This window comes from Ranitomeya imitator, chromosome 8, assembly GCF_032444005.1.
Source record: "Ranitomeya imitator isolate aRanImi1 chromosome 8, aRanImi1.pri, whole genome shotgun sequence".
NCBI lineage: Eukaryota > Metazoa > Chordata > Amphibia > Anura > Dendrobatidae > Ranitomeya > Ranitomeya imitator.
The window spans coordinates 5375754-5504340 of record NC_091289.1 but is presented as its reverse complement, the minus strand read 5'-3'; the positions used below and the strand labels follow the sequence as shown (position 1 = coordinate 5504340).

General features: G+C 50.5%; 6 protein-coding genes and 1 non-coding gene across 10 annotated transcripts; 1 reads left to right on the top strand and 6 right to left on the bottom strand.

Moving 5' to 3' along the window:
• Positions 1–18492: 18492 nt before the first annotated feature.
• WBP11 (WW domain binding protein 11) lies at positions 18493–29425 on the bottom strand. Its single transcript, XM_069736135.1, has 12 exons — positions 29372–29425; positions 28130–28231; positions 26951–26982; positions 26707–26800; positions 26275–26471; positions 23131–23264; positions 22855–23051; positions 21459–21656; positions 20163–20267; positions 19675–19974; positions 19412–19585; positions 18493–19157 (listed from the first exon to the last, which is right to left on the bottom strand). The coding sequence occupies exons 2-12, from the start codon at positions 28191–28193 to the stop codon at positions 18730–18732; spliced, it is 1923 nt and encodes a 640-aa protein (XP_069592236.1). The 5' UTR covers positions 28194–28231; positions 29372–29425; the 3' UTR covers positions 18493–18729.
• Positions 29426–41246: 11821 nt separating this feature from the next.
• LOC138647244 (osteocalcin-like) lies at positions 41247–47777 on the bottom strand. 2 transcript variants are annotated; one of them, XM_069736134.1, is made up of 5 exons: positions 47627–47777; positions 44359–44406; positions 43695–43767; positions 42318–43289; positions 41247–42231 (listed from the first exon to the last, which is right to left on the bottom strand). In XM_069736134.1, exons 1-4 carry the CDS (start codon positions 47685–47687, stop codon positions 43160–43162), a joined length of 312 nt encoding a protein of 103 aa, XP_069592235.1. In that variant the 5' UTR covers positions 47688–47777; the 3' UTR covers positions 41247–42231; positions 42318–43159. The 2 variants fall into 2 exon arrangements, with proteins under 2 accessions (XP_069592235.1, XP_069592234.1); XM_069736133.1 differs by having other exon boundaries at positions 44359–44418; positions 47627–47773.
• A 10478-nt stretch (positions 47778–58255) lies between these two features.
• MGP (matrix Gla protein) lies at positions 58256–66195 on the bottom strand. 3 transcript variants are annotated; one of them, XM_069736132.1, is made up of 5 exons: positions 66121–66195; positions 63066–63172; positions 60900–60935; positions 60542–60605; positions 58256–58597 (listed from the first exon to the last, which is right to left on the bottom strand). In XM_069736132.1, exons 2-5 carry the CDS (start codon positions 63124–63126, stop codon positions 58459–58461), a joined length of 300 nt encoding a protein of 99 aa, XP_069592233.1. In that variant the 5' UTR covers positions 63127–63172; positions 66121–66195; the 3' UTR covers positions 58256–58458. The 3 variants fall into 3 exon arrangements, with proteins under 3 accessions (XP_069592233.1, XP_069592232.1, XP_069592231.1); XM_069736131.1 differs by lacking the exon at positions 66121–66195 and adding an exon at positions 66009–66115; XM_069736130.1 differs by lacking the exon at positions 66121–66195 and adding an exon at positions 66009–66104 and having other exon boundaries at positions 63066–63175.
• A 15335-nt stretch (positions 66196–81530) lies between these two features.
• TRNAR-CCG (transfer RNA arginine (anticodon CCG)) lies at positions 81531–81603 on the bottom strand. Its single transcript has one exon. It is a non-coding gene; the product is annotated as a tRNA-Arg (tRNA).
• A 3180-nt stretch (positions 81604–84783) lies between these two features.
• On the top strand, positions 84784–85617 carry LOC138647496 (uncharacterized protein slr1819-like). The gene has a single exon (XM_069736522.1). It carries the CDS (start codon positions 84784–84786, stop codon positions 85615–85617), a length of 834 nt encoding a protein of 277 aa, XP_069592623.1.
• Positions 85618–87328: 1711 nt separating this feature from the next.
• On the bottom strand, positions 87329–98768 carry ERP27 (endoplasmic reticulum protein 27). Its single transcript, XM_069735901.1, has 7 exons — positions 98641–98768; positions 92507–92598; positions 92284–92421; positions 91230–91346; positions 89640–89765; positions 87751–87939; positions 87329–87445 (listed from the first exon to the last, which is right to left on the bottom strand). Exons 1-7 carry the CDS (start codon positions 98735–98737, stop codon positions 87410–87412), a joined length of 795 nt encoding a protein of 264 aa, XP_069592002.1. The 5' UTR covers positions 98738–98768; the 3' UTR covers positions 87329–87409.
• Positions 98769–103467: 4699 nt separating this feature from the next.
• Positions 103468–113934, bottom strand: ARHGDIB (Rho GDP dissociation inhibitor beta). Its single transcript, XM_069736129.1, has 6 exons — positions 113894–113934; positions 107922–108105; positions 107176–107259; positions 106990–107066; positions 104217–104280; positions 103468–104046 (listed from the first exon to the last, which is right to left on the bottom strand). Exons 2-6 carry the CDS (start codon positions 108097–108099, stop codon positions 103847–103849), a joined length of 603 nt encoding a protein of 200 aa, XP_069592230.1. The 5' UTR covers positions 108100–108105; positions 113894–113934; the 3' UTR covers positions 103468–103846.
• Positions 113935–128587: the final 14653 nt, after the last annotated feature.

Below are 128587 nucleotides of genomic sequence, written 5' to 3'. Positions count from 1 at the left end.
TTGTGGAGCAACAAAACACTTTGTGGAAAAGGTGGAACCTCCTAGAAGAGGCGATGGGTGCAGAGAAATGTAGAGATCGGCACCCTCCAGCACTATCGGCACCCTCCAGCACTATCGGCACCCTCCAGCACTATCAGCACCCTCCAGCACTATCGGCATCCTCCAGCATTATCGGCACCCTCCAGCACTATCGGCACCCTCCAGCACTATCGGCACCCTCCAGCACTATCGGCATCCTCCAGCATTATCGGCACCCTCCAGCACTATCGGCACCCTCCAGCATTATCGGCACCCTCCAGCACTATCGGCACCCTCCAGCATTATCGGCACCCTCCAGCACTATCGGCACCCTCCAGCACTATCGGCACCCTCCAGCATTATCGGCACCCTCCAGCACTATCGGCACCCTCCAGCACTATCGGCACCCTCCAGCATTATCGGCACCCTCCAGCACTATCGGCACCCTCCAGCACTATCGGCACCCTTCAGCATTATCGGCACCCTCCAGCACTATCGGCACCCTCCAGCATTATCGGCACCCTCCAGCACTATCGGCATCCTCCAGCATTATCGGCACCCTCCAGCACTATCGGCACCCTCCAGCATTATCGGCACCCTCCAGCACTATCGGCACCCTCCAGCATTATCGGCACCCTCCAGCACTATCGGCACCCTCCAGCACTATCGGCACCCTCCAGCATTATCGGCACCCTCCAGCACTATCGGCACCCTCCAGCACTATCGGCACCCTCCAGCATTATCGGCACCCTCCAGCACTATCGGCACCCTCCAGCACTATCGGCACCCTTCAGCATTATCGGCACCCTCCAGCACTATCGGCACCCTCCAGCACTATCGGCACTCTCCAGCATTATCGGCACCCTCCAGCACTATCGGCACCCTCCAGCACTATCGGCACCCTCCAGCATTATCGGCACCCTCCAGCATTATCGGCACCCTTCAGCACTATCGGCACCCTGCAGCACTATCGGCACCCTCCAGAACTATCGGCACCCTCCAGCATTATCGGCACCCTCCAGCACTATCGGCACCCTCCAGCACTATCGGCACCCTCCAGCATTATCGGCACCCTCCAGCATTATCGGCACCCTCCAGCATTATCGGCACCCTGCAGCATTATCGTCACCCTGCAGCATTATCGGCACCCTCCAGCACTATCGGCACCCTCCAGCACTATCGGCACCCTCCAGCACTATCGGCACCCTCCAGCACTATCGGCACTCTCCAGCACTATCGGCACCCTCCAGCATTATCGGCACCCTCCAGCACTATCGGCACCCTCCAGCATTATCGGCACCCTCCAGCACTATCGGCACCCTCCAGCACTATCGGCACCCTGCAGCACTATCAGCACCCTCCAGCATTATCGACACCCTCCAGCACTATCGGCACCCTCCAGCACTATCGGCACCCTCCAGCACTATCGGCACCCTGCAGCACTATCAGCACCCTCCAGCATTATCGGCACCCTCCAGCACTATCGGCACCCTCCAGCACTATCGGCACCCTGCAGCACTATCAACACCCTCCAGCATTATCGGCACCCTCCAGCACTATCGGCACCCTGCAGCACTATCGGCACCCTCCAGCATTATCGGCACCCTCCAGCACTATCGGCACCCTCCAGCACTATCGGCACCCTGCAGCACTATCAGCACCCTCCAGCATTATCGGCACCCTCCAGCACTATCGGCACCCTCCAGCACTATCGGCACCCTCCAGCACTATCGGCACCCTGCAGCACTATCAGCACCCTCCAGCATTATCGGCACCCTCCAGCACTATCGGCACCCTCCAGCACTATCGGCACCCTGCAGCACTATCAACACCCTCCAGCATTATCGGCACCCTCCAGCACTATCGGCACCCTGCAGCACTATCGGCACCCTCCAGCATTATCGGCACCCTCCAGCACTATCGGCACCCTCCAGCACTATCGGCACCCTGCAGCACTATCAGCACCCTCCAGAATTATCGGCACCCTCCAGCACTATCGGCACCCTCCAGCACTATCGGCACCCTCCAGCACTATCGGCACCCTGCAGCACTATCAGCACCCTCCAGCATTATCGGCACCCTCCAGCACTATCGGCACCCTCCAGCATTATCGGCACCCTCCAGCATTATCGGCACCCTCCAGCACTATCGGCACCCTCCAGCACTATCGGCACCCTCCAGCACTATCGGCACCCTGCAGCACTATCAGCACCCTCCAGCATTATCGGCACCCTCCAGCACTATCGACACCCTCCAGCACTATCGGCACCCTTCAGCACTATCGGCACCCTGCAGCACTATCAGCACCCTCCAGCATTATCGGCACCCTCCAGCACTATCGGCACCCTCCAGCACTATTGGCACCCTGCAGCACTATCGGCACCCTGCAGCACTATCAGCACCCTCCAGCACTATCGGCACCCTCCAGCACTATTGGCACCCTGCAGCACTATCGGCACCCTGCAGCACTATCAGCACCCTCCAGCACTATCAGCACCCTCCAGCACTATCGGCACCCTCCAGCACTATCGGCACCCTCCAGCACTATCGGCACCCTGCAGCACTATCAGCACCCTCCAGCACTATCAGCACCCTCCAGCACTATCGGCACCCTCCAGCATTATCGGCACCCTCCAGCATTATCGCCACCCTCCAGCACTATCGGCACCCTCCAGCATTATCGGCACCCTCCAGCACTATCGGCACCCTCCAGCACTATCGGCACCCTCCAGCACTATCGGCACCCTGCAGCACTATCGGCACCCTCCAGCACTATCGGCACCCTCCAGCACTATCGGCACCCTCCAGCATTATCGGCACCATCCAGCACAATCGGCACCCTCCAGCATTATCGGCACCCTCCAGCACTATCGGCACCCTCCAGCACTATCGGCACCATCCAGCACAATCGGCACTCTGCAGCATTATCGGCACCCTTCAGCACTATCGGCACCCTGCAGCACTATCGGCACCCTGCAGCACTATCGGCACCCTGCAGCACTATCGGCACCCTCCAGCACTATCGGCACCCTGCAGCACTATCGGCACCCTGCAGCACTATCGGCACCCTGCAGCACTATTGGCACCCTCCAGCACTATCGGCACCCTCCAGCATTATCGGCACCCTCCAGCACTATCGGCACCCTCCAGCACTATCGGCACCCTGCAGCACTATCGGCACCTTGCAGTATTATCGGCACCCTCCAGCACTATCGGCACCCTGCAGCATTATCGGCACCCTGCAGCATTATCGGCACCCTCCAGCACCATCCTGCTACCTCTCCTGATCCAGATTGTCTGCGTTGATATTCCCTACTCTCCTCTCCATTCCATTGATTTGCCTGTTCTTCTTTCCATCCATGGTATTGACAACATCCTTCTCCAGCACCACATTTAGAAGGCGTCGATTCTTCTTCTTGTTTCTTTACCGTCCAGGTTTTGCATCTGGATGTTACTACAGAAACCACCAGATTATGTATGAGCTAATAATAATAATCTTTATTTTTATATATGAGCTGTGTCTTCTTGCCAGTGAAATGTTCCTCGATTTGAGGACCTCGTCCAGTGACCTCATTGTAGATTTCCCCATAACTATTCTCCTATTGACGTCCGGTGTCTTTACTGCATCTTGAGTTATCGTCGATCCGAGTAGACTGAAGTCCTTTACAACTTCCATCTCATATATGTCCCGGTCGTACCTGGCAGTAGTCAATATCTTTATCTTCTTTGTGTTCAGTTTGAGTCCCATGTTCGAGCTTTCCATTTTGACACAAATAAGTCCTTCATTCCATCTACACTTGTTGCTGTCATGATCCAGGCCGGGGTTATGTCTTGTCTCTCCTTTCCAGGTCTGGACATTTCAGAGGTTAACTTTCCCTGCCTCGTTCCTGTGTGAGATCTGCTATATCTCTGTGCAGCGGTGTGCAATGCCAGTGATATTGCTTGCCTTTGGCATGCTAGCTGGCACTGGTGAGTCCCTGATCTGTCCTGCTGCATTCATCTGACCCAACCCGTGTCTGTTGACCTCCCTTCCCGTCCCTGCTCCTTAGTTCCCTGTGTGTTTGGATTCCCCGGTATTTGACTTTAGCTTGGCTCTGACCTGATTCTGTCTCTCCCTTCTGAATTCCCTGCTACTGACCGGTACTGACCTTTTTGCTCTCGTCTGACTTTGTCCCTCGGTTTTCCCTTTGGTACTGCGTTCTCCACTGGTATCGACTCAGCTCTCTGGCTATTCCGCTGCCACCTAGTGGTAGCTTCGCTGTATTACGGTAGGTCTGCTTCATAGCAGGATATTTAGCTCACTCTCCACTCTGTTGCCATATAGTGGAGTATTTGTTACTCTGCATTTACCCTCAGTATTACAGCGTGACAGTTGCATCGTCTACATATTTAAGGGTGTCGATTATTCGTCTATTTTGATTTCTTCATGTTTTGCAAGTCCAGCCTTTCTGAAAATACCCTCTGCATATAAATTGAAGAGAAATGGTGGCAGGATGCCGCCTTGTCTGACGCCTCGCTCTACTTTGAGCCATGTCGTTTCATGAACAAAGTAAAGGTTCCTTATGCGAGTGTTCAGATGGTTTGGTATCAGAAAAACTCCAAAATAGAGTTTAGTAAGATGCTGCAGAATCTGATAACAAATACAAAGATTTTCTAGAACAGACTGGACAGAAGCGGTGACCGCTCCTCCATAAATCCAGTGTCTAACAAGTGATGTCTTTTTTGGTTGGACTTCTGACCAGTGCTGAGTTCTCTGCCTAGACATGTTTGGCTCCTCACTTCTGCAGTTGTTTCCAATCTCTAAATTTATTTAGACCCCTAAAGTTATGCAGAACACAAATTAGGTTCATATATTAATTTAGATGCCAAAAAAGACTCCAGGTTATAGCTTGAAATAAACTGAGACTGCAACAAGACCTTGATTAATGAAGACCCCAGTCCAAACTGGCCAGGCAGAAACATGCAGCCTAAGTATGTGGGGAGTATGGTGGTCAGCGTTGGTCTCTGTCTAGCCAGCTCTGCCATACTGCTGGGCTCTGCTATATCAATTCTCAAGTGAGTCTCCTGACAAATCTAATTCTACTTTACCCCACTGCTACATTAAATCTGAAGTATATCGTCCAGCATTTCCAACTTCGCTATTTCACATGCTCTAGTTGCCATCCAGCATTTCTAGCTCAACTGGTCCATGCACTGTCCTACATATCCAGATCTGCTGTTCCATGCACAGTCATACGTATCCAGCTCTGCTGTTCCATGCACTGTCCTACGTATCCAGCTCTGCTGTTCCATGCACTGTCATACGTATCTAGCTCTGCTGTTCCATGCACAATCATACGTATCCAGATCTGCTGTTCCATGCACAGTCATACGTATCCAGCTCTGCTGTTCCATGCACTGTCCTACGTATCCAGCTCTGCTGTTCCATGCACTGTCATACGTATCTAGCTCTGCTGTTCCATGCACAGTCATACGTATCCAGCTCTGCTGTTCCATGCACAGTCATACGTATCCAGCTCTGCTGTTCCATGCACTGTCATACGTATCCAGCTCTGCTGTTCCATGCACCTGTCCTACATATCCAGCTCTGCTGTTCCATGCAGTCATACGTATCCAGCTCTGCTGTTCCATGCACTGTCCTACGTATCCAGCTCTGCTGTTCTATGCACTGTCCTACGTATCCAGCTCTGCTGTTCCATGCACTGTCCTACGTATCCAGCTGTTTTCCATGCACTGTCCTACATATCCAGCTCTGCTGTTCCATGCACTGTCCTACGTATCCAGCTCTGCTGTTCCATGCACTGTCATACGTATCCAGCTCTGCTGTTCCATGCACCTGTCCTACATTTCCAGCTCTGCTGTTCCATGCACAGTCATATGTATCCAGCTCTGCTGTTCCATTCACTGTCATACGTTTCCGGCTCTGCTGTTCCATGCACCAGTCCGACATATTCAGATCTGCTGTTCCAAGCACTGTCCTACGTATCCAGCTCTGATGTTCCATGCACTGTCCTACGTATCCAGCTTTGCTGTTCCATGCACTGTCCTACGTATCCAGCTTTGCTGTTCCATGCACTGTCCTACGTATCCAGCTCTGCTGTTCCATACACTGTCCTATGTATCCAGATTTGCTGTTCCATGTACTGTCCTACGTATCCAGATCTGCTGTTCCATGCACTGTCCTACGTATCCAGCTCTGCTATTTCATGTACTGTCCTACATATCAAGCTCTGCTGTCCCATGCACTGTCCTATATATCCAGCTCTACTGTTGTATGCATTGTCCTATGTATCAGGCTCTGCTGGTCCATGTACTGTCCTACGTATCCAGCTCTGCTATTCCATGCGCTGTCCTGCATATCCAGCTCTGCTGTTTCATGCGTTGTCCTGCATATCCAGCTCTTCTGTTTCATGCACTGTCCTGTGTATCCACTCCGCTGTTCCATGCACTACCCTACATATCCAGATCTGCTGTTCCATGAACTGTCTTACTTATCCAGCTCTGCTGTTTCAAGCACTGTCATACATATACAGCTCTGCTGTTTCATGCACTGTCTTTCATATCCAGATCTGCTGCTTCATGTGCTGTTCTACATATCCAGCTCTACTGTTTCATGCACTGTTCTACGTATGCAGCTCTGCTGTTTCATGCACTGTCCTACGTATCCAGCTCTGCTGTTTCATGCACTGTCCTGCGTATCCACTTTTGCTGTTTCATGCGCTGTCCTACGTATCCAGCTCTGCTGTTTCATGCACTGTCCTACGTATCCAGCTCTGCTATTTCATGCACTGTCCTATGTATTCAGCTCTGCTGTTCCATGCACTGTCCTACGGATTTAGCTCTGCTGTTCCATGCACTGCCCTACATATCCAGCTCTGCTGTTCCATGCACTGTCCTACATATCCAGCTCTCCTATTTCATGCACTGTCCTATGTATCCAGTTCTGCTGTTTCATGCACTGTCCTACGTATCCAGCTCTGCTATTTCATGCACTGTCCTATGTGTCCAGCTCTGCTGTTTCATGCACTGTCCTACATATCCAGCTCTGCTATTTCATGCACTGTCCTACGTATCCAGTTTGCCGTTTCATGCACTGTCCTACGTATTTAGCTCTGCTGTTCCATGCACTGCCCTACATATCCAGCTCTGCTGTTCCATGCACTGACCTACCTATCCAGCTCTGCTGTTTCATGCACTGTCCTACATATTCAGCTCTGCTGTTCCAATGCACTGTCCTACGTGTCCAGCTCTACTGTTTCATGCGCTGTCCTACATATTTAGCTCTGCTGTTCCATGCACTGTCCTACATATCCAGCTCTCCTATTTCATGCACTGTCCTACGTATCCAGTTCTGCTGTTTCATGCACTGTCCTACGTATCCAGTTCTGCTATTTCATGCACTGTCCTACGTATCCAGCTCTGTTTCATGCACTGTCCTACGTATCCAGCTCTGCTATTTCATGCACTGTCCTACGTATCCAGTTCTGCCGTTTCATGCACTGTCCTACGTATTCAGCTCTACTGTTCCATGCACTGTCCTGCGTATCCAGCTCCACTGTTCCATGCACTGTCCTACGTATTCAGCTCTACTGTTCCATGCACTGTCCTGCGTATCCAGCTCCACTGTTCCATGCACTGTCCTACGTATTCAGCTCTACTGTTCCATGCACTGTCCTGCGTATTCAGCTCTACTGTTCCATGCACTGTCCTACGTATTCTGCTCTACTGTTCCGTGCACTGCCCTGCGTATCCAGCTCCACTGTTCCATGCACTGTCCTATGTATTCAGTTCTACTGTTCCATGCACTGTCCTACGTATCCAGCTCTACTGTTCCATGCACTGTCCTGTGTATCCAGCTCCACTGTTCCATGCACTGTCCTACGTATCCAGCTCTACTGTTCCATGCACTGTCCTACATATCCAGCTCTACTGTTCCATGCACTGTCCTACATATCCAGTTCTACTGTTTCATGCACTGTCCTACGTATGCAGCTCTACTGTTCCATGCACTGTCCTACGTATCCAGCTCTACTGTTCCATGCACTGTCCTGCGTATCCAGCTCTACTGTTCCATGCACTGTCCTAGGTATACATTTGTACTGTTCAATGCTCTGCTCCAGGTGCCGTCCACATATTTAGCTCAGCTGTACCTCACTGCACCAATACCTCTGGGTTTGTTCTTCACTTCCAGATCTATGGATTTGAGACCCCACCTCACAGTTGAGCGTTAACAAAGGCACAATGAAGTAATAATAATAGTGCAGATTAACCAGCAGTGAGGACGGCACTGGAATCATGGCAAATCCCTCATCCCAACATATGACAGTAAGGAATGAGTGGCTACAGGAAACTCGGCCTACCTGCTGCCCCCTGGCATTATTGCCAAGTGTCTCTTGCTTTATGGGGGGCTGGTGGTCTGTTTTTAAAGTTGGTCCCTGCAAAAATTAAAGTAAGACAGAGCGGTGCGTGATGCGGTTTTATTAGCCCAGACTCCACTTCATAAGCCGGCATCCATTATATCTGGATGACTTCAGTTTGGTGGCTCCTGACGCTGAGCCCCTGCTCTGGGGGGACATCATCCCTAAATATGCTGATGACAAGAGAGACAAAGAGGGCAAAGTAGCATCAAATCTGTCGAAATGTTGTTTCACAAACAGAAGGAATATCTGTTAATATAAACCCATCATGTCTGGCGAGGGCACAAGGGACCTTGAGATGTGAGCCCAATAGGGGAACTGACCGCACGTTTCTGTGACCTCCCTATGAATGTTTGCCTTTGGGGGTATTCGCACGAGGCAGGAATATCAGGATCTCTCCTAGGCAGCACCAGGTTTGTAGAATCCCTGAAACTCTGATGTTCTGGACCCTCAGCAAATGATCCAGTCCCCGGACCCCGGTAACAGGTCTCAGTGGTGGTACAGACTGCATCCCATAGCATATATGGGGCAGGGTCCGTACAGTCCTGTGCACACACCGTGCCAGCGGGATAATAAATGCTGTGCCCCTGGGCATGCACAATATTTGGCCCATTTCTTGTACCACGTGGAAATAAACCATCGTCACTTGTAAAGTCACTAAACGTTACAAGAGGCGACCACCGCACCCAATAAAGCGCAGAGGAGAGATGGTGCCCACCTTCATAGACCACCCGGAAAACTGTCCAGTGCACACCAAATATTAGATAAAGCCCCCAGACCTCAGAAAAGTTAGGTTCCCCCAGGTGTTCTGTGTTGTGAGGTTGTCCAGAAATTCTATGGGCGGCCATGATATCAATAATGTGCAAAATAACAGCAGTGTAATAAAAACAACCGAGAAGAATAAGCTGAGCCCTCAGAGGAGCCGGAGCCGCACAATCAGCTCCAAAAACAGGAACAAAACATCCATTTATAATCTGGAAAAGGACAAGGAATAATGGCGGCTCAGATCATGGCCGTGTCTGGAGCTACAGACGTGACTATAGATGGAGATTTATTACAGACTCGGCTTTTCTGTCAATCTCTGATCTAATATTTTGTTGTATCACCTTTATTTCTGATAGCAGCTTTACATCTGTGAGGCGTGGAGTCCCCTAACATCAGACCCCTGGGACAGATCTCCAGCCCTCGCTGAGCGGACGACGTCCCAAAGCTCTTTTATATTTTTATGTCACTTCACAAATTCTCCATCGGATTGAGGTCTGGGGATCGGACTGACGTCTGGAGATCAGACTGAGGCCCGGGGATCAGACTGACGTCTGGGGATCGGACCGATATCTGGGGATCAGATTGAGGCCTGGGGATCGAACTGAGGCCTGGGGATCGGACTGACATCTGGAGATCGTACTGAGGCCCGAGGATCGGACTGAGGCCTAGGGATCGGACTGAGGCCTGGGGATCGGACTGAGGTCCGGGGATCGGACTGAGGCCCGGGGATCGGACTGAGGCCCGGGGATCGGACTGAGGCCCGGGGATCGGACTGACGTCTGGGGATCGGACCGATATCTGGGGATCAGATTGAGGCCTGGGGATCGAACTGAGGCCTGGGGATCGGACTGACATCTGGAGATCGTACTGAGGCCCGAGGATCGGACTGAGGCCTAGGGATCGGACTGAGGCCTGGGGATCGGACTGAGGCCCGGGGATCGGACTGAGGTCCGGGGATCGGACTGAGGCCCGGGGATCGGACTGAGGCCTGGGGATCGGACTGAGGCCCGGGGATCGGACTGAGGCCCGAGGATTGGATTGACATTTGGGGATGAAACTGAGGCCCGGAGATCGGACTGACATGTGGGGATCGGACTGAGGCCCGAGGATTAGACTGACGTCTGGGAATCGGACTGAGGTCCGGAGATCGGAATGAGGCCTGGGGATCGGACTGACGTCTGGGGATCGGACTGAGCCCCGGGGATTGGACTGAGTTCCAGGGATCGGACTGAGGCCTGGGGATCAGACTCACGTCTGGGGATCGGACTGAGGTCCAGGGATCGGCCTGACATCTGGGGTTCGGACAGAGGTCTGGGGTTCAGACTGAGGCCTGGGGATCGGACTGACGTCTGGGGATCGGACTGAGGCCCGGGGATTGGACTGAGTTCCAGGAATCGGACTGACGTCTGGGGATCGGACTGACGTCTGGGGATCGGACTGAGGCCCGGGGATTGGACTGAGTTCCAGGAATCGGACTGACGTCTGGGGATCGGACTGACGTCTGGGGATCGGACTGAGGCCCGGGGATTGGACTGAGTTCCAGGAATCGGACTGACGTCTGGGGATCGGACTGAGGCCTGGCAATCGGACTGATGTCTGGGGATCAGACGGTCTCTTCATAACATTAGTCTTGTTGGTCTGGACCCAGGATGTCGCCCGCTTGCTTGTGAGTTTGGGGTCGTTATCCATTTCAAAGGCATTTCTTTTTCAGCAGAAGACAACATGACCTCTCCCACTATTGTGATATATTCACACTGATCCATGGGTCTGTGATAAATGGTCCCAACTCCACAGTATGAGGACACCCGCGGACCATTCTGCACCACCAGGTTTTCCTGTTTTCACAGTGTCCTGTGGCCCGAATCCAGGATCTCACAATCTGCGGCCTCTACGCCCAGTAAGGACAATCTGGCTCTCATCTGTCCATAGAATGTTCGGCCACTTCTCTTTAGGTCAGTGCGTTCTTTCGCAAACTGTATCCTCGTCACCACATCTTTTTCAGCAATGGTAGTTTACGAGGGTTTCTTGCAGATACAGTAGCTTGGCCTCACGTAGACATCTTCTGATGGCTTCAGGATTCACCGGTAACTGTAGAGCTCTGATCTCCCTGGATCCGATCACTGGACGCTTTTTTGCCATTCTTGTGACTCTATGATCGATGTAGATGGTAGGATTCCTTTAACCACATTTTTTTTTTTGCCATTTTAAAGCACTGGAAAACTTTTTAGTTGAGCAATTATGTTCTGCACTTCTTTATGTTTTCCCTTCTGTATGTGGACACTGTCTGGACTCATTATGGCCGTATTGATCTGGATACTATAGGACACTGGTTATCTAGACTTCAACATTAATTACCTGACCTTGGTTTGGGACCATTTATCTGGACCCTGGCATTCTGTAATTGGGGTTTCCTCCATAATCTGTGCGCCCCATGCCTCCGTCCATCTTCCCTTCCCCAACACATGATGCTTGCCGATAAAGAAAGGCGTCTTATCACTAGGGTCCCTACCACCCTTCTCTTATCACTAGGGTCCCTCACCCCCTTCTATTATCACTAGGGTCCCTACCACCCTTCTCTTATCTCTAGGGTCCCTACCACCCTTCTATTATTACTAGGGTCCCTAATACCCTTCTATTATCACTAGGGTCCCTACCACCCTTCTCTTATCACTAGGGTCCCTACCACCCTTCTCTTATCTCTAGGGTCCCTACTACCCTTCTATTATCACTAGGGTCCCTACCACCCTTCTCTTATCTCTAGGGTCCCTACTACCCTTCTATTATCACTAGGGTCCCTCACCCCCTTCTATTATCTCTAGGGTTCCTACCACCCTTCTCTTATCACTAGGGTCCCTACCACCCTTCTCTTATCACTTGGGTCCCTCACCCCCTTCTCTTATCAAAAGGGTCCCTACAACCTTTCTTATCACTACGGTCCCTCACCCCCTTCTCTTATCACTAGGGTCCCTACCACTCTTCTCTTATCACTAGGGTCCCTCACCCCCTTCTCTTATCACTAGGGTCCCTACCACCCTTCTCTTATCACTAGGGTCCCTCAACCCCTTCTCTTATCACTAGGGTCCCTCAACCCCTTCTCTTATCACTAGGGTCCCTACCATCCTTCTCTTATCACTAGGGTCCCTCACCCCCTTCTCTTATCACTAGGGTCCCTACCACCCTTCTATTATCACTAGGGTCCCTCACCCCCTTCTCTTATCACTAGGGTCCCTATCACCTTTCTCTTATCACTAGGGTCCCTACCCCCCTTCTCTTATCTCTAGGGTCCATACCACCCTTCTATTATCACTAGGGTCCCTACCACCCTTCTTATCACTAGGGTCCCTCCGCCCCTTCTCTTATCACTAGGGTCCCTACCATCCTTCTCTTATCACTAGGGTCCCTACCACCCTTCTCTTATCACTAGGGTCCATACCACCCTTCTATTATCACTAGGGTCCCTCACCCCCTTCTCTTATCACTAGGGTCCATACCACCCTTCTCTTATCACTAGGGTCCCTCACCCCCTTCTCTTATCACTAGGGTCCCTACCACCCTTCTATTATCACTAGGGTCCCTCACCCCCTTCTCTTATCACTAGGGTCCCTATCACCCTTCTCTTATCTCTAGGGTCCCTACCACCCTTCTCTTATCTCTAGGGTCCATACCACCCTTCTATTATCACTAGGGTCCCTACCACCCTTCTCTTATCACTAGGGTCCCTACCATCCTTCTCTTATCACTAGGGTCCCTACCACCCTTCTCTTATCACTAGGGTCCCTCAACCCCTTCTCTTATCACTAGGGTCCCTCAACCCCTTCTCTTATCACTAGGGTCCCTATCACCTTTCTCTTATCACTAGGGTCCCTACACCCTTCTCTTATCTCTAGGGTCCATACCACCCTTCTATTATCACTAGGGTCCCTCAACCCCTTCTCTTATCACTAGGGTCCCTACCACCCTTCTCTTATCACTAGGGTCCCTACGCCCCTTCTCTTATCACTAGGGTCCATACCACCCTTCTCTTATCACTAGGGTCCCTACCACCCTTCTCTTATCACTAGGGTCCCTACCACCCTTCTCTTATCTCTAGGGTCCCTACCACCCTTCTTATCACTAGGGTCCCTCCGCCCCTTCTCTTATCACTAGGGTCCCTACCACCCTTCTATTATCTCTAGGGTCCCTCAACCCCTTCTCTTATCACTAGGGTCCCTCAACCCCTTCTCTTATCTCTAGGGTCCCTACCACCCTTCTCTTATCTCTAGGGTCCCTCCGCCCCTTCTCTTATCACTAGGGTCCCTACCCCCCTTCTATTATCACTAGGGTCCCTCCGCCCCTTCTCTTATCACTAGGGTCCCTACCATCCTTCTCTTATCACTAGGGTCCCTACCACCCTTCTCTTATCACTAGGGTCCCTCACCCCCTTCTCTTATCACTAGGGTCCCTATCACCTTTCTCTTATCACTAGGGTCCCTACCCCCTTCTCTTATCACTAGGGTCCCTACTACCCTTCTCTTATCTCTAGGGTCCATACCACCCTTCTATTATCACTAGGGTCCCTCAACCCCTTCTCTTATCACTAGGGTCCCTACCACCCTTCTCTTATCACTAGGGTCCATACCACCCTTGTCTTATCACTAGGGTCCCTACCACCCTTCTCTTATCACTAGGGTCCCTACCACCCTTCTTATCACTAGGGTCCCTACCACCCTTCTTATCACTAGGGTCCCTCCGCCCCTTCTCTTATCACTAGGGTCCCTACCACCCTTCTCTTATCTCTAGGGTCCCTACCACCCTTCTTATCACTAGGGTCCCTCCGCTCCTTCTCTTATCACTAGGGTCCCTACCACCCTTCTCTTATCTCTAGGGTCCCTCAACCCCTTCTCTTATCACTAAGGTCCCTCAACCCCTTCTCTTATCTCTAGGGTCCCTACCACCCTTCTCTTATCAATAGGGTCCCTACCACCCCTTCTCTTATCTCTAGGGTCCCTACCCCCCTTCTCTTATCTCTAGGGTCCCTACCACCCTTCTCTTATCACTAGGGTCCCTACCACCCTTCTCTTATCTCTAGGGTCCCTACCACCCTTCTCTTATCACTAGGGTCCCTCCGCCCCTTCTATTATCACTAGGGTCCCTACCACCCTTCTTTTATCACTAGGGTCCCTATCACCCTTCTTTTATCACTAGGGTCCCTACCACCCTTCTATTATCACTAAGGTCCATACCACCCTTCTCTTATCACTAGGGTCCCTCCGCCCCTTCTCTTATCTCTAGGGTCCCCCCTTGTTTCTGGTGGATGGGCTCCCGCATTGTGCGCCAAGACCCTCACGTTGTTACTTGTGTATCATTGGTACAATTCACATCCTGAATGCTGGCAGTGTGGGGTGCAGCGTGTGCGGGTACAGTGGTTATCTGGCCCCTGGGTGGCGCTATCACAGTATCTGGGCCCTGTATACACTTTATCTTGGTGTTATATAACGGTTATCATCGGGGCGCTATATGACAGCATTTGGACGCTCAGTGGAATTATCGGAGTGACATCTGTGCTGCAGAGAAGAACAGAAGCCGGGAGCAGTGGTGAAGACTCAGCACTGGACCTGGGGAGGGTGAGGAAACTGCAGCTGGAGGGGGGGGGCATTAAATACAGATTATAGTAGAACATTACAGATATCGTTTTAAGAAAAACAAGACTTATCGCACGTTCAGAGTCCGGGGAGAATTTCCAATATTTGTGTAAGCCGACACTGATTAATCCGAAGACAAACACGGTCTGAACTGAGGGGCAACGGGTGAAGCTGGAGGGCGCGACGGTCCGCGGAATAACATTCACCACATTCCCTCATTATAATATCCCACAGACCGGAGAGGTGGCGTTATATTAGTGACACATCTGCCCTTAGACGCAGCCGACACTTACTGGACAATGCACACTGCTCAGAAACATAAACGGAACACTACAATCCCACATCCTGGAAATCACTGGATGAAATATTCCAGTTGTAAATCTTTATTCATTACATAGTGGAATGCTCTGAAAACAATGAAACAAAAATGATCAACGTAAAGCAGAATGAACACCCTATGGAGTTGGAATGATACTCAATGTCAAAGTGGAAAATGAAGTTACAGGCTGATCAAACTTCAGTGGAAATGTCTCACGACAAGGAAATGATGCTCAGTAGTATGTGTGGCCTCCACGTGCCTGTATGACCTCCCTACTACTCCTGGGCAAGCTCCGGATGAGGCGGCGGATGGACTCCTGAGGAATCTCCTCCCAGACCTGGACTAAAGCATCCGCCAACTCCTGGATAGTCTATGCTGCAACGTGACGTTGGTGGATGGAGCGAGGCATGATGTCCCAGATGTGCTCAATCGGATTCAGGTCTGGGGAACAGGCGGCCAGTCCATAGCTTCAATGCCTTCATCTTGCAGGAACTGCTGACACTCCATCCACATGAGGTCTGCCATTGTCCTGCATTAGGAGGTACCTAGGGCCAACCGCACCAGCATATGGACTCACAAGGGGTCTGAGGATCTCATCTGGGTACCTAATGGCAGTCAGGCTACCTCTGGCGAGCACATGGAGGGCTGTGCGGCCCTCCAAAGAAATGCCACCCCACACCATTACTGACCCACTGCCAAACCGGTCATGCTGAAGGATGTTGCAGGCAGCAGATCGTTCTCCACGACGTCTCCAGACTCTGTAACATGTGCTCAGTGTGAACCTGCTTTCATCTGTGAAGAGCACAGGGCGCCAGTGGTGAATTTGCCAATCTTGGTGCTCTGTGGCGAATGACAATCGGCCTGCAGTGTTGGGCGGTAAGCACAACACCCACTTGTGGACAGCAGGCCTTCATACCACCCTCATGGGGGCAGTTTCAGTTTGAGCAGACGCATGGATGTTAGCGGCCTGCAAGTCATTTTGCAGAGCTCTGGCACTGCTCCTTGCACAAAGGAGGTGGTAGCCATCCTGCTGCTGGGTTGTTGCCCTCCTACGCCCCCCTCCACGTCTCCTGGTATATACTCCATGCTCTGGACACTCGACAGACACAGCTACCCTTCTTACCACAGCTCACATTGATGTGCCATCCTGGATGAGCTGCACTACCTGAGCAACGTCTGTGGTGTGTAGTCACTGCCTCATGGTACTATACTGTACCTCTAGGGGCGAGAGCAATGACAAAATGCAAATGTGACCAAAACAGCCAAAAAGTATGAGAACAATTGCCGATCATTTCTACCAATTGTCTGCTCCATTTGCAGCGGGAGAAATTGATTCCCAAACGGTGTTACATCATAACTGGACAGAATGATTGCACAGAAGTGTGATGGACGTGGAGTTACATTGTGTTGTGTTCCCTTTATTTTATTGAGCAGCGTATATCTCCTCTATTAACCTGTTGTGGGCCACACCCTGCAAGCGTACAGCGGATACGAGCAATTCTCACAAAATTACAATATCATCAATTCTTCAATACAAAAAGTGAATCTCCTATATTCTATAGAGTCATTACACACAGAGTGATCTATTTCACGTGTTTATTTCTGTTAATGTTGATGATTATGGCTTACAGCCAATGAAAACCCAAAAGTCATTATCTCAGTAAATTAGAATAATTAACAATAAACACCTGTAAAGGCTCCTAAGAGTTTACAAAGGTCCCTTAGAAAAATATTTACAATTGAGAGTCCTCAGTGGTTGATACCTTTTAATGGCGAACTGAAAAGATGGTAACAAATTGCAGCTTTCCAGACTACACAGGTCTCTTCATCAGGATGTCCCTAAGGTCCCTTAGTCTGTTTCAGTAGCTTCACAATCATGGGGAAGACTGCTGACCTGACAGATGTCCAGAAGGCATCACTGACACACTCCACAAGGAGGAGAAGCCACAAAAAGTCATTGCTAAAGAAGCCGGCTGTTCACACAGTACTGTATCCAAGAATATTAATGGAAAGTGTAAGGAAAAAGTGTGGTAGAAGAAGGTGCACAAGCAACCGGGATAACCGCAGCCTGGAAAGGATTGTTAAGATAAGGCCATTCAGTAATGTGGGTGAGATTCACAAGGAGCGGACGGCTGCTGGAGTCATTGCTTCACCACACACAGACGTCTCCAGGACATGGGCTACAAGTGTCACATTCCTTGTGTCCGGCCACTCATGACCAATAGACGATTCCAGAAGCGTCTTACCTGGGCCAAGGAGGAAAAGAACCGGACTGTTGTCAGTGGTCCAAGGTCCCAGAGTCTGGAGGAAGAGTGGAGAGGCCACAATCCAAGCTGATGGAGGTCTAGTGTGAAGTCTCCACAATCAGTGATGGTTTGGGGGCCATGTCATCTGCCGGTGTAGGTCCACTGTGTTTTATCAAGACCAAAGTCAGCGCAGCCGTCTACCAGGACATTATAGAGCACTTCATGCTTCCCTCTGCTGACAAGCTTTTTGGAGATGGAAATGTCATTGTCCAGCAGGACTTGGCCCCTGTCCACACTGCCAAAAGTACCAACACCTGGTGTAAAAACAACAGTATCACTGGGCTTGATTGGCCGCAAACTCGCCTGACATCAACCCTATAGAGAATCTATGGAGTATTGTCAAGAGGAAGATGAGACACCAGACCCAACAATGCAGACGAGCTGAAGGCTGCTATCAAAGCAACCTGGGCGTCCATAACCCCCCAGCAGTGCCACAGACTGATCGCCTCCATGCCACGCCGCATTGATGCAGTAATTGATGCAAAACTGAACAGACATTTCAGTAGAGAACATTTCAGTTTCTAAAATCGTTTTTCAAGCTGGTGTTAAAGTATTCTAATTTACTGAGATAATGACTTTTGGGTTTTCATTGGCTGTAAGCCATAATCATCAACATTAACAGAAATAAACACATGAAATAGATCACTCTGTGTGTAATGGCTCTATAGAAGATAGGAGATTCACTTCTTGCATTGAAGAACAGAAATAAATTCACTTTCTGATGATAATCTCATTTTGTGAGAAGCGCCTGTAGACTTGGACTGATAGAGCAGTGTGATGGCCAACTGCGCAGAATGCGTTGGTGCAGATGCACGAGCTCCTGCCTAGGATCCTCCATTACTCAGCGATTCCTGCTCCAATTAGTGGGCCCCATAGCGCGACACTCCGCTGGCATCAGTCGGATCTGTGCAGCATACACTGCAGACCACCATACCTGACCCCACAGCTGTAAAGGTCATATGACCTGATGCCAACAGCTCAGGTGGTTGCTCTCCTGGATCGGTATCCAAAAGCGACTGCCCATCGAATCCCCACAGAGCCGCACAGATTATATCACACATTTAATACCAAGACTTTAAAAATAAATGTAAATGGTCGACATAATGGACCTAAACTGCATCTGATGTGGAAAGAACATAGAACCAGACTACGATCCGCAGTAATCCTAACAAGAGGGCATCAGCTCTACAGGAGCAGAGGGCGGCCGGTGACGGAGTGGGCACAGATGGCGAGGCTGGTGCCGGGCACAGGGGGCGACCTCACAGTACATTTCACTACCCGCCTTATAGCAGCCCTTCCATCTCTTTCATGAACGCCTCATACATATCGTCCTTTGTCTGCACGGGCATTGGGTTTCCAGCCTTGGGACCTGTTTTCACCGCCGGCCGCACCACTTCCTCCTCTTGCTTTTTGGCAGGAGCTGTAACTGGGGCGCCTTTATTTTCTCTGCGCACTCGGAGTGCGGTGGGTACAAACCGCGTTACCTCGGCCTTGGGATTTGTAATCTGTGGTTTGGCGCTGATGGTGGCGGTGGCTTTCTTCTCAATGGTGGCACCTCCATCGTCTGACTTGGGTCTTTGTATCAAGCTGGGGGGAGCACTTAGCACTCCAGGGTTTGCCAATGCTGTTGGAGGGTAAAGGCCTGGGGGGACGGTGCCTGGAGGAGGAACCATGGGAGGCCGCATCATGGGACGAGGAAGAGGGGGCATACCTGCACAGACAGGAACATAAGAGATCAGGAGGTTAATCAATGTGTCTCACGTACGTCATTGAATTGTTGCGTTACTGGGGTCACAGCCCAGATTGTACGCTGTAACCTCACTGCAGTGGGGTCATCACAGTGTACAGCACATGGACAGCTGACACGTTGGGTCACACATGCAGCATCCCCTGGCCCACTAGACTATATTATGGCCAATGCATATGAATGTCTGCAAAGACGCCCACTCAATAATAAAAATATACCTGGAGGTCCAGGTGGGGGTAGCCTTGGCGGGGGCCCACGGGGTGGAGGACCTGGTGGTAGGCCAGGCGGAGGACCTGGAGGTGGGCCTGGAGGACGGCCAGGTGGAGGTCCTGGAGGTAACAGTCGTGGTGGAGGTCCACGGAGTCCTGGGGGTCTTAGGAATGGGGGTGCACCTGAAATAGACAGCGTAGAATGGTTACATCATTGTTTTATATTTTCAGCTGAGAACACATCGCTGTCATGTTGTGTCCACTCATATTACCTGGAGGTGGTCCTGGTGGCATTCCTGTTGGGGGACCAGGTGGTCGGAGAGGTGGAACTGGAGGTGGACCCAATGGAGGAGGCCCTGTCATGATGGATGGCGGCATCTGCAAGGGTGGTGGTGGGACGGTAACGGGTGGGGGTACAGTGATTGGTGCGGAGGAGGCGCTGCTCTCAGCAGATTCGGTTTTGGGCTCTTCAGTCTGCTGCTCGTCCTCGGAACCAGAGTCGTCTTCTGATGAGGAAGATGAAGAGTATTCTTCGACTTCACGCTCCTCGTCTTCTTCTGTGACCTCCTGACCTGCGGATTAATGACGCATTACCAGACAAGTGGCTCCTCCTGACATTAGTCCGTGATCTATGGACGACAGATGGACTTTCTGTAAAGGCGACATGTTTACTCCATGTATGTCTGCCATTCAGGAGACTGGGAAAGTTGCGCGTCTCAAGCCATCGATGTCCTCAGTGGAAAGGATGAGGAGGACTTACCTGCCATACGTAACATCATGGCTTGAAGGGGAGTCAGATCCTTGACATTTTTCTTCTTTTTCTTACGAGGCTTTTCTGCAGCGTCAGCAAATCGCACGCTGTGACCTGAGGAGACGAAGTAGAAAAAAAAAATAGCGCAATAGGGTCTTACCCGATAAAAATTCAGAATTATAAATAGCAGGTTTTGCGTGTGTAAACTTCACACAAGAGGCGCCGAGGCAGCAAGGATGGGTCACAGATCACGGAAATGGCGGTTAGTAAAATTCAACTGACATTGATTATATATCAATCACAATTTCAACAATATAAGAAGATAAAATATAGGTATAAAATTCTACAAAGAATAAAAATGACTTCCCTGTTTACGATTCAATATAAAAAATAAATAATGGAATTGAATTCTTTGTGAACGTCAATGATATTACGGGCAACTTACTGTTTAGACTATTTGCAGTGTTGTGTAAAGTGACAAAAAATGAAAAAGGATTTATAAAAGTAATATTTATGTAGAATCTTATTCTGGGAGAAGGAAAAATAAAATGTAAAAATATTTGTAATGTAAAACGATGATTCTTCCCAATATATTATAGATCAATTGTAAACTGCTTGTGATTCTTCATACATACGATGACTGACAATATTATGCAGTTCATTTCATACTTAATTGGACAGAGTCTCAACTGCTAGAAATTGTGAATAATTCATAAGTTTTCACCAATAGTGAAAAAAACAAAAACAAAGGAGAGAGGGAAAGGAGAAAAAAAGGAAACCATTTTCCAAGAAGAAGGGGACAGTAAAGTGGTGAGTTCTAGAATGGGACTAGACCTTCGGAGCGATGGACACGTTCTCTCCGGGTCGATGTAGGTCAACGCTGACGTGATTTACAGATTAGATTGCATAGAAATAAAAGGTCGACGTAAACGAAGAAAAACAAAGGAAAAGGAAAGTGCGCCGTGGTAATCGGGATTTTCTGCAGCAGATTAAAAGGATCATCTCAGGTGACATCTATTATATAGGTCTGATAATTCCGTATTCTCATTCTTATCTGACCCGCTATCTAAATCCATAAAAATAATGTTTATTGTAGGTTCCTGAGTTCTCATATATTTGACTAATCCTCTGATTTTGACGTCTTTGATGATGAGCAGCGCAAACAAATTCATAAAATCCCTTCTGCTGAGGAGACGAAGACTCTTCACGTTACGATAAAGCAGGAACGTGCAAAGGGTTAAACCTGAATACAGACCCGAGAAAAAGTGCACCGTGACCCCAGACTGAGGAGTGCGGGGGACTCACCTGCCGCCTTCTTGTCCCCGCCGGCTTTCTTCTCATCGTCCTGCTGAGAGAACTCGGCGCTGTCGCTATCCCGGCCGTCTGAGTGGTTGCTGTCGCTGTCCTCGTCGCTGCTGCCCTCGTCTTCCTTATCCTGCTCCATGTCGTTGGGATAGTCCTCATCCTCACTGGAGCTGGAGAGGTCATGGTGACTTTTCAGCCCTGAAGAGATGCGAGCGGCAGTTCAAAGAGGAGGCGTCATGGTGGGGAAGTATGTAGACATGATCACTTATACACACCGGCCCTGCATGGGGGGGGACAGGGTCCATTAATGGGGGCAACCACTATCAATATTTATACACATCTCCCAACCCCCCTATATAACAAAGAGAGGAACCGCTCCAGTCATGTCAATGGAAACATGTAATACTACACTGCACCAGTAGAGGGCAGCATTGGCCGGAGCTCTTAGTGGTTGCGGTGGACATTATATTCAAGGAATCGCCCTTGGTCAGGCAACCCCTTTAACTCACTCCCACCATAAAATGTACATCCTATTTCGGGGGTTAATGTACGGAGTGGGCTCAGGAGCAGAGTGATACAGCATCTATATGTATCAGTATAAAGTACAAAAACAAAACGTTTCAAAGAATATAAATCGATATACACAAGTGTGAAGTGACTCCCTTTTTGAATAAAAAATGACATATTTGTGATCGCTGCATCCGTAAAAAACACTTTGCACCATCGATTTAAAAACGCAAACATGTCTGGTTTCGCCGCAGTGGCAGTGACCCGAAGAATCTCGTCACCAGGTCAGATTTACCGCACAAAGCTCCAAAAACGAAACCCAAGAAACAATGGTGGATTCGCATGGTTTCCCTCAGTTTCACTGCACTTGGAATTTTCCCAATATTTCACTATATTTTATGGTAAAGTGAACGATATCACTAAAAATCACTAAAAGTCGTCCTGCGAAAAACGAGCTCTAAACAGCAATGTCGGCAGGAACAGAAAGTAATGATTAGCGATGAGGAGTGTACTCGCTGCTCGGTGGTCTCCGAGTATTTGTGACTGCTCTGAGATTTAGATTTCATCGCCTCAGCTGAATGATTTACAGCTACTAGCCAGGCTGAGTACATATGGGGGTTGCCAGGCAACCCCCACATGTACTCAACCTGGCTAATAGCTGTAAATCATTCAGCTGCAGCAAGGAAAACTAAATCTCCGAGCAATCACAAAACTCGGAGATCACCCGAGCAACGAGTACACTAGCTCAGCACTAGTAATAATCCAGGGAAGCTATGGGGGTGCCTGAAATAAAAATTGTCCCGTCACGAAAATGTGAAGCAGCCCCTGACTGGAGACCACCATATATCCACATCCCCTCATCAGACAGGACCCCAATACCGGCACTCACCTCCCTCAGGACTGTACCTCTCATCCTCTCTTCTTCTCATTATGTTCTCCAAAGCAAATCCGACCCTGCGCCCGTACATCGCCAGCACTTGTGGTGGGGGAGGACCGGGGGGCGGCCCAGGAGGCTTCTTCCCTGGGGGTAGACGAGGAACCCCATGTCCTGGGGGGAACGGTAACGAGACTCCACGGCCGGGGGGCCTAGGGGCGTAGAGCAGCGTTACATCATGGCGGATGCAGGTCTCCAGAGAACGAGCGCCAATCATGGCGTGGCACTCACCCGTAGGCAGACGTCTTCTTCAGAATGGAGGGCGGCTGCGTCCCGGGGAGGGGGATGTCCTGGATCAGAATATTAGAGGGAGCGTGTGGCAGGTCCGGCAGGGGGATGCTCTCCACCTCCACGTGCTGCGCGTTCTGCAGATGGAAACCCGACATGTGACCGATACGTCAGATAACAGAACACCACCGAGGAGACTCAACAACTCTGCTGCAAGTCACTGAATGCCATCACCTCTCCTGGACAGGTGCAACTTACACAGCTGATGGGTTTGCTACAATGTATCAGTTCAGTCCAGTCGGCGATAATTTTTCTTTTCTTTTTCTTTTTTAAACCCCTTAAGAACCAGGCAGTTTTTTGCTTTTGGTTGTTTTCCTCCACTCTTTCAAGAGCGGTAACTGTTTTTTGTTCTACCTCTGTATGGGTCAAGGAATTAGTTTATTTGCAGGACAACTTACACTAACACCATTCACTTTGCCATAAAATGTATTTTTCGAGTTCTTCAGTTCAAGTGCAGTGAGAAGGAAACACCTCCCCTCCCCCTTTCGAAAGATGTTTTTAGGTTTTTGTGCATGTGATTGCCGGGTAGGTACAAGCACAGCGAGGCCAAAATGATAAGGGGAGTTTTTTTTTTTTTAACTTCAGTGGTTAAAAAAAATTCAGAATTTTGTAAAATAAAATTTTATGTTTTTGCGAGACTGGTATTTCTTTTTATTTTCTCGTCAATGTCGGTGTGCGTGGGGGTTGGGGGGGTTGTTTCTTTGCCTGTCAAGCTGCAGATTTTCTTTTCTGCGGAGATCAGAATTCGCTGCGGTTTAAAAATAGAAGCATAAAAAGGAAATATCGCCCGTCATGAAGGGGACAAACTTTTGTAGATTTCTTTTCCGTCATGGTGCTCTCAGGAGACAAGGACCTGAGATGACTTATGCAGTACCATAATATTGATGTAACATACCATATATACTCGAGTATAAGCCTAGGGTGGGAAATGCAGCAGCTACTGGTAAATGTCAAAAGTAAAAATAGATACCAATAAAAGTAAAATTAATTGAGACATCAGTAGGTTACGTGTTTTTGAATATCCATACTGAATCAGGAGCCCCATATAATGCTCCATACAGTTTATGATGGGCCCCATAAGATGCTCCATATTAAAATATGCCCCATATAATGCTGCACAAAGGTTAGTATAATATTGGCCCCATAAGATGCTCCATAGATTACGCCCCATAAGATGCTACATAGATTACGCCCCATAAGATGCTCCATAGATTACGCCCCATAAGATGTTCCATAGATTACGCCCCATAAGTGCTCCATAGATTATGCCCCATAAGTTGCAATTAAAATTAAAAAAATCACATACTCACCTCTCGTCACTCAGGCCCCCGACACTTGCGATATTCACCTGGCCTCGTTCCACCGCTGCGCGCCGCTCTGTCTTCCGGCTCTGACTGCTCAGGCAGAGGGCGCACAGTAAACCCGTCATCGCGCCCTCTGACCTGAACAGTCACAGGCAGAGGATGCGGAAGATGGAGCGGTGCACGGGGTCAGGTGAATATAGCGCAATGCTCACCCTCCCCATTATACTAACCTGCTCCCGGCACGGTCCCTGGCAGGGTCTCACTGTCAGATGGTCTCCGGAGGCATCTTCCTATGTTCAGCGGTCACGCACCGCTCATTACAGTAATGAATATGCTAAAATGTGTATAGATGGTGGCGCAAAAGTGATAAAAAGCCAATAATCCTTGCTGCGTTACCAAATCAACTTCCACACCAAGTTGGTAATAAATGTATAATCTAATAAAAGTATGTATGTAAGTACATGTAGGTACGCGCTAGATATTAGCCAAAAAAGAGGGAAAGCTACTCATAGATAAAAAGATAAAGTCCAGATACGTGATCAATAAAAGAAATTTTGCAGCTTCTAGGTATATCCACAGAAGTATATAATAACACCAGGGATAGGTAAGATGAGTAGTATACGTGGATGTTTTCCTACCTCCTGTCACAAGTCACACATCTCTCGATGAAGTGAAGAGTCGCGGTGCTGCCGCTGTAGTTCCAGCGAGTTCCAAGTAAGGACAAATGCGTGGTACAGATCCACAGCGCTCCGTACCTCACTCCAGGGCTCCGCTCACGATCACGTGACTAGCTACGTCACGTAGGTCCTGCACTGTATCCGGACTTACCGCCTTCACTCCACGCGGCGTCCGGCACCGCAGAACTTCGTCCCAGCCCGGAGGTTAGTTTTGGGTGGCTGCTACCGGCCGGGGCAGCCACCAGTTTGGATCTGTACCACGCATTTGTCCTTACTTGGAACTCACTGGAAATACAGCGGCAGCACCGCGACTCTTCACTTCATCGAGAGATGTGTGACTTGTGACAGGAGGTAGGAAAACATCCACGTATACTACTCATCTTACCTATCCCTGGTGTTATTATAGACTTCTGTGGATATACCTAGAAGCTGCAAAATTTCTTTTATGTACTTAGATACATACTTTTATTAGTAATGAATATGCGTCCATATTTATTACTTTGATGAGCGGTACCACGTGACCGCTGAACATATGAAGAGCTGCCCGGAGACCATCGGACATGCAGGGACCGCGCCAGGAGCAGGTGAGAATTTGACAGCAGCCGCTCCCCCTCCCCTGCCGACCCCCCCGCCGACAATGACTCGAGTATAACTGGGGTGGCGGGGTTCACGTTCAGCCTAAAACAATGGGCTGGAAATCTCAGCTTATACTCGAGTATATACGGTAGTAATATTCCTGGTCTCCTATAAAGTAGAGCCTGATCACGTCACACCCGGGTGCTGGCGGTGTAGCACAGCCACCATCTGCACTGCACACCATACAGTGGGAGCGCGCAGTACCATCACTATTGGGCTACAGACCCACAGATCTGAGCAGGACAAGAAAACTCCCTTAATCCTTCTCCAAATAAATCGGATTATCAGATTTTCGGGACCTTCAGATTGTCATGAGACACCGTAAACGTAACCCAAAATATTCAAGAACTATTTTGAGTTCTTCTCCGATTTACAGCAAAGACCTTGAAAATAATTAGGGAGCGTAAAGGAAATAAAGAGTTTTCGAAAACTACAGAACTCTTTTCTCCGAGGCTGGAGACGGCCCGCACCTTAACAGCATCGAAGTACTGACTGAGCTGCGCCCTCTTGTGCTCGTAGTCCAGCTCGATTTTGCGCAGTTCTTTGTACGTTTCGGGGTTCTCCTTCTCGTACAGGCGCAGGATGCGCTCGAATGTCTCCCTCAGTTTCTTCCTTTTGTCTTTGAGAACTTTCTCGTTCAGCTGCGGCTGCTGCACAGGGTTAAATTCTGAAAAAAAAAGAGGATTCGTCAGTGCATGGAGCCGGCAGAAATCGACACAGTTTAGGGCTTGTGTATTCTGTTCGTGAAGCAGCTGGCCCTGGATGAACGCAGATATAGATCCCTACTTGATCATGATGTCATGCAGACAGTGGAACTGAGGCTATTTTTATCCCAAGCCCCTTTATGCCACGAATCAGTCAGACCCCACTGATTTAGCTGCAGATTCGGAGACTGCACTCACCCATCTCATCCAGCTTCTCCATGTCTCGGATAATTTGCTTTGGGTCTTTCATTTTCAGCACCGCCGCTCGCACCATCATCCGCTGCTTCTTGTTCTACATGGGAAACAAGCAAAGACAAAGGATCATAATATATCACCAACTTATACCACTGCGCTGAACTCACGGGAAACCCAAGTACTACACAGAAGACTCATCATCCACTGGAGCCGAACATCACTGCACTGACTACTGACAGGACCTCACCTTCTTCAGCTCCCGCTTCCTCGCCTCCTTTCCTACAGGGGGAGAACAGAGAAAATGATCAGGAAACAGATCACAGTCACATCCAGCAGAAATCCAACTGCAACCCTAGAAAGACATTATAACCACTGGCCACAAACTATGGAGCTACTGAAGTACTGTGCATAAACTTAACCAGAATTATACTCCAGAGCTGCACTCACTATTCTGCTGGTGCAGTCACTGTGTACATACATTACTGATCCTGAGTTATACCCTGTATTATACTCCAGAGCTGCACTCACTATTCTGCTGGTGCAGTCACTGTGTACATACATTACATTACTGATCCTGAGTTACATCTTGTATTATACCCCAGAGCTGCACTCACTATTCTGCTGGTGCAGTCACTGTGTACATACATTACTGATCCTGAGTTACCTCCTGTATTATACCCCAGAGCTGCACTCACTATTCTGCTGGTGCAGTCACTGTGTACATACATTACATTACTGATCCTGAGTTACATCTTGTATTATACCCCAGAGCTGCACTCACTATTCTGCTGGTGCAGTCACTGTGTACATACATTACATTACTGATCCTGAGTTACATCTTGTATTATACTCCAGAGCTGCACTCACTATTCTGCTGGTGCAGTCACTGTGTACATACATTACTGATCCTGAGTTACCTCCTGTATTATACCCCAGAGCTGCACTCACTATTCTGCTGGTGCAGTCACTGTGTACATACATTACATTACTGATCCTGAGTTACATCTTGTATTATACCCCAGAGCTGCACTCACTATTCTGCTGGTGCAGTCACTGTGTACATACATTACATTACTGATCCTGAGTTACATCCTGTATTATACTCCGGAGCTGCACTCACTATGTACACACATTACATATTCTGTATTATACTCCGGAGCTGCGCTCACACATTACATATTCTGTATTATACTCCGGAGCTGCGCTCACTATGTTCACACAGTACATATTCTGTATTATACTCCGGAGCTGCGCTCACTATATTCACACATTACATATTCTGTATTATACTCCGGAGCTGCGCTCACACAGTACATATTCTGTATTATACTCCGGAGCTGCGCTCACTATATTCACACATTACATATTCTGTATTATACTCCGGAGCTGCGCTCCCTCAGGCTTCTGCTCAGTGTTGGTCACTTACGGGCCTGATCTGTGGGGTTCATGAACTTCCCACTCTTGGTGGAGGAGGTGGATCTTCGCCCCATCTTGCCACCCTCCTCTTCCTCGCGCTGACAGTAGACACCTGTGATGGAGCAGACAGCGATCGGTCAGTTCTCGGCTTCTGTAGTTTGCCCCCTTATCCCCTGGCCGGTGACTGATTACAGGGCAGGTCCCCTCCCCCACACTGATGACGCCTCGGACCTGGGGCAAGTAGTAGGGGCCCGGGATGGGGCAGGTGGTGGGGGCCCGGGATGGGGCAGGTAGTGGGGGCCCGGGATGGGGCAGGTGGTGGGGGCCCGGGATGGGGCAGGTGGTGGGGGCCCGGGATGGGGCAGGTGGTGGGGGCCCGGGATGGGGCAGGTGGTGGGGGCCCGGGATGGGGCAGGTAGTGGGGGCCCGGGATGGGGCAGGTAGTGGGGGCCTGGAATGGGGCAGGTAGTGGGGGCCCGGGATGGGGCAGGTGGTGGGGGCCCGGGATGGGGCAGGTAGTGGGGGCCCGGGATGGGGCAGGTAGTAGAGGCCCGGGATGGGGCAGGTAGTAGAGGCCCGGGATGGGGCAGGTAGTGGGGGCCCAGGATGGGGCAGGTAGTAGAGGCCCGGGATGGGGCAGGTAGTGGGGGCCCGGGATGGGGCAGGTAGTAGAGGCCCGGGATGGGGCAGGTAGTAGAGGCCCGGGATGGGGCAGGTAGTAGAGGCCCGGGATGGGGCAGGTAGTAGAGGCCCGGGATGGGGCAGGTAGTAGAGGCCCGGGATGGGGCAGGTAGTGGGGGCCTGGAATGGGGCAGGTAGTGGGGGCCCAGGATGGGGCAGGTAGTGGGGGCCTGGGATGGTGCAGACCCCTCCATGCTGGGCCCGCGCCCCTTATCTGGGGTCCGCTCTGCGGTTTCTGCTTGCAGTCACTGGAAACACCCCCATTCTGCCCTCACACGTTTACAGTTGAGCGTTTGTTACAATGTGTCAGTGCAGGCTGGACACAGTGGAACAAACCCTCAGCTGTGAGTAGGCAGCGTGCACTGCTGGACGCTGCCGGTCACTTGCAGCAAGCAGGACTCCTGCACATGTGAGAGGAGGATGCGCGGTCCGGTCATACACTATGGATGGAGGGAGCAGCGCCTCCCCGCGGCCCCGGACACAGGACGATGCGGCCCCGCCGTTACGTGTGTGGGGTCGGGGCACAGATCCTGCAGACAGCGGCCGACATCTCCCGCCCTGATCACCTCACCTCCGCGGCAGCGCCACCACAAGCTCCGCGGTGCAGAGCCAAACTTCCGCTTCCGTGTCCAGGCAACGCGCGCATGTACTTCCGGGGTCACTGCGGTAACCAGTCACGTGAGCACTAGTCAGAACTTTCCCGGCGGCCATGTTTCCGGAGCTCAGCAGAGGACGCGACACAGATACATTAGACTCAATGACTCCGAGAGCCGCGGACATTTCTCTGTGGGACTTCATCCTGTTGTGACTGTTCCGCACGTGGTAGACACAAGGCATGATTGGTTATTATCACTGATACCTCACCTGTGTCACCAAGTGTCTCCAATGATGCGCTCCCTAGTAACCTGACCGCTGCAGCCAATCACAGGTGGTCATGTGACTTCTGAACACTCCGGAGCCGACATTGGATTCTATGGGGAGTGAGAGCGTGGTTGTGGACGAGGAGGCTGTCACCAGCGACACAACATGGACACGGGAGGAAGAGGAGGCCGTCCCCAGCGACACTACATGGACACGGGAGGAAGAGGAGGCCGTCACCAGCGACACAACATGGACACGGGAGGAAGAGGAGGCCGTCCCCAGCGACACTACATGGACACGGGAGGAAGAGGAGGCCGTCACCAGCGACACAACATGGACACGGGAGGAAGAGGAGGCCGTCACCAACGACACAACATGGACACGGGAGGAAGAGGAGGCCGTCACCAGCGACACAACATGGACACGGGAGGAAGAGGAGGCCGTCACCAGCGACACAACATGGACACGGGAGGAAGAGGAGGCCGTCACCAGTGACACATGGATGCGGGAGGAAGAGGAGGCCGTCACCAGCGACACTACATGGACGCGGGAGGAAGAGGAGGCCGTCACCAGTGACACATGGATGCGGGAGGAAGAGGAGGCCGTCACCAGCGACACTACATGGACACGGGAGGAAGAGGTGGCCGTCACCAGTGACACATGGATGCGGGAGGAAGAGGAGGCCGTCACCAATGACACTGCATGGACACGGGAGGAAGAGGAGGCCGTCACCAATGACACTGCATGGACACGGGAGGAAGAGGAGGCCGTCACCAATGACACTGCATGGACACGGGAGGAAGAGGAGGCCGTCACCAATGACACTGCATGGACATGGGAGGAAGAGAAGGCCGTCACCAGCGACACTACATGGACACGGGAGGAAGAGGAGGCCGCCACCAGCGACACATGGATGCGGGAGGAAGAGGAGGCCGTCACCAGCGACACTACATGGACACGGGAGGAAGAGGAGGCCGTCACCAGCGACACAACATGGACACGGGAGGAAGAGGAGGCCGTCCCCAGCGACACTACATGGACACGGGAGGAAGAGGAGGCCGTCACCAATGACACTGCATGGACACGGGAGGAAGAGGAGGCCGTCACCAATGACACTGCATGGACATGGGAGGAAGAGGAGGCCGTCACCAATGACACTGCATGGACACGGGAGGAAGAGGAGGCCGTCACCAATGACACTGCATGGACATGGGAGGAAGAGGAGGCCGTCACCAGCGACACTACATGGACACGGGAGGAAGAGGAGGCCGCCACCAGCGACACATGGATGCGGGAGGAAGAGGAGGCCGTCACCAGCGACACTACATGGACACGGGAGGAAGAGGAGGCCGTCCCCAGCGACACTACATGGACACGGGAGGAAGAGGAGGCCGTCCCCAGCGACACTACATGGACACGGGAGGAAGAGGAGGCCGTCACCAGCGACACAACATGGACACGGGAGGAAGAGGAGGCCGTCCCCAGCGACACTACATGGACACGGGAGGAAGAGGAGGCCGTCACCAATGACACTGCATGGACACGGGAGGAAGAGGAGGCCGTCACCAATGACACTGCATGGACACGGGAGGAAGAGGAGGCCGTCACCAATGACACTGCATGGACATGGGAGGAAGAGGAGGCCGTCACCAGCGACACTACATGGACACGGGAGGAAGAGGAGGCCGCCACCAGCGACACATGGATGCGGGAGGAAGAGGAGGCCGTCACCAGCGACACTGCATGGACACGGGAGGAAGAGGAGGCCGTCGCCAGCGACACATGGACGCGGGAGGAAGAGGAGGCTGTCACAAGCGACACTACATGGACACGGGAGGAAGAGGAGGCTGTCACCAGCAACACTGCATGGACACGGGAGGAAGAGGAGGCCGTCACCAGCAACACTGTATGGACACGGGAGGAAGAGGAGGCCGTCACCAGCGACACTACATGGACACGGGAGGAAGAGGAGGCCGTCGCCAGTGACACTACGTGGACACGGGAGGAAGAGGAGGCCGTCACTAGCGACACTGCATGGACACGGGAGGAAGAGGAGGCCGTCACCAGCGACACTACATGGACACGGGAGGAAGACTAGGCTGTCACCAGCAACACTGCATGAATAATAGAAGTAGAGGAGGCTGTCACCAGCAACTTTCCATGAATACTGGAGGAAGAGGAGGCCGTCAAAAGCAACATTACATGGACGCAGGAGGAAGAGGAGGCCATCACAGCATAATTACTTGGACGTGGGAGGAAGAGGAAGCCATCACCAGTAGCATCTTAAGGGGTGCACACGTATGGGGTCAGGCACGCGCATTTCTGCAGCAAAGCATTACGCAGCTAAGCATAAAGACGCTGCAGTTATTTCAACGGCCGGGAATTAACATCCATCTCCTCTCTTCATACAGGTACAAACATCTCTACTCGCTGTTATCTGCTGCCTACCATCCTGCAACCTTCCCCTTTAATGGTACAAACATCTCTACTCACTATTATCTGCTGCCTACCATCCTGCAACCTTGCCTTTAATGTACCCGCTGAATGTTTGCTAAATTCATTTGTTGCATTGTATTACTTACTGCTGTACATCCATGCTGGGGTCACAGGACATATTATTGTGTTCAAGGTGTTAGAGCATATGGTTGTGGCCAGGCTCAGTGCCTTTGATCATGTAACCTCCCCTGGGGTGTTGGCCAATTGCTAATTTATCCCAAATAAGGACCCACAATCCCTCTCACCTGGTCCTTTACTCTGCCCTATAAATTTAGTAGCATCTTGAGGGGTGCACGCATATGGGGTCAGGCACGCGCATTTCTGCAGCAAAGCATTTACGCAGCTAAGCATAAAGACGCCGCAGTTATTTCAACGGCAGGAGTCAGAACTCCACACTATGTCGCCGGCTCTTTTGGGTATGTCTGCTGAGTAAGCACTTCTTATTACTTGGATCTAGCTTTTCTATTAACCTATCTTACTCCTTCACCATGTTTACATATGCCCTTACAGTGCTCCACTAATCCTCTCTCTCCTTCGCTATCACAAACCTTCTTCACTTTCTCTCCGCTGACATTCCCACCATCATCATGGGTGACTTCAACATCCCCATTGATACTCTTCAGTCAGCAGCCTCCAAACTTCTGTCCCTTAACTCATCCTTTGGACTTACTCAGTGGTCCTCCGCAGCCACCCACACAGATGGACATACACTAGACCTGGTATTCACCCGTCTCTGCTCTCTATCTAACTTCACCACCTCCCCTCTCCCTCTATCCGACCACCATCTGCTCACCTCATCCCTGTCCTCACCGATCATCCATGTCCAGCAAAATGTGCACCCCCGCTGAAACTTCGCACATCTAGACACCCACACACTCTCTGACTCTATCTTACCACTGGCATCCATATCCTCATGACAAAGACAGTGCCACTGCTTTCTACAATGCCACTCTTGCATCAGCTATTGATACAGTTTCCCCTCTCGTCCATGGCAGAGTGCGACATATCAATAGACAACCCTGGCACAATAATACCACTAAAAAGCTTCGGCAAGTGTCCAGGGTTGCGGAGCGGTGTTGGAAGAAAACACATTCGCAAGACAACTTCACTGTATTCAAACAAGCAACACTCGCTTTTAAATCTGCTCTCACCTCTGCTAAACAGACCTACTTCACAACCCTTGTATCTTCCCTATCCTACAACCCCAAACAGTTATTCAAAACCTTTAACTCCCTCCTCCGCCCCCCACTGCCCCCTCCAACCTCCCTCATCTCTGCTGAGGACTTTGCCACACACTTTAAAAATAAGATCGCCCAAACAAGGCAAGTCTTCATTGTTCAAACCACCACAACCCCTTTGTATACCAGACCAATGCCCAAACCCCATAACCTCCCTATCCAACATCACTGAAGGGGGGCTTAATTGTCTGCTCTCCAAATCGCACCTCACCACCTGGGCACTTGACCCCATCCCACCTCCGCCTCAACCTCACCACCACACTTATCCCATCCCTAACCCACCTCTTCAACCTATCACTATCTTCTGGCACCTTCCTTCTGCTTTCAAACATGATACAATCACGCCTATCCTTAAAAAGCCAACCCTCGATCCAACTGCTATGTCCAGCTATCGCCCAATATCGCTGCTCCCATTTGCTTCCAAGCTCCTGGAGCAGCACGTCCACGCAGAACTTTCCTCCCACCTCTCATCTAACTTACTCTTTGACAATCTACAATCTGGTTTCCGCCCCCATCACTCACCTGAGACCGCCCTGACCAAAATTACTAACGACCTACTTACCGCCAAAGCTAATGGACAATACTCTGTACTCCTTCTTCTAGACCTGTCCTCTGTTTTCGACACAGTTGACCACTGCCTCCTACTACAGATCCTCTCCTCCTTTGACATCAAATACCTCGCCCTATCCTGGATCTCCTCGTACCTTTCCAACCGCACATTCAGCGTCTCCCACTCCCACACTACCTCCTCATCCCACCCTCTCTGTGGGAGTCCCCCAAGGCTCTGTTCTAGGACCCCTACTCTTCTCAATCTATACACTTGGCTTGGGACAACTCATAAAGTCCCATGGATTCCAGTACCACCTCTATGCTGATGACACTCAGATCTACCTCTCTGGCCCAGACGTCACCGCTCTGCTGTCCAGAATCCCAGAGTGCCTATCAGCCATATCCTCCTTCTTCTCCTCTCGCTTCCTCAAACTCAATGTGGACAAATTTGAATTCATCATCTTTTCTCCATCCCATAGATCTTCTTTACCTGACCTATCTATCGCAATCAATGACATCATGCTTTCCCCCGTACCAGATGTCCGCTGCCTCGGAGTAACCCTTGACTCTGCCCTGTCCTTCAAACTGCACATCCAAGCTCTTTCCACCTCCTGTCGCCTCCAGCTCAAAAATATTTCCAGAATCCGTACTTTCCTTAACCGTCAATCTACTAAAATGCTTGTGCACGCCCTCATCATCTCCCGCCTCGACTACAGCAACATCCTTTTCTGTGGCCTCCCTGCTAACACCCTTGCACCTCTCCAGTCCATCCTTAACTCTGCTGCCCGACTAATTCATCTCTCTCCTCGCTACTCCTCCGCTTCCCCCCTCTGCAAATCTCTTCACTGGCTCCCAATCCCTCAGCGTATCCAGTTCACATTACTAATACTGACCTACAAAGCCGTCCACAACCTGTCTCCTCCATATATCTCTGAACTAATCTCCCAATATCTTCCCTCACGTAATCTCCGGTCCTCCCAAGACCTCCTTCTCTCCTCCACACTTATTCGCTCCTCATCCAATCGCCTCCAAGACTTCTCCCGAACATCCCCCATCCTCTGGAATTCTTGGCCCCACATTCGGATCCTTCAGACGGAACCTGAAAACCCATCTCTTCAGGAAAGCCTACAGCCTGCACTGACCCCGCTGCCTCCTCATCACTACCGAAGCTACCGCCTCACCAACACCGGAGCTCCTACAACCCTCAACCTACTGTCTCCTTCCCCATAACCCTGTAGAATGTAAGCCCGCAAGGGCAGGGTCCTCGCCCCTCTGTATCAGTCTGTCATTGTTAGTTTGTTTACTGTGATATCTGTAACTTGTATGTAACCCCTTCTCAAGTACAGCACCATGGAATCAATGGTGCTATATCAATAAATAATAATAATCACCAGCAACACTACATGGACGCGGGAGGAAGAGGAGGCCGACACCAGCAATGGACTCGAGAGGAAGAGGAGGCTGTCACCAGTGTTGGACTCGGGAGGAAGAGGAGGCTGTCAATGGCAATACTACATGGACTCGGGAGGAGGACGAGGCCATCACCAGCTATGGTCTAAGGCAGAAGAGGAGGCCATCACCAGCAATGGACTCGGTAGGAAAGGGAGGCTATCACCAGCAATGGACTCGGTAGGAAAGGGAGGCTATCACCGGTGATACTACATGGACTCGGGAGTAAGAGGAGGCTCTCACCGACAATGTCTATAGTGAAGTATGGCTTTAGAAAGTACAAGGAAACCGATGTTCTGGAGCGTGTTGGGGCTTTGTGGATCGTGGAGTCGTCTGTACTAAAGATAGTGAAATCACTTGACCTGTCGGACCATTGGAGACGTGAGGGGGTCTCTATCGGCCGGAACCCTCCCTACAGCCACTTTAAACCGTATCCCATTGAACATTCTCCGTGGAGATTGGACGCACTCTGTTGGACACTTGTCACTATACTGTGTGACTGTCTCCCATTATCAGAGCCACGCGCCTTTTCCTTTCGGTCTGTTACAGATTCACTCGTCGGTTCTCATGAATCCTCTGGATCTGGTCTCAGTCTTTTGTGTTTTACCACCATTTGGTCCCCGGTGCCGCTGTGTCCTGCAGCGGCCTGAACTCTGCGCTGACGCTGCTTTCACCACTTCTCTGGGCTGGTCCCTGCGCCTTTGGCTCCCGAGCTTTGTGCTGCTCTTCGTGAATTGCAGGACTCTGGTTGATATTGGGAATTTCGGGGCTGGGATACGAATTTTCTGAATAACGTTGTTTCTTGGAGCGCTCCCCATAATCTGCAGCCTACTGATCACTGCTGGTTCACTAACACTTATACAGATGCTTCTCACTAAATTAGATTATCAGTTAATTTAGTTCAGTTCTTCAATACAAAAAGTGAATCTATATTCTATAGAGCCATTACACACAGAGTGATCTATTCCATGTGTTTATTTCTGTTAATGTTGATGATTATGGCTTACAGCCCTGTCCTAGCAGTATAGTTGCTGTTTAAAGTTTAGTCATTTTGTGTCTCGGTTATTACAGACTTGTGTTTTCTGTGTATATTAATCCTTCCTATTCATATTGTGAGGTAACAGCACCATCTGCTGGCGATTTATTCTATGCATTCTGGTGCAGTTTGCAATGTATTGTGGGAAGTTCCTAGGGCATTGTGGGATTCTTCCTGTTGCATTCTGGTCTTATGACACTGTGAAAGGAACAGCAGCCATTGTTCCTGCATGCTGCTGAGGAGAAGCCACACTACTCGTTCTTCTGCATTATCCTTATAAACAGCCTGCTCTAAGCATAGTTGGTGAGTCACTATCTGTGTAGCATAGTTGGTGAGTCACTATCTGTGTAGCATAGTTGGTGAGTCACTATGTGTAGCATAGTTGGTGAGTCACTATCTGTGTAGCATAGTTGGTGAGTCACTATCTGTGTAGCATAGTTGGTGAGTCACTATCTGTGTAGCATAGTTGGTGAGTCACTATCTGTGTAGCATAGTTGGTGAGTCACTATGTGTAGCATAGTTGGTGAGTCACTATCTGTGTAGCATAGTTGGTGAGTCACTATCTGTTTAGCATAGTTGGTGAGTCACTATCTGTGTAGCATAGTTGGTGAGTCACTATCTGTGTAGCATAGTTGGTGAGACACTATCTGTATAGCATAGTTGGTGAGTCACTATCTGTGTGTTACAGTGCTGTGTTCATCAGTACGTTCGCTCTATTACATGGGTAATCCTCAGCTTGTATATTACCTCATGTTACTGTGTATTGCAGACTCTGTATTTTAGGCACTGAACAGTTATATATTCTGAAATGCTGTTATTGGATCCTATAGTTTCACCCTTTCCTGTCACATAATCAATAACAAAAGGTTATAACTTTACAGCCTCTTTTTCTTAAAGACGGGGGTTTAGCTACTTGTCTCATTACACACCGTGCTAACGTGTATGAGGATAGTATACAGCCAATGAAAACCCAAAAGTCATTATCTCAGTAAATTAGAATAATTAACAATAAACACCTGTAAAGGCTCCTAAGTGTTTATAAAGGTCCCTTAGTCTGTTTCACTAGCTCCACAATCATGGGGAAGACTGCTGACCTGAGAGATGTCCAGAAGGCGTCACTGACACACTCCACAAGGAGGGGAAGCCACAAAAGGTCATTGCTAAAGAAGCCGGCCGTTCACACAGTGCTGTATCCAAGAATATTAATGGGAAGTGGAAGGAAAAAGTGTGGTAGAAAAAGGTGCACAAGCAACCGGGATAACGGCAGCCTGGAAAGGATTGTTAAGAAAAGGCCATTCAGTAATGTGGGGGAGATTCACAAGGAGCGGACTGCTGCTGGAGTCATTGCTTCAAGAGCCTCCACACACAGACGTATCCAGGACATGGGCGACAAGTGTCACATTCCTTGTGTCCGGCCACTCATGACCAATAGACAACGCCAGGAGCGTCTTACCTGGGCCAAGGAGAAGAAGAACCGGACTGTTGTCAGTGGTCCAAGGAAGATAAGACACCAGACCCAACAATGCAGACGAGCTGAAGGCTGCTATTTAAGCAACCTGGGCTTCCATAACCCCTCAGCAAAACCACAGGCTGATCGCCTCCATGCCACGCTGCATTGATGCAGTAATTGATGCACAAGGATCCCGACCAAGTATTGAGTGTATTCACTGATCATACATTTCTGTAGCGAACATTTAAGATTTTACAATCATTATTCAAGCTGGTGTTAGAAAGTATTGTAATTTACTGAGATAATGACTTGGATTTTCATTAGCTGTAAGCCATAATCATCAACATTAACAGAAATAAACACGTGAAATACAGTTTTCTAATTTTGGTTATAGACATTACCACGATGAATTTTAAACAAAACAATTCAGATGCAGTTGAAGTTCAGACTTTCAGCTTTCATTTGAGGTTATCCACATTAAAATTGGATGAAGGGTTTAGGAGTTTCGGCTTCTTAACATGTGCCACCCTGTTTTTAAAGGGGCCAAAAGTAATTGGACAATTGACTCCAAGGCTATGTCATGGACAGGTGTGGGCAATCCCTTCGTTATGTCATTCTCAATTAAGCAGATAAAAGGCCCTGGAGTTGATGTGAGGTGTGGTGCTGCATTTGGAAGGTTTTGCTGTGAAGTAAACATGTGGTAAAGGAGCTCTCCATGCAGGTGAAACAAGCCATCCTTAGGCCATGTTCACACAGTGCGTTTTTTTACTGCGGAACCGCAGCGGTATTGCCGCTGCGGTTCCGCAGCAGTTTTCCATGCAGGGTACATAACAATGTAACCCTATGGAAAACAGTCACTGCTGTGCACATGGTCCGTAATTTCGTTTAAAAAGCCGCACAGAATAGCTGCGGCAAAAAAGAAGGAGCATGTCACTTCTTTTTCCTGAACCGCAGCGGTTCTGCACCCATAGACCTCCATTGTGAGGTCAAAATCGCAGTAAAACCCGCAGATCAAAAATATATCTGCGGGTTTTACTGCGATTTGATGTGCAGAACCGCTGCAGCAGGAAGTGCGGGGGAGCGGGCGGAAGTGCGTGGGCGGAGTGTGGCTGCCCCCCCGTGCTCCGATCCCGCCCCCCCGTGCTCCGATGCCCCCCCCGTGCTCCGATGCCCCCCCCGTGCTCCGATGCCCCCCCCAGTGCTCCGATGCCCCCCCCCCCCCGTGCCCTAATCTCCCCCCCTTATACTTACCCGGTGTCCGTCCGGCCGTCTTCTCCCTGGGCGCCGCCATCTTGCAAAATGGCGGGCGCATGCGCAGTGCGCCCGCCGAATCTGCCGGCCGGCAGATTCGCTCCAAAGTGCATTTTGATCACTGAGATATAACCTATCTCAGTGATCAAAATAAAAAAATAGTAAATGACCCCCCCCCCCCCACTTTGTCACCCCCATTGGTAGGGACAATAAAAAAATTAAGAATTTTTTTTTTTTTTTCACTAAGGTTAGAATAGGGGTAGGGTTAGGGTTAGGGGTAGGGGTAGGGTTAGGGGTAGGGTTAGGGGTAGGGTTAGGGTATTTTCAGCCATTTTAGCCCTAAAAAGCTTCCTAGGAAACACACAGTCTCTGCATAGAAAATTGCATAAAAAAAGGATAAAAAAACGCATCAAAAAACGCATCAAAAAAGGACAAAAAAAGGACCAAAAAAAGGACCTGCGTTTTCTGCCAAGAGCTGCAGTTTTTTAAAAAAAACTGTCCTGAAAAAAAAAGGATGGAAATCCTGAACGTGTGAACATACCCTTAAGCTGCAAAAACAGAAAAAACTCATCCGAGAAATTGCTACAATATGAGGAGTGGCAAAATCTACAGTTTGGTCCATCCTGAGAAAGAAAGAAAGCACTGGTGAACTCATCATTGCAAAAAGACCTGGGGGCTCACGGAAGACAACAGTGGTGGATGATCGCAGAATAATCTCCATGGTGAAGAGAAACCCCTTCACAACAGCCGACCAAGTGACCAACACTCTCCAGGAGGTCGGCGTATCAATATCCAAATCTACCATAAAGAGAAGACTGCATGAAAGTAACTACAGAGGGTTCACTGCACGGTGCAGCCGCTCATAAGCATCAAGAAGAAAAAGGCTAAAAACATCTAAAGAAGACAGCACAGTTCTGGAAGAACATTCTATGGACAGATGAAACCGAGATCAACCTCTACCAGAATGATGGAAAGAGAAAAGTATGGCGAAGGCGCGGCTCATGATCCAAAGCACCACATCATGTGTAACACCCGGCGGAGGCAGTGTGATGGCGCGGGCATGCATAAACCCGGCGGAGGCAGTGTGATGGCGCGGGCATGCATAAACCCGGCGGAGGCAGTGTGATGGCGCGGGCATGCATAAACCCGGCGGAGGCAGTGTGATGGCGCGGGCATGCATAAACCCGGCGGAGGCAGTGTGATGGCTTGGGCATGCATGGCTGCCAGTGGCACTGGGTCACTAGTGTTTATTGATGATGTGACACATGACAGTAGAATGAATTCTGAGGTCTTCAGAGCCGCCATACTGTGTGCTCAGATCCAGCCACATGCAGCCAAACTGATTGGTCGTCGTTTCATACAACAGATGGACAATGACCCAAAACATAAAGCCAAAGCAACCCAGGAGTTTATTAAAGCAAAGAAGTGGAATATTCTTGAATGGCCAAGTCAGTCACCTGATCTCAACCCAATTGAGCAGCATTTCACTTGTTAAAGACTAAACTTCAGACAGAAAGGCCCAGAAACAAACAGCAACTGAAAACCACCGCAGTGAAGGCCGATCATCAAAAAGGAGGAAACACAGCGTCTGGTGATGTCCATGAGCTCAAGACTTCAGGCAGTCATTGCCAACAAAGGGCTTTCAACCAAGTACTAGAAATTAACATTTTATTTAAAATTATTGAATCTGTCCAATTACTTTTGGTTCCTTTAAAAACAGGGTGGCACATGTTAAGAAGCTGAAACTCCTAAACCCTTCATCCAATATTAATGTGGATAACCTCAAATGAAAGCTGAAAGTCTGAACTTCAACTGCATCTGAATTGTTTTTAAAATTCATTGTGGTAATGTCTATAACCAAAATTAGAAAAATGTTGTCTCTGTCCAAATATATATGGACCTAACTGTAGATCACTCTGTGTGTAATGACTCTATAGAGTATATGAGATGAACTGTATTGAAGAAATGAAATAAATTCACTTTTTGATGATATTCTAATTTAGTGAGAAGCACTTGTAGCAATTTTCCTTCTACCTTTGCTGATTATGGAGACATTTTTAGTGTTTTCTCCTATTTCTGGAATGTTTGTGAAATGAAATATTCTCTTGTGACCAAATTTATGCTTCAGTAAAAGTTTGTGTATTTGGCTCCGAAATGATGATCTACATATCAAGCATAAAACTGGGTGTACAGGGTCACATATAGGGTCACACACGTCTTATTACATGGGGTGTACAGGGTCACTTATATGGGGTCACACACGTCTTATTTCATGGGTGTACAGGGTCACTTATATGGGGTCACACACGTCTTATTACATGGGGTGTACAGGGTCACATATAGGGTCACACGTCTTATTACATGGGGTGTACAGGGTCACTTATATGGGGTCACACACGTCTTATTACATGGGGTGTACAGGGTCACATATAGGGTCACACGTCTTATTACATGGGGTGTACAGGGCCACTTATATGGGGTCACACACGTCTTATTACATGGGGTGTACAGGGTCACATATAGGGTCACACACGTCTTATTACATGGGGTGTACAGGGTCACATAGGGTCACACACGTCTTATTACATGGGGTGTACAGGGTCACTTATATGGGGTCATACACGTCTTATTACATGGGGTGTACAGGGTCACTTATATGGGGTCACACACGTCTTATTACATGGGGTGTACAGGGTCACTTATGAGGTCACACATTACATGGGGTGTACAGGGTCACATGGGGTCACACTCATCTTATTACATGGGGTGTACAGGGCCACTTATAGGGGGTCACACACGTCTTATTACATGGGGTGTACAGGGTCACTTATATGGGGTCACACACGTCTTATTACATGGGGTGTACAGGGTCACTTATGGGGTCACACACGTCTTATTACATGGGGTGTACAGGGTCACATGGGGTCACACTCATCTTATTACATGGGGTGTACAGGGCCACTTATAGGGGGTCACACACGTCTTATTACATGGGGTGTACAGGGTCACTTATATGGGGTCACACACGTCTTATTACATGGGGTGTACAGGGTCACTTATGGGGTCACACACGTCTTATTACATGGGGTGTACAGGGTCACCTGGGGTCACACACGTCTTATTACATGGGGTGTACAGGGTCACTTATGGGGTCACACGTCTTATTACATGGGGTGTACAGGGTCACATGGGGTCACACTCATCTTATTACATGGGGTGTACAGGGCCACTTATAGGGGGTCACACACGTCTTATTACATGGGGTGTACAGGGTCACTTATATGGGGTCACACACGTCTTATTACATGGGGCGTACAGGGTCACTCATATAAGGTCACACACGTCTTATTACATGGGGTGTACAGGGTCACATATGTGGGGTCACACACGTCTTATTACATGGGGTGTACAGGGTCACTTATATGGGGTCACACGTCTTATTACATGGGGTGTACAGGGTCACTTATATGGGGTCACACACGTCTTATTACATGGGGTGTACAGGGTCACTTATATGGGGTCACACACGTCTTATTACATGGGGTGTACAGGGTCACTTATATGGGGTCACACACGTCTTATTACATGGGGTGTACAGGGTCACTTATATGGGGTCACACACGTCTTATTACATGGGGTGTACAGGGTCACATGGGGTCACACTCATCTTATTACATGGGGTGTACAGGGCCACTTATAGGGGGTCACACACGTCTTATTACATGGGGTGTACAGGGTCACTTATATGGGGTCACACACGTCTTATTACATGGGGCGTACAGGGTCACTCATATAAGGTCACACACGTCTTATTACATGGGGTGTACAGGGTCACTTATATGGGGTCACACACGTCTTATTACATGGGGTGTACAGGGTCACTTATATGGGGTCACACACGTCTTATTACATGGGGTGCACAGGGTCACTCATATAAGGTCACACATGTCTTATTTGACATTAGATCATATCGGAAGCCTCAACGCTGCAGATTTGGGGTCCGTGCCCCCTTCACTCATGGCTCTTGATTCACACGCGCCCAAAGTATCTCTGATAGGCCGGGTAGAAGCCGACCCACTCTGACAGCTGATCGCAGGGCCGGTAGTTCTCACACTGCTCCATCTTTATCTCCAGAGGAGACTTTATTCTCGAAAACATCCTAAAATACAAGAAAGAGAATGAAGGAAAGAATGTTGGGAGTTGTCATTCTCTGCCAGCAATAAAAAATGTCTTTCACTCTTCTGGGGAAAGCAGGTGACAGCTATTATGGCCGCTGTGGCACTTCAGCACTTATCGCTTGTTGTACAGATTTTTCCAGACTTTTTCACAAGGATTCTTGTATCACTCCCATCATCACGGGCCAGAAAAGCTGATAATGTTCTGTCCGTCATACACCCAGGATAGATCACCCTCATCATCCCTGACCCCAGGAGCTAACAATCTACTCTCTATGCGAAGCCCCATCGGGGCTCACACTGGAGAGGAACCATCGGGGCTCACACTGGACAGACCCGAGTCCCTGTGAGCACAGTATTGAGGCGCAGCGACCCGTCACAAGACTCACCTTTCTAAAAAGTCATAGGAGCGCCGGTGCCTCTTAATGACGGAGTTTGCTGCGCTCCGCGACATCAGAACGTCTTAAAGGGAAAGAAAAAAGCAAAGTAAATATGAAGGCGATGGACAAACGTGATGACGGGTCGGAGAGCAGACAGAGCTACATGGTGGAAAAGAGCAGATACCTCAGCAGCACAGAGCATTTCAGCACAGGAGTGTGCCGGTTATAGGAGGTCATAGGGAAGAAGTTAGATAGTAGGAGCAAGGTTCCTCAGCAGCACAGGAGTGTGCCAGTTATAGAAGGTCATAGGGAAGAAGTTACATAACGGAAGGAGCACGGTCCCTCAGCGGCACAGAGTATTTCAGCACAGGAATGTAATGGTTATAGGAGGTCATAGGGAAGAAGTTACATAACGGAAGGAGCACGGTCCCTCAGCGGCACAGAGTATTTCAGCACAGGAATGTGATGGTTATAGGAGGTCATAGGGAAGAAGTTACATAACGGAAAGAGCACGGTCCCTCAGCGGCACAGAGTATTTCAGCACAGGAATGTAATGGTTATAGGAGGTCATAGGGAAGAAGTTACATAATGGAAGGAGCAGGGTCACTCAGCCGCACAAAATATTTCAGCAGAAAAATGCATTGATCTTTTATGTTAGGATGATGACTGTTACCTTGATCATTTAACAACTTCCTTGAATTTCCATGTGGGGGATCATCACCTGCAGCAAAAACTAAAAAATAGTTACATTCTGCAGTGTAATATTAGAAATATTAAAATATAAGAGAAGGTTTAGCTGCCTGATCATAAAGGGAGAAATGGAGGCCGGACCCAACGCTCAGACTAGTTGTAAAAATGTGTTGTGGCCACATGATGGCGCTGGAGCGAATCAAAGACATGTCACAGTGTAATGCTGCTTTCACACATCAGTTTTTTGCCGTCAGGCTAAATCCAGCGTATTTTGAAAAAAAACGGATCTGGCAAAAGTTGCTGCCGGATTCGTTTTTTTTCTCATAGACTTGTATTAGCAACGGATTGCCTCACGTTTCATCCGTTTTTTGCCGCATCCATCAAAAATGTGTTTACCGGCGGCCGGAGAAAATGGATATATTAAAGTTTTTTGTGTCCATCGAAAAAATGGACAGCGATGGATCCGGCAGCGTCCGGCGTTTGCTATAATGGAAGCCTATGGCGCTGGATCTGTAAAATGACTGATCCCAGCACCAGATTCCGTTTTATTTAAACTGAGCATGTTTTAAATCTCTCATCAGCTAGTCCCCGGATATCAGCTAGTCAAAAAAACGGATCCGTCGCATCAGTTTTTCACAATTTGTGATGGATCCGTTTTTCAACATTCGCCGGATTGAGCCTGACAGCAAAAAACTGATGTGTGAAAGTAGCCTAAGTCGGTCAACAGTGTGCAGCTGAGCCGTGTATCTAATCCCATCCTGTGTGATACTGTCTGCTGAGCCGCGTATCAAATCCCATCCTGTGTGATACTGACTGCTGAGCCGTGTATCTAATCCTATCCTGTGTGATACTGTCTGCGGAGCCGTGTATCTAATCCTCTCCTGTGTGATACTGACTGCTGAGCCGTGTATCTAATCCTCTCCTGTGCGATACTGACTGCTGAGCTGTGTATCTAATCCTATCCTGTGTGATACTGTCTGCTGAGCCGTGTATCTAATCCTCTCCTGTGTGATACTGTCTGCGGAGCCGTGTATCTAATCCTATCCTGTGTGATACTGTCTGCTGAGCCGTGTATCTAATCCCATCCTGTGTGATACTGACTGCTGAGCCGTGTATCTAATCCTATCCTGTGTGATACTGTCTGCTGAGCCGTGTATCTAATCCCATCCTGTGTGATACTGACTGCTGAGCCGTGTATCTAATCCTATCCTGTGTGATACTGTCTGCTGAGCTGTGTATCTAATCCTCTCCTGTGTGATACTGTCTGCGGAGCCATGTATCTAATCCTCTCCTGTGTGATACTGACTGCTGAGCCGTGTATCTAATCCTCTCCTGTGTGATACTGACTGCTGAGCCGTGTATCTAATCCTCTCCTGTGTGATACTGTCTGCTGAGCCGTGTATCTAATCCTCTCCTGTGTGATACTGACTGCTGAGCTGTGTATCTAATCCTATCCTGTGTGATACTGTCTGCTGAGCCGTGTGTCTAATCCTATCCTGTGTGATACTGTCTGCGGAGCCATGTATCTAATCCTCTCCTGTGTGATACTGACTGCGGAGCCATGTATCTAATCCTCTCCTGTGTGATACTGTCTGCGGAGCCATGTATCTAATCCTCTCCTGTGTGATACTGACTGCTGAGCTGTGTATCTAATCCTATCCTGTGTGATACTGTCTGCTGAGCCGTGTATCTAATTCTATCCTGTGTGATACTGTCTGCTGAGCCGTGTATCTAATCCCATCCTGTGTGATACTGACTGCTGAGCCGTGTATCTAATCCTCTCCTGTGTGATACGGTCTGCTGAGCCGTGTATCTAATCCTCTCCTGTGTGATACAGTCTACGGAGCCATGTATCTAATCCTCTCCTGTGTGATACTGACTGCTGAGCTGTGTATCTAATCCCATCCTGTGTGATACTGTCTGCTGAGCCGTGTATCTAATCCCATCCTGTGTGATACTGACTGCTGAGTCGTGTATCTAATCCTCTCCTGTGTGATACTGACTGCTGAGCTGTGTATCTAATCCTGTCCTCTGTGATACTGACTGCTGAGCCGTGTATCTAATCCTATCCTGTGTGATACTGTCTGCTGAGCCGTGTATCTAATCCCATCCTGTGTGATACTGACTGCTGAGTCGTGTATCTAATCCTCTCCTGTGTGATACGGTCTGCTGAGTCGCGTATCTAATCCTATCCTGTGTGATACTGACTGCTGAGCCATGTATCTAATCCTATCCTGTGTGATACTGACTGCTGAGCTGTGTATCTAATCCTATCCTGTGTGATACTGACTGCTGAGCCGTGTATCTAATCCTCCCCTGTGTGATACTGACTGCTGAGCTGTGTATCTAATCCCATCCTGTGTGATACTGTCTGCTGAGCCGTGTATCTAATCCTCCCCTGTGTGATACTGACTGCTGAGCTGTGTATCTAATCCCATCCTGTGTGATACTGTCTGCTGAGCCGTGTATCTAATCCTCTCCTGTGTGATACTGACTGCTGAGCTGTCTAATCCTCTCCTGTGTGATACTGACTGCTGAGCTGTGTATCTAATCCTATCCTGTGTGATACTGACTGCTGAGCTGTGTATCTAATCCTCTCCTGTGTGATACTGACTGCTGAGCCGTGTATCTAATCCTGTCCTGTGTGATACTGACTGCTGAGCCATGTATCTAATCCTCTCCTGTGTGATACTGTCTGCTGAGCCGTGTATCTAATCCTATCCTGTGTGATACTGTCTGCTGAGCTGTGTATCTAATCCTCTGAAAAGAGGGAAACGACAGAACGTGCAGTCCTGCAGGATAATCAATACAATCTATTACTCCCTGTTATCAGCCATGACAGTCCTGCCCCCATGACCCCTCTTGCTATAAGCTCTGGTCTTTCCGGTGGCTGCTCCTTTAAAGGGAACCTGTCACCTGAATTTGGCGGGACAGGTTTCTGGTCATATGGGCGGAGTTTTGGGGTGTTTGATTCACCCTTTCCTTACCTGCTGGCTGCATGCTGGCCACAATATTGGGTTGAAGTTCATGCTGTGTCTTTCCATAGTACATGCCTGCACAAGGCAATCTTGCCTTGCGCAGGCGTGTACTACGGAGGACACAGCATGAACTTCAATCCAATATCGCGGCCAGCATGCAGCCAGCAGGTAAGGAAAGGGTGAATCAAACACCCCAAAACCACGCCCATATGACCCAAAACCAGTCCCGCCAAATTCAGGTGACAGGTTCCCTTTAATATCAGTGTTTCTCACCTTTAAGGGCGAGGCATCCGGCCATGATCCCCAGCAGGGAGAGGACCATCAGCTTCTTCATGGTGTTGGTGTCACTTTTCTGTGCTCAGCTGTGATCTGCTTCCTCCTTATCTGGTGTCTGCTTTGTATTATGGCCTCTTATATAATAGCGGCTTTTATTCTTTGTTCCCGTAGCCAAATTCTTGGGGTGTCAGCTCATTCTTGGATGGGGTTATGGATGTCGTGGCCGATCAGGCGCATTCATAAAGTCACAAGGTCCCTGCCGCTCTCAGTATCCAACTGGATTCCAGAATATCAACCATCGCTGTCAGTCCGATCCGTCCTAATGCATAATGCTGCCATACAGTGCCAACATACAATCCTGCAATACAGTGCCGTCATACAGTGCTGCCATACAGTGCCAACATACAATCCTGCAATACAGTGCCGTCATACAATCCTGCCATACAGTGCTGCCATATAGTGCCAACATACAATCCTGCAATACAGTGCCGTCATACAGTGCTGCCATATAGTACTGCAATACAGTGCCAACATACAATCCTGCCATACAGTGCCAACATACAATTCTACAATCCTGCCATACTGTGCCTCCATATAGTGCTGTCATACAGTGCCAACATACAATCCTGCCATACAGTGCCGCCATATAGTGCTGTCATACAGTGCCAACATACAATCCTGCCATACAGTGCCGCCATATAGTGCTGTCATACATTGCAAACATACAGTGCCGCCATACAGTGCCAACATACAATCCTGCCATACTGTGCCTCCATATAGTGCTGTCATACAGTGCCAACATACAATCCTGCCATACAGTGCCGTCATACAGTGCTGCCATACAGTGCCAACATACAATCCTGCCATACAGTGCTGCCATATAGTGCCAACATACAATCCTGCAATACAGTGCCGTCATACAGTGCTGCCATATAGTACTGCGATACAGTGCCAACATACAATTCTACAATCCTGCCATACAGTGCCGCCATATAGTGCTGTCATACATTGCCAACATACAGTGCCGCCATACAGTGCCAACATACAATCCTGCCATACTGTGCCTCCATATAGTGCTGTCATACAGTGCCAACATACAATCCTGCCATACAGTACCGCCATATAGTGCTGTCATACAGTGCCAACATACAATCCTGCCATACTGTGCCTCCATATAGTGCTGTCATACAGTGCCAACATACAATCCTGCCATACTGTGCCGCCATATAGTGCTGTCATACAGTGCCAACATACAATCCTGCCATACAGTGCCGCCATATAGTGCCTATTTAATGCCGCTGTACAATGCGGGAGTATTGGAACTATACTGTGACAATTCAGAAAGGTCACCAATATGGTGAGACTGAAAAATCCCTTTAATACTGGCACAGAGTTCCTAGAAAACAGCTCCATACTGTGCCCACATCGGAGCGCCATATAACGCACGGATAATAATACTGTGCTGCCGGCTGTCATGGAGGTTTGTGCGACTTCCCACACTGTTACTGACCACCGTCACTGACCTCCCCACACCGTTGCTGACTTCCCCACACCATCGCTGTCCTCCCCACACCGTCGCTGTCCTCCCCACACCGTCGCTGACCTCCCCACACCGTCGCTGACCTCCCCACACCGTCGCTGTCCTCCCCACACCGTCGCTGACCTCCCCACACCGTCGCTGACCTCCCCACACCGTCGCTGACCTCCCCACACCGTCGCTGACCTCCCCACACCGTCGCTGACCTCCCCACACCGTTGCAGACCACAGCCACGCCGGTCAGCCATGATGATCTATCTCTCAGCGTTCACCACTGGCGTCTCCAGACCCTCACGTCTGTCACCTGTGCTCAGATGGAGCCATGAAGGAGACTTAGTGCAGCAGATGAGACACATCACGGAGATGTCCAGCAGTGCCATCAGCTCAGAACGGTGCGGAGAAGTCGTCTCCATGGAAGAATTGAGTCCAAAACCCCAAACCTTCTACATGGGAGCAAGTGACTCAACTGCAGAAAACCCAGGAACTAAGGGGCAGATAATGTCAGCAGGACTGCGGATGGGGACGTGGAATATTCGGCTGGGACTGAAGCAGATTGGAACAAAGGCTGGAGACAAGAACGAGGGTCTGCAGAGCAGCGAGGCAGCTGGGGGTCCGCAGGTCAGCGGCTGCATTTCAGCAGAGTTGTGGATTTGGTCAGGATTAAGCAAAAACCAGGAGTGGGTGATAAATACAGGAGTGGTGCAGATGTTTCTATTATACTTTTCCTCTGTTTGTTCCCCTCCTGGTTTTGGCTACAAAAACTGATGTAAAATACTGACCAAATACTGCTAGTGTGACGGCAGCCTGACACTGACGAGCCCCTCACACACCTGACTCCTGACACCCCCATACCTCTTACTGCAGGGCTTTCATCAACACACACAAACCTGTGGCCTTCAGTCACATGGAAAACCCGACCGGAAATCCGTGACTCCCATGCACACCTATGGACTTCATCCTCTGCATGCACAACTTGGGGAGAACACACAGCGCCCCCTACCTGTGACATGAGTCACTGCCTCACATTGCAATCACAGCTACACCTGCGACTGCCATGCACACCTATGGCCTTCATACGCCCCTGGGCATTCTGGGGAGCACAAACAGCGCCCCCTAGCTGTAACAGGGGTCACTGCCTCACAGCGATCACCAGATACTGAAGATGGAGGTGACGGGCGGTCACTAGATACTGATGATGGAGGTGACGGACGGTAACTAGATACCAATGATGGAGTGGATGGGCAGTCACCAGATACTGATGATGGAGGTGACGGGCAGTCACCAGATACTGATGATGGAGGTGACGGGCGGTCACCAGATACTGATGATGGAGGTGACGGGCGGTCACCAGATACTGATGATGGAGGTGAAGGGCGGTCACCAGATACTGATGATGGAGGAGACGGGCAGTCACCAGATATTGGTGATGGAGGTGACGGGCGGTCACCAGATACTGATGATGGAGGAGACGGGCGGTCACCAGATACTGATGATGGAGGGGAAAGGCAGTCACCAGATACTGATGATGGAGGAGACAGGTGGTCACCAGATACTGATGATGGAGGAGACGGGCGGTCACCAGATATTGATGATGGAGGGGAAAGGCAGTCACCAGATACTGATGATGGAGGAGACGGGCGGTCACCAGATACTGATGATGGAGGGGAAAGGCAGTCACCAGATACTGATGATGGAGGAGACGGGCGGTCACCAGATACTGATGATGGAGGTGACGGGCGGTCACCAGATACTGATGATGGAGGTGACGGGCGGTCACCAGATACTGATGATGGAGGAGACAGGTGGTCATCAGATACTGATGATGGAGGAGACGGGCGGTCACCAGATACTGATGATGGAGGAGACGGGTGGTCACCAGATACTGATGATGGAGGAGACAGGCGGTCACTAGATACTGATGATGGAGGAGACAGGCGGTCACTAGATACTGATGATGGAGGAGACGGGCGGTCACCAGATACTGATGATGGAGGAGACGGGTGGTCACCAGATACTGATGATGGAGGTGACGGGCGGTCACCAGATACTGATGATGGAGGAGACGGGCGGTCACTAGATACTGATGATGGAGGAGACAGGCGGTCACTAGATACTGATGATGGAGGCGACGGGCGATCACCAGATACTGATGATGGAGGTGACGGGCGGTCACCAGATACTGATGATGGAGGAGACGGGCGGTCACTAGATACTGATGATGGAGGAGACAGGCGGTCACTAGATACTGATGATGGAGGCGACGGGCGATCACCAGATACTGATGATGGAGGTGACGGGCGGTCACCAGATACTAATGATGGAGGAGACGGGCAGTCACTAGATACTGATGATGGAGGAGACGGGCGGTCACCAGATACTGATGATGGAGGAGACGGGCAGTCACCAGATATTGGTGATGGAGGTGACGGGCGGTCACCAGATACTGATGATGGAGGAGACGGGCGGTCACCAGATACTGATGATGGAGGGGAAAGGCAGTCACCAGATACTGATGATGGAGGAGACAGGTGGTCACCAGATACTGATGATGGAGGAGACGGGCGGTCACCAGATATTGATGATGGAGGGGAAAGGCAGTCACCAGATACTGATGATGGAGGAGACGGGCGGTCACCAGATACTGATGATGGAGGGGAAAGGCAGTCACCAGATACTGATGATGGAGGAGACGGGCGGTCACCAGATACTGATGATGGAGGTGACGGGCGGTCACCAGATACTGATGATGGAGGTGACGGGCGGTCACCAGATACTGATGATGGAGGAGACAGGTGGTCATCAGATACTGATGATGGAGGAGACGGGCGGTCACCAGATACTGATGATGGAGGAGACGGGTGGTCACCAGATACTGATGATGGAGGAGACAGGCGGTCACCAGATACTGATGATGGAGGAGACGGGCGGTCACCAGATACTGATGATGGAGGAGACGGGTGGTCACCAGATACTGATGATGGAGGAGACGGGCGATCACCAGATACTGATGATGGAGGTGACGGGCGGTCACCAGATACTGATGATGGAGGAGACGGGCGGTCACTAGATACTGATGATGGAGGAGACAGGCGGTCACTAGATACTGATGATGGAGGCGACGGGCGATCACCAGATACTGATGATGGAGGTGACGGGCGGTCACCAGATACTAATGATGGAGGAGACGGGCAGTCACTAGATACTGATGATGGAGGAGACGGGCGGTCACCAGATACTGATGATGGAGGCGACGGGCGGTCACTAGATATTGATGATGGAGGCGACGGGCGGTCACCAGATACTGATGATGGAGGAGATGGGCGGTCACCAGATACTGATGACAGAGGAGACGGGCGGTCACCAGATACTGATGACGGAGGAGACAGGCGGTCACCAGATACTGATGATGGAGGAGACGGGCGGTCACCAGATACTGATGATGGAGGCGACGGGCGGTCACTAGATACTGATGATGGAGGCGACGGGCGGTCACCAGATACTGATGATGGAGGAGATGGGCGGTCACCAGATACTGATGACGGAGGAGACAGGCGGTCACCAGATACTGATGATGGAGGTGACGGGCGGTCACCAGATACTGATGATGGAGGAGACGGGCGGTCACCAGATACTGATGATGGAGGTGATGGGTGGTCACCAGATACTGATGATGGAGGAGATGGGCGGTCACCAGATACTGATGATGGAGGAGATGGGCGGTCACCAGATATTGATGATGGAGGTGACAGGCGGTCACCAGATACTGATGATGGAGGTGACGGGCGGTCACCAGATACTGATGATGGAGGTGACGGGCGGTCACCAGATACTGATGATGGAGGAGACGGGCGGTCACCAGATACTGATGATGGAGGAGACGGGCGGTCACTAGATACTGATGATGGAGGCGACGGGCGATCACTAGATATTGATGATGGAGGCGACGGGCGGTCACCAGATACTGATGATGGAGGAGACGGGCGGTCACCAGATACTGATGATGGAGGTGACGGGCGGTCACCAGATATTGATGATGGAGGTGACGGGCGGTCACCAGATACTGATGATGGAGGTGACGGGCGGTCACCAGATACTGATGATGGAGGTGACGGGCGGTCACCAGATACTGATGATGGAGGAGACGGGCGGTCACCAGATACTGATGATGGAGGAGACGGGCGGTCACTAGATACTGATGATGGAGGCGACGGGCGATCACTAGATATTGATGATGGAGGCGACGGGCGGTCACCAGATACTGATGATGGAGGAGATGGGCGGTCACCAGATACTGATGACGGAGGAGACAGGCGGTCACCAGATACTGATGATGGAGGAGACGGGCGGTCACCAGATACTGATGATGGAGGAGACGGGCGGTCACCAGATACTGATGATGGAGGAGACAGGCGGTCACCAGATACTGATGATGGAGGCGACGGGCGGTCACTAGATATTGGTGATGGAGGCGACGGGCGGTCACCAGATACTGATGATGGAGGAGATGGGCGGTCACCAGATACTGATGACGGAGGAGACAGGCGGTCACCAGATACTGATGACGGAGGAGACAGGCGGTCACCAGATACTGATGATGGAGGAGACGGGCGGTCACCAGATACTGATGATGGAGGCGACGGGCGGTCACTAGATATTGATGATGGAGGCGACGGGCGGTCACCAGATACTGATGATGGAGGAGATGGGCGGTCACCAGATACTGATGACGGAGGAGACAGGCGGTCACCAGATACTGATGACGGAGGAGACAGGCGGTCACCAGATACTGATGATGGAGGTGACGGGCGGTCACCAGATACTGATGATGGAGGTGATGGGTGGTCACCAGATACTGATGACGGAGGAGACAGGCGGTCACCAGATACTGATGACGGAGGAGACAGGCGGTCACCAGATACTGATGATGGAGGAGACGGGCGGTCACCAGATACTGATGATGGAGGTGATGGGTGGTCACCAGATACTGATGATGGAGGAGATGGGCGGTCACCAGATATTGATGATGGAGGTGACAGGCGGTCACCAGATACTGATGATGGAGGTGACGGGCGGTCACCAGATACTGATGATGGAGGTGACGGGCGGTCACCAGATACTGATGATGGAGGAGACGGGCGGTCACCAGATACTGATGATGGAGGAGACGGGCGGTCACTAGATACTGATGATGGAGGCGACGGGCGATCACCAGATACTGATGATGGAGGTGATGGGCGGTCACCAGATACTGATGATGGAGGAGACGGACGGTCACCAGATACTGATGATGGAGGAGACGGGCGGTCACCAGATACTGATGATGGAGGTGACGGGCGGTCACCAGATACTGATGATGGAGGAGACGGGCGGTCACCAGATATTGATGATGGAGGGGACGGGCGGTCACCAGATACTGATGATGGAGGGGAAAGGCAGTCACCAGATACTGATGATGGAGGAGACGGGCGGTCACCAGATACTGATGATGGAGGGGAAAGGCAGTCACCAGATACTGATGATGGAGGTGACGGGCGGTCACCAGATACTGATGATGGAGGTGACGGGCGGTCACCAGATACTGATGATGGAGATGACGGGCGGTCACCAGATACTGATGATGGAGGAGACAGGTGGTCACCAGATACTGATGATGGAGGAGACGGGCGGTCACCAGATACTGATGATGGAGGAGACGGGTGGTCACCAGATACTGATGATGGAGGAGACGGGCGGTCACCAGATACTGATGATGGAGGAGACGGGTGGTCACCAGATACTGATGATGGAGGAGACGGGCGATCACCAGATACTGATGATGGAGGTGACGGGCGGTCACCAGATACTGATGATGGAGGAGACGGGCGGTCACTAGATACTAATGATGGAGGAGACAGGCGGTCACTAGATACTGATGATGGAGGCGACGGGCGATCACCAGATACTGATGATGGAGGTGACGGGCGGTCACCAGATACTAATGATGGAGGAGACGGGCAGTCACTAGATACTGATGATGGAGGAGACGGGCGGTCACCAGATACTGATGATGGAGGCGACGGGCGGTCACTAGATATTGATGATGGAGGCGACGGGCGGTCACCAGATACTGATGATGGAGGAGATGGGCGGTCACCAGATACTGATGACAGAGGAGACGGGCGGTCACCAGATACTGATGACGGAGGAGACAGGCGGTCACCAGATACTGATGATGGAGGAGACGGGCGGTCACCAGATACTGATGATGGAGGCGACGGGCGGTCACTAGATACTGATGATGGAGGCGACGGGCGGTCACCAGATACTGATGATGGAGGAGATGGGCGGTCACCAGGTACTGATGACGGAGGAGACAGGCGGTCACCAGATACTGATGATGGAGGTGACGGGCGGTCACCAGATACTGATGATGGAGGAGACGGGCGGTCACCAGATACTGATGATGGAGGTGATGGGTGGTCACCAGATACTGATGATGGAGGAGATGGGCGGTCACCAGATATTGATGATGGAGGTGACAGGCGGTCACCAGATACTGATGATGGAGGTGACGGGCGGTCACCAGATACTGATGATGGAGGTGACGGGCGGTCACCAGATACTGATGATGGAGGAGACGGGCGGTCACCAGATACTGATGATGGAGGAGACGGGCGGTCACTAGATACTGATGATGGAGGCGACGGGCGATCACTAGATATTGATGATGGAGGCGACGGGCGGTCACCAGATACTGATGATGGAGGAGATGGGCGGTCACCAGATACTGATGACGGAGGAGACAGGCGGTCACCAGATACTGATGATGGAGACGGGCGGTCACCAGATACTGATGATGGAGGTGACGGGCGGTCACCAGATATTGATGATGGAGGTGACAGGCGGTCACCAGATACTGATGATGGAGGTGACAGGCGGTCACCAGATACTGATGATGGAGGTGACGGGCGGTCACCAGATACTGATGATGGAGGAGACGGGCGGTCACTAGATACTGATGATGGAGGCGACGGGCGATCACTAGATATTGATGATGGAGGCGACGGGCGGTCACCAGATACTGATGATGGAGGAGATGGGCGGTCACCAGATACTGATGACGGAGGAGACAGGCGGTCACCAGATACTGATGATGGAGGAGACGGGCGGTCACTAGATACTGATGATGGAGGCGACGGGCGGTCACTAGATATTGGTGATGGAGGCGACGGGCGGTCACCAGATACTGATGATGGAGGAGATGGGCGGTCACCAGATACTGATGACGGAGGAGACAGGCGGTCACCAGATACTGATGACGGAGGAGACAGGCGGTCACCAGATACTGATGATGGAGGAGACGGGCGGTCACCAGATACTGATGATGGAGGCGACGGGCGGTCACTAGATATTGATGATGGAGGCGACGGGCGGTCACCAGATACTGATGATGGAGGAGATGGGCGGTCACCAGATACTGATGACGGAGGAGACGGGCGGTCACCAGATACTGATGACGGAGGAGACAGGCGGTCACCAGATACTGATGATGGAGGTGACGGGCGGTCACCAGATACTGATGATGGAGGAGACGGGCGGTCACCAGATACTGATGACGGAGGAGACAGGCGGTCACCAGATACTGATGATGGAGGTGACGGGCGGTCACCAGATACTGATGATGGAGGTGACGGGAGGTCACTAGATACTGATGATGGAGGTGACGGGCGGTCACCAGATACTGATGATGGAGGAGACGGGCGGTCACCAGATACTGATGATGGAGGTGATGGGTGGTCACCAGATACTGATGATGGAGGAGATGGGCGGTCACCAGATATTGATGATGGAGGTGACAGGCGGTCACCAGATACTGATGATGGAGGTGACGGGCGGTCACCAGATACTGATGATGGAGGTGACGGGCGGTCACCAGATACTGATGATGGAGGAGACGGGCGGTCACCAGATACTGATGATGGAGGAGACGGGCGGTCACTAGATACTGATGATGGAGGCGACGGGCGATCACCAGATACTGATGATGGAGGTGATGGGCGGTCACCAGATACTGATGATGGAGGAGACGGACGGTCACCAGATACTGATGATGGAGGAGACGGGCGGTCACCAGATACTGATGATGGAGGTGACGGGCGGTCACCAGATACTGATGATGGAGGAGACGGGCGGTCACCAGATACTGATGATGGAGGAGACGGGCGGTCACTAGATACTGATGATGGAGGCGACGGGCGATCACCAGATACTGATGATGGAGGTGATGGGCGGTCACCAGATACTGATGATGGAGGCAAAGGGCGGTCACCAGATACTGATGAGATTTATGCTACTTTCACACATCAGGTTTTTTGTTTCAGGCTAAATCCGGCGAATGTTGGAAAAACTTGATCCGGAGATTGTGAAAAACTGATGCGACGGATCCAGCTAGCCTATCTAGATTATTGGTTCAAAAAAAAATTGGAGCATGCTCAGTTTAAAAAATTGGATCAGGCCGCCGGATCCGCCATTTTCTGCATCTGGCACCTTCCGGCTCCCATTCTAGCAAACAGCCGGAAGCGCTGGATCCGGCCTTTTAGGCTTTTTCGCCGGAGACAAAAAACGTTACAGTAGAGGTTTTTTCCAGACACCAGAATCGAGTGTACGCCGGATCCGGCATCAAACCAGAAGGAACGCTGGGCCATCCGGTGCTAATACAAGTCAATGGGGGAAAAACCGGATCCGTTTTTTATTTTTTTCGGTTCTGGTTTTTCTACCGAGAGTCGGATTTAGCCTGAAACAAAAAACCTGATGTGTGAAAGCAGCCTTACATTTCTCTTCAATCACTTTGCATTTTGTTAATTAATAAAAATAAACTGTTAACTCTTCTATTACTGGAAGCTTCTGACTCTGCAGCATTTTCACTATATCTTGTATGTAGTGGAAGGCGCAGGTCCCCAGCAGCACAGAGGATTTCAGGAGAGGAGCGCTGACTCTCATGCGGATGTTAATGAGGACAGGGCTGTGTGTCACTTTGTATCAGTATGAACACTGGTTGCTATGGAGACTCACACATTCCGGGTTTTCGCGCCATGTGACCGGTGACACCGTTTATAAAGCAGATTTTTATTTCTCGCACTTATGTTTCCACAGTGAAGCGATTTTACAGCCGCAGAATCGGGTGCGGATATCGTGTCCCCGTCCTGGATCCCCCCAGAATTATGACAATATATGAAAAGTGCAGACAATAAAACTCAACAACTAAAGAGACACTGCGCAGCCATGTGTGAGCCGGTATAACGCACGGTGGCTCCTAGTATCTCTCGCCGGCGCGCTGCCCGAAGTATCGCTTGTAGGCCGCTCCCCAGCCGTGTCTCATGGCGTAGCGCTCGCAGGGGTTGTACTCCTCGCAGGTCTCGCGCTGCCGCTCCCAGGGGCTCTTGGCGCGAACTCTGGAGAAACGGAAATGACAAGAGCAGCTTAAAGGGCAACTCCACAACGTTTCATGGTCAGATCCCTGCAGAACTGACCTATTCGACTCCAGTCACATCCAGAGCTGCATACTATTTCCTGACTCATTTCATTGAGTAAATCAACAGAGGAAAAATAGTTTAGAATCCAATTCCATCACTCGAAGAAAATAACTAGGGTGTGCAGCTCTGGATGTGGCTGGAGTAAATAACACGTGTTGTAACAGCAAAATTGTGAATGCAGCTCTGGATGTGGCTGGAGTAAATAACACGTGTTGTAACAGCAGAATTGTGAATGCAGCTCTGGATGTGGCTGGAGTGTAACACTTGTGAATGCAGCTCTGGATGTGGCTGGAGTATAACACTTGTGAATGCAGCTCTGGATGTGGCTGGAGTATAACACTTGTGAATGCAGCTCTGGATGTGGCTGGAGCATAACACTTGTGAATGCAGCTCTGTATGTGGCTAGAGTATAACACCTGTGAATGCAGCTCTGGATGTGGCTGGAGTGTAACACTTGTGAATGCAGCTCTGGATGTGGCTGGAGTGTAACACCTGTGAATGCAGCTCTGGATGTGGCTGGAGTATAACACTTGTGAATGCAGCTCTGGATGTGGCTGGAGTATAACACTTGTGAATGCAGCTCTGGATGTGGCTGGAGCATAACACTTGTGAATGCAGCTCTGTATGTGGCTAGAGTATAACACCTGTGAATGCAGCTCTGGATGTGGCTGGAGTATAACACTTGTGAATGCAGCTCTGGATGTGGCTGGAGCATAACACTTGTGAAAGCAGCTCTGGATGTGGCTGGAGTATAACACCTGTGAATGCAGCTCTGGATGTGGCTGGAGCATAACACTTGTGAATGCAGCTCTGGATGTGGCTGGAGTATAACACTTATGATTGCAGCTCTGGATGTGGCTGGAGCATAACACTTGTGAATGCAGCTCTGGATGTGGCTGGAGTATAATACTTTTGAATGCAGCTCTGGATGTGGCTGGAGTATAACACCTGTGAATGCAGCTCTGGATGTGGCTGGAGTATAAGGCTGCCGTCACACGATCAGTATTTGGTCACTATTTTACATCAGTATTTCTCAGCCAAAACCAGCAGTGGGTGATAAATACAGAAGTGGAGCATATGATTCTATTATACTTTTCCTCTATTTGTTCCACTCCTGGTTTTGGCTACAAATACTGATGTAAAATACTGACCAAATACTGCTAGTGTGACGGCAGCCTAACACCTGTGAATGCAGCTCTGGATGTGGCTGGAGCATAACATTTGTGAATGCAGCTCTGGATGTGGCTGGAGTATAACACTTGTGAATGCAGCTCTGGATGTGGCTGGAATATAACACTTGTGAATGCAGCTCTGGATGTGGCTGGAGTATAACACTTGTGAATGCAGCTCTGGATGTGGCTGGAGTATAACACCTGTGAATGCAGCTCTGGATGTGGCTGGAGCATAACACTTGTGAATGCAGCTCTGGATGTGGCTGGAGTATAACACCTGTGAATGCAGCTCTGGATGTGGCTGGAGCATAACACTTGTGAATGCAGCTCTGGATGTGGCTGGAGTATAACACTTATGATTGCAGCTCTGGATGTGGCTGGAGCATAACACTTGTGAATGCAGCTCTGGATGTGGCTGGAGTGTAATACTTTTGAATGCAGCTCTGGATGTGGCTGGAGTATAACACCTGTGAATGCAGCTCTGGATGTGGCTGGAGTATAACACTTGTGAATGCAGCTCTGGATGTGGCTGGAGCATAACACTTGTGAATGCAGCTCTGGATGTGACTGGAGCATAACACTTGTGAATGCAGCTCTGCAGCAGTACTGGTCACATACTGTGCAGTCACTGACTATAGTCCTGTGTAATCTGCATGCACAGGAGCGGATTGTCCGGTTATTCTATCCTTACCGCTCATTCATTCGCACGTTCCGTTGCATGAAGGAGTTGGCATTTCTTGAGTTAACAAACGGATCTGCAGCAAAAATATAAGAGTGATGTGTATAGAATACAAGTCAGACAGCAGAGAAAAGAGAAAGAAAGCCGAGGTAGAGAGCAAAGGATTGTGCACACTGATACATTGTAACAACCCCTCAGATACAAGCCGGAATCCTGCAATCCTTCTTATATATTTATTCTGTTATTATTTTTGTTATTATTATTATTTATTTATTATTATTATATTTATTATTACATTATTATTGTTTTATATTTATTCTATTATTTATTATTTTATTATATTATTCTGTAAACCAAAAATCATTCTTACCGTAACGTTCGTAGGACTCGTGGCTTTCATGTGAGTCTAGAGAAGGAAGACAAGTGTCAGTGATGAGTATAGTCTGAGTATGATATGTAGCAAAGACTGGGGGCAAGAAAGCGCAGTGGGGTCTTATTCGCTGATGATCGGAGGCCGTAGGGTGAAAGGACGCGGTCACCTCATGTAACACAACTATTGGGGGAAGCCACAGGTGTCAAGATGTCCGACGAAATGTGTGGTGTGTTTTACTGATGAAGAAGTCGGATGATAATAAAAGTCATCACTACTAGTGATGAGCGAGGGTACTCCTGCTCGGTGGTCTCCTGCTCGGTGGTCTCCCAGTATTTGTGACTGCTCAGAGATTTAGTTTTCATCCCGGCAGCTGAATGATTTACAGCTACTAGCCAGGCTGAGTACATGTGGGGATTGCCTGGTTGCTAGGGAATCCTCACATGTAATCAAGCTGTCTAGTAGCTGTAAATCATTCAGCTGCCGGGATGAAAACTAAATCTCTGAGTACTAACAAACACTAAGAGACCACCGAGCAACGAGTACCCTCGCTCATCACTAATCGCTCCCAATCCCATCTGAGGGAATCGTCCTTTGGATTTTTATCAGCAGCGCAGAGAACCCTCTCATTCCTATTTGGCATTTGTGTCCTGTCTATGGTTCTGGTTACAGCAGCCTGTGTCCTGTCTATGGTTCTGGTTACAGCAGCCTGTGTCCTGTCTATGGTTCTGGTTACAGCAGCCTGTGTCCTGTCTTTTTTCCTGGTTACAGCAGCCTGTATCCTGTCTTTGGTTCTGGTTACAGCAGCCTGTATCCTGTCTATGGTTCTGGTTACAGCAGCCTGTATCCTGTCTTTTTTTTCCTGGTTACAGCAGCCTGTGTCCTGTCTATGGTTCTGGTTACAGCAGCCTGTATCCTGTCTATGGTTCTGGTTACAGCAGCCTGTGTCCTGTCTTTTTTCCTGGTTACAGCAGCCTGTATCCTGTCTTTGGTTCTGGTTACAGCAGCCTGTGTCCTGTCTATGGTTCTGGTTACAGCAGCCTGTATCCTGTCTATGGTTCTGGTTACAGCAGCCTGTGTCCTGTCTTTTTTCCTGGTTACAGCAGCCTGTATCCTGTCTTTGGTTCTGGTTACAGCAGCCTGTGTCCTGTCTTTTTTTCCTGGTTACAGCAGCCTGTGTCCTGTCTATGGTTCTGGTTACAGCAGCCTGGGTCCTGTCTATGGTTCTGGTTACAGCAGCCTGGGTCCTGTCTATGGTTCTGGTTACAGCAGCCTGTGTCCTCTCTATGGTTCTGGTTACAGCAGCCTGTATCCTGTCTATAGTTCTGGTTACAGCAGCCTGTGTCCTGTCTTTTTTCCTGGTTACAGCAGCCTGTATCCTGTCTTTGGTTCTGGTTACAGCAGCCTGTATCCTGTCTTTTTTTCCTGGTTACAGCAGCCTGTATCCTGTCTTTGGTTCTGGTTACAGCAGCCTGTGTCCTGTCTTTTTTTCCTGGTTACAGCAGCCTGTGTCCTGTCTATGGTTCTGGTTACAGCAGCCTGGGTCCTGTCTATGGTTCTGGTTACAGCAGCCTGGGTCCTGTCTATGGTTCTGGTTACAGCAGCCTGTGTCCTCTCTATGGTTCTGGTTACAGCAGCCTGTATCCTGTCTATGGTTCTGGTTACAGCAGCCTGTGTCCTGTCTTTTTTCCTGGTTACAGCAGCCTGTATCCTGTCTTTGGTTCTGGTTACAGCAGCCTGTATCCTGTCTTTTTTTCCTGGTTACAGCAGCCTGTGTCCTGTCTATGGTTCTGGTTACAGCAGCCTGTGTCCTGTCTATGGTTCTGGTTACAGCAGCCTGTGTCCTGTCTATGGTTCTGGTTACAGCAGCCTGTGTCCTGTCTATGGTTCTGGTTACAGCAGCCTGTGTCCTGTCTATGGTTCTGGTTACAGCAGCCTGTGTCCTGTCTATGGTTCTGGTTACAGCAGCCTGTGTCCTGTCTATGGTTCTGGTTACAGCAGCCTGGGTCCTGTCTTTTTTTTCTGGTTACAGCAGCCTGTGTCCTGTCCATGGTTCTAGTTACAGCAGCCTGTGTCCTGTCTGTGGCCTCTAGGCACTCCAGTATTTCGAACATTTCAGATAATTTGCAGTTTTTCCTTCGAAGAAATCAAGTAAATAATTGTTACCGTATGCGAGGGTGACCGCAGTGGCCAGCGCCACGACCAGGAGCAGTGCCAGGGTCTTCATGCTGACTTGTGGATTTTTTCTTCTCCACTTGCCACAGGGAAATCTTCTGCTGGGATATAAGGAGAAATTACTGCTTATAAGAGAGCGGCGCTCTATAAAACCCAACATCTGGGGCGGGCGGCACCAAGAATGCTGAGAGGTATGTGCTGGCACAGTCATACCAGGGTGGGGGGCGGCGAGGGGGACGGGGACGAAAAGATCAAAAGGTGAAAAATATTATAGAAGACTGTGAACTAACCAAGTGTATACATCTGTGGAGGTGAACTACAACTCCCAGGAGCTCCATGACCTACTAGTGCCCACTAGATACAATTGTAACCACTGATTGCTGTCTCCGATGGAAACTAGTGTCTTCATTCACTGACAGCAATCCGAGATCTTAAAATGGCATTGAAATGAAACATGACGGACCCAATTCATCATCTGCGATTTTAAGTCGCTTTCGTTTTTTAGTTTTTTATTCTCTGACGATTTTTACACCAATTAATCAAAATAACAAACACAGTTTGCTCCGAGTTCTCCTTATGTTTGTCTTTTATCTGTTTTTTAAGTACAAAAAGTTGAATGTTCTGTAAAAATGATGCAAAAAAATTTCTTGCCTCAAAAAAAATAAATAAAATAAAATAAAAGGTGTAAATGAAATGATGAATGAGCCTGATCGTTCCTTCTGATCGTAAACTGTCTTCTTTCTTATAAATCTGGAGAATCGAAAACAGGCTGGGAATGAAGTGGTTAAGTCTGACCTGTCTATAAATTTATATAATCGGCCCTCGGGGCGCGGAGCCGCCTCTGCTACATTCATACCCATCTTACCCATAGCAGGAAATTGCACGTTACATCGAATGTTCTGGAACCTTCTCCCTCTGGATATTTCTCTCTCACCTGCAGAAACTCCATCTTTTACACGACTCTCCCTTTCCCCAAGTTATTGAGGTCGTCACTGGCTCATATCGAGCTCTCCTTAATATATACATAAGACTAGAAGACTAAATTATTAATAACTTAAATATAGCTAATAATTATAATATTATAATAATCAGGTGCATGTAACCACTGAGCCAGCATCTCTTCTACATTATCAGACATGTAACGATGGAAGAGTCAGGATATAATCAATCAATATAACTGATCATATACCTAAAGTGAAAGGCATGGTCCTCGGGGGCTAACTCTGGATCTAGGTCAGTGCATGTAACCACTGAGCCAGCTCCTCTTCTACATTATCAGACATTTAACTATGGAAGATTAAGGATATAATCAATCAATATAACTGATCATATACCTAAAGTGAAAAGCACGGTCCTCGGGGTCTAACTCTGGATCTAGGTCAGTGTATGTAACCACTGAGCCAGCTTCTCTTCTACATTATCAGACATTTAACTATGGAAGATTAAGGATATAATTAATCATTAAAACTGGTCATTTACCTAAAGTGAAAGGCATGGTCCTCGGGGGCTAACTCTGGATCTAGGTCAGTGCATGTAACCACTGAGCCAGCTTCTCTTCTACATTATCAGACATTTAACTATGGAAGATTAAGGATATAATCAATCAATATAACTGATCATATACCTAAAGTGAAAGGCATGGTCCTCGGGGGCTAACTCTGGATCTAGGTCAGTGCATGTAACCACTGAGCCAGCTTCTCTTCTACATTATCAGACATTTAACTATGGAAGATTAAGGATATAATCAATCAATATAACTGATCATATACCTAAAGTGAAAGGCATGGTCCTCGGGGTCTAACTCTGGATCTAGGTCAGTGCATGTAACCACTGAGCCAGCGTCTACTCAATATTATCAGGAATGTAACTATGGAAGAGTCAGGATATAATCAATCAATATAACTGATAATATACCTAATGTGAAAGGTATGGTCCTCGGGGGCTAACTCTGGATCTAGGTCTGTGCATGTAACCACTGAGCCAGCATCTCTTCTACATTATCAGACATGTAACGATGGAAGAGTCAGGATATAATCAATCAATATAACTGATCATATACCTAAAGTGAAAGGCATGATCCTCGGGGTCTAACTCTGGATCTAGGTCAGTGTATGTAACCACTGAGCCAGCTTCTCTTCTACATTATCAGACATTTAACTATGGAAGATTAAGGATATAATCAATCAATATAACTGATCATATACCTAAAGTGAAAAGCACGGTCCTCGGGGTCTAACTCTGGATCTAGGTCAGTGTATGTAACCACTGAGCCAGCTTCTCTTCTACATTATCAGACATTTAACTATGGAAGATTAAGGATATAATTAATCATTAAAACTGGTCATTTACCTAAAGTGAAAGGCATGGTCCTCGGGGGCTAATTCTGGATCTAGGTCAGTGTATGTAACCACTGAGCCAGCTTCTCTTCTACATTATCAGACATTTAACTATGGAAGATTAAGGATATAATCAATCAATATAACTGATCATATACCTAAAGTGAAAGGCATGGTCCTCGGGGGCTAACTCTGGATCTAGGTCAGTGCATGTAACCACTGAGCCAGCGTCTACTCAATATTATCAGGAATGTAACTATGAAGATTAAGGATATAATAAATCAGTATAACTGCTCATATATCTAAATTGAAAGGTATGGTCTTCAGGGGCTAACTCTGGATCTAGGTCAGTGCATGTAACCACTGAGCCAGCGTCTACTCTACATTATCAGACATGTAACGATGGAAGAGTCAGGATATAATCAATCAATATAACTGATCATATACCTAAAGTAAAGGCATGGTCCTCAGGCGCTGACTCTGTAGGGTCAGTGTATGTAACCACTGAGCCAGCACTTCTTATTAGAAATATCACTGTCACATGAGAGCAGATAATTTTATGAGAATAGTGTGTAATATTATGGTATATAATACTCACAAGTCCGGTTCTCCGCTGGGACTGGTGAGGAAATGTCTGGGTGCCAGGGGTATTTATCCCGAGCCTCCACCTACATCCCCTCATGTTTTCCTCCTGATCACTCAGCTCTTACCTCAGTCTTTACACTTCCTTCCCTCCTGGAGGAAATCTCGGACCACGCTTCAGACATAAACCACATATGGCCCTTAATTGGCCGCAGACCCTTTGATGACTCTGATGGGGGCGAAGATGCAGGAAAATCGCTTACAAGGATCTTAAAGCGCCAACAGCGGAGGGCGCCATATCTGTATGTTGTGTCTCACAATGACGACGAGCGAAAATAAAAATGTCATTAAATTCTATCAGTGATGTCTGACAACCTCTCATACATGTGTGCCGGCTGGTTGTCAGCAGTGATACATGATGAGTATAGCAGTATAAGGGGTCCGGGTTACATGGCGATATGTCCGAGGTGCAGCCGCACAGGGGCCCGAGAAATAAGGGGCCACGACCTCCAGAGCAGGTGGAATTGTGCATTATGATGAGTAATTGGCTGCAGAGGGCCGGTGACCTGCCCTTATACCGGGGTCTCCGCGGTCTGTGTGCGCCGGTGCTCTATGTAATGCCGGTAGCAGCAGCCGTAATGTACAGCCGTAATGCACAGCCATGATGTACAGCCGTAATGTACAGCCGTAATGCACAGCCATGATGTACAGCCGTAATGTACAGCCGTAATGCACAGCCATGATGTACAGCCGTAATGTACAACCGTAATGCACAGCCATAACGTACAGCCATAATGCACAGCCGTAATGTACAGCCATGATGTACAGCCATGATGTACAGCCATGATGCACAGCCGTAATGTACAGCCATAATGTACAACCGTAATGCACAGCCATGATGTACAGCCATAATGCACAGCCGTAATGTACAGCCATGATGTACAGCCATGATGTACAGCCATGATGCACAGCCGTAATGTACAGCCATAATGCACAGCCGTAATGCACAGCCGTAATGTACAGCCACAATGCACAGCCACAATGCACAGCCGTAATTTACAGCCGTAATGCACAGCCATAATGTACAACCGTAATGCACAGCCATAACGTACAGCCATAATGTACAACCGTAATGCACAGCCATAATACACAGCCATAATGTACAACCGTAATGCACAGCCATAACGTACAGCCATAATGCACAGCCATAACGTACAGCCATAATACACAGCCGTAATGTACAGCCATAATGCACAGCCATAACGTACAACCATAATGCACAGCCGTAATGTACAGCCATAATGCACAGCCGTAATGTACAGCCATAACGTACAGCCATAACGCACAGCCGTAATGTACAGCCGTAATGCACAGCCACAATACACAGCCGTAATGTACAGCCGTAATGCACAGCCACAATGCACAGCCATAATGCACAGCCGTAATGCACAGCCATAATGCACAGCCGCAATGTACAGCCATAATGCACAGCCGTAATGTACAGCCATAATGTACAGCCGTAATGCACCGCCACAATGCCCAGCCGTAATGTACAGCCGTAATGCACAGCCACAATGCACAGCCGTAATGTACAGCCATAATACACAGCCATAACGTACAGCCATAATACACAGCCATAATGCACAACCATAATGTGCAGCCATAATGCTCAGCCACAATGTACAGCCGTAATGCGCAGCCGTAATGTACAGCCGTAATGCACAGCCATGATGTACAGCCGTAATGTACAGCCGTAATGCACAGCCATGATGTACAGCCGTAATGTACAGCCGTAATGCACAGCCATGATGTACAGCCGTAATGTACAACCGTAATGCACAGCCATAACGTACAGCCATAATGCACAGCCGTAATGTACAGCCATGATGTACAGCCATGATGTACAGCCATGATGCACAGCCGTAATGTACAGCCATAATGTACAACCGTAATGCACAGCCATGATGTACAGCCATAATGCACAGCCGTAATGTACAGCCATGATGTACAGCCATGATGTACAGCCATGATGCACAGCCGTAATGTACAGCCATAATGCACAGCCGTAATGCACAGCCGTAATGTACAGCCACAATGCACAGCCACAATGCACAGCCGTAATTTACAGCCGTAATGCACAGCCATAATGTACAACCGTAATGCACAGCCATAACGTACAGCCATAATGTACAACCGTAATGCACAGCCATAATACACAGCCATAATGTACAACCGTAATGCACAGCCATAACGTACAGCCATAATGCACAGCCATAACGTACAGCCATAATACACAGCCGTAATGTACAGCCATAATGCACAGCCATAACGTACAACCATAATGCACAGCCGTAATGTACAGCCATAATGCACAGCCGTAATGTACAGCCATAACGTACAGCCATAACGCACAGCCGTAATGTACAGCCGTAATGCACAGCCACAATACACAGCCGTAATGTACAGCCGTAATGCACAGCCACAATGCACAGCCATAATGCACAGCCGTAATGCACAGCCATAATGCACAGCCGCAATGTACAGCCATAATGCACAGCCGTAATGTACAGCCATAATGTACAGCCGTAATGCACCGCCACAATGCCCAGCCGTAATGTACAGCCGTAATGCACAGCCACAATGCACAGCCGTAATGTACAGCCATAATACACAGCCATAACGTACAGCCATAATACACAGCCATAATGCACAACCATAATGTGCAGCCATAATGCTCAGCCACAATGTACAGCCGTAATGCGCAGCCGTAATGTACAGCCGTAATGCACAGCCACAATGCACAGCGTAATGTACAGCCACAATGCACAGCCGTAATTCACAGCTGTAATGCACAGCCATAACGTACAGCCGTAATGCACAGCCACAATGCACAGATGTAATGTACAGCCGCAATGCACAGCCGTAACGTACAGCCACAATGCACAGCCGTAATTCACAGCCGTAATGCACAGCCGTAATGCACAGCCATAATGCACAGCCACAATGCACAGCCACAATGCACAGATGTAATGTACAGCCGCAATGCACAGCCGTAACGTACAGCCACAATGCACAGCCGTAATTCACAGCCGTAATGCATAGCCGTAATGCACAGCCATAATGCACAGCCACAATGCACAGCCGCAATGCACAGCCGTAATGCACAGCAGTAGTGTACAGTCGTAATGTACAGCCGTAATGCACAGCCGTAATGCACAGCCACAATGCACAGCCGTAATGTACTGCCGTAATGTACAGCCGTAATGTACAGCGATAATGTACAGCCATAATGTACAGCCCTAATGTACAGCCGTATTGTACAGCCATAATGTACAGCCGTAATGTACAGCCGTAATGTACAGCCGTAATGTACAGCGATAATGTACAGCCCTAATGTACAGCCGTATTGTACAGCCATAATGTACAGCTGTAATGTACAGCCGTAATGTACAGCCGTAATGCACAGCCGTAATGTACAGCCATAATGCACAGACATAATGAACAGCCGTATTGTACAGCCATAATGTACAGCCATAATGTACAGCCGTAATGCACAGCCGTAATGTACAGCCATAATGCACAGCCATAATGAACAGCCGTATTGTACAGCCATAATGTACAGCCATAATGTACAGCCGTATTGTACAGCCATAATGTACAGCCATAATGCACAGCCATAATGAACAGCCGTATTGTACAGCCATAATGTACAGCCGTAATGTACAGCCGTAATGCACAGCCGTAATGTACAGCCATAATGCACAGACATAATGAACAGCCGTATTGTACAGCCATAATGTACAGCCATAATGTACAGCCGTAATGCACAGCCGTAATGTACAGCCATAATGCACAGCCATAATGAACAGCCGTATTGTACAGCCATAATGTACAGCCATAATGTACAGCCATAGCCGCGTCCTCACTGCTTGTGAGATAATCACATGATATCTGTATTTTCTGTAACATCTGATGGATTCAGTGACCCGCTCCCGAATGTCGCCTCTGCGCCCCGAGCTCCGCACCGCCACCTGAATGTTCTGTTTACCCCGGAATTAATCACGATCTGTTCTTTACATATAAACATGAAGTGAACGCAGAACATTCGTCCCCTATATACAGTAACACAGGAATGTCTCCAGATGTCAGCAACTAATCCAGAGATCAAAGAACTACTGAGATCAGAAGTCACATGAAGACGTCTGCAAGACAGAGGAAGGGAGAGCTGTAATCACCGGAGGACGGGAATCAACGCAGCTCTGTATACATCAGGGAATACTGTACATATACCGAGAGCGCAGCTCTGGAGGGTAATACAGGAGGTGACTCAGGATCAGTAATGTAATGTACACAGTGACTGCACCAGCAGAATAGTGAGTGCAGCTCTGGGGTATAATACAGGATGTAACTCAGGATCAGTAATGTAATGTATGTACACAGTGACTGCACCAGCAGAATAGTGAGTGCAGCTCTGGAGTATAATACAGGAGGTAACTCAGGATCAGTAATGTAATGTATGTACACAGTGACTGCACCAGCAGAATAGTGAGTGCAGCTCTGGGGTATAATACAGGATGTAACTCAGGATCAGTAATGTAATGTATGTACACAGTGACTGCACCAGCAGAATAGTGAGTGCAGCTCTGGAGTATAATATAGGAGGTAACTCAGGATCAGTAATGTAACGTATGTACACAGTGACTGCACCAGCAGAATAGTGAGTGCAGCTCTGGAGGATAATACAGGATGTAACTCAGGATCAGTAATGTAATGTATGTACACTGACTGCACCAGCAGAATAGTGAGTGCAGCTCTGGAGTATAATACAGGATGCAACTCAGGATCAGTAATGTATGTGCACAGTGACTGCACCAGCAGAATAGTGAGTACAGCTCTGGAGTATAATACAGGAGGTAACTCAAGATCAGTAATGTAATGTATGTACACAGTGACTGCACCAGCAGAATAGTGAGTGCAGCTCTGGAGTATAATACAGGAGGTAACTCAAGATCAGTAATGTAATGTATGTACACAGTGACTGCACCAGCAGAATAGTGAGTGCAGCTCTGGGGTATAATACAGGATGTAACTCAGGATCAGTAATGTAATGTATGTACACAATGACTGCACCAGCAGAATAGTGAGTGCAGCTCTGGAGTATAATATAGGAGGTAACTCAGGATCAGTAATGTATGTACACAGTGACTGCACCAGCAGAATAGTGAGTGCAGCTCTGGAGTATAATACAGGATGTAACTCAGGATCAGTAATGTAATGTATGTACACAATGATTGCACCAGCAGAATAGTGAGTGCAGCTCTGGAGTATAATATAGGAGGTAACTCAGGATCAGTAATGTAACGTATGTACACAGTGACTGCACCAGCAGAATAGTGAGTGCAGCTCTGGAGGATAATACAGGATGTAACTCAGGATCAGTAATGTAATGTATGTACACTGACTGCACCAGCAGAATAGTGAGTGCAGCTCTGGAGTATAATACAGGATGCAACTCAGGATCAGTAATGTATGTGCACAGTGACTGCACCAGCAGAATAGTGAGTACAGCTCTGGAGTATAATACAGGAGGTAACTCAAGATCAGTAATGTAATGTATGTACACAGTGACTGCACCAGCAGAATAGTGAGTGCAGCTCTGGAGTATAATACAGGAGGTAACTCAAGATCAGTAATGTAATGTATGTACACAGTGACTGCACCAGCAGAATAGTGAGTACAGCTCTGGAGTATAATACAGTAGGTAACTCAGGATCAGTAATGTAATGTATGTACACAGTGACTGCACCAGCAGAATAGTGAGTGCAGCTCTGGAGTATAATAAGGAGGTAACTCAGGATCAGTAATGTATGTACACTGTGACTGCACCAGCAGAATAGTGAGCACAGCTCTAGAGTATAATACAGGAGGTAACTCAGGATAAGTAATGTAATGTATGTACACAGTGACTGCACCAGCAGAATAGTGAGTGCAGCTCTGGGGTATAATACAGGATGTAACTCGGGATCAGTAATGTAATGTATGTACACAGTGACTGCACCAGCAGAATAGTGAGTGCAGCTCTGGAGTATAATACAGGAGGTAACTCAGGATCAGTAATGTAATGTATGTACACTGTGACTGCACCAGCAGAATAGTGAGCACAGCTCTAGAGTATAATACAGGAGGTAACTCAGGATAAGTAATGTAATGTATGTACACGGTGACTGCAGAATAGTGAGTGCAGCTCTGAAGTATAAGGATCTTATCATGTATCTCTGTATACAGGGAGCTCCCCCTAGTGGTAGCCGCAGACAGAATCTTATCATGTATCTCTGCATACAGGGAGCTCCCCCTAGTGGTGACTGTAGACAGGATCTTATTATGTATCTCTGTATACAGGGAGCTCCCCCTAGTGGTGACTGTAGACAGGATCTTATTATGTATCTCTGTATACAGGGAGCTCCCCCTAGTGGTGGCTGTAGACTGGATCTTATCATGTATCTCTGTATACAGGGAGCTCCCCCTAGTGGTGGCTGTAGACAGGATCTTTTCATGTATCTCTGTATACAGGGAGCTCCCCCTAGTGGTGGCTGTAGACTGGATCTTATCATGTATCTCTGTATACAGGGAGCTCCCCCTAGTGGTGGCTGTAGACAGGATCTTATCATGTACCTCTGTATACAGGGAGCTCCCCCTAGTGGAGGCTGCAGACAGGATCTTATCATGTATCTCTGTATACAGGGAGCTCCCCCTAGTGGTGGCTGCAGACAGGATGTTATCATGTATCTCTGTATACAGGGAGCTCCCCCTAGTGGTGACTGCAGACAGGATCTTATCATGTATATCTGTATACAGGGAGCTCCCCCCAGTGGTGGCTGCAGACAGGATCTTATCATGTATCTCTGTATACAGGGAGCTCCCCCTAGTGGTGGCTGCAGACAGGATCTTATCATGTATCTCTGTATACAGGGAGCTCCCCCTAGTGGTGGCTACAGACAGGATGTTATCATGTATCTCTGTATACAGGGAGCTCCCCCTAGTGGTGACTGCAGACAGGATCTTATCATGTATATCTGTATACAGGGAGCTCCCCCCAGTGGTGGCTGCAGACAGGATCTTATCATGTATCTCTGTATACAGGGAGCTCCCCCTAGCGGTGGCTGCAGACAGGATCTTATCATGTATATCTGTATACAGGGAGCTCCCCCCAGTGGTGGCTGCAGACAGGATCTTATCATGTATATCTGTATACAGGGAGCTCCCCCTAGTGGTGACTGCAGACAGGATCTTATCATCTATCTCTGTATACAGGGAGCACCCCCTAGTGGTGACTGCAGACAGGATCTTATCATGTATCTGTATACAGGGAGCTTCCCCTAGTGGTGGCTGCAGACAGGATGTTATCATGTTTCTCTGTATACAGGGAGCTCCCACTAGTGGTGACTGCAGACAGGATCTTATCATGTATCTCTGTATACAGGGAGCTCCCACTAGTGGTGACTGCAGACAGGATCTTATCATGTATCTCTGTATACAGGGAGGTCCCCTAGTGGTGACTGCAGACAGGATCTTATCATGTATCTCTGTATACAGGGAGCTCCACCTAGTGGTGGCTGCAGGCAGGATCTTATCATGTATCTCTGTATACAGGGAGCTCCCCCTAGTGGTGACTGCAGACAGGATCTTATCATGTATCTCTGTATACAGGGAGCTCCCCCTAGTGGTGGCTGCACACAGGATCTTATCACGTATCTCTGTATACAGGGAGCTCCCCCTAGTGGTGGCTGCACACAGGATCTTATCAAGTATCTCTGTATACAGGGAGCTCCCCCTAGTGGTGACTGCAGACAGAATCTTATCATGTATCTCAGTATACAGGTAGCTCCCCCTAGTGGTGACTGCAGACAGGATCTTATCATATATCTCTGTGTACAGGGAGCTCCCCCTAGTGGTGGCTGCAGACAGGATCTTATCATGTATCTCTGTATACAGGGAGCTCCCCCTAGTGGTGGCTGCAGACAGGATCTTATCATGTATCTGTATACAGGGAGCTCCCCCTAGTGGTGGCTGCAGACAGGATCTTATCATGTATCTCTGTATACAGGGAGCTCCCTCTAATGGTGGCTGCAGACAGGATCTTATCATGTATCTCTGTATACAGGGGGCTCCCCCTAGTGGTGACTGCAGACAGGATCTTATCATGTATCTCTGTATACAGGGAGCTCCCCCTAGTGGTGTCTGCAGACAGGATCTTATCATGTATCTCTGTATACAGGGAGCTCCCCCTAGTGGTGTCTGCAGACAGGATCTTATCATGTATCTCTGTATACAGGGGGCTCCCCCTAGTGGTGACTGCAGACAGGATCTTATCATGTATCTCTGTATACAGGGAGCTCCTACTAGTGGTGTCTGCAGACAGGATCTTATCATGTATCTCTGTATACAGGGAGCTCCCCCTAGTGGTGGCTGCAGACAGGATCTAATCACGTATCTCTGTATACAGGGAGCTCCCCCTAGTGGTGACTGCAGACAGGATCTTATCAAGTATCTCTGTATACAGGGAACTCCCCCTAGTGGTGACTGCAGACAGAATCTTATCATGTATCTCAGTATACAGGGAGCTCCCCCTAGTGGTGACTGCAGACAGGATCTTATCATGTATCTCTGTGTACAGGGAGCTCCCCCTAGTGGTGGCTGCAGACAGGATCTTATCATGTATCTCTGTATACAGGGAGCTCCCCCTAGTGGTGGCTGCAGACAGGATCTTATCATGTATCTGTATACAGGGAGCTCCCCCTAGTGGTGGCTGCAGACAGGATCTTATCATGTATCTCTGTATACAGGGAGCTCCCTCTAGTGGTGGCTGCAGAAAGGATCTTATCATGTATCTCTGTATACAGGGGGCTCCCCCTAGTGGTGACTGCAGACAGGATCTTATCATGTATCTCTGTATACAGGGGGCTCCCCCTAGTGGTGACTGCAGACAGGATCTTATCATGTATCTCTGTATACAGGGAGCTCCCACTAGTGGTGTCTGCAGACAGGATCTTATCATGTATCTCTGTATACAGGGAGCTCCCCCTAGTGGTGGCTGCAGACAGGATCTTATCATGTATCTCTGTATACAGGGGGCTCCCCCTAGTGGTGACTGCAGACAGGATCTTATCATGTATCTCTGTATACAGGGAGCTCCCACTAGTGGTGTCTGCAGACAGGATCTTATCATGTATCTCTGTATACAGGGAGCTCCCCCTAGTGGTGGCTGCAGACAGGATCTTATCATGTATCTCTGTATACAGGGAGCTCCCTCTAGTGGTGGCTGCATACAGGATCTTATCATGTATCTCTGTATACAGGGGGCTCCCCCTAGTGGTGACTGCAGACAGGATCTTATCATGTATCTCTGTATACAGGGAGCTCCCCCTAGTGGTAGCTGCAGACAGGATCTTATCACGTATCTCTGTATACAGGGAGCTCCCTCTAGTGGTGGCTGCAGACAGGATCTTATCACGTATCTCTGTATACAGGGAGCTCCCCCTAGTGGTGGCTGCAGACAGGATCTTATCATGTATCTCTGTATACAGGGAGCTCCCCCTAGTGGTGGCTGCAGACAGGATCTTATCATGTATCTCTGTATACAGGGGGCTCCCCCTAGTGGTGACTGCAGACAGGATCTTATCATGTATCTCTGTATACAGGGAGCTCCCACTAGTGGTGGCTGCAGACAGGATCTTATCATGTATCTCTGTATACAGGGGGCTCCCCCTAGTGGTGGCTGCAGACAGGATCTTATCATGTATCTCTGTATACAGGGAGCTCCCACTAGTGGTGTCTGCAGACAGGATCTTATCATGTATCTCTGTATACAGGGAGCTCCCCCTAGTGGTGGCTGCAGACAGGATCTTATCATGTATCTCTGTATACAGGGAGCTCCCTCTAGTGGTGGCTGCAGACAGGATCTTATCATGTATCTCTGTATACAGGGGGCTCCCCCTAGTGGTGACTGCAGACAGGATCTTATCATGTATCTCTGTATACAGGGAGCTCCCCCTAGTGGTAGCTGCAGACAGGATCTTATCACGTATCTATGTATACAGGGAGCTCCCTCTAGTGGTGGCTGCAGACAGGATCTTATCATGTATCTCTGTATACAGGGGGCTCCCCCTAGTGGTGACTGCAGACAGGATCTTATCATGTATCTCTGTATACAGGGGGCTCCCCCTAGTGGTGACTGCAGACAGGATCTTATCATGTATCTCTGTATACAGGGAGCTCCCCCTAGTGGTAGCTGCAGACAGGATCTTATCACGTATCTATGTATACAGGGAGCTCCCCCTAGTGGTGGCTGCAGACAGGATCTTATCATGTATCTCTGTATACAGGGGGCTCCCCCTAGTGGTGACTGCAGACAGGATCTTATCATGTATCTCTGTATACAGGGAGCTCCCACTAGTGGTGTCTGCAGACAGGATCTTATCATGTATCTCTGTATACAGGGAGCTCCCCCTAGTGGTGGCTGCAGACAGGATCTTATCATGTATCTCTGTATACAGGGAGCTCCCCCTACTGGTGGCTGCAGACATGATCTTATTATGTATCTCTATATACAGGGAGCTCCCCCTACTGGTGCCTGCAGACAGGATCTTATTATGTATCTCTGTATACAGGGAGCTCCCCCTAGTGGTGGCTGCAGACAGGATCTTATCATGTATCTCTGTATACAGGGAGCTCCCCCTAGTGGTGGCTGCAGACAGGATCTTATCATGTATCTCTGTATACAGGGGGCTCCCCCTAGTGGTGACTGCAGACAGGATCTTATCATGTATCTCTGTATACAGGGAGCTCCCACTAGTGGTGGCTGCAGACAGGATCTTATCATGTATCTCTGTATACAGGGGGCTCCCCCTAGTGGTGGCTGCAGACAGGATCTTATCATGTATCTCTGTATACAGGGAGCTCCCCCTAGTGGTGTCTGCAGACAGGATCTTATCATGTATCTCTGTATACAGGGAGCTCCCCCTAGTGGTGGCTGCAGACAGGATCTTATCATGTATCTCTGTATACAGGGAGCTCCCTCTAGTGGTGGCTGCAGACAGGATCTTATCATGTATCTCTGTATACAGGGGGCTCCCCCTAGTGGTGACTGCAGACAGGATCTTATCATGTATCTCTGTATACAGGGAGCTCCCCCTAGTGGTAGCTGCAGACAGGATCTTATCACGTATCTATGTATACAGGGAGCTCCCTCTAGTGGTGGCTGCAGACAGGATCTTATCATGTATCTCTGTATACAGGGGGCTCCCCCTAGTGGTGACTGCAGACAGGATCTTATCATGTATCTCTGTATACAGGGGGCTCCCCCTAGTGGTGACTGCAGACAGGATCTTATCATGTATCTCTGTATACAGGGAGCTCCCCCTAGTGGTAGCTGCAGACAGGATCTTATCACGTATCTATGTATACAGGGAGCTCCCCCTAGTGGTGGCTGCAGACAGGATCTTATCATGTATCTCTGTATACAGGGGGCTCCCCCTAGTGGTGACTGCAGACAGGATCTTATCATGTATCTCTGTATACAGGGAGCTCCCACTAGTGGTGTCTGCAGACAGGATCTTATCATGTATCTCTGTATACAGGGAGCTCCCCCTAGTGGTGGCTGCAGACAGGATCTTATCATGTATCTCTGTATACAGGGGGCTCCCCCTAGTGGTGACTGCAGACAGGATCTTATCATGTATCTCTGTATACAGGGAGCTCCCACTAGTGGTGTCTGCAGACAGGATCTTATCATGTATCTCTGTATACAGGAGCTCCCCCTAGTGGTGGCTGCAGACAGGATCTTATCATGTATCTCTGTATACAGGGGGCTCCCCCTAGTGGTGACTGCAGACAGGATCTTATCATGTATCTCTGTATACAGGGAGCTCCCACTAGTGGTGTCTGCAGACAGGATCTTATCATGTATCTCTGTATACAGGGAGCTCCCACTAGTGGTGTCTGCAGACAGAATCTTATCATGTATCTCTGTATACAGGGAGCTCCCACTAGTGGTGTCTGCAGACAGGATCTTATCATGTATCTCTGTATACAGGGAGCTCCCCCTAGTGGTGGCTGCAGACAGGATCTTATCATGTATCTCTGTATACAGGGAGCTCCCCCTAGTGGTGGCTGCAGACAGGATCTTATCATGTATCTCTGTATACAGGGAGCTCCCACTAGTGGTGTCTGCAGACAGGATCTTATCATGTATCTCTGTATACAGGGAGCTCCCCCTAGTGGTGGCTGCAGACAGGATCTTATCATGTATCTCTGTATACAGGGAGCTCCCCCTAGTGGTGGCTGCAGACAGGATCTTATCATGTATCTCTGTATACAGGGAGCTCCCACTAGTGGTGTCTGCAGACAGGATCTTATCATGTATCTCTGTATACAGGGAGCTCCCCCTAGTGGAGGCTGCAGACAGGATCTTATCATGTATCTCTGTATACAGGGGGCTCCCCCTTGTGGTGACTGCAGACAGGATCTTATCATGTATCTCTGTATACAGGGAGCTCCCCCTAGTGGTAGCTGCAGACAGGATCTTATCACGTATCTCTGTATACAAGGAGCTCCCTCTAGTGGTGGCTGCAGACAGGATCTTATCATGTATCTCTGTATACAGGGAGCTCCCCCTAGTGGTGGCTGCAGAGAGGATCTTATCATGTATCTCTGTATACAGGGAGCTCCTCTAGTGGTGACTGCAGACAGGATCTTATCATGTATCTCTGTATACAGGGAGCTCCTCTAGTGGTGACTGCAGACAGGATCTTATCATGTATCTCTGTATACAGGGAGCTCCTCTAGTGGTGACTGCAGACAGGATCTTATCATGTATCTCTGTATACAGGGAGCTCCCCCTAGTGGTGACTGCAGACAGGATCTTATCATGTATCTCTGTATACAGGGAGCTCCCCCTAGTGGTGACTGCAGACAGGATCTTATCATGTATCTCTGTATACAGGGAGCTCCCCCTAGTGGTGGCTGCAGACTGACAGCTTTGATCGTCACTGGAGTTTTGGAGCTTTGTTTTGGGTTCTCAGGGCTGTGTCTTCTATGTGGATGTGATACGAGGTTTCTCAGCACCGCGTGTTGGGCCCATTAGCTGAGTAACAGATGGGCCGTGGCCGGGTGGAGAGTGCAGTGATCGGCTTTTTCTGGTTACTTCACTTTTCCTCGGGCTTTTATTGTAAATAATATTTTTCTTCTGTATTTTCAGTCGTTTCTTTGTGTCCATGAATCACTTGTGTTCTCTGGTGAGTGGCTGCAGATAGTGGGAGTGATACCATTAATAACCTTTCTCCCGGATGTGCAGGTTTTGGCACCGCTGCCCCTCGCTGTCGGTGACTCAGACTTCCGTGTGTGACTGGCACAGGTCTGACTGCGCCCGCTGGCACCGCCGGCCCCTCAGGTCACACACAGGCGGCACAGATTCTGCTTTATGTCTTATTTATCCGCTCGCTCCCACTTTCTGGACCGGGAAGTTGCAGATGGAAGAAATTAAAGCCAAAGAGAAAATATCTATTTACCTTGCCTGAAAAATGTGCATAAAAAGCAGCAAGAAAGACCCGCAGGCAAATCAGATCATCCGCCATAAATAAAAAGTGTCCGTCCTGAGAAAACGGGCGACAACCAATCCGGCGACCATTGGTGATCTTCAGCTGTTGTCACCCATCTTTACCGGATCCAAACCTCTTAATATACTGATAACGAGGCTGATCAGGAGCCCAGGAAAGCTGAGTGACAACCACCTAAAGAGCTGAGGAGGAGATGATACACTCACCCTCTCTTAAAATACTCTGTGCTGCTGCAAGACACGCCTCCTTATACAATGTAACCCTCATTCTGAGACCTCCCACATCTAACAATCAATCCTGAAATACTCTGTGCCGCTGCAGGACACGCCTCCTTATACAATGTAACCCTCATTCTGAGACCTCCCACATCCAACAATCAATCCTGAAATACTCTGTGCTGCTGCAGGACACGCCTCCTTATACAATGTAACCCTCATTCTGAGACCTCCCACATCTAACAATCAGTCCTGAAATACTCTGTGCTGCTGCAGGACACGCCTCCTTATACAATGTAACCCTCATTCTGAGACCTCCGACATCTAACAATCAATCCTGAAATACTCTGTGCTGCTGCAGGACACGCCTCCTTATACAATGTAACCCTCATTCTGAGACCTCCCACATCTAACAATCAATCCTGAAATACTCTGTGCTGCTGCAGGACACGCCTCCTTATACTATGTAACCCTCATTCTGAGACCTCCGACATCTAACAATCAACCCTGAAATACTCTGTGCTGCTGCAGGACACGCCTCCTTATACAATGTAACCCTCATTCTGAGACCTCCCACATCTAACAATCAGTCCTGAAATACTCTGTGCCGCTGCATGACACGCCTCCTTATACAATGTAACCCTCATTCTGAGACCTCCCACATCTAACAATCAATCCTGAAATACTCTGTGCCGCTGCAGGACACGCCTCCTTATACAATGTAACCCTCATTCTGAGACCTCCCACATCTAACAATCAGTCCTGAAATACTCTGTGCTGCTGCAGGACACGCCTCCTTATACAATGTAACCCTCATTCTGAGACCTCCCACATCTATCAATCCTGAAATACTCTGTGCTGCTGCAGGACACGCCTCCTTATACAATGTAACCCTCATTCTGAAACCTACCACATCTAACAATCAATCCTGAAATACTCTGTGCTGCTGCATGACACGCCTCCTTATACAATGTAACCCTCATTCTGAGACCTCCCACATCTAACAATCAATCCTGAAATACTCTGTGCTGCTGCATGACACGCCTCCTTATACAATGTAACCCTCATTCTGAAACCTACCACATCTATCAATCCTGAAATACTCTGTACTGCTGCAGGACACGCCTCCTTATACAATGTAACCCTCATTCTGAGACATCCCACATCTAACAATCAATCCTGAAATACTCTGTGCTGCTGCAGGACACGCCTCCTTATACAATGTAACCCTCATTCTGAGACCTCCCACATCTATCAATCCTGAAATACTCTGTGCTGCTGCAGGACACGCCTCCTTATACAATGTAACCCTCATTCTGAAACCTCCCACATCTATCAATCCTGAAATACTCTGTGCTGCTTGAAGCCCCTCTGTCTATGGCCGTCCACATAATTTGTGGGCTCCTAAAATACTCTGTGCTGCTGCAGGACACACTTCCTTATAATATGTAGCCCTCAGTCTGTGACCTCCCACATAATCTGCATTCTGAAATACTCTGTGCTGCTGTCAGTGACCGCCCAGATTAGAACACTCCTATCCTCAAATCCTCTGTGCTGCTTACTTAACCCCTCTTCTTCCAGAATGATAAAAATGCAGATAAACACATATATTATTAATGCTCCATGACTTCTTCACTCCTGTGATCGATACCTGACATCTGACACTTTTGGTAAATTCTGTCCGTGGATTTTGCAAGTTCCTAAAATTTCCGACCCAGATGGGACTTGAACCCACAATCTCCAGCTCCGGAGGCTGGCGCCTTATCCATTAGGCCACTGGGCCGCTTGGCTCCTGGGACAGCTGTAGCTTCAGGTGACTGTTCAGGAGGAGCCGTCCAGCGATGCGATTTGCATTCTGCAATTTCACCAGTTTCCTCCCTGCAGACCCCATCTGTAATTATCAGTTGTCTCTTAGCTGGAGGATGTAGACAAGCTGCCATAATGTCTCCCATAAACAGCAGACACAGACATGATGGATGCCTGCTCTTCTTATTGTACAGCATATTAAGCAGCTGCAACATGGAGGACATTATACAGCAGTACTGAGCAGTGCAGATGTGAATGCAGCACTCAGGTGAGAAAAAATGCATCAGCATAAAGGACATAATACATCAGTACTGAGCTGAGTAGTTATGAATGCAGCTCTGTTGTGAGATAAAGCACTTACTAGAAAGCAGCTGGGTAGAGGACATTATACAGCAGCCCTGAGCAGTGTAGCTGCAGATCCTGCTCTGTAGTGAGATAAATACTTACTAGAAAGCAGCAGCGGTGTAGAAGACATTATACAGCAGTATTGCAGCTGAAGATGAGGTGCGATAAAACACTTTCTAGAAAGCATCAGAATGAAGGCAATTATAGAGCAGCACTGAGCTGTAGAGCTGTGAATCCAGCTCTGGGTGAGATTAACTAAGGGCTACAACAGCCAAAGTGGTCTATAAGTGGAGAAAGAAGCACATTTCCTGATATATTGCTAAGTCTCTTTTATTTTCTGACACTATTGAGTTTCTTGAAGTGACAGCGATTCTTATGGTGGAGCCTCTTCTTCAGCTGATAATGGACCGTGGTTCTGGGGTCTCATCATGACGCAGCTATATACACCACTGTACTTTACACTGCTGGCTGGATCCAGGGAGCAGTAAAATATTGCAGAATTGATGACACTGAATGTTTTGGGGGCTGTAATAAGCCCCCATCATCCCTCGTGATCTGATTCACTTGTTATTATGTTTTTTAGGATCCGCGCGGTTCCTGCCGCCTCGCCCTCTGCTCCAGACTTCGTCTTTCGTGTTTTTCTCCTTTACATGGAAATTAAATGTAACCACATAAAAGCAAACATTGCTGCTGATTTCATTTCCACCGTCCTCTGCCCGAGAGAAAGAATTTACTGTACTAATGTTCCATGAAGGAACGTCTGGAGTGACGCCAATCCCAGATCACGCCGTCCCACCTGCCCCATAACGCACGAAAATCCCCCAAATTGTGCAATCAGGACCCGCACTGTGGTGTGATGGCTCCGGAACCTTGTTAAAGGGATCCAGTCCAGGTCTCAAATCCGGGCCTCTGTGCCATGTGCTCGTGATGCTGAGCAAAGTGAATGACCCCCTAAAAGTGGGGAATAAACAAATAAAAGTGTCAGCTCCTCTCCCTGGAGTGCCCTCTATCTGTTCTGAGGATGGCGGGTCATTTCCACCCCTATAGTGGGCACGGTACCAGAACTGCAGCAGATCTGGACCTAGGAAAGCTGCGTCATTCTCTTCAGGGTGGCACGAGGATTCAGATCAGGCCACTATGGGGGCAGATGTAAGACAGGAACAAATATGAGCCACATGGAGTCACAGAGCGGAGGACAGCAAGCCACAGAGCGGGGGCAATGAGCCACAGAGCGGGGGCAGCGAGCCACAGAGCGGGGGCAGCGAGCCACAGAGCGGGAAGCAGCGAGCCACAGAGCGGGGGGCAGCGAGCCACAGAGCGGGGGGCGACGAGCCACAGAGCGGGGAGCAGCGAGCCACAGAGCGGGGGCAGCGAGCCACAGAGCGGGGGCAGCGAGCCACAGAGCGGGAAGCAGTGAGCCACAGAGCGGGGGCGACGAGCCACAGAGCGGGGAGCAGCAAGCCACAGGGCGGGGGCACCGAGCCACAGAGCGGGGGCGACGAGCCACAGAGCGGGAGCAGCGAGTCACAGAGCGGGAGCAGCGAGTCACAGAGCGGGAGCAGCGAGCCACAGAGCGGGGGCGACGAGCCACAGAGCGGGGAGCAGCGAGCCACAGAGCGGGAGCAGCGAGCCACAGAGCGGGAGCAGCGAGCCACATAGCGGGGGCAGCGAGGCACATAGCGGGGGCAGCGAGCCACAGAGGGGGGGCAGCGAGTCACAGAGCGGGAGCAGCGAGTCACAGAGCGGGAGCAGCGAGCCACAGAGCGGGGGCAACGAGCCACAGAGCGGGGAGCAGCGAGCCACAGAGCGGGGGCAGCGAGCCACAGAGCGGGGGCAGCGAGCCACAGAGCGGGGGCGACGAGCCACAGAGCGGGAGCAGCGAGTCACAGAGCGGGAATAGCGAGTCACAGAGCGGGAGCAGCGAGCCACAGAGCGGGGGCGACGAGCCACAGAGCGGGGAGCAGCGAGCCACAGAGCGGGAGCAGCGAGCCACATAGCGGGGGCAGCGAGCCACAGAGTGGGGGCAGCGAGTCACAGAGCGGGAGCAGCGAGTCACAGAGCCAGATGGAGTGTCTCCAGACTGAGTATCTGGACTGAGCGCCATCAGATTGAGCGTTTTTGGACTGCGTATCTTCGGACAGAACACCTCTAGACTGAGTGACTTTGGACTGAGAGTTTTTGGACTGAGCTTCTCCAGACTGAGCTTCTCCGGACTGAGCTTCTCCAGACTGAGCTTCTCCAGGCTGAGCTTCTCTGGCTGAGCTTCTCTGGGCCGACCTTCTCCGGACTGAGCTTCTCCAGACAGAGCTTCTCCGGACTAAGCTTCTCCAGTCTGAGCTCCTCCAGGCTGAGCTTCTCCGGACTGAGCTACTCCAGGCTGAGCTTCTCCGGACTGAGCTTCTCCGGACTGAGCTTCTCCAGACTGAGCTCCGGGCTGAGCTTCTCCAAACTGAGCTTCTCCGGACTGAGCTTCTCTGGGCTGAGCTTCTCCAGACTGAGCTCCGGGCTGAGCTTCTCCGGACTGAGCTTCTCCAGACTAAGCTCCGGGCTGAGCTTCTACAAACTGAGCTTCTCCGGACTGAGCTTCTCTGGGCTGAGCTTCTCCAGGCTGAGCTTCTCCGGACTGAGCTTCTCCTGGCTGAGCTTCTCCGGACTGAGCTCCGGACTGAACTTCTCCGAGCTGAGCTTCTCCAGGCTGAGCTTCTCTGGACTGAGCTTCTCCATGCTGAGCTTCTTCGGACTGAGCTTATCCACGCTGAGCTTCTCCGGGCTGAGCTTATCCAGGCTGAGCTTCTCCGGGCTGAGCTTCTCCATGCTGAGCTCTGGGCTGAGCTTCTCCGGACTGAGCCTCTCCGGACTGATCTTCTCCAGACTGATCTTCTCCAGGCTGAGCTTCTCTGGACTGAGCTTCGCCAGGCTGAGCTACTCCAGGCTGAGCTTCTCCAGACTGAGCTTTTCCGGGCTGAGCTTTTCCGGACTGAGCTTCTCCATGCTGAGCTTCTCCGGACTGAGCTTCTCCGGACTGAGCTTCTCCGGACTGAGCTTCTCCAGACTGAGCTTTTCCGGACTGAGCTTCTCCAGGCTGAGCTTCTCTGGGCTGAGCGTCTCTGGACTGAACTTCTCCGGGATGAGCTTCTCCTGGCTGAGCTTCTCCGGACTGAGCTTCTCCGGATTGAGCTTCTCCGTGCTGAGCTTCTCCGGACTGAGCTTCTCCAAACTGAGCTTCTCCAGGCTGAGCTTCTCTGGAATGAGCTTCTTCAGGCTGAGCTACTCCAGGCTGAGCTTCTCTGGACTGAGCTTCTTCAGGCTGAGCTACTCAAGGCTGAGCTCCAGACTGAGCTCCATGCTGAGATTCTCCGGACTGAGCTTCTCTGGACTGAGCTTCTCCGGAGTGAGCTTCTCCGGGCTGAGCTTCTCTGGACTGAGCTTCTCCGTGCTGAGATTCTGTGCTGAGCTTCTCCGGACTGAGCTTCTCCGGGCTGAGCTTCTCCGGACTGAGCTTCTCCGGGCTGAGCTTCTCTGGACTGAGCTTCTCCTGACTGAGTTTCTCCGGGCTGAGCTTCTCTGGACTGAGCTTCTCCGGACTGAGTTTCTCCGGGCTGAGCTTCTCCGGACTGAGCTTCTCCGTGCTAAGCTTCCGTGCTGAGCTTCTCCGGACTGAGCTTCTCTGGACTGAGCTTCTCCGGACTAAGTTTCTCCGGACTAAGTTTCTCCGGACTGAGCTTCTCCGGGCTGAGCTTCTCCGGACTGAGCTTCTCCGGGCTGAGCTTCTCTGGACTGAGCTTCTCCGGACTGAGTTTCTCCGGGCTGAGCTTCTCTGGACTGAGCTTCTCCGGACTGAGTTTCTCCGTGCTGAGCTTCTCCGGACTGAGCTTCTATGGACTGAGCTCCGGGCTGAGCTTCTCCGGGCTGAGCTTCTCCGGACTGAGCTTCTCCGGACTGAGCTTCTCCGGATGGGGCGTCTCCGGACTGAGACATTTTGGACTGTGAATGTTTAGACTGGCGTCTCCGTGCTGAGCTCCAGAGTTTGCTGAGCTTCTCTGGACTGCGCTTCTCCAGACTGAGCATCTCCGGATGGGGCGTCTCCGGACTGAGAATTTTTGAACTGTGAATTTTTAGACTGGGCGTCCCCGTGCTGAGCTTCAGAGTCTCCGTCTCTCCTGACATGAGGGGTCCATTCTGCTTGTTGTTCCTGCGCAGGTCTTGTTCACTACTGTGCAGGTGCGAGAGTAGAACCGGTCGTGTCGATGATGTCAGGCAACAGTGACAGCGATTTTGGGGACGAAGAAGACACCTGGTGACAGGATCCCTTTAAATCTTTTCATGACATGCGGCATTTTTTCCTGATTTTGTTCTTCCTGACACATTTCTATGATTTGTCATCACACCGACACATTCTTAGTTTCTGGCTATAAACAGGAAGTTTTTCATTCACTGACAGCAAGGAGACTCCTTACAAATGGTGACGAATTACAGATACAGGAGTGATTGGGCTCTTGTCACAGACGCCTGCAGCCGCACTATCATATTAGCGGGGTCTGAGGTCTTCAGGGTAAATGACCCTGCGGGTGACATCTGTCCGTCAGCCCCGGGTCACATGTCCCCTGAGCGAAGCTGTGGTGAACCTTGGTGGTTAATGCAGCTCCAATAGACTAAGTGGGGTATAATTATTACCTGCTCCAGGTGAGGGGGCGACAGCTCCGAAAATAACTGATCGGCCTGCGGGATGGAGACTTGTCTGTGGTCAGCGATATTTCCACACTGAATATTAATAGGACGAGCAGACACAGCGCCATTGTCCACAAATATCCCGCTGTGAACCCGCGACCCTGTGAGCAGCTGACCCGACATGATCTCTGAGCGCTGAGTATACAGCAATGACCCGGCATGGTCAGCACCCATGCCCAGCAGCGTGGCTCTGCTACATCTGGGCAGGATCTGTCACTATGGCCATGTGTCAGGAATAGAAGGATAATGCAACAGTAAAGACTGACACAGCAAGAACAGGAAAGAAGGAGGCTGAGCATCACCCCAAAGTGGGAGGTACCGGGCCTTGGAGGGCGGTCCTAGGGGCAGGACAAAAATATCCTAATTTGGGTCAATGACATATTGAAAACTGCATAACAAAAGGGTAAAATAATTCCTGCGAGAAAATGGAAATGTTTGTAACAAGTTGAGGAAAATGTTACAATTAAGGAAGATTTACTCATTCCAACCTGTGTCTGCCCCTTTAAGAAGCCGCACCCCCAATAATGGGAAAATGTCCTCCCTCCTCCTGCAATTCTTCCCCCCTCTAGTGTGCACTCCAGGAACTGCAGGACGCCACACAGGACCTCAGGGGTTAATGACAATTTTTTCAGTAAATAAAAGATTTAATTAAAAATTGTAAAAACAAGAAAAAAAATAAGATTTCCAGAAAAGTAACAAACTTCTAAATGTTATAATTCTGTCTTCGCATTTTCTGATTCTTCCTCCTGGAAAATAATAAACGTTTGATGTAAATATTTAATGAAAATGTAGAAAACATGAAAAAAACCTGAGCGCAGGCCCCTCCCATCAGTCACATGACTGCACTGTGCTCCCCTGGAGTCCAGTGGGCGGGGCACATGTATAACCCTTTGATTGACATCTTTGTGGGCCGCTTGTTGGGGGCAGTTTCCCCCCTGATCTCTGCCTTTATCCTGAATGACACAGTCCGCCCTGGGACGGAGCCCCCTTTAGTGGTGACCCCCGTAGCCCCCGGGTCCGCAGACCCCTGGTGTTCTCGGTGACCACTCACCCTCGATAAGAAGTCGAGGCAGAATTTCTTCACGGCGGCGGCGGTGACCTCCCCGGGGGCCATGATCCGTTTCTGGTTGGACTCGGTGTCGTACACGGACAGGAGCGGGAGGTCGCGCGGCTGCAGCTGAAAGCGCGACAGGATCTTCTGATTGTTCCTCGAGCTCACGTCCATCTTCACAATCAGAACCTGGAAATCATCCGCAATTATGGGGGCTGACATTGGGGTCTATATCATGGGGTCTGACTATTGGGGTCTATATCATGGGGTCTGAATATTGGGGTCTATATCATGGGGTCTGACTATTGGGGTCCGGTCAGTATGGGAGCTGTGGTGTGGGGTCTGCGGCGTGAGGGCGGAATGATATGGTGGGCGATGGGGAGCACGGATAGCTGACTATTGGGGTCTATATCATGGGGTCTGACTATTGGGGTCTATATCATGGGGTCTGACTATTGGGGTCTATATCATGGGGTCTGTGGTGTGGGGTCTGCGGCGTGAGGGCGGAATGATATGGTGAGCGATGGGGAGCACGGATAGCTGACTATTGGGGTCTATATCATGGGGTCTGACTATTGGGGTCTATATCATGGGGTCTGACTATTGGGGTCTATATCATGGGGTCTGACTATTGGGGTCTATATCATGGGGTCTGACTATTGGGGTCTATATCATGGGGTCTGACAATTGGGGTCCGGTCAGTATGGGGTCTGTGGTGTGGGGTCTGCGGCGTGAGGGCGAAATGATATGGTGGGCGATGGGGAGCACGGATAGCTGACTATTGGGGTCTATATCATGGGGTCTGACTATTGGGGTCTATATCATGGGGTCTGACTATTGGGGTCTATATTATGGGGTCTGCACTGAATATCGGGGTCTGCGGCATGAGAGCGGAATGATATGGTGGGCGATGGGGAGCATGGATATCTGACTATTGGGGTCTATATCATGGTGTCTGACTATTGGGGTCTATATCATGGGGTCTGACTATTGGGGTCTATATTATGGGGTCTGCACTGAATATCGGGGTCTTCGGTGTGAGAGCGGAATGATATGGTGGGTGATGGGGAGCATGGATATCTGACTATTGGGGTCTATATCATGGGGTCTGACTATTGGGGTCTATATCATGGGGTCTGACTATTGGGGTCTATATTATGGGGTCTGCACTGAATATCGGGGTCTGCGGTGTGAGAGTGGAACAATATGGTGGGCGATGGGGACCATGGATATCGATCCTGGGGTCTGAATATTGGGGTCTATATCATGTGGTCTGACTATTGGGGTCTATATCATGGGGTCTGACTATTGGGGTCTATATCATGGGGTCTGATTATTGGGGTCTATATTATGGGGTCTGCACTGAATATCGGGGTCTGCGGTGTGAGAGTGGAACAATATGGTGGGCGATGGGGACCATGGATATCGATCCTGGGGTCTGAATATTGGGGTCTATATTATGGGGTCAGGTCTGAATATTGGGGTCTATATTATGGGGTCAGGTCTGAATATTGGGGTCTGCTCTGAATATTGGGGTCTGCTCTGAATATTGGGGTCTGTATTATGGGGTCTGGACTGAATACTGGGGTCTATATTATAGGGTCTGCTCTGAATACTGGGGTCTATATTATGGGGTCTGCTCTGAATACTGGGGTCTATATTATGGGGTCTGGACTGAATACTGGGGTCTATATTATGGGGTCTGGACTGAATACTGGGGTCTATATTATGGGGTCTGCTCTGAATACTGGGGTCTATATTATGGGGTCTGCTCTGAATGTTGAGATCTGTATTATGGGGTCTGTTATAGGATAGTGATTATGGGATGCGTATTTTGGGGTCTCGTCACTTCTTGCTGTGTCCGTGCGGTGCTCCCCCTTATGTCAGACCTGCCCCCGGAGATCCTTTGCCGCTTCCCGTAGTTCCCTCGTTATTTCTTCCTGTTCTTTCACGTCCTTGTGAGTGAAGAAGATGAGATGGACCTGGACTTTGGAGGCGATCAGTCCGATGGCCGTCTGAGGAGAGAAGCGCAGATTACACGGACGGCCGGCGCTGCGCTCAGCGCTCTGCTATTCCTCGCCTCTGGCGCTCGCTCGCCTCTGCTGATTCTCTGGTGCAGAACAAGTCACAACTCACAGACAGAACATTGTGCAGTTTATGTTACTGCTCCTGTCTGATTCATCATCTATACTTGCTGTCAGTGAATGGAGACATCCAGATTTACATCCTGAAGCTAAGACTGTGTCTTCATTTTAACCCTTAATGTTCCAGTGCATTTTGATCCAGCACCGCATAGTCAGAAATCAAGAACTGTTTTAGGTTTACAGCTGCTATGCAGACCTATGTGTCTCCATGGTAACAGACCACAAACAAACCCTGTGTCGTCTGACCCTGCAGTCTTTATTAATATTTGTCTATTTTTTGCTCAACCAGCCAAATGTAAATTTCCAAAAATGGTTACGATCCGTCCTGTCCAAATATGTGTCACTGCTGAGGGTTTGTTACAGTCGTAGCCAATCTAACAATCCTCTGTGAGATAAACACATCAGCAGATCATACACCGTCACCAATCCAGATCATTTGTTACAATGTATCCGGTCTACACAATCCTCTGCAGTGAACACAGCTGCAGAATAACAGCTTGTCACAATGTATCAGTGCAGCTGAAAATGGTCAGTCTGACATCCAGGATGTTTGGATACACTGGAACAAAGGATCAGCTGTGAAAAGTAAGGCTGTGTGCCCACGTTGCATTTTTTAAGCCTTTCTGCCATGTTTTTCCGCTGCGGAAAAGCTTAAAAAAACGCTAATAAAACGCATCGCATTAATTTTAATTGCATTCTGCAATTGCTGTGCCCATGCTGCGTATTTTTCAGCAGCGGAATCGCGTTGTGGTAAAATACGCAGCGTGTTCATTTATTCTGCCGCCATAGACTTGTATTGGAACTCTTGAAATCCGCAAATATTAAAAATGTTTGCGGATTTCAAGCGCATTTGCTGCGGTTTTGTAAATCAAAACCGCAGCAAATAGGAAGTGATATCATGGGCATCCCATCATGCCATCCCATGGGCATCCCATAATCCAGCAGAATCAGTAACGTAAGCAGCAAAGTGCGCAGATTTTCTTGTCTGAGACGCCGCTGGGGCTGCACTTGTGGCATCTTGAATCCAACAAGAAATTAAAATTTAAAAGCGGGGTTGGACTTTTTTTTTGTCCCAACTTTATTTTTGCTCAAAAACGCATGAAAAACGCATCAAAATCCGCATGCGTTTTCCCTGGCAAGGGTGTGCGGTTTTGAAAAAGGAAAAATCTGCTTCTATTCTGCAACGTGGGCACATAGCCTAATAGGTCTGTACAGATTCCCGGCCTCTAGATTCAATCGAGAATGTTTCCACTCACTGACAGCAAGCAGAGATCCTGATATTACTGATATATTAAATCTGCACCTGCCTGATTTCAGGAGGAAACGATTCCTTACCATGGGGTTATAGTCTGTGACCAGTCTCAGCTCATTGATGGTGAGGAATCGGTAAAGTTTGGCAGGAGTAAGTTCTTCTACCAACTCCACCACCATGTCGTCCCGGAAATTATCTGCCTGTGATCAGAAAAAAAAAAAAAATCATTTCACACTCTGGTCACAACCAAAGCTGCAGCCCGAAATCTGCGCCTGAGGTTCTGCGCATTCACACACAGGATCATCTCCAACTGTCTGGTTTCATCTTCATGGAACATCTTAGGGCCAGAGGATCTTTGGTGACTGTAGGACCGACCATCACTTGCTTGTTGCCCTTTATTTATGGTCCATCTGCTGTGACATTGCCTTCTCCGCACGCCTTCGTTCTTGCACTTGCATTTTTCATGCACTTGCACTTTATTAGGCGCATTCATTTCTGAGTTCTGTCATCTATTGCATGTGTCTTTGCTTTGCACGTGTCAATTTTTGCATATTGAGCAACATTTGCTAGTTAATAAATATTTGATCACTTGATATTATTTATTTGTTAAATTTGCACTTAGGAACTTTTTGCTTTATTATTAATTACTATCATGTGCATTTGGCAAAACAATCCTGTGATTTCATTTCATGCATCTTCACCTTTTTGAGTTTGTCTGCTTCACTTTATTTTAGCTCATTCCTTGCTTCATGTTCGTCCTCATGCACATTATTGTGAACACCTCTGGGGCTTTTTACTATGCAGTTCGGTCATACCCTCATTTGTCCACTAGATGGCTCTGTTATATCACCCTGATTGTTTCCATAAATTCCTATTCCTATTACTCTGCTCACATTCCCCTTATTACTGTTAATATTTATTTACTTAATAACATTTCTTGTAATTTTATGCTGCACTTCCCTTTTTCTTCAGTATTCTGATAGTAAGAAACCAGTGACATTTGGAATGACATGTGCTGCACATATGCTCAACCAGCAGGGGGCAGCATGGAGATCTGGAGGTCCTGAGAGCCAACAGAAAGTCAGCAGAACAATGAACTATAAAGAAAAAAATGCCAAATAGAAGCGGCGCCATCACCTGCCGGAATATGGATATGGAGTTACTCTGGATCTTGTAGTGCTTCAGGACGTCTTTGCTGGTTGTGATGCCGTAATCCCATTCTGGATGATATTTAACAATTGTATTAAAATACCCAAATTCTGGCTTCTCGGGGTCCTGTCCGAAAAAAAGCAGAACGATGTAAATATGTAAAACGGAATCTGCACTAATGTACATTTACTGACCAAGAAAGTCCACTGACCACGAAAAACCCGACCACCGCGATCTCCGTGGAACCAATGAAGGCTCTGGCAGAAGGAACATCATCTAATACGATGGCGCCTCTCACAGGAGCTAAAGTGGAAATAACGGAAGTTATAAGGAAACCCCAAATATCATCCCGAGCACAAGGAGACAAAGAAGGAAACTCCACAGAAAGCGCAAAACCTGAGCAAGCGGGGAATGCAGAAGAGTGAGCGCAGCTCTGGAGTATAATACAGGATGTAACTCAGGATCAGTAATGTAATGTATGTACACAGTGACTGCACCAGCAGAATAGTGAGTGCAGCTCTGGAGTATAATACAGGATGTAACTCAGGATCAGTAATGTAATGTATGTACACAGTGACTGCACCAGCAGAATAGTGAGTGCAGCTCTGGAGTATAATACAGGATGTAACTCAGGATCAGTAATGTAATGTATGTACACAGTGACTGCACCAGCAGAATAGTGAGTGCAGCTCTGGGGTATAATACAGGATGTAACTCAGGATCAGTAATGTAATTTATGTACACAATGACTGCACCAGCAGAATAGTGAGTGCAGCTCTGGGGTATAATACAGGATGTAACTCAGGATCAGTAATGTAATGTATGTACACAGTGACTGCACCAGCAGAATAGTGAGGGCAGCTCTGGGGTATAATACAGGATGTAACTCAGGATCAGTAATGTAATTTATGTACACAATGACTGCACCAGCAGAATAGTGAGTGCAGCTCTGGAGTATAATACAGGAGGTAACTCAGAATCGGTAATGTAATGTATGTACAATTATTAGGTTCTGTAGAAGGACGTAGATCTGGGTATTTATTATGATGGAATATAGGCTGAACTGGATGGACAAATGTCTTTTTTCGGCCTTACTAACTATGTTACTATGTTACTATGTTACACAGTGATTGCACCAGCAGATTAGTGAGTGCAGCTCTGGAGTATAATACAGGATGTAACTCAGGATCAGTAATGTAATATATGTACACAGTGATTGCACCAGCAGAATAGTGAGTGCAGCTCTGGAGTATAATACAGGAGGTAACGCAGGATCAGTAATGTAATATATGTACACAGTGACTGCACGAGCAGAATAGTGAGTGCAGCTCTGGAGTATAATACAGGAGGTAACGCAGGATCAGTAATGTAATGTATGTACACAGTGACTGTTCTAGCAGAATAGTGAGTGCAGCTCTGGGGTATAATACAGGATGTAACTCAGGATCAGGAATGTAATGTACACAGTGACTGCACCAGCAGAATAGTGAGTGCAGCTCTGGAGTATAATACAGGATGTAACTCAGGATCAGTAATGTAATGTATGTACACAGTGACTGCACCAGCAGAATAGTGAGTGCAGCTCTGGAGTATAATACAGGAGGTAACTCGGGATCAGTAATGTAATGTATGTACACAGTGACTGCACCAGCAGAATAGTGAGTGCAGCTCTGCAGTATAATACAGGAGGTAACTCAGGATCAGTAATGTAATGTATGTACACAGTGACTGCACCAGCAGAATAGTGACTGCAGCTCTGGAGTATAATACAGGATGTAACTCAGGATCAGTAATGTAATGTATGTACACAGTGACTGCACCAGCAGAATAGTGAGTGCAGCTCTGCAGTATAATACAGGAGGTAACTCAGGATCAGTAATGTATGTACACAGTGACTGCACCAGCAGAATAGTGAGTGCAGCTCTGGAGTATAATACAGGATGTAACTCAGGATCAGTAATGTAATGTATGTGCACAGTGACTGCACCAGCAGAATAGTGAGTGCAGCTCTGGAGTATAATACAGGATGTAACTCAGGATCAGTAATGTAATGTATGTACACAGTGACTGCACCAGCAGAATAGTGAGTGCAGCTCTGTAGTATAATACAGGAGGTAACTCAGGAACAGTAATGTATGTACACAGTGACTGCACCAGCAGAATAGTGAGTGCAGCTCTGGAGTATAATACAGGATGTAACTCAGGATCAGTAATGTAATGTATGTACACAGTGACTGCACCAGCAGAATAGTGAGTGCAGCTCTGCAGTATAATACAGGAGGTAACTCAGGATCAGTAATGTATGTACACAGTGACCAGCAGAATAGTGAGTGCAGCTCTGGAGTATAATACAGGATGTAACTCAGGATCAGTAATGTAATGTATGTACACAGTAACTGCACCAGCAGAATAGTGAGTGCAGCTCTGGAGTATAATACAGGATGTAACTCAGGATCAGAGTGCAGCTCTGGAGTATAATGCAGGATCAGTAATGTAATTTTATATTGATGATAAAACATGAGAAGTTATTTTCTCTGTTTCTTTTTTATACTCTTCGGATATAATATCATCTAGGGAATCATTATTTCTCTGGATATAAACATTTGGTGCTTGATGGAAAGTTTTATAATCTCTCTCAGGTTTCTTGCTGCTGGTTCAGTCTCTGGGGTCTTCGGCTCCTCGGGAGATTTTTGTTTCTGAGTAGTGAAGGGAAATCTTTGGTGTTTGGGGTGTAACACATGTTAGTAATGAGCCCCCACGGACGTTCTCCCCGCGGACGTTCTCCCCGCGGACGTTCTCCCCGGAGTTTCTGCTCTGCTTTGATTTAATGACGAGTGATTATATTAATTTACATTTTCCACCTGGGAAATTAGAGAACTGATTGCGTCGCCCCCCTGGCGTCCACCGCTCCGAGATTTCCCTGAGAACCAGAACAGCTGCCATTTCACTATAACATAGCAGCGGTGTATGGGAACACGGGCGTCACGGGCCAAAGTCCGGAGCGATTGCTTAACAGCCTATTCACTAATGATTTCTTTGCTTTTTTTTAAAGTTTATTTATGGAAAAATACTTTTTAAACATTTATAATGACAATTATAGCATCAATCAGCATGCAGCGAGCTCCCCCTAGTGGTGACTGCAAGTACACAGCATCTTACAACTTATTCCTCCACCCGACTGTTACATTATTCTATTAAATAGTAAATAAAGTCATAATAGCCCCCACCGGGTACAAAAGCTGCATTAAACAGATTCTATTATTTTCCAGTGTACCCTTCTGAATTCCCAGTAGAACCAGTAAAGGATCAGCCGATCTATAGAACATGTTTGATTCCTTACAATGGGGTTTAAAGGGTAACAATTCTCCTTGTGGAGAGTGACATGTCTGACATGTGAATGTAAGGAGCCTTGTAGGCCATGCAATGCTCCCAAGGCCTATAAGTCTCCTTACACTGGCACGCCAGGCATGTAAGGGTTACATTAGTTTCAACTATTCCAGCACCAAAACTGCCAGGAAAGTCCAACCTGGGAACTCAACTTGGGAAAATGCCTCCACTGCTTCCATGGATGATGTGTAGGAGGGATGAGACGTGGAGTGACCTGGGTGGGGTATGAGGGGTCACTGGAGGGATAACATGGAGCCACAATACTTCACATGGGGGTCTCTCAGGCTTGGGGCGCGGATTCACAGTCTGGGCTTAAGGTGCCTCTATGAGGACGGTGCTGGGTCCAGTCATGATGGCCGCGTCCTCCACACCTGATTCCTGGAGCTCCGGTCCACCGGGCCCGAGAAGATCAGGTCTCAGGATTCCTTCAGCTCAGGCGATGGGATTATTATCAGGTGTCTGATACTGGCTCCTGTGAGATACTAAGGAAATCCTGTAGCATGAAGTGTTGGGGGCCGTGAGGGCTGAGATTGGGGGCCACTGCTCTCCTGAGAACATACGTTGGAGGCAGTGAAGGCTGGAGTTGGGGGCCAACGTGCTCCTGAGAACATGATGTGTTGGGGGCCATGAGGGCTAGAGTTGGGGGCCACCGTGCTCCTGAGACCATATGTTGGGGCTGTGAGGGCTGGAGTTGGGGGCCACTGCTCTCCTGAGAACATGATGTGTTGAGGGTTCTGAAGGCTGGAGTTTGGGACCACTGCTCTCCTGAGAACATGTGTTGGGGGCTATGAGGGCTGGAGTTGGGGGCCACTGCTCTCCTGAGAACATGACGTGTTGAGGGTTCTGAAGGCTGGAGTTGGGGACCACTGCTCTCCTGAGAACATGACGTGTTGAGGGTTCTGAAGGCTGGAGTTGGGGGCCAGTGCTCTCCTGAGAACATGACGTGTTGAGGGTTCTGAAGGCTGTAGTTGGGGACCACTGCTCTCCTGAGAACATGACGTGTTGAGGGTTCTGAAGGCTGGAGTTGGGGACCACTGCTCTCCTGAGAACATGACGTGTTGAGGGCTCTGAAGTCTGGAGTTGGGGGCCAGTGCTCTCCTGAGAACATGATGTGTTGAGGGTTCTGAAGGCTGGAGTTGGGGGCCAGTGCTCTCCTGAGAACATGACGTGTTGAGGGTTCTGAAGGCTGGAGTTGGGGGCCACCGCGATCCTGAGAACATGACATGTTGAGGACTGTGAGGGCTGGAGTTGGGGGCCACTGCTCTCCTGAGAACATGACATGTTGAGGGCTGTGAGGGCTGGAGTTGGGGGCCACTGCTCTCCTGAGAACATGATGTATTGAGGGTTCTGAAGGCTGGAGTTGGGGGCCACTGCTCTCCTGAGAACATGATATGTTGAGGGCTGTGAGGGCAGGAGTTGGGGGCCACTGCTCTCCTGAGAACATGATGTGTTGAGGGCTGTGCGGGCTGGGATTGGGGTCCAGTGCTCTCCTGAGAACATGATGTGTTGGGGGCTGTGAGGGCTGGGATTAGGGTCCAGTGCTCTCCTGAGAACATGATGTGTTGGGGGCTGTGAGGGCTAGGATTGGGGGCCAGTGCTCTCCTGAGAACATGACCTGTTGGGGGCCCTGAGGGATGGGATTGGGGGCCAGTGCTCTCCTGAGAACATGACCTGTTGGGGGCTGTGAGGGCTGGGATTGGGGGCCAGTGCTCTCCTGAGAACATGATGTGTTGAGGGTTCTGAAGGCTGGAGTTGGGGGCCACTGCTCTCCTGAGAACATGACCTGATGGGGGCTGTGAGGACTAGGATTGGGGGCCACTGCTCTCCTGAGAACATGACGTGTTGGGGGCTGTGAGGGCTAGGATTGGGGGCCAGTGCTCTCCTGAGAACATGACGTGTTGGGGGCTGTGAGGGTTAGGATTGGGGGCCAGTGCTCTCCTGAGAACATGACATGTTGGGGGCTGTGAGGGTTAGGATTGGGGGCCAGTGCTCTCCTGAGAACATGACCTGTTGGGGGCTGTGAGGGCTGGGATTGGGGTCCAGTGCTCTCCTGAGAACATGACCTGTTGGGGGCCCTGAGGGATGGGATTGGGGGCCAGTGCTCTCCTGAGAACATGACCTGTTGGGGGCTGTGAGGGCTGGGATTGGGGGCCAGTGCTCTCCTGAGAACATGATGTGTTGAGGGTTCTGAAGGCTGGAGTTGGGGGCCACTGCTCTCCTGAGAACATGACCTGATGGGGGCTGTGAGGACTAGGATTGGGGGCCACTGCTCTCCTGAGAACATGACGTGTTGGGGGCTGTGAGGGCTAGGATTGGGGGCCAGTGCTCTCCTGAGAACATGACGTGTTGGGGGCTGTGAGGGTTAGGATTGGGGGCCAGTGCTCTCCTGAGAACATGACATGTTGGGGGCTGTGAGGGTTAGGATTGGGGGCCAGTGCTCTCCTGAGAACATGACCTGTTGGGGGCTGTGAGGGCTGGGATTGGGGTCCAGTGCTCTCCTGAGAACATGACATGTTGGGGGCTGTGAGGGTTAGGATTGGGGGCCAGTGCTCTCCTGAGAACATGACCTGTTGGGGGCTGTGAGGGCTGGAGTTGGGGCCACTGCTCTCCTGAGAACATGACGTGTTGGGGGCTGTGAGGGCTAGGATTGGGGGCCAGTGCTCTCCTGAGAACATGCCGTGTTGGGGGCTGTGAGGGCTGGGATTGGGGTCCAGTGCTCTCCTGAGAACATGACCTGTTGGGGGCTGTGAGGGCTGGGATTGGGGGCCAGTGCTCTCCTGAGAACATGACCTGTTGGGGGCTGTGAGGGCTGGGATTGGGGGCCAGTGCTCTCCTGAGAACATGACCTGTTGGGGGCCCTGAGGGATGGGATTGGGGGCCAGTGCTCTCATGAGAACATGACCTGTTGGGGGCCCTGAGGGCTGGGGGCCACCACTCTGTAGTACCCGCAGGACTCACCCTCGATGTCCGTGCTGTTCCCCGGTTCTGCCGCCACAGAGAAGCTCACTAAGAGGAGACGCAGCGCGGTCTGGAGACAGCAGGAGGGTCGTGCCATGGTGTCCGTCCGTCCGTCCGCTCTGCAGGGCTTGAGTGATGACTCATTAGTGAGAAGCTCGGAGGCCTGAGAACCGCACATCTGCCGCCAGCGATAAGACAGCGACATCTCAGCGGAGCTGGAACTCGTCCTTGGATGAAGCTCATTCATTTCATCAGTGCTGGTGGCGCCATGTCCGGGAATATGGGGAAAGGCCGATATCCAGGGGTGGAACTACAGCGTTTAGGGGCCCCCGGGGGCCACTCAGAGAAACAATTCATGGGTAATACTCAGGGGTAGATGCAGCCTGCACAGCCTCACTGGGCCCAGCAGGTCAGGGGCCACGACCTCCTCCAGGGCCGCTTCTGTCACTGACACAATAAGGGGCATCGTGAGGGGCCAATGTGCGGCAGAGGGCCCATGGGGCCCCTTCTGTGTATGTCGCCCCCATAATCCCCAGCTAGTGGCTTTCCGCCTTCTCTCCCACCATACATGCCATGATCGCCACCTCTGCCCTCATCAGGGGGCCTCATCTTCTGCTGGGGGCCATGGATTCCAGATTGGCCCCTGTTCACACGGACTCGTTATACTCACATTTCCTCCATCACAGCAGTTATTCACAGGATTGTACGTTCTGCTTCTGGAAAAGCTGGATGACAACCAACGGGGCCACCGCCGCCGCCCCGTCCTCCAGGATGTCACCCATGGGGCAATCGGGGAGCAGAGAACCGGGGGGCAATTTAAAGGGGTTGTCCAGAATTAGAAAAACATGGCAGCTTTCTTTCAGAAGGAGCGCCACACCTTGACCACTTGTTGTGCCTGGTACTGCAGCTCCGTTCAGTTAAATAGGGCTGAGCTGCAGTACCACACACCACCTATGGGTAAGGGTAGCGCTGTTTCTGGATCCAGACATGTTTTTCTAATCTGGAAAAAAAAAACCTTAACCCCTTCGTGACGGAGCCAAATTTTTGAAATCTGACCAGTGTCACTTTATGTGGCAATAACTCTGGAACGCTTCAACAAATCCCAGTGATTTTGAGATTGTTTTTTCGTGACACATTATACTTTATGATAATGGTAAATTTAGGTTGATATGCTTTATGTTTATTTATAAAAAATATCAGAAATTTGAAAAAAATGTTAAAAAATTTGCAATTTTCAAACTTTGAATGATTATCCCTTTAATCCAGATGGTCATACCACAGCAAAACATTAATAAACAACATTTCCCACATGTCTGGTTTACATCAGCACCATTTGCAAAATGTTATTTTAGTTTGTTAGCATTTTAGGAGGATTAAAAATGTAGCAAAAATTTAAATTTTTTTCAAGGAAATTTACAAAATGTATTTTTTAGGGACCTATCCATGTTTGAAGTGAATTTGGGGGTCCTATATATAGGGAAATCCCCACAAGTGATACCATTTTAAAAACAGCACCCCTAAACATATTGAAAACTGCTGTCAGGTCGTTTGTTAACCCTTCAGGTGATTTTCAGGAATTAATGCAAAGTGGCATGAGAAAAATGAAAATGTGTCTTTTTACCACCTAAATGTCTCTAACTTCTGAACAGATTACTACAGCCGTCAGACTCTAAGGCCGCTATTTGGTCATGAATTGCCATGGCAAATATCAGGACCACACAATCATGATCTGAGGGCACCAATTGGGATAAAGAGGAAGCCCCCACACTCTGTTAACCATTTATAATGATGTAGTCACTATTGACAGCAGCATCTAAGGGGTTAAATAGATTTGGACGGTGCAAACACTGATCGTGGCTGGTACAGCAAGTTGTCAGCTATAGTGGACAGCCGACAGCTGCTGGATTGTCATCTGTATGGGGAGGCTATTCTCTTATATCTCAGGTCAGTTAAAAGACGTATTGGCGGTCACTAAGGGGTTAAACCTCCTAGATCTCAGTGTAGAAGCTTTACCTGTGCGCCTTTATATTACCTGCACCGCGTGTAACTTCTACCCCTGACCCCCCATTACTGGTCATTCAGGAGACATCTAAACCCTCCGGGTCGTTCACATGATTTCCGTTCTCTATAATCAGTAATGTCTTTGTGATACAAGTGCAGGACTCGCTGATACACTGTAATGAACGGCGGGGCAGGACTAGGTCAGAACAGGATGAAAGCCTCAAGACAAGAAGCTTTCTGTTCTCTGACAGCAAGCAGAGATTTTGGCCATGATTGAAGTGTAACTGAACAATTATTATTTTCCAGGCATTGCGAAGTTTGTCCTTTCTGTACTATAGTTTATGTTACGTGACTTTATTCTCCCCCAAACACTAGGCTGCAGGGCTGTGTCGCTGTCCACGTCAAGCTCCATTAAAAACTGCTTTTAGCTGCTGCTCACTAACATCTGTACACTATATTCATACAATTAGAGTACAGGACTTCCCCACCTGAGTTCTGAGCCTCTCTGCTCCCACACAGAACAAAGGAAAGTGTCATACAGAATGTTTGCATGCAGTGAACAGATCGTGCTGAGCAGCAGCTGATAGCAGCTTCTAAAGGAACCTGTGGTGGGCATGGAGTCAGCCCCCAGAATGCCATTTGGGAGAGAAGGATCCATGTACTACATAGTAACATAGTAACATAGTTAGTAAGGCCGAAAAAAGACATTTGTCCATCCAGTTCAGCCTATATTCCATCATAATAAATCCCCAGATCTACGTCCTTCTACAGAACCTAATAATTGTATGATACAATATTGTTCTGCTCCAGGAAGACATCCAGGCCTCTCTTGAACCCCTCGACTGAGTTCGCCATCACCACCTCCTCAGGCAAGCAATTCCAGATTCTCACTGCCCTAACAGTAAAGAATCCTCTTCTATGTTGGTGGAAAAACCTTCTCTCCTCCAGACGCAAAGAATGCCCCCTTGTGCCTGTCACCTTCCTTGGTATAAACAGATCCTCAGCGAGATATTTGTATTGTCCCCTTATATACTTATACATGGTTATTAGATCGCCCCTCAGTCGTCTTTTTTCTAGACTAAATAATCCTAATTTCGCTAATCTATCTGGGTATTGTAGTTCTCCCATCCCCTTTATTAATTTTGTTGCCCTCCTTTGTACTCTCTCTAGTTCCATTATATCCTTCCTGAGCACCGGTGCCCAAAACTGGACACAGTACTCCATGTGCGGTCTAACTAGGGATTTGTACAGAGGCAGTATAATGCTCTCATCATGTGTATCCAGACCTCTTTTAATGCACCCCATGATCCTGTTTGCCTTGGCAGCTGCTGCCTGGCACTGGCTGCTCCAGGTAAGTTTATCATTAACTAGGATCCCCAAGTCCTTCTCCCTGTCAGATTTACCCAGTGGTTTCCCGTTCAGTGTGTAATGGTGATATTGATTCCCTCTTCCCATGTGTATAACCTTACATTTATCATTGTTAAACCTCATCTGCCACCTTTCAGCCCAAGTTTCCAACTTATCCAGATCCATCTGTAGCAGAATACTATCTTCTCTTGTATTAACTGCTTTACATAGTTTTGTATCATCTGCAAATATCGATATTTTACTGTGTAAACCTTCTACCAGATCATTAATGAATATGTTGAAGAGAACAGGTCCCAATACTGACCCCTGCGGTACCCCACTGGTCACAGCGACCCAGTTAGAGACTATACCATTTATAACCACCCTCTGCTTTCTATCACTAAGCCAGTTACTAACCCATTTACACACATTTTCCCCCAGACCAAGCATTCTCATTTTGTGTACCAACCTCTTGTGCGGCACGGTATCAAACGCTTTGGAAAAATCGAGATATACCACGTCCAATGACTCACCGTGGTCCAGTCTATAGCTTACCTCTTCATAAAAACTGATTAGATTGGTTTGACAGGAGCGATTTCTCATAAACCCATGCTGATATGGAGTTAAACAGTTATTCTCATTGAGATAATCCAGAATAACATCCCTCAGAAACCCTTCAAATATTTTACCAACAATAGAGGTTAGACTTACTGGCCTATAATTTCCAGGTTCACTTTTAGAGCCCTTTTTGAATATTGGCACCACATTTGCTATGCGCCAATCCTGCGGAACAGACCCTGTCGCTATAGAGTCCCTAAAAATAAGAAATAATGGTTTATCTATTACATTACTTAGTTCTCTTAGTACTCGTGGGTGTATGCCATCCGGACCCGGAGATTTATCTATTTTAATCTTATTTAGCCGGTTTCGCACCTCTTCTTGGGTTAGATTGGTGACCCTTAATATAGGGTTTTCATTGTTTCTTGGGATTTCACCTAGCATTTCATTTTCCACCGTGAATACCGTGGAGAAGAAGGTGTTTAATATGTTAGCTTTTTCCTCGTCACTGTATTATACTATTTATATGAATATACTATATTCATACAATTAGAGTACAGGACTTCCCCTGTCTGAGCCTCTCTGCTCAGTGAACAGATTGTGCTGAGCAGCAGATGAAAGCAGCTTCTAAAGAAACTTTTGGTCGACATTGAATCAGCACCATTGTTTTACGTTTGGAAGAGAAGGGAGCAAAATATAGCAGGCAATGAAATGAAAAATGTATAACTTTCCAATACTTGAAGGATAAGGAAAGACGAATAAAACATGTACCTTCTCTTTAAGAAGAGTTTAACAAAGTGTATAAGAAAGTTACAGAACTTCTCATTCTGCAGTTGTCGGGCTGTATTTCCTCACAGTCCGGCCATGTGGTAGTTTTAATTGATCTGGGCTGACAGACATTAATAAGGGTCCAGGCGCCGCTGATTTTTATTATTTTTTTATTAACAAAGCAAAATACATCTTATGCTCTCAGCCCGTATACAGAGTCGCCTTCATAGTATATATTATGTCACCACGGAAACCGCCATATACTCCAGCCCTGCATGTCGTACTACAGCAGAAGGCGAATATATCATGTTTATAGTGAGGGATTTATCAGGAGATACAATGTAACTTCTCTCATCTGCCACTAGGGGGCGATCTGGGTACAGTTTTCTATCTCCTGATATGAGCTGCACACAGGTCTCCCCCTAGTGGTGGATGCAGGCAATGGCTACCCTGTGTGATGGGGCATTAGTAGCATTCATGCTGATGGTTTCCATGGAGAAACATTGTAGCATTCCATTCCGTCCTGGCTCCATTATTCGGTCCACTCCTTGCGGATGGACAGGTTCCACTCCCAGGTTAGATGATTGTGATTGTCGTCGTCGGTGAAGAACGACTTGTTGTGATAGTTTCCTCGAGCCAATATTCCTTTCGGAGCTTCTTCCACAGGAGTCAGGAACTCGTATTCCTCGGGTCGAGGGCCGTAACTTCCCACCATAAACGTGGCTTTAGCGACTGGACGGAAGAAATGAGAGACACATTGTAACAAATCCGCAGCAACGACACAGCAGGTGTGGGGGAGAAGACTGAGACCCTGGTGTTCCCCATCCAGAGGTGCGAGAGGGTCAGCGGTGAAGGGAGCGCTGCTCTGTGTGCACAGTGTGACCCTGCGTTCTGCCATTTACCTTTCACGCCCGCGCGGTATGTGTGCTGCACGTACTTCAGCCCGGACACAATGTCCTTATTCACCTGCAACACAAAGGAAAAATCCGCAAATGGAACGTTCACTGCCAATTCTGCAGCTTCAGAGCTGAACTCTCCCATTTCATTTTAACAAGAGAAGACTTTGCACCTACAAAAGCCGCACTCCTGAAACAGGAGCAGAGCTGCTCGGAGGATGCGCAGAATAGTGAATGCAGCTCTGGAGTATAATCAGTAATATAAAGTATGTATACAGTGACTGCGCCAGCAGAATAGTGAGTGCAGCTCTGGAGTATAATCAGTAATATAAAGTATGTATACAGTGACTGCGCCAGCAGAATAGTGAGTGCAGCTCTGGAGTATAATCAGTAATATAAAGTATGTATACAGTGACTGCACCAGCAGAATAGTGAGTGCAGCTCTGGAGTATAATACAGGATGTAACTCAGGATCAGTAATGTAATGTATGTACACAGTGACTGCACCAGCAGAATAGTGAGTGCAGCTCTGGAGTATAATACAGGATGTAACTCAGGATCAGTAATGTAATGTATGTACACAGTGACTGCACCAGCAGAATAGTGAGTGCAGCTCTGGGGTATAAGACAGGAGGTAACTCAGGATCAGTAATGTAATGTATGTACACAGTGACTGCACCAGCAGAATAGTGAGTGCAGCTCTGGAGTATAATACAGGATGTAACTCAGGATCAGTAATGTAATGTATGTACACAGTGACTGCACCAGCAGAATAGTCAGTGCAGCTCTGGGGTATAATACAGGATGTAACTCAGGATCAGTAATGTAATGTATGTACACAGTGACTGCACCAGCAGAATAGTGAGTGCAGCTCTGGAGTATAATACAGGATGTAACTCAGGATCAGTAATGTAATGTATGTACACAGTGACTGCACCAGCAGAATAGTGAGTGCAGCTCTGGAGTATAATACAGGATGTAACTCAGGATCAGTAATGTAATGTATGTACACAGTGACTGCACCAGCAGAATAGTGAGTGCAGCTCTGGAGTATAATACAGGATGTAACTCAGGATCAGTAATGTAATGTATGTACACAGTGACTGCACCAGCAGAATAGTGAGTACAGCTCTGGGGTATAATACAGGATGTAACTCAGGATCAGTAATGTAATGTATGTACACAGTGACTGCACCAGCAGAATAGTGAGTGCAGCTCTGGAGTATAATACAGGATGTAACTCAGGATCAGTAATGTAATGTATGTACACAGTGACTGCACCAGCAGAATAGTGAGTACAGCTCTGGGGTATAATACAGGATGTAACTCAGGATCAGTAATGTAATGTATGTACACAGTGACTGCACCAGCAGAATAGTGAGTGCAGCTCTGGAGTATAATACAGGATGTAACTCAGGATCAGTAATGTAATGTATGTACACAGTGACTGCACCAGCAGAATAGTGAGTACAGCTCTGGGGTATAATACAGGATGTAACTCAGGATCAGTAATGTAATGTATGTACACAGTGACTGCACCAGCAGAATAGTGAGTACAGCTCTGGGGTATAATACAGGATGTAACTCAGGATCAGTAATGTAATGTATGTACACAGTGACTGCACCAGCAGAATAGTGAGTGCAGCTCTGGGGTATAATACAGGATGTAACTCAGGATCAGTAATGTAATGTATGTACACAGTGACTGCACCAGCAGAATAGTGAGTACAGCTCTGGGGTATAATACAGGATGTAACTCAGGATCAGTAATGTAATGTATGTACACAGTGACTGCACCAGCAGAATAGTGAGTGCAGCTCTGGAGTATAATACAGGATGTAACTCAGGATCAGTAATGTAATGTATGTACACAGTGACTGCACCAGCAGAATAGTGAGTACATCTCTGGGGTATAATACAGGATGTAACTCAGGATCAGTAATGTAATGTATGTACACAGTGACTGCACCAGCAGAATAGTGAGTGCAGCTCTGGAGTATAATACAGGATGTAACTCAGGATCAGTAATGTAATGTATGTACACAATGACTGCACCAGCAGAATAGTGAGTGCAGCTCTGGAGTATAATACAGGATGTAACTCAGGATCAGTAATGTAATGTATGTACACAATGAATGCACCAGCAGAATAGTGAGTGCAGCTCTGGAGTATAATACAGGATGTAACTCAGGATCAGTAATGTAATGTATGTACACAGTGACTGCACCAGCAGAATAGTGAGTACAGCTCTGGGGTATAATACAGGATGTAACTCAGGATCAGTAATGTAATGTATGTACACAGTGACTGCACCAGCAGAATAGTGAGTGCAGCTCTGGAGTATAATACAGGATGTAACTCAGGATCAGTAATGTAATGTATGTACACAGTGACTGCACCAGCAGAATAGTGAGTGCAGCTCTGGAGTATAATACAGGATGTAACTCAGGATCAGTAATGTAATGTATGTACACAATGACTGCACCAGCAGAATAGTGAATGCAGCTCTGGAGTATAATACAGGATGTAACTCAGGATCAGTAATGTAATGTATGTACACAGTGACTGCACCAGCAGAATAGTGAGTGCAGCTCTGGGGTATAATACAGGATATATAATGGAATAACTGGTATAATTGTGTATAATCAAAGACATACAGATAGGGAATTTAGCCCCATCGGGGACAGAGATGATAATGTGTGCAAACTGTAAAGCGCTGTGGAATATGTTGGCGCTATATAAATAAAGGATTGTCATTATTATTATTAGAATTTCTCACTTTGAAGCAGATTTTCACTTTGTACTCCACTCCTTCTTTCAGAACGAACGCTTCTTTTTTCAGGGTTGTTATGTCTCCTGTGACATCAGAAAAGCAGTGATACGTTCGTGAAAAGCTGTAGTAAATACAATGTCACTTTTATTGAATAATTGATATAAAACCATAATAATCGTCGTCATTAGTTACCAGTGAGGTCCATGGTGATGGGTCCGGGCGCTGCGTCGCAGACTAATGTGAGGCGAGTTACTGTCACATTTGGAGCATTTGGGTCTGAAAAATAGTAAATTACAGGACACAAGAATGAGTGGGGGAAGGGCGTTATCTCCAGCGATGCCAGTGACCCGGGGCGCAGCTGACAACCTCTGACACATGATGGACAGGCAGGTTGTCAGCAGCCATAGGTGGGATGGTATAGATGACTGGTGGGGTCAGAGTCTCATGTAATTGGGGGCTTCGGGGGGTATTACTATCAGGGCCTTCTGCTCCCTCCAGTCTGCAGACAGTGAACTGTGCAGTGAGGAGTTTAGCTCTGCAGCACCTCTTGATTACAGAAACTCTTGTGAAACTTTCCATCTGCTTTTTTTTTGTTGTAAGACATTTCCTGATTGTTGCCGCAGCTCATTACATTCTGGTCTCTATAAAACCACTTCCTCTTGAGCTGCAGAACATCGCGCCCTCGCTGCCTGTATGATGTGAGGCCTAAATACAGAGTGTGACAAACTGGTGGAATCTAGGACTATGGCTCTGCTCATACTGAGCTCCCTGGTTCATGATTACAATGCCAGAACTACAGTGAAGACTGACACACAGGTTGACTCTCCATTAAAGGATAGATGCATGTGCCGGTCAGGGTGTCCGGAGAGCTGGGTGACGACCACTGCGGACACTGAAGGCGAACATGAGTGGTTCAGCCACTGGTGTAGCCGCCATACCTGTGACGACCGGCCCGGCTCCCAGTAGTGACTTCTTGTACTTTTCTAAGCTTTCATCGTCCTTATCCAGCTCCTGGATTTCTTGAAGAGACTTTTGGGGAGGAGGTTTGTAATTTAGTTTCCCGTCCAACTCATCATCATCCTCCAGGTCATGAACGACTGCGGCCTGCTCCGACATCGTGATCTGGGGGGTGAGAAATGAAATGCATCAATGGTGGATAATTATAGAAATGTATCAAACAATCAGATAAATACAATAAGTGACTGAAAGGTGCAATAAATGAGCAAAGGATGAAACATAAGAACAATAGAAATGTCAGTAACATCAGTAACATTTGTGTCATTTGTAACAGTTTATTACCTGACATTTGTATCACAAGAAGAATAAATAAATAAATATGAAAACAAGAAATGATCCCAGCAGGAGGCGGCAGGTTCTGGATTTCCTTCGGGTTAGCACAACCAGAACGTGGTTTGGTCTTTATAATAATAATAATAATAATTTGATATAGCGCCAACATATTTCGCAGCGCTTTACATTATAGAGGGGACGGTGAGCAGAGGAGAATGATGAGCGTTATAGTCCAAACGACAGCCGGTGGGGGCTGTGGAATACCCTGATCATCCGCACCTACTGTCACTGTTCTTAGGGACAGCAGGTGTCGGATGATGGGGGTAACAGTCCCAATAGCCCCCGCCTGCTGTCGTTCGGAATTTAATATAACACTCATCATTCTCCTCTGCTCACCGGCAGAGCAGCACCAGCCCCCGGGGAACAGCGCTTACAGTAGAGCTTCTTCCCCGGCGGCTGTCCATGTCACACGGAGGACATCAATGTGTGTTCTCCGTGTGCACATGTGCGGGTCGTTTTGCCGTCCGTGATGATGGCAAAAAACAGACATGTCAGCGGGTTTTGCCCATGGACACACGGTCTGTGGAAATACTACACTGACATGTGCACAGACCCATTCATCTGAATATGTCTATGTGGGTCTGTGTCTCCGATACGTGTGAAAGGGGCCTAAGGCACAGGATCACCATGGATTCCCTTACACTGAGGCACAGGATCACCATGGATTCCCTTACACTGAGGCACAGGATCACCATGGATTCCCTTACACTGAGGCACAGGATCACCATGGATTCCCTTACACTGAGGCACATGATCACTATGGATTCCCTTACACTGAGGCACAGGATTATCATGGATTCCCTTACACTGAGGCACAGGATCACTATGGATTCCCTTACACTGAGGCACAGGATCCCCATGGATTCCCTTACACTGAGGCACAGGATCCCCATGGATTCCCTTACACTGAGGCACAGGATCACCATGGATTCCCTTACACTGAGGCACAGGATCACCATGGATTCCCTTACACTGAGGCACAGGATCACCATGGATTCCCTTACACTGAGGCACAGGATCACCATGGATTCCCTTACACTGAGGCACAGGATCACCATGGATTCCCTTACACTGAGGCACAGGATCATCATGGATTCCCTTACACTGAGGCACATGATCACTATGGATTCCCTTACACTGAGGCACAGGATTATCATGGATTCCCTTACACTGAGGCACAGGATCACTATGGATTCCCTTACACTGAGGCACAGGATCACCATGGATTCCCTTACACTGAGGCACAGGATCACCATGGATTCCCTTACACTGATGCACAGGATCACCATGGATTCCCTTACACTGATGCACAGGATCACCATGGATTCCCTTACACTGAGGCACAGGAGTATAATAATAATAATAATTTTATTTATATAGCGCCAACATATTCCGCAGCGCTTTACAAATTATAGAGGGGACTTGTACAGACAATAGACATTACAGCATAACAGAAATACAGTTCAAAACAGATACCAGGAGGAGTGAGGGCCCTGCTGCTCGCAAGCTACAAACTATGGGGAAAAGGGGAGACACGAGAGGTGGATGGTAACAATTGCTTTAGTTTTTCGGACCGGCCATAGTGTAAGGCTCGGGTGTTCATGAACCAGTTATCTGCCTAAGTATGTAGCAGTACAGACACAGAGGGCTATTAACTGCATAAAGTGTATGAGAACATGATGCGAGGAACCTTTTTTTTTTTTTTGTTTTTATTATAAATAGGCCACACAGGGATCGTTAGGTTAATGCATTGAGGCGGTAGGCCAGTCTGAACAAATGAGTTTTTAGGGTACGCTTAAAACTGTGGGGATTAATCGTAATCATGTATCATGGAGTATCATGGATTCCCTTACATTGGGGCACAGGATCACCATGGTTTCCCTTACATTGGGGCACAGGATCACTATGGATTCTCTTACATTGGGGCACAGGATCACCATGGTTTCCATTACATTGGGGCACAGGATCACCATGGATTCCCTTACATTGGGGCACAGGATCACCATGGTTTCCCTTACATTGGGGCACATGATCACCATGGATACCCTTACATTGGGGCACAGGATCACCATGGTTTCCCTTACATTGGGGCACAGGATCACCATGGATTCCCTTACATTGGGGCACAGGATCACCATGGTTTCCCTTACATTGGGGCACAGGATCACCATGGATTCCCTTACATTGGGGCACAGGATCACCATGGATTCCCTTACATTGGGGCACAGGATCACCATGGATTCCCTTACATTGGGGCACAGGATCACTATGGATTCCCTTACATTGGGGCACAAGATCACCATGGATTCCCTTACATTGAGGCATAGGATCACCATGGATTCCCTTACATTGGGGCACAGGATCACCATGGATTCCCTTACATTGGGGCACAGGATCACCATGGATTCCCTCACACTGAGGCACAAGATCACTATGGATTCCCTTACATTGGTGCACAGGATCACCATGGATTCCCCAGTTTGATATTTCATGACTCGAAGCCTTAAAAGGAAACTGTATTGAGACGTTAGCCGGAGACTGTAGAGACCACAAATGTGCGGCTGCGCGAGGAAGTCGCCACCAGCCGCCACAAGACGCCACGTGTCACCGCTGACTCTATATGAGGGGCCGCTCCTGACAATGGCGGCCAGGCTCGGACTGGCCCACAGGGTAACAGGGGAATCCCCCGACGGACCCCTGTGGAGACCTGGGCCCCCAACCTCACTGTATGGGCAGCACTTGGCATCATTCACTGGATTCACTCTGTACAGAAAAAAGCAGAATCTCATCATTCATTATCCAAACTGCCCAGTTATTATTATATAGAGAAAGAGGAGAATTAGTGACCGCGGGTCGTGTAATATCTGTATGTAGGTGAAAAGTGGCCCCCAAAGTCACTGTTACTGGTGGGCCCCTGGCGCCCCAGTCCGACACTGATGGCGGCTCAGACACCGCCCGGCCCCCACTTGCTGGAATCAGAATCACACGTGATATCATCACACGGCCGCGGTCCACGGGATGGGAACACTCTGTGGCTCCGCTCTGATTCCCCCATTTTCCTGTCCCACAGTTGTTGCTTCCACCGCTGGTCCCGTAGGCAGGGGGGGGGGGGGCGCTGGGCATGGGGAGGGGGGCGCTGGGCACGGGGGGGTGCTGGGCACAGGGGGGCGCTGGGCACCGGGGAAAGCGCTGGGCACGGGGGGGCGCTGGGCACGGGGGGCTGGGCACGGGGGGTGCTGGGCACGGGGGGCGCTGGGCAAGGGGGGCGCTGGGCACGGGGGGCGCTGAACACCGGGGGGGGGGGCGCTGGGCATGGGGGGCGCTGGGCACGGGGGGGCGCTGGGCATGGGGGGTGCTGGGCACGGGGGGGCGCTGGGCACGGGGGGGCGCTGGGCACGGGGGGCTGGGCACGGGGGGTGCTGGGCACGGGGGGCGCTGGGCAAGGGGGGCGCTGGGCACGGGGGGCGCTGGGCACCGAGGAGGGGGGCGCTGGGCATGGGGGGCGCTGGGCACGGGGGGCGCTGGGCACGGGGGGGCGCTGGGCATGGGGGGTGCTGGGCACGGGGGGGCGCTGGGCACGGGGGGCTGGGCACGGGGGGTGCTGGGCACGGGGGGCGCTGGGCAAGGGGGCGCTGAGCACGGGGAGCGCTGAGCACGGGGGGCGCTGGGCACCGGGGGGGGGGGCGCTGGGCATGGGGGGCGCTGGGCACGGGGGGCGCTGGGCACGGGGGGGCGCTGGGCACGGGGGGTGCTGGGCACGGGGGGTGCTGGGCACGGGGGGCTGGGCATGGGGGGTGCTGGGCACGGGGGGGCGCCGGGCACGGGGGGCTGGGCACGGGGGGTGCTGGGCACGGGGGGCGCTGGGCAAGGGGGGCGCTGGGCACGGGGGGTGCTGGGCACCGGGGGGGGGGGGCGCTGGGCATGGGGGGCGCTGGGCACGGGGGGCGCTGGGCACGGGGGGGGCGCTGGGCATGGGGGGCGAGGTGGCACCAGTGTCTCCGGCCTCGTGAGCTGTGACTTTACCCTGCTCTTTTCTTAGCTCTGGTTGATCCTTTAAGTGGATCATGGACATATGTGAGAATTACCCGGCGCGGCCAGAACATCCCGCAGAGCACAACAACAACAACAACAAGTCCATGGTGATCTGCAGCTCTAATCCCCCAGGATACAACTGAGATACATTGTACCCAGCATCGCCTCCTCACTGCGGGGTCACTGGCCCTTTAAGGGGCCACACTGCCTGAGACTGATGGGCCCTTACTCCACACCGGGCCACAGCTCTGTACAAGAACCTAGAGGTTTAGGTCCAGGAAGACTCAGGCTTTGTTCTCACGTTGCATTTTTGCTGCGTTGTTTTTGTTGCATTTTCCAGAACCAAGAAACGTTCTGATCTGTCAGAAATCTGCTCCGGTGATTTTTTTTCCTGTGTTTCTGATATCTGTGTTGTGTTAATTCTTTCAGCGTTTTGGCTGCAGATTTCCCCCATATTAGTGAGTGGGAAAAACGCAGCAAAAATTGACCTATTTTACGCATCAATTTTCCTGCCAAGAGAAGCAGAAATTTCTGCAGCAAATCCTTCACGTGTGCAGAGACCCCTGCAGAGACATAAACAGAAAGGGAAGGGGTGCAGAATGTGACCCCCAGAGCCAGAGGACCCCCGCAGTCCTCACCGTGACCCCCAGCATCCCGCCCTCTGCGTCTATACATTACTCCATCTATAGACAGAGCGCAGACGCCCGCAGTGTAAAGTATGGCGGGTCACAGAGCCGGACGATGCAGAGACTGCGCCAAACTCATCCCAGCGCCGCACGTGGGGAAACATTTCCTCCGGCTTTTTGCTAGAAACATTGGAATTTTGTTTTCACCTGCCAAATTTTACAGATCTGCGGATTATGACTCCCATCAGCTTCGCCTTCTTTTCTGGACAATTTTCAGGAGCACAAAGTTGGGCCTCAAATATATTTAAAAAAATGTGAGTGCAGCTCTGGTAGTGACTGGAGTATAAGGCTATGTGCACACCTTGCGGATTTGACTGTGGATTTTCTGTGCAGATTCTGCATCTCTTGGCAGGAAACGCCGGTCAGAATCTGCGCCTTTTTTTGGTCTGTGCACACGGTGCAGATTTTTGTGCAGATTTCTTCCTTTTTTCCCCCTGCAGATTTCTATTATGGAATCAGTGCAGAAACGCAGCAGATCCGCACAGAGAAGTCACCGGCTCCTTTTTTCAGCGCAGCATTTTTATTTTGCCATTGATTTACATTGTACTGTAATCACTTGCGGTTCTGCAGCGTTTCTGCGCGGGGAAAAAACGCTGCAGATCTGCAGGAAATCCGCAACGTGTGCACAAAGCCTAAAGCTTGGGGACGACTATAGCGCAGTATATTCATGCACTGTGGGATGATGGGAGTGATTGTCCAGGTCTCTAGCTGAACCAGTAACATTTTCTGGTAAGAAGGAGATGACGGCAGGGGCTTTGACTGCAGGTATTGCTGAGACCTGTAGTTCCCACCACCTGACAGTGAGCAGCCTGTGTCCCCCTCCCCCGTCAGAAGCCGCTTACCAGCCGCGTCCTCCGCTCCGGACACAAAGCGCCGTAATGCTGACTGCGCCGACAGTTAAGAAAAAGGAAGGAAAACGAAGGCGACAAGTGCGAGAGCAACGCACAGGAAGCGCTGACGCAACCCTCCATGGCGGAGAGCACCCTGGGGGGAGTAGTACTGGCACCATGGGGGGAGTAGTACCGGCACCATGAGGGGAGTAGTACCGGCACCATGGGGGGAGTAGTACCGGCACCCTGGGGGGAGTAGTACTGGCACCCTGGGGGGAGTAGTACCGGCACCATGAGGGGAGTAGTACCGGCACCATGGGGGGAGTAGTACCGGCACCATGGGGGGAGTAGTACCGGCACCATAGGGGGAGTAGTACCGGCACCATGGGGGGAGTAGTACCGGCACCATGGGGGGAGTAGTACCGGCACCCTGGGGGGAGTAGTACCTGCACCATGGGGGGAGTAGTACCGGCACCCTGGGGGGAGTAGTACCGGCACCATGGGGGGAGTAGTACCGGCACCATGGGGGGAGTAGTACCGGCACCCTGGGGGGAGTAGTACCGGCACCATGGGGGGAGTAGTACCGGCACCCTGGGGGGAGTAGTACCGGCACCATGGGGGGAGTAGTACCGGCACCATGGGGGGAGTAGTACCAGCACCCTGGGGGGAGTAGTACCGGCACCATGGGGGGAGTAGTACCAGCACCCTGGGGGGAGTAGTACCAGCACCCTGGGGGGAGTAGTACCGGCACCATGGGGGGAGTAGTACCGGCACCATGGGGGGAGTAGTACCAGCACCCTGGGGGGAGTAGTACCGGCACCATGGGGGGAGTAGTACCAGCACCCTGGGGGGAGTAGTACCGGCACCCTGGGGGGAGTAGTACCGGCACCATGGGGGGAGTAGTACCGGCACCCTGGGGGGAGTAGTACCGGCACCATGGGGGGAGTAGTACCGGCACCATGGCGGAGAGCACCCTGGGGGGAGTAGTACCGGCACCATGAGGGGAGTAGTACCAGCACCCTGGGGGGAGTAGTACCGGCACCATGGGGGGAGTAGTACCGGCACCCTGGGGGGAGTAGTACCGGCACCATGGGGGGAGTAGTACCGGCACCATGGCGGAGAGCACCCTGGGGGGAGTAGTACCGGCACCATGAGGGGAGTAGTACCGGCACCCTGGGGGGAGTAGTACCGGCACCATGAGGGGAGTAGTACCGGCACCATGGGGGGAGTAGTACCGGCACCATGAGGGGAGTAGTACCGGCACCATGAGGGGAGTAGTACCGGCACCCTGGGGGGAGTAGTACCGGCACCATGAGGGGAGTAGTACCGGCACCCTGGGGGGAGTAGTACCGGCACCCTGGGGGGAGTAGTACCGGCACCCTGGGGGGAGTAGTACCGGCACCATGGGGGGAGTAGTACCGGCACCATGAGGGGAGTAGTACCGGCACCATGGGGGGAGTAGTACCGGCACCCTGGGGGGAGTAGTACCGGCACCCTGGGGGGAGTAGTACCGGCACCATGGGGGGAGTAGTACCGGCACCCTGGGGGGAGTAGTACCGGCACCCTGGGGGGAGTAGTACCGGCACCCTGGGGGGAGTAGTACCGGCACCCTGGGGGGAGTAGTACCGGCACCCTGGGGGGAGTAGTACCGGCACCATGGGGGGAGTAGTACCGGCACCCTGGGGGGAGTAGTACCGGCACCCTGGGGGGAGTAGTACCGGCACCCTGGGGGGAGTAGTACCGGCACCCTGGGGGGAGTAGTACCGGCACCCTGGGGGGAGTAGTACCGGCACCCTGGGGGGAGTAGTACCGGCACCATAGGGGGAGTAGTACCGGCACCATAGGGGGAGTAGTACCGGCACCCTGGGGGGAGTAGTACCGGCACCCTGGGGGGAGTAGTACCGGCACCATGGGGGGAGTAGTACCGGCACCCTGGGGGGAGTAGTACCGGCACCCTGGGGGGAGTAGTACCGGCACCCTGGGGGGAGTAGTACCGGCACCATGGGGGGAGTAGTACCGGCACCATGGGGGGAGTAGTACCGGCACCATGAGGGGAGTAGTACCGGCACCCTGGGGGGAGTAGTACCGGCACCCTGGGGGGAGTAGTACCGGCACCCTGGGGGGAGTAGTACCGGCACCATGGGGGGAGTAGTACCGGCACCATGAGGGGAGTAATACCGGCACCCTGGGGGGAGTAGTACCGGCACCATAGGGGGAGTAGTACCGGCACCCTGGGGGGAGTAGTACCGGCACCCTGGGGGGAGTAGTACCGGCACCATGGGGGGAGTAGTACCGGCACCATGGGGGGAGTAGTACCGGCACCATGAGGGGAGTAGTACCGGCACCCTGGGGGGAGTAGTACCGGCACCCTGGGGGGAGTAGTACCGGCACCCTGGGGGGAGTAGTACCGGCACCATGGGGGGAGTAGTACCGGCACCATAGGGGGAGTAGTACCGGCACCATAGGGGGAGTAGTACCGGCACCCTGGGGGGAGTAGTACCGGCACCCTGGGGGGAGTAGTACCGGCACCCTGGGGGGAGTAGTACCAGCACCATAGGGGGAGTAGTACCGGCACCCTGGGGGGAGTAGTACTGGCACCATGGGGGGAGTAGTACCGGCACCATGGGGGGAGTAGTACCGGCACCATGAGGGGAGTAGTACCAGCACCCTGGGGGGAGTAGTACCGACACCCTGGGGGGAGTAGTACCAGCACCATGGGGGGAGTAGTACCGGCACCATGAAAGGAGTAGTACCAGCACCCTGGGGGGAGTAGTACCGGCACCCTGGGGGGAGTAGTACCAGCACCATGGGGGGAGTAGTACCGGCACCCTGGGGGGAGTAGTACCGGCACCCTGGGGGGAGTAGTACCGGCACCCTGGGGGGAGTAGTACCGGCACCCTGGGGGGAGTAGTACCAGCACCATAGGGGGAGTAGTACCGGCACCCTGGGGGGAGTAGTACCGGCACCCTGGGGGGAGTAGTACCGGCACCATGGGGGGAGTAGTACCAGCACCATGGGGGGAGTAGTACCGGCACCATGAGGGGAGTAGTACCGGCACCCTGGGGGGAGTAGTACCGGCACCCTGGGGGGAGTAGTACCGGCACCCTGGGGGGAGTAGTACCGGCACCATGGGGGGAGTAGTACCGGCACCATAGGGGGAGTAGTACCGGCACCATAGGGGGAGTAGTACCGGCACCCTGGGGGGAGTAGTACCGGCACCATGGGGGGAGTAGTACCGGCACCATGGGGGGAGTAGTACCGGCACCATGGGGGGAGTAGTACCGGCACCATGGGGGGAGTAGTACCGGCACCCTGGGGGGAGTAGTACCGGCACCATGGGGGGAGTAGTACCGGCACCATGGGGGGAGTAGTACCGGCACCATGGGGGGAGTAGTACCGGCACCATGAGGGGAGTAGTACCGGCACCCGGGGGGGAGTAGTACCGGCACCCTGGGGGGAGTAATACCGGCACCATGGGGGGAGTAGTACCGGCACCATGGGGGGAGTAGTACCGGCACCATGGAGGGAGTAGTACCGGCACCATAGGGGGAGTAGTACCGGCACCCTGGGGGGAGTAGTACCAGCACCCTGGGGGGAGTAGTACCGGCACCCTGGGGGGAGTAGTACCGGCACCATGAGGGGAGTAGTACCAGCACCCTGGGGGGAGTAGTACCGGCACCCTGGGGGGAGTAGTACCAGCACCATGGGGGGAGTAGTACCGGCACCCTGGGGGGAGTAGTACCGGCACCCTGGGGGGAGTAGTACCGGCACCCTGGGGGGAGTAGTACCGGCACCCTGGGGGGAGAGTAGTACCGGCACCCTGGGGGGAGTAGTACCAGCACCATAGGGGGAGTAGTACCGGCACCCTGGGGGGAGTAGTACCGGCACCCTGGGGGGAGTAGTACCGGCACCATGGGGGGAGTAGTACCGGCACCATGGGGGGAGTAGTACCGGCACCATGAGGGGAGTAGTACCGGCACCCTGGGGGGAGTAGTACCGGCACCCTGGGGGGAGTAGTACCGGCACCCTGGGGGGAGTAGTACCGGCACCATGGGGGGAGTAGTACCGGCACCATAGGGGGAGTAGTACCGGCACCATAGGGGGAGTAGTACCGGCACCCTGGGGGGAGTAGTACCGGCACCATGGGGGGAGTAGTACCGGCACCATGGGGGGAGTAGTACCGGCACCATGGGGGGAGTAGTACCGGCACCATGGAGGGAGTAGTACCGGCACCATAGGGGGAGTAGTACCGGCACCCTGGGGGGAGTAGTACCGGCACCATGGGGGGAGTAGTACCGGCACCATGGGGGGAGTAGTACCGGCACCATGGGGGGAGTAGTACCGGCACCATGAGGGGAGTAGTACCAGCACCCTGGGGGGAGTAGTACCGGCACCCTGGGGGGAGTAGTACCAGCACCATGGGGGGAGTAGTACCGGCACCATGAGGGGAGTAGTACCAGCACCCTGGGGGGAGTAGTACCGGCACCCTGGGGGGAGTAGTACCGGCACCATGGGGGGAGTAGTACCGGCACCCTGGGGGGAGTAGTACCGGCACCCTGGGGGGAGTAGTACCGGCACCCTGGGGGGAGTAGTACCGGCACCCTGGGGGGAGTAGTACCGGCACCCTGGGGGGAGTAGTACCAGCACCATAGGGGGAGTAGTACCGGCACCCTGGGGGGAGTAGTACCGGCACCCTGGGGGGAGTAGTACCGGCACCATGGGGGGAGTAGTACCGGCACCATGGGGGGAGTAGTACCGGCACCATGAGGGGAGTAGTACCGGCACCCTGGGGGGAGTAGTACCGGCACCCTGGGGGGAGTAGTACCGGCACCTTGGGGGGAGTAGTACCGGCACCATGGGGGGAGTAGTACCGGCACCATAGGGGGAGTAGTACCGGCACCATAGGGGGAGTAGTACCGGCACCCTGGGGGGAGTAGTACCGGCACCATGGGGGGAGTAGTACCGGCACCATGGGGGGAGTAGTACCGGCACCATGGGGGGAGTAGTACCGGCACCATAGGGGGAGTAGTACCGGCACCCTGGGGGGAGTAGTACCGGCACCATGGGGGGAGTAGTACCGGCACCATGGGGGGAGTAGTACCGGCACCATGGGGGGAGTAGTACCGGCACCATGAGGGGAGTAGTACCAGCACCCTGGGGGGAGTAGTACCGGCACCCTGGGGGGAGTAGTACCGGCACCATGGGGGGAGTAGTAACGGCACCATGAGGGGAGTAGTACCAGCACCCTGGGGGGAGTAGTACCGGCACCCTGGGGGGAGTAGTACCAGCACCATGGGGGGAGTAGTACCGGCACCCTGGGGGGAGTAGTACCGGCACCCTGGGGGGAGTAGTACCGGCACCCTGGGGGGAGTAGTACCGGCACCCTGGGGGGAGTAGTACCGGCACCCTGGGGGGAGTAGTACCAGCACCATAGGGGGAGTAGTACCGGCACCCTGGGGGGAGTAGTACCGGCACCCTGGGGGGAGTAGTACCGGCACCATGGGGGGAGTAGTACCAGCACCATGGGGGGAGTAGTACCGGCACCATGAGGGGAGTAGTACCGGCACCATGGGGGGAGTAGTACCGGCACCATGAGGGGAGTAGTACCGGCACCATGAGGGGAGTAGTACCGGCACCCTGGGGGGAGTAGTACCGGCACCATGAGGGGAGTAGTACCGGCACCCTGGGGGGAGTAGTACCGGCACCCTGGGGGGAGTAGTACCGGCACCCTGGGGGGAGTAGTACCGGCACCATGGGGGGAGTAGTACCGGCACCATGAGGGGAGTAGTACGGGCACCATGGGGGGAGTAGTACCGGCACCCTGGGGGGAGTAGTACCGGCACCCTGGGGGGAGTAGTACCAGCACCATGGGGGGAGTAGTACCGGCACCCTGGGGGGAGTAGTACCGGCACCCTGGGGGGAGTAGTACCGGCACCCTGGGGGGAGTAGTACCGGCACCCTGGGGGGAGTAGTACCGGCACCCTGGGGGGAGTAGTACCAGCACCATGGGGGGAGTAGTACCGGCACCCTGGGGGGAGTAGTACCGGCACCCTGGGGGGAGTAGTACCGGCACCCTGGGGGGAGTAGTACCGGCACCCTGGGGGGAGTAGTACCGGCACCCTGGGGGGAGTAGTACCGGCACCCTGGGGGGAGTAGTACCGGCACCATAGGGGGAGTAGTACCGGCACCATAGGGGGAGTAGTACCGGCACCCTGGGGGGAGTAGTACCGGCACCCTGGGGGGAGTAGTACCGGCACCATGGGGGGAGTAGTACCGGCACCCTGGGGGGAGTAGTACCGGCACCCTGGGGGGAGTAGTACCGGCACCCTGGGGGGAGTAGTACCGGCACCATGGGGGGAGTAGTACCAGCACCATGGGGGGAGTAGTACCGGCACCATGAGGGGAGTAGTACCGGCACCCTGGGGGGAGTAGTACCGGCACCCTGGGGGGAGTAGTACCGGCACCCTGGGGGGAGTAGTACCGGCACCATGGGGGGAGTAGTACCGGCACCATGAGGGGAGTAATACCGGCACCCTGGGGGGAGTAGTACCGGCACCATAGGGGGAGTAGTACCGGCACCCTGGGGGGAGTAGTACCGGCACCCTGGGGGGAGTAGTACCGGCACCATGGGGGGAGTAGTACCGGCACCATGGGGGGAGTAGTACCGGCACCATGAGGGGAGTAGTACCGGCACCCTGGGGGGAGTAGTACCGGCACCCTGGGGGGAGTAGTACCGGCACCCTGGGGGGAGTAGTACCGGCACCATGGGGGGAGTAGTACCGGCACCATAGGGGGAGTAGTACCGGCACCATAGGGGGAGTAGTACCGGCACCCTGGGGGGAGTAGTACCGGCACCCTGGGGGGAGTAGTACCGGCACCCTGGGGGGAGTAGTACCAGCACCATAGGGGGAGTAGTACCGGCACCCTGGGGGGAGTAGTACCGGCACCCTGGGGGGAGTAGTACCGGCACCATGGGGGGAGTAGTACCGGCACCATGGGGGGAGTAGTACCGGCACCATGGGGGGAGTAGTACCGGCACCATAGGGGGAGTAGTACCGGCACCATGGAGGGAGTAGTACCGGCACCATAGGGGGAGTAGTACCGGCACCCTGGGGGGAGTAGTACCGGCACCATGGGGGGAGTAGTACCGGCACCATGGGGGGAGTAGTACCGGCACCATGAGGGGAGTAGTACCAGCACCCTGGGGGGAGTAGTACCGGCACCCTGGGGGGAGTAGTACCAGCACCATGGGGGGAGTAGTACCGGCACCATGAGGGGAGTAGTACCAGCACCCTGGGGGGAGTAGTACCGGCACCCTGGGGGGAGTAGTACCGGCACCATGAGGGGAGTAGTACCGGCACCATGGGGGGAGTAGTACCGGCACCATGGAGGGAGTAGTACCGGCACCATAGGGGGAGTAGTACCGGCACCCTGGGGGGAGTAGTACCGGCACCCTGGGGGGAGTAGTACCGGCACCCTGGGGGGAGTAGTACCGGCACCATGAGGGGAGTAGTACCAGCACCCTGGGGGGAGTAGTACCGGCACCCTGGGGGGAGTAGTACCAGCACCATGGGGGGAGTAGTACCGGCACCCTGGGGGGAGTAGTACCGGCACCCTGGGGGGAGTAGTACCGGCACCCTGGGGGGAGTAGTACCGGCACCCTGGGGGGAGAGTAGTACCGGCACCCTGGGGGGAGTAGTACCAGCACCATAGGGGGAGTAGTACCGGCACCCTGGGGGGAGTAGTACCGGCACCCTGGGGGGAGTAGTACCGGCACCATGGGGGGAGTAGTACCGGCACCATGGGGGGAGTAGTACCGGCACCATGAGGGGAGTAGTACCGGCACCCTGGGGGGAGTAGTACCGGCACCCTGGGGGGAGTAGTACCGGCACCCTGGGGGGAGTAGTACCGGCACCATGGGGGGAGTAGTACCGGCACCATAGGGGGAGTAGTACCGGCACCATAGGGGGAGTAGTACCGGCACCCTGGGGGGAGTAGTACCGGCACCATGGGGGGAGTAGTACCGGCACCATGGGGGGAGTAGTACCGGCACCATGGGGGGAGTAGTACCGGCACCATAGGGGGAGTAGTACCGGCACCATGGAGGGAGTAGTACCGGCACCATAGGGGGAGTAGTACCGGCACCCTGGGGGGAGTAGTACCGGCACCATGGGGGGAGTAGTACCGGCACCATGGGGGGAGTAGTACCGGCACCATGGGGGGAGTAGTACCGGCACCATGAGGGGAGTAGTACCAGCACCCTGGGGGGAGTAGTACCGGCACCCTGGGGGGAGTAGTACCAGCACCATGGGGGGAGTAGTACCGGCACCATGAGGGGAGTAGTACCAGCACCCTGGGGGGAGTAGTACCGGCACCCTGGGGGGAGTAGTACCAGCACCATGGGGGGAGTAGTACCGGCACCCTGGGGGGAGTAGTACCGGCACCCTGGGGGGAGTAGTACCGGCACCCTGGGGGGAGTAGTACCGGCACCCTGGGGGGAGTAGTACCGGCACCCTGGGGGGAGTAGTACCGGCACCATAGGGGGAGTAGTACCGGCACCCTGGGGGGAGTAGTACCGGCACCCTGGGGGGAGTAGTACCGGCACCATGGGGGGAGTAGTACCAGCACCATGGGGGGAGTAGTACCGGCACCATGAGGGGAGTAGTACCGGCACCCTGGGGGGAGTAGTACCGGCTCCCTGGGGGGAGTAGTACCGGCACCCTGGGGGGAGTAGTACCGGCACCATGGGGGGAGTAGTACCGGCACCATAGGGGGAGTAGTACCGGCACCATAGGGGGAGTAGTACCGGCACCCTGGGGGGAGTAGTACCGGCACCATGGGGGGAGTAGTACCGGCACCATGGGGGGAGTAGTACCGGCACCATGGGGGGAGTAGTACCGGCACCATAGGGGGAGTAGTACCGGCACCATGGAGGGAGTAGTACCGGCACCATGGGGGGAGTAATACCGGCACCCTGGGGGGAGTAGTACCGGCACCCTGGGGGGAGTAGTACCGGCACCCTGGGGGGAGTAGTACCGGCACCATGGGGGGAGTAGTACCGGCACCATAGGGGGAGTAGTACCGGCACCATGGGGGGAGTAGTACCGGCACCCTGGGGGGAGTAGTACCGGCACCATGGGGGGAGTAGTACCGGCACCATGGGGGGAGTAATACCGGCACCATGGGGGGAGTAGTACCGGCACCCTGGGGGGAGTAGTACCGGCACCATGGGGGGAGTAGTACCGGCACCATGGGGGGAGTAGTACCGGCACCCTGGGGGGAGTAGTACCGGCACCATGAGGGGAGTAGTACCGGCACCATAGGGGGAGTAGTACCGGCACCATGGGGGGAGTAGTACCGGCACCATGGGGGGAGTAGTACCGGCACCATGGGGGGAGTAGTACCGGCACCATGGGGGGAGTAGTACCGGCACCATGGGGGGAGTAGTACCGGCACCATGGGGGGGCACCCTGGGGGGAGTAGTACCGGCACCATAGGGGGAGTAGTACCGGCACCCTGGGGGGAGTAGTACCGGCACCATAGGGGGAGTAGTACCGGCACCCTGGGGGGAGTAGTACCGGCACCATGGGGGGAGTAGTACCGGCACCATGGGGGGAGTAGTACCGGCACCATGGGGGGAGTAGTACCGGCACCATGGGGGGAGTAATACCGGCACCATGGGGGGAGTAATACCGGCACCCTGGGGGGAGTAGTACCGGCACCCTGGGGGGAGTAGTACCGGCACCCTGGGGGGAGTAGTACCGGCACCCTGGGGGGAGTAGTACCGGCACCATGGGGGGAGTAGTACCGGCACCATGGGGGGAGTAGTACCGGCACCATGGGGGGAGTAGTACCGGCACCATGGGGGGAGTAGTACCGGCACCATGGGGGGAGTAATACCGGCACCATGGGGGGAGTAGTACCGGCACCATGGGGGGAGTAGTACCGGCACCATGGGGGGAGTAGTACCGGCACCATGGGGGGGCACCCTGGGGGGAGTAGTACCGGCACCATAGGGGGAGTAGTACCGGCACCCTGGGGGGAGTAGTACCGGCACCATGGGTGGAGTAGTACCGGCACCATAGGGGGAGTAGTACCGGCACCATGGGGGGAGTAGTACCGGCACCATGGGGGGAGTAGTACCGGCACCATGGGGGGAGTAGTACCGGCACCATGGGGGGAGTAATACCGGCACCATGGGGGGAGTAGTACCGGCACCATGGGGGGAGTAGTACCGGCACCATGGGGGGAGTAGTACCGGCACCATGGGGGGAGTAGTACCGGCACCATGGGGGGAGTAGTACCGGCACCATGGGGGGAGTAGTACCGGCACCATGGGGGGAGTAATACCGGCACCATGGGGGGAGTAGTACCGGCACCATGGGGGGAGTAGTACCGGCACCATGGGGGGAGTAGTACCGGCACCATGGGGGGAGTAGTACCGGCACCCTGGGGGGAGTAGTACCGGCACCCTGGGGGGAGTAATACCGGCACCATGGGGGGAGTAGTACCAGAATACTGGGGAGAGTAATACCGTCACCATGGGGGGAGTAGTACCAGAATACTGGGGAGAGTGTAACAGGCCAGATTAACTCCCCCTGGAATATACCCGTGGGCCAGATTATACCCCTCCAGGTCAGAATATAGCTCAGCTGCTGTAGATCAAATTTTTCACGCTTTTGAGAACCATTGAATCATATTCTCAATAACGGGGTCCCAGGCACGACATGGGGGGCAGAGACAGCGAACGGGGTCCCATGCAGCACATGAGGGCTCCAGGCAGCATATAGCGGCCCATGGCAGCACACGGGGCCCCAGGCAGCACACGGGGCCCCATGGCTACCTGGGGCCCCGTGTGCTGCCTGAGACCCCATTCACTGTGTCTGCCCCCCTGTGCGCTGCCTGGGACCCCGTTATTAAGTATATCACTCAATGGTTCTCAAAAGTGTGAAAACACCAGCACCATGGGGGGAGTAGTACCATGTGGTTCTAGGGGACAGAATCACACAGGAGAGGATTAGATACACGGCTCAGCAGTCAGTATCACACAGGAGAGGATTAGATACACGGCTCAGCAGTCAGTATCACACAGGAGAGGATTAGATACACGGCTCAGCAGTCAGTATCACACAGGAGAGGATTAGATACACGGCTCAGCAGACAGTATCACACAGGAGAGGATTAGATACACGGCTCAGCAGACAGTATCACACAGGATAGGATTAGATACACGGCTCAGCAGTCAGTATCACACAGGAGAGGATTAGATACACGGCTCAGCAGACAGTATCACACAGGATAGGATTAGATACACGGCTCAGCAGTCAGTATCACACAGGAGAGGATTAGATACACGGCTCAGCAGACAGAATCACACAGGATAGGATTAGATACACGGCTCAGCAGACAGTATCACACAGGAGAGGATTAGATACACGGCTCAGCAGTCAGTATCACACAGGAGAGGATTAGATACACGGCTCAGCAGACAGTATCACACAGGAGAGGATTAGATACACGGCTCAGCAGACAGTATCACACAGGAGAGGATTAGATACACGGCTCAGCAGTCAGTATCACACAGGATAGGATTAGATACACGGCTCAGCAGACAGTATCACACAGGAGAGGATTAGATACACAGCTCAGCAGTCAGCATCACACAGGAGAGGATTAGATACACGGCTCAGCAGACAGTATCACACAGGATAGGATTAGATACACGGCTCAGCAGTCAGTATCACACAGGAGAGGATTAGATACACGGCTCAGCAGTCAGTATCACACAGGAGAGGATTAGATACACGGCTCAGCAGACAGTATCACACAGGAGAGGATTAGATACACGGCTCAGCAGACAGTATCACACAGGAGAGGATTAGATACACAGCTCAGCAGTCAGCATCACACAGGAGAGGATTAGATACACGGCTCAGCAGACAGTATCACACAGGATAGGATTAGATACACGGCTCAGCAGTCAGTATCACACAGGAGAGGATTAGATACACGGCTCAGCAGTCAGTATCACACAGGAGAGGATTAGATACACGGCTCAGCAGACAGTATCACACAGGAGAGGATTAGATACTCGGCTCAGCAGTCAGTATCACACAGGAGAGGATTAGATACACGGCTCAGCAGTCAGTATCACACAGGAGAGGATTAGATACACGGCTCAGCAGACAGTATCACACAGGATATTATTAGATACACGGCTCAGCAGACAGTATCACACAGGATACGATTAGATACACGGCTCAGAAGACAGTATCACACAGGAGAGGATTAGATACACGGCTCAGCAGTCAGTATCACACAGGATAGGATTAGATACACGGCTCAGCAGTCAGTATCACACAGGATAGGATTAGATACACAGCTCAGAAGACAGTATCACACAGGAGAGGATTAGATACACGGCTCAGCAGTCAGTATCACACAGGAGAGGATTAGATACACGGCTCAGCAGTCAGTATCACACAGGAGAGGATTAGATACACGGCTCAGCAGACAGTATCACACAGGAGAGGATTAGATACACAGCTCAGCAGACAGTATCACACAGGAGAGGATTAGATACACAGCTCAGCAGACAGTATCACACAGGAGAGGATTAGATACACGGCTCAGCAGTCAGTATCACACAGGAGAGGATTAGATACACAGCTCAGCAGTCAGTATCACAGGAGGGGATTAGATACACGGCTCAGCAGTCAGTATCACACAGGAGAGGATTAGATACACAGCTCAGCAGACAGTATCACACAGGAGAGGATTAGATACACGGCTCAGCAGACAGTATCACACAGGAGAGGATTAGATACACAGCTCAGCAGACAGTATCACACAGGAGAGGATTAGATACACGGCTCAGCAGACAGTATCACACAGGAGAGGATTAGATACACAGCTCAGCAGACAGTATCACACAGGAGAGGATTAGATACACAGCTCAGCAGACAGTATCACACAGGAGAGGATTAGATACACAGCTCAGCAGACAGTATCACACAGGATAGGATTAGATACACGGCTCAGCAGTCAGTATCACACAGGAGAGGATTAGATACACGGCTCAGCAGTCAGTATCACACAGGAGAGGATTAGATACACAGCTCAGCAGACAGTATCACACAGGATAGGATTAGATACACGGCTCAGCAGACAGTATCACACAGGAGAGGATTAGATACACGGCTCAGCAGTCAGTATCACACAGGAGAGGATTAGATACACGGCTCAGTAGACAGTACCACGCAGGAGAGGATTAGATACACGGCTCAGCAGTCAGTATCACACAGGAGAGGATTAGATACACGGCTCAGCAGACAGTATCACACAGGATAGGATTAGATACACGGCTCAGCAGTCAGTATCACACAGGAGAGGATTAGATACACGGCTCAGCAGTCAGTATCACACAGGAGAGGATTAGATACACGGCTCAGCAGACAGTATCACACAGGATAGGATTAGATACACAGCTCAGAAGACAGTATCACACAGGAGAGGATTAGATACACAGCTCAGCAGACAGTATCACACAGGATAGGATTAGATACACAGCTCAGCAGTCAGTATCACACAGGAGAGGATTAGATACACGGCTCAGCAGACAGTATCACACAGGATAGGATTAGATACACAGCTCAGAAGACAGTATCACACAGGAGAGGATTAGATACACGGCTCAGCAGACAGTATCACACGTGATAGGCTTAGATACACCGTTCTGGAGATATCACGTGGTAGTCGATGACACAGGGGTTAGGATGCAGCAGATCCGCAGCAATGATTTCCTCATATAATAACGTGATGATGGGGGTTGTAGTTGCAGTATCGGCCGTTGGGCCTTATCGTGTTGTTATCATGCAGCGGATCAGGAGTTTCTGGACGATTTCTTTTTGCTGTCGTCTTCGTCTCTCGTGATCTGGAGATAATATCGTGATCCGCGAGGTTCGATCACATCTGATCAGCGGCTAATGAGGAACCGATGAGTGCGATCCTGCGGAGACTGGAGGGGGCTGACAATAATAACAATAATAATAATAATAATAATAATAATAATGTCATCGCTATGATCTCCTGTACATTATTCCTGTATACCAGCCACCTCCGACATCAGCATCAGTTGCCAGTGTTTCTTTGTCTCATAGTCGCCCCATTATAATGTAAGATCCCTTACTGAGGATCTCTGGATCTCTGAGGTCACATCCGAATCTCCCACTGATCAGACCTGCATGAAAAGTCAGACAGATTTTATGAAATGTTTATAGACGCTGTTCCTTTAAATATTACAGGACGAGTCAGTGAGGTCATAATCAGTCCTGACACATTTCACTAATATTTCAATTCCTCCTCACTCCTATTCTCCAGCTCTTTACTTGCTGTCAATGATTGGAAACATTCTTGTTTCCATGTAGTCATGTCAGCACAGCTGATGGGTTGTTACAATGTATCAGTGTAGAGCGGAGTTCAGGACAAGGAGGGGATTTATAATATTGAGGTTTTAGGCTCACAGATTACAATGTAACAAACACTCAGAAGTGACTATTCTACTTCTAAGGCTATGTGCACACGTTGCGGATTTCCTGCAGATCCGCAGCGTTTTTTGAGGTGCTGAAACGCTGCAGATCCGCAAGTGATTTACAGTACAATGTAAATCAATGGTGAAAAAAAAAACGCTGTGCTAATGGTGCGGAA

Coding starts and splice junctions, on each gene's coding strand:
- WBP11 (XM_069736135.1), bottom strand. CDS start 28,193: ATGGGGCGAAGATCCACCTCCTCCACCAAGAGTGGGAAGTTCATGAAC. Junction 19,975..20,162: donor CATGATGTTACGTATGGCAG/GTAAGTCCTCCT, acceptor ATTAATCCGCAG/GTCAGGAGGTCACAGAAGAA. Junction 19,586..19,674: donor GCCACCAGGACCACCTCCAG/GTAATATGAGTG, acceptor TGTCTATTTCAG/GTGCACCCCCATTCCTAAGA.
- LOC138647244 (XM_069736133.1), bottom strand. CDS start 47,687: ATGAAGAAGCTGATGGTCCTCTCCCTGCTGGGGATCATGGCCGGATGC. Junction 44,419..47,626: donor CGGATGCCTCGCCCTTAAAG/GTGAGAAACACT, acceptor ACTATTTTTTAG/TTTTTGCTGCAGGTGATGAT. Junction 43,290..43,694: donor TCCTATGACTTTTTAGAAAG/GTGAGTCTTGTG, acceptor CTTGTATTTTAG/GATGTTTTCGAGAATAAAGT.
- MGP (XM_069736132.1), bottom strand. CDS start 63,126: ATGAAGACCCTGGCACTGCTCCTGGTCGTGGCGCTGGCCACTGCGGTC. Junction 60,936..63,065: donor TGCGGTCACCCTCGCATACG/GTAACAATTATT, acceptor TTCCTTCTCTAG/ACTCACATGAAAGCCACGAG. Junction 58,598..60,541: donor AACGTGCGAATGAATGAGCG/GTAAGGATAGAA, acceptor CCGTTTCTCCAG/AGTTCGCGCCAAGAGCCCCT.
- LOC138647496 (XM_069736522.1), top strand. CDS start 84,784: ATGCTGAGCTCTGGGCTGAGCTTCTCCGGACTGAGCCTCTCCGGACTG.
- ERP27 (XM_069735901.1), bottom strand. CDS start 98,737: ATGGCACGACCCTCCTGCTGTCTCCAGACCGCGCTGCGTCTCCTCTTA. Junction 92,599..98,640: donor GAACAGCACGGACATCGAGG/GTGAGTCCTGCG, acceptor TTTCCACTTTAG/CTCCTGTGAGAGGCGCCATC. Junction 89,766..91,229: donor TCACAGACTATAACCCCATG/GTAAGGAATCGT, acceptor TTCTCTCCTCAG/ACGGCCATCGGACTGATCGC.
- ARHGDIB (XM_069736129.1), bottom strand. CDS start 108,099: ATGTCGGAGCAGGCCGCAGTCGTTCATGACCTGGAGGATGATGATGAG. Junction 107,067..107,175: donor CATCACCATGGACCTCACTG/GTAACTAATGAC, acceptor CTGATGTCACAG/GAGACATAACAACCCTGAAA. Junction 104,047..104,216: donor ATACCGCGCGGGCGTGAAAG/GTAAATGGCAGA, acceptor TCTTCCGTCCAG/TCGCTAAAGCCACGTTTATG.